The sequence below is a fragment of the Mercurialis annua genome, linkage group LG2 (assembly GCF_937616625.2).
Source record: "Mercurialis annua linkage group LG2, ddMerAnnu1.2, whole genome shotgun sequence".
NCBI classification, from domain to species: Eukaryota; Viridiplantae; Streptophyta; class Magnoliopsida; order Malpighiales; family Euphorbiaceae; genus Mercurialis; species Mercurialis annua.
In genome coordinates, this window is record NC_065571.1 from 45,217,383 (window position 1) to 45,344,687 (window position 127,305).

At 30.7% G+C, this 127,305-nt stretch overlaps 11 protein-coding genes, 2 long non-coding RNA genes and 3 other non-coding genes across 18 annotated transcripts in view; 6 read left to right on the forward strand and 10 right to left on the reverse strand.

Annotated features, from left to right (window-relative positions):
• LOC126670367 (probable serine/threonine-protein kinase WNK4) overlaps positions 1–2,999 on the reverse strand; it is a 4,061-nt gene extending 1,062 nt beyond the window's left edge. Inside the window, exons 1-6 of the mRNA XM_050364076.2 lie at positions 2,414–2,999; positions 1,515–1,780; positions 1,097–1,320; positions 584–741; positions 187–496; positions 1–100 (exon numbers count right to left, since the gene is read on the reverse strand). The exon at positions 1–100 is cut by the window's left edge and continues 185 nt beyond it. Coding sequence (XP_050220033.1) covers positions 1–100; positions 187–496; positions 584–741; positions 1,097–1,320; positions 1,515–1,780; positions 2,414–2,503 — 1,148 coding nt within the window. The 5' untranslated portion in view covers positions 2,504–2,999. The remainder of the gene's footprint in view (positions 101–186; positions 497–583; positions 742–1,096; positions 1,321–1,514; positions 1,781–2,413) is intronic.
• Positions 3,000–8,454: 5,455 nt separating this feature from the next.
• On the reverse strand, positions 8,455–8,545 carry LOC126670855 (small nucleolar RNA snoR114). Its single transcript, XR_007638849.1, has one exon. It is a non-coding gene; the product is annotated as a small nucleolar RNA snoR114 (small nucleolar RNA).
• Positions 8,546–8,550: 5 nt separating this feature from the next.
• Positions 8,551–8,621, reverse strand: TRNAG-GCC (transfer RNA glycine (anticodon GCC)). The gene has a single exon. It is a non-coding gene; the product is annotated as a tRNA-Gly (tRNA).
• Positions 8,622–23,441: 14,820 nt separating this feature from the next.
• LOC126669528 (UDP-xylose transporter 3) lies at positions 23,442–27,706 on the reverse strand. 2 transcript variants are annotated; one of them, XM_050363017.2, is made up of 8 exons: positions 27,581–27,706; positions 27,291–27,482; positions 26,573–26,757; positions 25,913–25,980; positions 25,242–25,374; positions 24,543–24,704; positions 24,180–24,452; positions 23,442–23,830 (listed from the first exon to the last, which is right to left on the reverse strand). In XM_050363017.2, the coding sequence occupies exons 2-8, from the start codon at positions 27,436–27,438 to the stop codon at positions 23,729–23,731; spliced, it is 1,071 nt and encodes a 356-aa protein (XP_050218974.1). In that variant the 5' UTR covers positions 27,439–27,482; positions 27,581–27,706; the 3' UTR covers positions 23,442–23,728. The 2 variants fall into 2 exon arrangements, with proteins under 2 accessions (XP_050218974.1, XP_050218973.1); XM_050363016.1 differs by lacking the exon at positions 27,581–27,706 and having other exon boundaries at positions 27,291–27,489.
• A 4,349-nt stretch (positions 27,707–32,055) lies between these two features.
• On the reverse strand, positions 32,056–34,663 carry LOC126667072 (expansin-A4-like). Its single transcript, XM_050360038.2, has 3 exons — positions 34,421–34,663; positions 33,586–33,898; positions 32,056–32,730 (listed from the first exon to the last, which is right to left on the reverse strand). The coding sequence occupies exons 1-3, from the start codon at positions 34,572–34,574 to the stop codon at positions 32,427–32,429; spliced, it is 771 nt and encodes a 256-aa protein (XP_050215995.1). The 5' UTR covers positions 34,575–34,663; the 3' UTR covers positions 32,056–32,426.
• Positions 34,664–41,578: 6,915 nt separating this feature from the next.
• On the reverse strand, positions 41,579–56,288 carry LOC126667619 (nardilysin-like). 2 transcript variants are annotated; one of them, XM_050360624.2, is made up of 19 exons: positions 55,853–56,288; positions 55,618–55,693; positions 55,276–55,322; positions 53,795–53,907; positions 53,176–53,249; positions 52,939–53,034; positions 52,735–52,854; positions 52,029–52,262; positions 51,525–51,673; positions 51,076–51,232; positions 49,350–49,502; positions 46,953–47,326; positions 45,986–46,135; positions 45,675–45,857; positions 44,873–45,076; positions 44,652–44,758; positions 44,121–44,274; positions 42,802–42,923; positions 41,579–42,204 (listed from the first exon to the last, which is right to left on the reverse strand). In XM_050360624.2, the coding sequence occupies exons 1-19, from the start codon at positions 56,273–56,275 to the stop codon at positions 41,961–41,963; spliced, it is 3,180 nt and encodes a 1,059-aa protein (XP_050216581.1). In that variant the 5' UTR covers positions 56,276–56,288; the 3' UTR covers positions 41,579–41,960. The 2 variants fall into 2 exon arrangements, with proteins under 2 accessions (XP_050216581.1, XP_050216582.1); XM_050360625.2 differs by lacking the exons at positions 55,618–55,693; positions 55,853–56,288 and having other exon boundaries at positions 53,795–53,899.
• Positions 56,289–58,623: 2,335 nt separating this feature from the next.
• On the forward strand, positions 58,624–59,495 carry LOC126668589 (uncharacterized). Its single transcript, XM_050361777.2, has 3 exons — positions 58,624–58,841; positions 58,886–58,961; positions 59,064–59,495. Exons 1-3 carry the CDS (start codon positions 58,624–58,626, stop codon positions 59,493–59,495), a joined length of 726 nt encoding a protein of 241 aa, XP_050217734.1.
• A 504-nt stretch (positions 59,496–59,999) lies between these two features.
• On the reverse strand, positions 60,000–60,590 carry LOC126670453 (uncharacterized). Its single transcript, XR_007638729.1, has 2 exons — positions 60,408–60,590; positions 60,000–60,261 (listed from the first exon to the last, which is right to left on the reverse strand). It is a non-coding gene; the product is annotated as an uncharacterized LOC126670453 (long non-coding RNA).
• Positions 60,591–61,485: 895 nt separating this feature from the next.
• Positions 61,486–64,348, reverse strand: LOC126670337 (uncharacterized). Its single transcript, XR_007638713.2, has 3 exons — positions 64,083–64,348; positions 63,248–63,409; positions 61,486–61,833 (listed from the first exon to the last, which is right to left on the reverse strand). It is a non-coding gene; the product is annotated as an uncharacterized LOC126670337 (long non-coding RNA).
• A 7,130-nt stretch (positions 64,349–71,478) lies between these two features.
• LOC126666949 (non-specific lipid-transfer protein 1-like) lies at positions 71,479–72,275 on the forward strand. The gene is made up of 2 exons (XM_050359877.2): positions 71,479–71,884; positions 72,088–72,275. Exons 1-2 carry the CDS (start codon positions 71,532–71,534, stop codon positions 72,098–72,100), a joined length of 366 nt encoding a protein of 121 aa, XP_050215834.1. The 5' UTR covers positions 71,479–71,531; the 3' UTR covers positions 72,101–72,275.
• Positions 72,276–77,822: 5,547 nt separating this feature from the next.
• LOC126666606 (transcription factor RF2b-like) lies at positions 77,823–80,976 on the reverse strand. Its single transcript, XM_050359425.2, has 4 exons — positions 80,290–80,976; positions 79,264–79,396; positions 78,723–78,807; positions 77,823–78,579 (listed from the first exon to the last, which is right to left on the reverse strand). The coding sequence occupies exons 1-4, from the start codon at positions 80,805–80,807 to the stop codon at positions 78,212–78,214; spliced, it is 1,104 nt and encodes a 367-aa protein (XP_050215382.1). The 5' UTR covers positions 80,808–80,976; the 3' UTR covers positions 77,823–78,211.
• A 9,096-nt stretch (positions 80,977–90,072) lies between these two features.
• On the forward strand, positions 90,073–90,865 carry LOC126669494 (RING-H2 finger protein ATL74-like). The gene has a single exon (XM_050362978.2). The coding sequence runs from the start codon at positions 90,169–90,171 to the stop codon at positions 90,727–90,729; it is 561 nt and encodes a 186-aa protein (XP_050218935.1). The 5' UTR covers positions 90,073–90,168; the 3' UTR covers positions 90,730–90,865.
• A 1,154-nt stretch (positions 90,866–92,019) lies between these two features.
• On the forward strand, positions 92,020–93,348 carry LOC126668590 (uncharacterized). Its single transcript, XM_050361778.1, has one exon. It carries the CDS (start codon positions 92,020–92,022, stop codon positions 93,346–93,348), a length of 1,329 nt encoding a protein of 442 aa, XP_050217735.1.
• Positions 93,349–97,491: 4,143 nt separating this feature from the next.
• Positions 97,492–100,644, reverse strand: LOC126667268 (uncharacterized). The gene is made up of 3 exons (XM_050360239.2): positions 100,048–100,644; positions 99,514–99,617; positions 97,492–97,904 (listed from the first exon to the last, which is right to left on the reverse strand). Exons 1-3 carry the CDS (start codon positions 100,555–100,557, stop codon positions 97,658–97,660), a joined length of 861 nt encoding a protein of 286 aa, XP_050216196.1. The 5' UTR covers positions 100,558–100,644; the 3' UTR covers positions 97,492–97,657.
• Positions 100,645–105,056: 4,412 nt separating this feature from the next.
• Positions 105,057–119,390, forward strand: LOC126668591 (phenylalanine N-monooxygenase CYP79D16-like). The gene is made up of 9 exons (XM_050361779.2): positions 105,057–105,162; positions 105,269–105,447; positions 105,803–105,878; positions 105,961–106,095; positions 106,188–106,222; positions 106,348–106,472; positions 116,256–116,347; positions 116,802–117,700; positions 118,755–119,390. Exons 1-9 carry the CDS (start codon positions 105,057–105,059, stop codon positions 119,385–119,387), a joined length of 2,280 nt encoding a protein of 759 aa, XP_050217736.2. The 3' UTR covers positions 119,388–119,390.
• Positions 119,391–123,940: 4,550 nt separating this feature from the next.
• LOC126670849 (small nucleolar RNA snoR103) lies at positions 123,941–124,053 on the forward strand. The gene has a single exon (XR_007638843.1). It is a non-coding gene; the product is annotated as a small nucleolar RNA snoR103 (small nucleolar RNA).
• Positions 124,054–127,305: the final 3,252 nt, after the last annotated feature.

The following is a 127,305-nucleotide window of genomic DNA, read 5'->3' on the forward strand; positions in this document are numbered from 1 at the left end:
TCCCAATCATCTATGTCTAGTTCCTTTACCATTTCCAATGCAACATCCATTGATGTATCATTTAATATATCAAATGGAAAATAAATGTTCCTTGCAGAACCTGCATACATAAAATAAAAAATTATCTTTCAACATTTTTACAAGAAACAGAACAAAACTATTCTCATTGCTGTCGAACAATCTTACCATTTTTATTCGCAATTTGTACTTTTAGAAAGATGGTATCATCTTCAGGATTGAGCTTTCCGGTTATTGTCATTTTTGTCCTTAGGAGAGTATCATTCAAATGCAACTTCTGCAATTCTTTGCCATTGAAGAGCGGCTTCTGATTTCTCAACTTTTTAACTGTCGATGCTTCGGTTTCTTCAGGCGCAAGAAATGGATCGAGCAATAGCTCTTGAGCTGATAATCGCTTCGACGCAGATACTAAGCATTTTCCGATGAATTTTTGTGCTTCTAAGTCCTGAATTCTATAGAATGCTGCAGGCAGCTTCCCCTGCATAACAAAAAATAATGTTAATGTTATATTCTAATTTGCTGAGAGGCTGAAAAATAAATGTTTGCCACTGAAATTTAGAATTACCAGAGTTACTTTCTTGTAAATTTGTGCTGGGTTACCGCATTCGCTATAAGGATATTCAGATGTGAGCATCTCTAAAACACACATTCCAAATGCATATACATCAACAAGCTCATTGTAATCCTCTTCGTACAACTCGGGTGCCATGAACTCTGGCGTACCTAACCAATAACCAGGGATACTCAATATTTATGTTCCATAACAGCTTAGGTGTAAAACGAGTCGAGTTGAAACACTGTCAAATTCAATCTTGACTATAAAAGTTGAAGCCTGAAAGTGAACTCGAACTCAATCGGGCTTACTTTTAGTAGCTCGAGCTTGAGTTCTGTGAAATAGTTGAAAATCGAATTCGACTTGACTCCAAAATTAAAGCTCGAGACTCAATTCGATCTTGATCCAGTTTAACTTTTAGAGCTCAATCATGAGTTCGCTAGAATAACTTAGATTCAAACTCAACTAGAATCAACTTGTAAATGGCCATTTGTGCATAATAATATCAAGGAAAATGTAATGTACCTATGACACTGTGTGCTGACTGTGAACCTCGGAGGATTGCTGCAAGGCCAAGATCACCAATCTTGACCTGTCCCAAGTGGCCATTTACAAAGATATTGTCACATTTCAGATCTCTGTGAATTACTGGAGGATCATGGCAATGTAGATACACAAGCCCTTTTAAGATTTGTCTTGCCCAATTCTTAATTGCTCCGATGTCTATTCGCTTGTATTTATTTCGGTATCTGCATAGTTTTCCATAATAGTTATCAGCAAAGGTTTTCACTTCAGTATATTCCACGGAAACAGAAATGCTGAAACTCTAAAGTTTTTTTATTTTCATAATCGTTTCTGAAAAAGAAACCAAAATGTCAAAACATGAGACTCGATAAGTTTCCGTGCAACACAGCATTTAAGGGAGGGATGGAAGTTAAGTTACTCTCTGAGAGTTCCTGAAGTGAACATTTCGGTGATGAAATTGAAGGTCTTTCGATGAATATCAATCCAAGAAGTATAGAATTGGATGAGAGAGTCATGGTTGAGCGTGCTGAGAAGGTGAACCTCGGAATATAACCTCTGCAAGTCGTCCGGAGAACCAAGAACTTGGTTGAGTTTGATTTGGTTCCATGCCACTTCCATTCCCAGCAATTCATCGATCGCCTTGTACACTGTTTTCATTGCTCCTTTGCCTAAAACGTCGCCAAACTGTACATGCATGATTCATCAAAGTCAGCAAAATTCACGAATTTTTTTATATCTTTTAGCTTAATCAATTGAATATGTAACAAGTTTTATTCTACAAAAGAAATTGAATATGTAACACCTATAACATGTGTATGTATAAAACTTACTCTCTTGCCACAATGTTGAAGTCAAACAAGTTATCATCTCCGATCTTTTTTTTTATTTTTATGACAAAATAAATAATACCTAGTTGTCCAATTTCCCAATAAAAAAGTAAACTAGTAGTATAAATTATAAATCAAAACTAGACATTAAAAATACTGAAAATAATGTTAAGTAGTTGATATCCATAAATATATCTATCTAATAAGAACAGCATGGCTGGCCGCCTGCCAGTGACGTTGTCTTTTTAATCATTTCATTTCATCCTCCTTACCGGTCACCGGCCGTTTTCCTTCCGCTAGTGATATAACAAGTAAAACCTTCCCTTATGCTCTAAATTCTTGACTCTATCGAACAGTGACATTGATATAATATATAAGGAATTCAAGAACCCTCAGAAATATATCGGTTTACCAGAAACTATTAGAGGGTTTAAATTGATTCTTTCCGGTCGGATGCATGCAAATAACAAATCAGATGCTAAGAACTTACCCTTCCATACCGGCCTGTAGGATCGGTTTCGACATATCCGTGATCGGAGACGGTTTCATGAATATGCAAACCAGCTTCTTTACGAAACATGTTTTCAAGTATATTTAATTTTGCTGAACTTCACCCTTTTTATGGCAAAACACCAAATATAGGACCCAAAATAGTGCTGACTGTGAGTAGTCAATCCTGAGCATCATCCATGCCGTTCCACAACCGCACGTGAAAAGTTATATTTATTGGCAACCATTTGGCGTTAACCCAAGAAAATACATTCACAAAAGAATATAAACAAAATTGAAGAGAGCAAAATAAGAAAAAAGAAAAAAAGAATGAGTTGGATTAGACAAGAAAAGACGTAAGTGGAAGCAAAATGCCAATATCACTCTCACAAGTATACTTCTTTTCAAGATTGACAGCCAAATAATGTTTGGAATCAAGACAGGATTACATAACTTCAAGAATCTATGGCTCCTGGGTTTTTATTTTATTCCAAGCATTTGTTTTAATTAATTGGTGGAGATGCTCAAAATGAATTAAAGATTGATGGGAACTTTGATATTTAGAGAGGATTAATATGAAATAGTCAACTAAAACAACCTAAGGCATTCGTAATCTTGTTATAGCTATATATGATTTGTGTCATGTGGGTTTAAATTTATTGGTAAAATGGATTAAAATATTCACAAATATGACAATATCCACATATATATCTTGAATTAAAATTTGTGATAGTTCAGTTCAATAATTTTATATTTTAAGTGAATTTTATCTAATCAGTAACTAAAATATATTGATAAGGTACATATTAATATCTTAAATTATTTTTATGATAAATATTAATCATTATTTTATATAAAAATTTGTAAACTTTTTTATTACAACATGAATATTTTTGATAAAATATTAAAACTGGATAAATAATTTTTAAATTTTTTGTCATAGTAATTTATCTTAAAAATAAATTAAAATACTAATATATATATATATTTATTAATTTTCCTATTTTTTTACTAATTATCTGAATATAATAATATAAATTATAAATTTATTGAGATAAACTGAATTTGTTAATTAAATTATATTTATTATTTTTATTAGATATATTATTTTATTTTACTTTAAATTTTAAAAATACGATCCAAAAAAAAGTTTAATAAATTTTTTTTGAAATATATTAATTGTAAGTATAAAAGTCTATCAAGGAACTAAAAAAAAATTAAGTAGAGACAAGAAAGCTTATGGAATTGGAAATGGATATTGGGACCTACATTTGAAGAGTTGGCAGCAAACAAAGGGCTGTAGTTAGTGTCCAATGACGTTTTTGTGTTTTAACAAAGTTGAAAATTGATTAAGAAGCTACAAAATTCCAATTTATTATTATGGGTACTATATGTCAAGCTTGACCTTATTATATACAAACATCATTACATGAAAGGCAACTAAGGGTGGCACAAAATTATAATGTATGGGTAAGGTTTTATGGAATTATTAAATATTTTTATTTCTAAATTTAACTCATTTAAATTTAGTGGCTAAAAATTTATATTCAAGTTTTGATTTAAGTAAATATAATTACTTCAACAAAGTTGATGTGAACTTTTACTGAACTTCACATGTAATATACTAGTTTTTTCCTTAGATAATTTGATAAAATGAATTATTAAAGGTGAATTTGAAGAGAAACTTATTCATACTTTAAAAATATAATAATATTTAATTCTTACTATATCGGTTAGTTATGAAGTTTAAAATATCTCCATTGTTATGTTAAATTAACCTCATAATGCTAAATTTACCATTTAAAATAAAATGCACAGCTCTATTGCAATTCAATAATATGTACTAAATTTAGCATATGCTAAATTTGACACCAAATTTAACTTATGGTAAATTTTTTATACATCTAAATTAATTATAAAAATACTATTAACAACAATTTTATTTAGCACAATTGTAACAGAAAAATTAGATTTAAATTAATAAACTTTAATAACTTTTATTTAATAAAAAGATTTTATAGTTATTTTTATTGTTAATTATAAACTAATTGAAAAAAATAGAAAAATAGAATTAATATAATAGATCTTTTATAACAAAATAATAATATAAATTATTACTATTAAAAATAATAATTCAAATTACTAATTAATAGCATATTATATAAATAAAATTATAATAATTTTAACTTTATAATAGTTTTTAATATCTTACTTTTAGTATGCTATATTTAAATTTGAAAATAATATTATTTTTTATTACAAGTAAATATATAAATATTTAATTAGTAATTACTAATGAAAATTATAAATTAACTTAAACTAAAATAATTAAATATTTTACATTGTTTACATATAAAAAAATCAGTATAAAATAAGAAATTTGTCATTTAACTTACTAGTGTACATATTCATCAAAAATAAAACTTACCAGTGTACATTAAAGTTCAAATTTAAAATATGCGCAATTGTTTTGCGTTTTAGGCAGAAATCGAAGCTGCAATTTTTGCAGTTTTAAAAGCGAAAGATATGGATTTTGACCATTTTCGGTTCGAATGTGACTTATTTTATGTTATCAATCTATTCAAGAGAAGAGATTGGAAAAATCCCGTGGAAATTGAGATTGAAATGGATTGTTTGTCTTAATTGCATCAACCACTACTAGAAATCAGCACATTAGCGACGGAATTTAGCGACGGATTTAATTTGCGTCGCTAATGTGCACCTTAACGACCCGAGCAGCGGATTCGTACTGTGGAGGCGGGTTTCGAAGAGCGGGTCGAGCAGCGGATCCGTACTGTGGAGGCGGGTTTCGACGAGCGGATCCGTACTGAGCTTGCGCGGCTGATGACTACACTCCCACCCGAGTTACGCCCGCAGTTCCCACCACCCCCACCCCCTCCTGCTGATGACACCACCAGTTTAGAGTAGGCTTGTGATACACTTGGACATATTTATGTTTTTTGTTCGTATACTTTAAATATATATTAATGTTTTTTGTATGCTTTTTGACGTTTATATATATATTACGGATTTGGTTATATATATTTATTGTTTCTTATGTATGTGAATGGTATATTTAACAGGTCTAACGAATAACAGAAAAAATATGAAAATAAGCCGTAAAAAAATAAATTTTTGCAAAAATAGGTAATTTAGCGACTACTTGTTTTAACTTTAGCGACGGAGTTTCCGTCGCTAAATTAACATGACACGACTGTTTTTTGCAATTGGCGACGGAATTTTCCGTCGCCAATTGCAAGAAACAGCGACGGAATTACCGACGGACTTTCCGTCGCTAACTTGGCGACGAAAAGTCCGTCGGTAATTCCGTCGGAAAATTGGTCGGCTGGCCGACCAATTTACCGACTTAGCGACGGAAAGTCCGTCGGTAATTCCGTCGGAAAATTGGTCGGCTGGCCGACCAATTTACCGACCTTTTTCCTCCAACTTACTGACGGAATATTCGGTCGGTAAGTTGGCGACAGACAGTGTTTTGGGTCGCTATTACAATTAGCGACCCAAAATCTACCGACGGACGGAGTCCGTCGGTAATCCGTCGCTAATTACAATTAGCGACGGATCTCAGGTGTTTAGCGACGGATATTTCCGTCGCTAAACACCTGTTTTCTAGTAGTGAACAACATTCGGTTTGTCGTTTCTCACATTTTTAGGGAAGGCAATTTGGTTGTGGATAGTCTGGCTCGTCACGGTGTTTCTATCCAAGGATTTACGTTGTGGTATCAAACTCCTGACTCTCCAAAGCTTGATTTGAAATATGATGATATGTTGATTCTTGCATGCCCGGCCTTAGGCATAGGTGACTAAGGCCTATGTCTAGGGCCACAAATTTTAGAGGGTCCCATAATTATATAGGATCCATAAAAAAAAAATTATATTAAAATTTTATTAATTTTTTTTATGATAGATGAAATTTTATTTTTAAAATTTAATTATCTTTTAATAATTAGAAAATAAATTTTAAAAGGCCTTTTTCTGGTAGTAAATGTTGTAGTTTAAATTTAAAAATAAATTAGACTTTTTTAATAGTAACTATATAGCAATACAAACAAGATTAAATTACATTACATATATTCTATTTATATAAAAAAAATAAAAGAAATGTTATAAAAATTTACTAAAAATCTATTGATATTTACAAAAAATCTACTAAATATTTATCAATAATCTACCGAAAGAGTACCTTTATAAAGTGAAAAAGAACATATTTTTATGAGAAAAATAAAACGAATTTATTTTTACGAACAATTTTAGAAAAATAGATTTTATTTATAGAAAAATACTAAAATCTCGCCTAGGATCTCGGTTCAACTAAGGCCGGTCCTATTCTTGGATAGTGGCTTCTCCATATTGGAGTTGTGTTCTAAAAGATTGATCGGTCAATGCTTTATGATTCTTGTAAACCCTCAGTCTGTTAAAGCTTTAGGTCTCGTTTTATTTCTTTTTTCTTGTAACTGGACTATTATTTTTTTTAATTTTATTGTTGATTGCGAATAAATGGTGCTTACGCTAAGAGGGTGTCAACCTAGTTGAAATATAGATTTTCTGAACTATTATTTTTTTTAATTTTACTTTGGTGATGAGAGGAACTTAATTAAAAAAAATATAGGTTTTTGATGCATGTCGATTATTATATGGTAGAAATTATTTACAAATTACAAATTTTGTAAAACATATTAAATTTAAATAGTTATTTTACAAAATTTGTATGATTTATGACTGTTAATAATTCAAAAAGAAAACAACATAACTAAATATGTAATTGTTATTCCAAAATTTTATTATTTAAAAATAATGAAATATTAGTGTTTTTTTACAATTGCGTGTTCCAAATTTTTTTTAAATAAATTTCATATTTTTTCTACTTTTGATTTAAAATTATCGGACTAATTTCTAAACATAGTACTATTTTTTAACTATTTGTCCATTATCATAAATTTAGTATGCAATTTTTTATACTTACTAATAGTAGAGATCTATTTTTTGACAGCGAAAGAGTAATTGAGATTTCCAACGATATTTTTCGGAGAAATATAGTCGTATAATGAGCCATTGGTCTGCTTGAGAAAGTTCCAAGATTAAATTGATACACAGCAACAAAATTTAAAAGATTAAACTGTAATTATTATAAATACCTTATAAAAATTTATAGAAATTATGGACATAAATATAATAAATCAAAGGCTTAACCACTCAAAAACTCCACTTTTAAAAATATTCACATACAGATTAAGAAAATATTATTATTTTTATCTTTTCATATTTTTTTTCTATTAATAATAGTGGAATTTTCCATAAAATCTCTTAAAAATGACTAAGTGAAGGGTAAATAGAGTATTCGTTGAAAAAATATTTTCAAAATAAAAATAGTACTTTTTAAATGGGACATCTCAAAATTGAATATGACACTTTTTAAATGGGATAGAAGGAGTATATATTAAAAATAAGTACGTACAATGTGAAAAAAAAATTATTTTTTAGATAAAATTGAAATGTTTTAATTTGAAGCGTAACTTTGAGAACTGAATAATATTTTAAGGTAATATTGAACAAACCGACTCGTATATGTCTAACACAGTTGTAAGTTTGAGCTAATTGAAAAGTTTGATTTTCTTTTCTATTTAAATATGATTAAATTTCACGTAAAATACTAATAGTAAATAATATTATAATAAACTAAATATAATTCATAATCTAACTTTATCTAATTATTAAAATTAATATATACAATTAAAAATACTAAATTGAATAAACTATTAGTACTACTTCAATCTAACAATTTATAAAAAATATAATCACTCTACTAGTAAGCTATTATTGTTCAAAAATTGAATTAAAAAAAATTATAACTTATCCATATTCATCTATTTTCAAAACTCATAGTTTGCATCAATAAATCTCCTTAACTTCGAATCATATTAATTGACAAAAGATAAATGATTAAATTAAAATTGTAATATTGTCTCTCATAAAGAGCTAAAAAATTTAAAAATAGAATTAAATAGCGAGTAGAGAAAAAAAATAGAGCTCAGATGTACTGCATTATCGCCGAAGAAATAAGACGGTAAGTGATAGACCCAACTATCACATAGAAGCACAAACTTCCTCATAGCTCGTATATGCACCAGCCGGGAATCGAACCCGGGTCTGTACCGTGGCAGGGTACTATTCTACCACTAGACCACTGGTGCTTTATGTGCCAACATTGTATTTTATTGGTCAATTATTGCAGTACTGGTATAAACTGCAAATTCGCAGAATAAAAAATGACGTGTCCGTTTATCAAATCGAAATACAATTCAATATTTTGAATTATCACTTTAGATAAACTAGTTTAGATGAGGAAATTTTTATAATAGTAAAAAGAATTAATAATAAAATGAGATACAAAATTTCTTAAAATTTTATGACATTTTCTTTAATTATGGACTAGTTTATTATAAAAGTAAGTTAAAAAGATTAATATATATATATATATATATATATTAGATCCTTCATTTTTTTCTACTATCTATATACTTATATAATTGAGAGGACCAAAAGAGCATTCTCATGAATTCCCAATTTAGATAAAACACATATTTAATTATTAAAAAATAGTTATTAATAGATAATTTTCATTAGTTTTTCAAATTAAATAAAATATTTACATCAATAGCATTTTTATATGTTCCAAATTTAAATAAAACACTTATTTGATTTCTAAAAGTCATTATTAATAGATAAGTCTTATTAATTCTTAAATAAATGAAATATTATAATTGAGAGGACCAAAGGAGCATTCTCATGAATTCCCAACTTAAATATAACACTTATTTATTATTAAAAATTATTATTAATAGATAATTCTCATTAGTTTTTCAAATTAAATAAAATATTTACATCAATAGCATTTTTATAGGTTCCAAATTTAAATAAAACACTTATTTAATTTCTAAAAGTTATTATTAATACATAAGTCTTATTAATTCTTAAATAAATGAAATATCTATTTAGTAGTTCATAATTTTTAAAATTTTAGTTGTTATTTGTAAATAATTATTAATTAGATTCCGTGCAAATGCACGAACTTACGACTAATTTTCTTTATAATGCTGATTCAACATGATTGTTTGTCATATCTCTCATTTATATTCTCTGCATTCGTTATTATATTTGGAAAAAAAATCAAAAAAAATCATTCAACAATTTTGACAAATTTTTAGTTAAATTTGATTAAATAAACATATTAATGCAGAAATGTTGGATTTAAAAACAAAATCTGAAACCATAATCACACTTATGAGTTAACACATTCTTTGATGTGGAGTTCACTGCTTTTCAACTTAAATTTTTTTAGCCTAATTACTTAATAACCACTCACTTTGTAACTTTTTTCATTTATACCATGACCTAGGAAAAATTTCAATTGTACCCTATTTTCGATTTTTATGTTTCGTTTGTACCCAAAAGTAAATTTTTTAATAATTTAATTAATTTAAAGATGAAAATATCAAAAACAAGATACATAAATGATTAACATTAACGTTTTATTAGAATATAGGTTAAAAATGAAGGACTAATTTAAACTCTTTTTTAAAAGAAAATAGGTCAATTCAACTCATTACGGTAGAGATGAAACATAAAAATCAAAAATAGGGTACAATTGAAAATTTTCCTAGGTCATGGTATAAATGAAAAAAATTATAAGGTGGATGGTTTTTAAGTAATTAGGCCAATTTCTTTTGTAATATATTAGTTTTTTTTCCATTATTTGTATAAATATATTTTAAGAAATTATTATTAATCAGGTTCCGCGCAAATGCGCGGGTTTACGACTAGTGTAAAAATATTTTTTATGACTTATAAAATTATCACGGCAGATTGTTGAAAATATTTCCATTACTTTATCATATTTAATAGGCTTAATCACAAAAAAAAAACTCCACCTTTTAGCCCCCTTTTCAAATGCACCCTGGCGTTGCAATTTTGTCAGTTGCACCCTAATTCGCACCTTTGGTTTTCAATTTCACCCTCAAGTGCTAAATTGATCTCTTCTCCATTTGAAAAAAGTTAAATTAAGTCATCCATCTTTAACTTTTTGTGTGGAAAAGAGTTCAAACAAGTACTTAATAAGGGTTTTTATGAATTTTTCCCGAGTGAAAAAGAGTCCAATTTGTTTTTGAGGGTGGAATTGAAACTCAAAGGTGCAAATTAGGGTGCAACTGACAAAATTACAGCGTCATGCTACAACTGAAAAGGGACTAAAAGGTGAAAGTTTTTTTGGTGATTAAGCCTATTTAATATATAAGATTATTTTATTCTTTTCAAATGAGATAAATACATAACTCTAGAATTTCTGTACAATAAAAGAACTTTAAATATAGGGTTTAAAATGTAATTTACCTTTTTTTCATTGTCGAACTTAAAAATGTACCCAAAGATTCGACTATGCCATATAAAAATTTAGGAGCTTAAATACATAACTATGCTCGAAGTATAGGAGCTTAAAGATGAATATCTCATGTTCTTCAACTTAAAAAGGAGGGTTGTCATATATTAGTTGTGTCATGTCATATTTATAACAAGCCAATAAATCATTTGCGATAGAAAATCTTTTAATTATTATTTAATTTTTTTATCATTACTTTTTCTACATATGTCTAACACACCATTCATTGATTTGTTATACGAATAACATGGCACAATGGTTGAGTGCAATAATTTTTCCCTTAAAAACATGAATATCCCCATGTTTTTTAACCTAAAATGTTATGTGCATAATAGGTCCATTTCAGTCTTATTTGTTTTTGTTTTTACCGTTAGTATTTCAATTGTCTGTTCGCAGCTTGCTATGGCGAAGATAATTATGGAGAGAGGGGTGTAAAGGGAGTAAATAAATTTGAAAATCAAGAATTTTAAAAATAACTCCTTAATATAATGTCTATTAGTTAACTATGAATTTGATCATTGTAATAATGCCTTTGTCATTATTTTTGTTAAATTATATAATAAAATTTCTAGTGTCGATCACGGTCCGTAAAATCAAATTGTGAAATTAAGTTGGTTTGGCTGTCTGATAATATGCCTAGAAATAAGGGTAAGTAATAATCGTATGAAATTGATTTATCGAATGAACTAAATGTTTAAACATATTGATTTATATAATATGGTTTAATTTTTGATTTCAGTTTAATGTTACATCAAAATAATTGAATTGAGGTTTTACATCAAAATAATTGAATTGAAGTTTCACGAGATAGTTTTAAAGTAAACCTTATACCATATAGTTTTGAGCAAATTATTATATTTAATTCTAAATTATCTTCCTCTCTCAGTTGGAAAATGAAAAGCATAAGGAGAAGATATGTATCAAAGCCTAAAAGAATACCCTTTCAGTCAACTCCATTGATTTACTAATCAATTCAGAACAAAAATAGAGAATGACAGAACAATGTCTTCCAATTAGGGGAAGCAATTTGATATAAAAACTGAAGAAGAATTACTGAAAAAGAAGAAACTAAGATTTTGATTCCCATAGAACTTGAAGATAGGATGGTAGCAGTTAAATACTATTTGTCTGAAGATGATATCAAGCAATATCAGGTGATTTTTTTAAAAAAAATTAAATACATATAACTAAAGAAAATCTAACATATATTGTTAATTTTAATATTGTTTGAATGCATGTGGAAAATAATTTTTATATTTGGTGTATCCATCCAAATTATATAAAGCTATACGAATATAACAACTATAGTCTTTGTTTGATTTTAGACTCTGTACCAAAACAGCTAGCTAGAAGTGTTCAAAGAGCTTACTTGGGAAAAGACAATATCTATTTTAAAGGATATTGCAAGCAGTGTTGCATATATACAATGTCATTGAACCTCGTGTTACACGATATGAAGCTACCCAATGTACTATTAGATGAGAAGGACATCATCAAGTTGTGTGATTTCAGAGCTCGCCAAAATATAATGCTACATAAATTACAAGATTTGGTAATATAATAGTCTTAACTTATTACTTCAAAAACATTTTTTATATAGAAATGAGACAACTTATAGTGTAAAATATGCAATTGAATTTCTAATTTACTGATGAAAGCTACATTAAATCTAATATGTAACATATATTTTTATAGAAAAAGGCAAGTCAAAAGGTAAATGCATGGACAGATCCAAGGTGAGGCGAGCTGCGGCGGACGCCTAACCTGACCAAAGGAAGTCCCTAGGGAACCAGATCTTCCAACCTTTGTCGCCCAAACTATGGAAGCTTGCTTTCAAGAGTTGAAATTGCAGCAGGTTATGGAAGAGAATAGCGAGGAAGAAGATTGTATACTATTCATAATATATGTGTTCAAGTATTTTATTTTCTCACGTTTATATATGTGCTACCTCGCCCCATCTTAGTGGAAGTTCTAGCTCCACCCCTACATAGATGTGTATAGCTTTGGAGTGATAGTGCTTGAGTTAATCTCAAAGGTGGATTAATGTGGTCAACCAGACATAATGAAAAAGCTGGTGAAAATAGTGAATACAATCACATACCAAGGAAACACGTAGTTCATAGAGGATTTCCCCAACATGGATGTTCTGAGATTGAAGCTAGAAATATTACCAAGTTAGTTGTTGATTGCACAAGTTCTGTCTTCAAAAACTTCCAACAATACCACAAGTGATATTCATAAAAAACAATGTCACAAGTGATTTAAGATTTAGAAAATTTGAAACTAGAAAAGAATGAGGCATGCAAAAGCATTAGGAAGTATAGCATGTTAAGAAAGAAATGATTATGGATTGTAATTTGTTATGTGTAAAAATGAGCACAAGAAACTCACCTATTACGCTGATATTTTTTATTTTGTTATTCTGTTAATAGTGAGATGTCAGTTAGTTATAGTTGTTATTTGATTATATTCTTAACTGGCAAATACAGCCAAAAGGTGTGCACCTATATATTACAGACTTGTATCTTAGGAATATTATGCAAAATATGAAGTGAAATATGTTTTTCCTCTCTGAATATCTTCTCTGCCTTCATCTTCCATATGATTCTCATTCTATCTTTGATATTCTTGTTCTTGTGATTTTTACACGGTTCATAATTCTTCTCAAATAGTTACTTATGACAAACATTTAAATATATATATATATATATATATATATATATATATATATATATATCAATGACACAGTAAATAGAAATTCATGGTTAACTGAATTCAGTGATTAAACATTGCTCATAGGGCTACTATATTGGTAAGTGTCCAAATAAGCTAACATTGATGAGCATAATTGGCAACGGTTAAGAGGACCGTTTCGGAAATGAAAGAAATTTCGAAAGTAGTTCTGCATAACACTAACAAAAGCTTCTTTATAAAGCAACAAGTTGTCGTGTAGGGACTATTTGAAGATTTGGACACAGAGTACAAATCCGCTTTTTTTTTTTCTAATCCTCTTTCTAAAATAGTAAACTAGGAGTATAGGAGAATAGAAATAAAGGAAATTAAGAGGGAAATAGCAAAAGAGCATAGAAAGAAAAGAAGAAATGAGGGTGAGCAAGACACATCTATGAGCTATAGGAATTTTTGCACTCTATTTACTAACATATTTATATATTTGAGCCTTGTTTTTAAGTTGAGGGTTGTTCGCAAAAGTGTTCTATGAACAACCCATTTTTTGTATGTTGTTCGCAGAACACTTCAACGAACATCATGGATCTTCCATGTTGGCAATGTTTTTTGCGAAAATATTTTCACTTATTTGTGGCAAACCAATATTGTTCATAGAAATGGCATGGCGAAAAATGAGCTTTTCGCTGAATACTTTTGCGAACAACCCTCAACAAGGCACAAATTCGTAATTCTTTGAAAATAGACAACAAATATGCAAATAATTTACTATATGAACACAAATTGAGAATTTTCCTCCAATTATCAAGAAAATTGTTAGGCCATAAAAATAATTTTTGAAATCAAAAACTAACTTCTTCTGATTACACTTTCTACTAAGTACAAACTTTCCAATTTCAACAATCGGAAAGGTTTTTCTTTGTCTTTCTAATAAAAAACAATGGGGTAATAATTATAAGGAATGTTTCTGAAAAGAGCATACATACCTTAATTAGAAAAATGTAAGAGAAGAGAAAACAAAGTAACTCCAAAAATTCTCGGCAACTACCATAATGGGCCTTTTGAGTTTAGCTGTGTAGGCATATTCAGTCATGATCATATCATTGGCATCACGATTATGATATATCAAATATCTCTTCGTGCCAATCACCTCCTCGGTATCTCAAAGCGTGGTTATCCTAGAAACACCATTGCTTTTTCAAGATCCGCCATTTCTTACTATACGGGATTTACTGTTTTTAAGATACTCATAAGGAGAAAGAAAAAATCTTTCTTTATTCCTACTATTATTGTTAAATTCGCCTAATATATAAATCAATTCTTTAAACAAAATTAATTTAAACGAAATGGAAAAAAAGAGTACATTAATATGTATTATTCACCAAATAGATTATAAGGATTAAAATCAGAGATACTGATTTCTATAATGTCAGTGTTGTTAGTGATTTGATTATCGTGAAGTTTTAGCTTTAAAAATAAATGAGAAGTTCTTCATTCGTCGGGTGGAATCTCCATTCAATCGGCAAATATTCAATATTCAAATGCGTTGAAATTGCCATGTCTTTTTCAAATAAAAAAGAAACATACAATTAAAAAGTAAATATTACAACAACTACTAAAAAAATAAATCAAAACTGAAAAACTTCGAAAACCAAAAGAGAAAGACTTGTTCAATCCTCTTTCTAGAATAGTAAAATAGGAGTAGAGGAGAATAGAAATTAAAGAAATTAAGAGGGAAACAGCAAAAGAGCAGAGGAAGAAGTGAAGAAGTGAGAGTGAACAAGACACATCTATGAGCCATAGGGATTTTTACACTCTATTTACTAAGATATTTCTATATTTGAGCCTTGTTTTTAAAAAATTCCGAGTTTGTACCTAGTGGAGGGCTGATCGCAGAAGTGTTCTGCGAACAACATTACGAACAACATGGATCTTCCATGTTGGCACGTATTTTTGCGAACAATTTTTTACCTATTTGTGCAAGACCAATTTTGTTCGTATAATGGCATGGAAAAAAATGAGCTTTTCGCTGAATACTTTTGCGAACAGTCCTCAACCAGGCACAAATTTGAAATTTTTCAAAAATAGAGACCATATAAATACTTTATCATATGGACATAAATTGAAATTTTTCCCCCAAATATCAAGAAAATTTATAGGCCATATAAATAATCTCGAAATCATAAATTCTAACTTCTTTTAACAATCGGAAATATTTTTCTTCGTCTTTCTAATAAAAAGCAATAGGGTTAAAAATGTAATGAATGTTTTTGAAAATAGCATACATATCTTAATTAAAAAAATGTAAGAGAACCGAAAAAAAGAGTAACTCCATAAATTCTCGGCAATTACCGTAAGGGGCCTGTCGAGTTTAACAGTGTAAGCATATTTAGTCATTGATCATTTTTGTAATACCCCAAAAGATTTAATTATTTAATTGGACCACGTGTCCAGATTTGAGACGCCGGAGTGGCAATATCGGAAAGTTTTCCGAGAAATTAAGGTAAATAAATTTTAAGTAGGTCGGTCTCGGGAAAGTGATTATCCGGAATTTAATATTATATTTCAATTATAAAGTTGAAATTGGAATTAAGAGGAAAAATGTCAAGAAAAGTCCTAAAATAAAGTTCAGGGACTAAAGTGGTAATTTAACCACTATGTTTCAAAAATGGAAATTTATAAGTTTTGACGGGAAAATACAAATTCTCTGATCGTATTATTTATTAGATATAAATAATACGTAAAAGTTATAATTAAAGTGTTAATTAATTTAGTTATGGACTAAACTGAAAGAAAAAAAAGTTTAAAGGATAAAGGATAACAAACAAAAAGAACAACGACCTAAATGTCACTTCTGCCAAATTATATAAGAAATGAAATATGAATCAGAGAAAGAGGCAGAAACATCCAGAGAGTGAGAAAAACATCGATGGATTACGTTTCGCCGCCGTTTCCCCGTTCGACGTCCGATTCAAGCGATTTTCACGGCGATCTCTCCAGAATCTTATCCTCTATAAATCCCAAGCTTCGTTTCAAGGTAATATCTTGAGAATTGATGTTAATTTGAATAATAGGGGATTGTTTTACGGCGTATATCGTATTTATGTCAAATTTGACGTTTTGAGACGTTTTTAACGTTTTAACAAAAACGAAGATATGGGTTTTGAGTGTAAGGATGTTTTAACACGTAAAGGTGGTCGGAAAGCCCCGGTAATCGACTTCCGGGGGCTGTGCACATGGTGCACGAACGTGCACCCTCCAAGGTGCACGACCGTGCACCAGTTGAGGTACATGAACGTGCACCAGGGTTGCACGATCGTGCACCCACCGAGACGCACGCACGTGCACCCCGACTCGCACAAATGTGCATATGGGCCGTATTTGACCTAGGTATCGGTATTTTCGGACGTTTGACTCTAAAAGACAACTTTCAGACCCCGAGAATCATAAGTTTCTAGATTAGCTCGACGTTTTGAACGGTTAATGATAATAGAAAATGTTAAGTAAGATCTACGATTCCTAAATACGAGAAGAGAAGTTTGATATATCGTGAATACGATAAGAGAAATATCGATTTCACGAATAATATTAAGAATGAAACTAAACCCTAGAACTTGAAAGTATTATACGTGTAACAACACGAGGTTAATATCTAACTATTAAATGTAAATCAATTATGTATCAGACGTATCCGCGAGCAGTGAGGGCGCCAGACGTGGGGTAACAAGAGCATATCATTGCATAGATCACCTCATTGATTGGATAGCGGTCACAGTGAGTTGCACTTTACTTTCGTGTATTATATATTAAAGTTATTTTATATATACGTATATTGTTATACGCACCGCATTATATATGATTGGTTGAAATGTTATATGTTCTATTAAGTTTTATATACGAGAGACTAGTATGCGATCCGAAGAAACTAGCTACATATTGGGTGTCAATAGGCTGTGTGATCACCAGTATCGAGTCAGTCTAGTGTGTTTGCATATGAGAAATGATATGAATATGAATATGAATTCCGAAATTGAACAGTGATTTTGATACGAGCAGGAACTCGGTTACGGTGTAACCTGAGCCCCGTATCTAGTGAGTTGAACTCACACCTTGGGATTAAAAGATTGGTCGCGATCAACATGGTAGAGTGTGAACACTCCCGGGTCGGACCATTTGGATCAGTATGATTTGAATATTTGCAGGTCGCGTCACATTTTAGGATATTAGTTTCGAACGGATCAAATACCTGTTTATATGCATTATTTTATATTATTGTTTTCTTAAAATGCGATAATATGTTTTATAATAATACTGTTAGTAATTGCAAAATCACTTAGTATTTTCCCAAATACTTACCCCTCTCTTTTGATGTCTTTCAGGTACTTAGTGTCTGGACTTAGCTAGAAGCCAGTTTTGGGATCCGGAAGTCAGCTACGTATGCATAGTTCTTTGACTTCCGTAGTGCTGCAGTAGTGGTCCTGTGTTGACAGAGTCGTAGCCTAGACAACAGTACATTTTGATTATATATATTATTTGCTGTCTTTTTTATACTTTTGTAAGATACGTGTTTTATGTTTTGTTCACGGCAACAGATGCCGATTATATGCCTGATACACTAACTTATGTATATAGTACTGCGAGGCCAGTTCGTACAGGGTACGGTAACTAGAGCCCGCGAGGTTTCCGAACAGTTAGTGTAAATATTTGATTATATGTTATATATGTATATTAGCTTCCGTATGTGAATGTATTGTATTATATTTGCAAAATATTGATAGTGGTTTTAGGCTTGCTACGGGTTCCGGAGCTACCACTCCTGTTCCCTAGCGCCAGTCTCGGCTCAATATTTTGGGTCGTGACAATTTTAGTGGCATCAGAATTATGATACACCAAATATCTCTTCGTCCCAATCACCTTATTAGTATCTCCAAGCGTGATTATCCTAGAAATACTGGTGCTTTTTCAGGATCCACCATTCCTTACTTTCCTCTTACGTGATTTACTATTTTCAAGATACTCATAAGGAGAAAGAAAAAACCTTTTTTATTGCTACTATTATTGTTAAATTCACATATGTGTATATAAAGATTTTTACACTATTTATTAAGTTATTTTTATAATTGTGCCTTGTTTTATAAATAAATTGGGTTTGTGCTTGGTTGATGGCTATTCGCAGAAGTGTTCAGCGAACAACCCATTTTTTTCCATGCTGTTAGCAAAACACTTCCACTACTAAAAAACAACCTTTTAAATCCGTCGTTAAAAGGCTGAAATTTATCAGGAAAGTGTTTCGCGACAGATTGCTGACGGATTGAATCCGCCAAAGAAAACTGGCTGCAAATTTCTCTGAAGACGGACTAAGAATTTACCGATAGATTCGAATCCGTCACTAATTACCGATGGATTAGAATCTGTCGCTAATTTAAAAAAATAAAACAAAATTAATTAAATCATAATATAAATAATTATTTAATATATACCCTCTGTCATCCCTCCGTCACTCTTGCGTCACTAACCCACCAGCGATGTCATCCACCGTCACCTTTCCGAGATTTTTGCAACTCTACTTTAACCAACTCAAATGTAACACCCCGCAATTTTTAATGATTAAAGTAAGCCACGCGTTAAGATTCTATAGGGTCGGGAATATGTAAATTAAATTTAAACGTAAATATAATTTATAAGAGTCCCTAATAATGTATTGAGGTTATAAGAGATTAAAATTTAAATTTGGAAAATCTAAATTTTAATAATCAAAATTAAACGGGACTAATAAGGTTTGGAAAATTAAAATAAAATAGTTTATAAGTCCCGTGTGAATATTTTTGAAGTCAATATTCACATAATATTTTTTAGGAAGTTACTCCTAAAACTTTATAAGATTTGGATATAGAAATTTTATTGAGTGAGACTATTTAAGCCCTAATAAATCTTAAATGATTTATTAAAAATAAAATATAGGTCTCGTGAGAATAAAAGTTACGTTTTTATTCTTATTATGAATTATGGAATTTTTGGGTAAAATTTCATAAAGTTTGGAGTTTGTTGTCCGTTTTAGTTACGAACGAATATTTAAGAATTTAGATTAAAATGATGCGTAAGTCACCAGGTACTAGTTTGGCAATTTGCCAAACTATACATGACTTTCATTTCATTTGAAATGAAATGTGCAGCAACATATTTTCTTCTTCTTTCTCTCATTTCTTGCTCAGAGAGACGCATGACCTAGGGTTTGACGATTTCAAACCGATTTCTCGTTTTTCGCTCGAATTTCTTCGTGAATTCGATAGTAATCGAGGTAATAACCGTTATTTTGAATTCAGTTCTATAGAAATCGAATTATAATTGAATATATAACGGTTATTGTATCGAATCGATCGAATACGAATCGATTTTTAAGTTGTGATAGCGGAAATGAGTTGTTTGATGTGTGTATTAACGTTTTAGGAGGACATTTTGTTAAGTGGAGGGCCGGAATTTGATTTCCGAGCTGGTGTGTGCGGTGAAAACAGCGGTTGTACGAACATGCAGCCCTAGCTTGATTGTGATGCACGAACGTGCAGAAAGGTTGCACGAACGTGCAACAAGCGTGCTCGATGTGATGCACGAACGTGCACAAGGCTGCACGAACGTGCATATGAACAGTGTTTCAGTCTGGAGTTCCGAAGTTTGAGTTTTACAGACCGTAAACGAGGACGTTCGGAAAGTTAAACAAGGTGTTTAACGCCGAGCCGAGTTTGGATTTGTATTTGTTTAAGTTTATAAGATTTACAATACGAGTAAAGTTAGAGATTCGACGTTGGGTCATGTTTTGACGTTTGATTTGTAACTAGATTTGAGGAGTAGTCGATCTGCCGAGTCAGAACATTAGGGTGTTTGACTAGTAGACTATCGGGAGCATACGCTTTTGGGGGATATCGATTTTGTGAGTCTACTTTGTGGTTTTTACTTTTAAATATTTATATTTAAACTGTTTTTAAATAACAAATCGCACTAGTATGATTATACCATGAAAGATCCATTAGAACAAACTTCCTATTGGTTGTCAATAGAACTGCGTGATCACCAGTAGTGCACTAGATACGAGACTGTGTCTGACATAGAAGTCGGTTAATGTCATTAGGCGTTGGAAGTGCTAGCGGACCTGACTTAACAGTCTGAGACGGCTAAACGGTTACGGTCACAGGCAACACTATGATGCCAGTTTCACGGTTATGGTCCAGATACCGGTTTAGATGGCAGTGATTCAGTTCGCGGTTTAAGGCCCATGTTGTGTAGGTTGAGACCCATAAAATGGTCTACCTTGTAGGGTTTCATCCGGATCCAGTAATTGGTAATATATATATATATATATATATATATATATATATATATATATATATATTTATATAAATATTTTATATATATGCGATTTGAATATTCAACTGTAAATGTATAGACTCACTCATAAATATTTATATTTCTAACCCTTTAATATTCACCTTTCAGGTTATCAAGTACGAGGTCGAATTTCCACAATAACTCCGGAAGTTGTCGTCTGTATCTGTAGAACTTCAAGTAGTTGGGTACGGAGAAATCTGTCTTTCTGTTTACAGTAGTTCAAACTATTTTGATAAACTCTGATTTGAACTGTTGTATAAGATATATGGTTTAAAAGCTGCATGTTTTCTAAAATGCTTTAACCAGTTGTTTGAGAGAAATATTGGTTTCGTGTTTTTAGCATTTTAGCATTGTATTGGAAACAGAGCAGGTACATCATAAGAGACTGATGTTTACGCTCTGGTTTCTTGAAATACAATTATGATTTGGTGAACGCGTTTTAAGAAAAGGTTTTAAAGTGTTTCCGCAACGAGGTTGTGAACCTTTTTATGTTTTTAAACATGGAAAATTTGTAACGGTTTTAAGACTTGCTACGGGTTTTGGAACAACCACTCCCATTCCCTAGCGCCGGTCTCGGCTCGAGTTTCGAGTGGAACTCGGATCATGACATCAGATTCTTGTTATATATCTACGTATAAATATAACTAAAAACAACAAATATTTGCTCCCGCAATTTACTCCCGCATTCTAAGATAATTATTTATTTTTTAAATAAATTAATAATAAATATTTTTATTATGTCATTTATAATGATGTTATATTTGAATAATATCATATTTAATTAAAAAAATTATTAATTATTTTCTTAATTAAATAATTTTATTTAATTAATTTTTTGGTAACGTACTTCAACGACAGATTTTTAATCCGTCGCTAAAGTTCGTCGCCAAAGACGGATTTTAGCAACGGATTAAAAATTTGTCGCTAATCGCGTCAAAAGAAACATCAGGAGCTATCCCGCCAACTTTAGTGACAGATTTTTCGTCATCACTAAAGTTGGCATTATAACTCCCACCAATTTAAATGGGAATTTAGCGATAGAAATTGAATCGTCGTTAAATTTATCGACAAAAAAATTGTGACGGAAATTGAATCTGTCCCTAATTTTCGTCGCTAAATCGCTATTTATTAGTAGTGTTCTGCGAATAACATGGATCTTCCATGCTGGCACATATTTATGCAAATATTTTTACCTATTTGTGAAAGCCTCGTGTTGTTTAAAGAAGTAGCATGAAAATTTTTTGTTGTTCGCAGAACACTTCTGCGAACAACTCTCAACCAGATACAAACTTAAAAATACAAAAATAAATACAAAACTACTTTATCATATGAACACAAACATAATATTTTCCCCTGAGATTGTTAATAGGACCATCTATGCCTACACCATCATCCTTCCTACTCCTATTTTTTCTCAATCGATGACACCAATTTTTTCAGAAAAATAATTGACAACCATTTTCCTCCTATTTATATAGGACATATTATTAATCACCTTCATATAAAAGATTATGAGAGAATTTCTTACCCATTTACTTTAATATTAATAATTTCTATCTACTCATGTCTTTTCTTTCTCATTAAAAAATTAAAAAAAATTAATATATTCAAATAATTATAAGCTATTTTGTTGTTTATTACACTTAGTGTTCAAAAATGTAAATTTCAAACCTCAATTCATGGATTCTAATTTAATTTAGGGTTAATTATATAAAAAATCACGACATTTAGAAAATGGCGTTTAAATACACAACCTTTTATTTTGTTTCAAAAATTCATTATTTCAATGTATTTTTGTTGACTAATTTCTTCACTAAACTATTAATTAAACACCTAAATTATAAATGGACACCAAATCTTATTATCTTTTGGTTAGAGTATATAGGATTATGAATTCTTAGTTATAAAAAATACACCGAATTTTACTTTGATGATAGATTTGAAATAAAACAAAAGGTCATGTATTAAACGCCACCTTTTAAAAGTCGTGATTAAAATGAAACTACATGCAAAGATTGTGATGTTTTATGTAATTAACCCTTCAATTTATACTCAATGATTCTAAAGTAAGTGAATTATCTTATTTTTTATGACTTTTTTGTTTATTTATTTTTTTACATTTCAATTATCTTTTAGCACTTCAATCAAAAAAAAATTAATTACTAATTTTAAATAATTTCTTATTATGAATATGCTAATTATTATGTATTGGATGAATTTATAAATTAATATTAGTTAGTTAGAATTTATCGTTTGAATTGTTTTGAATTAATTTAAATTTTTTTAATATTAAATGCAATTTAAATCACAAATTTTAGCATAATTTACAAATAAAACATAAACTTTAACTGTTTTTTTTTAAAAAAAATGATAATGTGAACACCACAATATACATTAATGAGTTTGTGTTCCGATTTATCCAAAAACGAATGCTATAAACATCAATGTTCTTTGTTTCGGAAAAAAACTTCAATGCTGTAGAGGACTTTTCATTCTTCACATCTAGAAAGAAGAGTAATGAAATGTTGTCTAATATTTTGGAACAAACAGTATACAATTAACAAATCAATTTTGCTATCATCCTGCTGCTGCCATTCATACAAAACTAGTAAACAAAAATGCTATATCACAAAACAATTCCTTCATCTTTCAATCTCATATAATAGAAGTAATAATCTCAGATTATCCGTACCCTAATGCAACACATGGACCGACCTCATGCCAGCAACATCTTCATCGCTGTAACATTTTTTCCCCGATTACTATATCATCTACGGTAATGAATTCTTGCAATTTAGGTTCTCATGCATGGAGATCCTTGTTTGAATTCCACACAGGAGCTTCATCAGCTAATCCACTTCCATTTTCCACACCAATCAATGGATCAGATTCACTTTCCTTCACCTAAAATACAATGAAGTATCATCAGATTTTTAGCATTATCGCAATAAAACGACTACAGATCTCAGCTCAACTTAGCTCCAATCCAGATTGACATATATAGGTGTGCAAAAACTGAATAACCGAATCACACCAAGTTCAGTTTGGTTTTGGGAGTAAACAATTTCAGCTTATTTTTGGTGCAAAAGGAACCAAAAAAAACAAACCAAACTGAAAAACTAACAGAACCGACTGGTTTAGTTCAGTTCAGTTTAAAAGCTTTAAAATTTATTTAAAATGCTTTGATCTGAAAAATATAAAATTTCAAGTCAGTTTATATATGTGAACAATCATGGGGGGAAATGTGAATTACCTCAGGCAATTTGGCCGTTGTTTCACTAGCCTTCTGTTGGCTCTCAAGAGAGCAACAATAAGAATAAAGTACCATCCCAATAACTGCGATAAGGATCCCTAAAATATTGCGCCAGCTAAAAGGGTCACGAAGCAGAACATAGCCAAAGGCCAAAACTAGACATGTTTTTAGATGCCCTAGGACCTGATAGGTAACTGGAGATGTCTTTCCAATCACCAGAAACGTACTGAAGTTAACAGAGACGGATATGAGACAAGATAGAACAATGAAGAACTGCCACCAGATAAAAGCACAAATCAGTATGATAGGCACAATCTATTAGAGAACACCAAGATTTTCAGTTCAGGAATCTAAAATTCTCACCAGCACTTGAGGGGTATACTTGAAAGCAAACACATTTAGATTAGTCAATAATCCATCGAGAAATGGACCAATTATGAACAAAGTCATCGCCTGATAGGGGCAAGACTGATATAGCAGTTGAGTGGAAGAAACTTTGAATTTCTTCTGGATGGTATTGGTCATCTAAAGTAAACTGGTTAAGATTTTACAACCTCTCTAGAAGCAGCAGAATGGAAGCAACAAACACAATAAAACAAACATTACCATGCATGATGCACAGAAAAGTTGGTCTGCAGTCTGAGACTAGTCTATTCTAGTCGTTGTGCAAATATTTTAAATATATTATAATAAATTTTATAAAAAAAGATTCAAATTTACTGTTACAAATTAAAATATTGTGAAGTTCTTTAGTAATAACTGATAAATGTAGTAATTTGATGTCTTTTAATTAGAATTTAGAACATAAATAAGTAAAACTAAACAAAGAAGTGTTGTTCTAATCAAACTGAAACACTTAATAGTAAATAAAATTGTATTTTATAAATATAATTAAAAAATTGAAAAAATATAAATAGTTCTGAAAAAATTGAGAAATGATGAGAAGTCTCCATTTGTCCTCCGAATTATAGACATATATAGATTTTTGTTTTCCTTTTATTTTTTTGCTCAAACACTAACATGTCTAAATGCTAGGAAATTAGTTGATTCAATTAAGGATACAATCTGGGCGACACAGGTTGTAAGAACTGCAAGAAGAGACAAGACAGAGCCAAGGACATTAAGTTGCAAATCCGTCACAGTTGCAATTCCAACACCCAAGAGTAGGATAGACAATGAAAGCTGGATATATCGACTGCAATAACGCAAAACATCTCAGCATATAGCATTAATCCAATTAAAAGAATTTATGAGGACAGGTAGATAAAACAGCCCATGCAGTCGTAAGAATTAAAAAAAATCTCAAAAATAGCCCATTTGGAGAAATGAGAAATATTTTGAAGTTAAAGGTTTTATAAACAAGTATTAACAATTTTGAAACTATTAGTAGATCTCTAGCAGAGGTATGACAATGACGTTTAAGGTTTCATCAAGACTGAAGAAGCAGAAGCACAAAGATAAATAGCATACCCACGAAAAATGGGTCATTACAATATCATCTGTGATAAATCGTAGAAGGTGCTGTTCAACCATAAACATATGTCTTCTCAAAAACAAAACTATAAACATATGAATGAAGTATGCCTTTCATATCTCAGATCATTTCAAATTAAATAAGCATGCAAAGAATCTTAAATGAAGTCATACAGTAATCACAGAAGTTTTATATTCCATGAAAACGACTAGAGATCGATAATTGTAAAGGTGTCTCCAAAAGAGCATGATTCAGATACCTGAATTTCTTCCTGAAGAAAAGTGTCTCCAAAAGAACAGTGCAAGGGATAATCGCCAATTTTGTCATCTACAAATAAGATTTTAGTTTCAGACTATTACAGCCCAATTATTTTATACTTCAAAATTTTGAACATTTAGAATTTATATAAATAAGATGTTGGGAAGGCAGGCCAGGGAGTGTGAGCATGGATTTTCTTTGATAATAACCATCAATTTTTCAAAAACAAGCTTACTTGATACCAACATGTTAAAGATGTTGCTCAAATCCGAAGAATGCCTCTCTAGTTTATAGATTGATTATAAATTTTGATTAAACAGAATTAAGCGCCCCCTGTTAGCATATAACACAAAAAGCACATCTTATATTCTACTTCTACAGTTTACAAAAATGCAAACATGAACCTTTTGCTCTTTTCAATTAAAAAAAAAACCTTTTGCTCTTTTACAGTTACAGAAAATTCAAACATGTATCATGTGCTCTCCTTTTTCACAAAACTCAAGCAAAATGCATATTGAGACAAAAATAAAGGCAGTTTTCATTTCCTTTCCTTTGGTGTTACGCATGAGAATGAAATTACAACAGGAAAATGAAATTAACCACTGCTAATAGTAGCCTGCTACTCAGCGAGAAATGGAAAATCAGATCATAAATATAATACCTGGTAGAAACCAACGGAATTAAAACCCAAGCTTAGATTCAAAAGACCAATAGAAATTCCATTTAAAATGCCAAAACCCATAACAGCTCTAGCATCAAAAGGCTTGTGCTCAAACAGTTTCATCCATAACGCCACATGTAGCGAACAAAACGTAACCAGTAGATGCCAGCTTGTCAACGTCGTCGCTGTTCGCCACCCCAAACAACATCCATAAACACATCAATCAAAATACACACACATTGTAATCAACAAAACTATCAACAATCGTCCAAACTTAAAAATTCACAACTCCTTGAATTTAACACCTACAACTAGGTAGCACAGACAATTCATTCAATTAACATGTCCAGTTTCAGAAACATTCCAGACACAAATCTTCATTTTTCATATAAGAAACCTCAAAACAACACTGTTTTACCGTGTCCATATCCGTGCTACCTAGTCTACAGATTTCCTTATTCCCTGATCTAAAACCTAATTCAAACAAACACCATTTCGCCACGTCCATATCCGTGCTACCTAAGCTACAAATTTCCTTATTCCATGATCTAAAAACAAAATTCATACTAACACCGTCAAAAATTAACATTAGATCTAACAAAACAGATCCTAAACCTAAAAAAAACCGACATTCACAATCCACACTGATCTATCAATCAATCTCGATCGCAATAATTAAACATTTAAAATAATCAAAAGATAAATTTAAAAAACTAACCAAAAGTGAAGCCGAGAGTACTAATGAGGGCCTTATTGCAAATAACAATAGAAACGGAAGAAACGACAGATAAACCCAAAGCTCCAACGGTTCCGAGCTGAAACTTAGGGGCGTGGTGATGATGACTTTCACCACCACTGCTACTCATCTTCCTCGCTGCTCTCTTCTTTCTCTTTTCAATTTGATCTGGATCTGCCATTTTCGTCGTCGTTTTAGCCAATTTTGCCGTCAAAATAAATGAGAATGTGACGGGCGATAATAACGGAAATGAAAACAAACAGTTAACGTACCTCATGAGCTATGTGGAAGGCTGGTTTTGAAATCAGTTAGAGATTGGTCAAAATGAAAGCAGAGGAAGAGAGAAATTTATTAGACGAGAGAGACGATATTAAAATTGTAATTATTAAGATTCAATCTATTTGATTGAGAAATTAGAGTTATTAAAATTGCTTGGCTTTTTGCTCAAAGGATTGGCCCACCGGTTCTCTCGGGGATTAAATTGGAAGGAAATTATTAAAATAGGGGTACAAAGTATATTTAAGTAATTCTAAATCTTCTTAATTTTTTTAAATTTAGGTCGACAAAAGCGAATTTGTGAGACTGCCTAGATTGTTAATACTGTACTTTAAATATTTCATATTTAATTAATACTTTAATATATAATGTGTATTTTACATATTTTATATTTACCTGATAAACTTTTCAAAATTACACTTCCTATCTTGATCACTTAAATATTTCTGATTTATTTTTAATTTTTATTTACAAAATATTGCATTTAACAAAATACCAAAAAACACACTATCGGAGTCCCGTCGCTAGAAATTTGGCCGGAAAAATGCCCGACCGATGGCGGCAACAGTGGTCAATTTCTAGTCAATAAGTAGTATGCTCACTGTTGACCAATGAATTGTTTATTTTTTGTTGATTGTCATATATTGGGTAAGTATTTTTAGGGGTATTTTAAGAGTTTTTTAAGTGTTTTTTATTGTACCTTCGGTATTTTCTAGTGTATCTTTTAACCAGTATTTTTGAAAATATTTTTCAATATTCCAAAAATTTATTTTCCCGTGCTAGTATTTTTGTAATTTTTTTGGATAATTATGTAAAAAATCCCTATAATTAAATTTTTTAATTATTTAAATATAACAAAAATATAGTATTTTAAAGGAGATAATCAATTGCTGAAATAAAGCATAACTGATTCATGTACTCTTAACTAACATAGGGAAAAAATAATTAATCGGATCAAAAATAAGAAAATCACAATCAATAAAAAGTCTAACTAGATAGGTGGTATGGACACATGCACAGAAAAATTATATATTTAAACATAGTCACGACAAAAAGGTGTTCTCTTAAAATTTTCTATGTGAAAATAATGTTTCGTTGAGACGTCAAGTAACCGAAACGTTTTTGAAACGGAACACGTTGATTGAATAAAGTGTATGCGCTATTTAGTTAACGATCGATTTCATTTAGGTTTAAGTTTTGTAGATTTAATATTTGAAATTTTTTTATATAATTAATTGTTGCAAGAAAAATGAAATTTCTTTTTTCAACTTTCATAGTCTTTTTTCCCAAAGATACATAGCATAGAAGAGATTAACATATTAACCCCTGACTAAGCGAGAGAACAAAATTGGTTGTAGCCAATTGAGCTAGTTTATAAGCTTCTCGGTCATTGACTATAACAAAAATTACAATATTGAAAAAGCGGTTTTAAATCTCAGATATCTTGACAAATACCCAATATGACATGACCACAAGTTGACCAGTTGGGCTACTTGAATGGCTTTGCCTTCATAGAAAACTTTGATCCAATACATATATAGGCGTCATTTGATGACCTCTTAAAGTGCCAAAAATTTCATGATGTGAGGATCCCAAACAAATTGAAAAATAGATGAAAATGTATGTAAAGTATTTCTTTCGTGGTTTTGCGCTATCCCTGCTATAGAGCCATATTTCCTTTTTTTTATTTGTCCATGCTTCATATATACCAATAATTGTCTCCTGCGAATAAACCGAGGTATACTCTTTTTGGTCAAAGTGACCTTGATGAATATTATGTAGCAGCGGTCCTGTTTTTATTTTGCCTCCTTAGCTATGAATTCTTTTTTATAGTCCTTGGCATAATTCAAGGTTTGGATTTCCGATCAAACTTTATCTTTAAAAATTGTTGCATTTTTGGCCTTCCAAATGGCCCAAAAATATAGCAATAGGTTCTGATATTGTTTATTGGACCTAGTTGCATAAGGCATGTGCTAATATTTGACCACACAACTGCGAAAGATGTACAGTTAATCATACGAGATTGAAAAGATAGTGACGAAGCAAACCAAATCCTTTTAGCAAAAGGGCATTGGAAAAATAAGTGGATTTAATCCTTTGTTTGGCCAAAATTAGGGGCAGCAATGATTCCTATTCATTCTGAAATTTAAAACTTCAAAAATAGGTGAACCGTCTATGTCTTGTCTTGTAATTGACCCAACATCAATTACGTTATGCACATTTGCATATAAATAATCTACAGTTATGTCAACTTTTTGGGTTACTTTCATCGAATATGCATGTGTCAACTGCCTGTAACCCTCTCTATGAGTCTCTATTATGGTACATGACTAGTGTTAGCTGTTAGATTGTGTTTGAATGGTTACATAGGTTTAAATATTTCAACAAACTCAGTGTTAATAATGGTGGAATATAGTGGGTCAAGACTTCTATACATTTCATTCAAACTGGCCTAGAGAAAGCCAGTCACTCTCCATTGATGCAACCGCTTAAGTCACATCCTCTCTTACAATTGTGTACTAGCCAAAGACATATAAACACCATAGCAAGTGCACACAACAGGAACAATTGCATCAAATATAACTGGATTAACATAAGTAAACTCGCAATTGGTAGGACAGACTGTTTGTGCAGGTGATGAGCTTTGTGTGACCTCATGTTGTTAATGCTTAACCCTTATTGAGCAGCTTTGGCATGGAAATACTAGGTTATGGATCTAACCAAAGCTATATTTCTCGAGTGCATCAGTGTATTGGCACTCGAGAATGGTTATATATATAACTATCACAAACGCGATACAATCCGAAAACTCTGGAAGTTCCACTACCCTTGGTCCAACTCCGATGCTTGAGTAGAAGACGAGTCTGTGAACAGGATGAAAAATCAATATGCATTTAAAATGCATACCTAACTCTATATACCACTCAAACAACTATACATGCAACTCGACATACCAATAATAGAAACACGTCAACACTCAACCAATCAACCAATACATATCTTGCCTTTGAGTTTTAGTTATGCTCTAAAGTTTTAAAAATCAATTTTCGGAAACCTCATTTAGGCTCAATAGTTATAAATTTTATATAATTTTTGTCATCGCATAAAAATCATTTTTGTCGAGTTCTCACAACATCCAAGCCTGAACCAACAATTTTTGAGACTCAAGTCAATCCCTCTATAACCATGAATAAAACATAAGTACGATATCTCATAAATCTGAAAAATATATTTAAAACATAAACTCAATATCTCATTTATAAAATAATGGAGTACAACATAGCCAAGACTCAAATCACCAAAACTCAATATCATATGTGAATGAACCATTACTCATGCCAAAAGACTTCCCATAATACCTATAACATGTAGAACACATGACAATTAACATTCACAACCCAATTAACCAAACCAAGCCAAATTATCATAAACCCTAACCAAGGGTAACAACCAAATCCAATAAATCAATTATTTCTAAGACATATCATCAACATATATCATGGTAAGTAGGTTAATTAGCATGTGAAATCATCAATTAAGCATAAATAACACATATACTCCCAATCTCTACACATTTCCACGGTACCCAAACCACACAAACACTCAAGTCGTCTACAAGGATCAAAGGTTACCTTTTAAAGCTCTCTAAGCCAAATCAAAAGGGTTTGAGGAAAAAGTGAAGAGAGACACCAATGAGTTTAAAATACAACACCCGAACCTTAATTAACCAAAATCCTTGACTTGAAAGTGTTTAATCAAGTACTTAGAAGTGGTTTAAGGTCTTTTCTTTCAAAAATATCATGGATCTGTATAGGGGACGAGTTGGGGCTAATAAAATGGCTTTAGGGTTTGTGTGTTCTCTCAAAAGCAAAAAATGCTTTTTATAGGATTTTCAGGATGAAGAATCGTCCAAAGCCTAATTACCAATCGTTCACTAGGTCTTTAACTGTGCAAAAAGTCATTTAAGTAAATTGAACAATCGTCCACTACACATGGACTCACGAAACTTGATTTTTCTAGGCTAAAACGAAAAGTTAAAAACACCCGGAAATATTCCAAATCTCAAGGAACACTCACCCCACCTCGAAACCTTACATAAACACCTCATAATTATACAATCAATCAAATTTGCCACTTGATGAATGATACGTGTCAACAACATGACTTATAATGCAAACAGTCGACATGAATCAAACCAATATCGAGTACTCGTACAAAACAAATGAGACACACATCAAGACAAAACCAAGGCACCACATGTTCTAATCTTAACATATTACAATTCAGAATCACAAGTAGATCATTGCCGCAAAAGTACAGGATAATATAAGAATGTTATGAAGTTTTTAGTTGGTATTCAAACTCCTTATATCAATTATTATCTATGTGACTAACATAGAAAAACAAGGAGAGGAAAAGGTCGGTGGGTCAAATATGGAGATCTCGTATCCACAACATCAACATCAATCAATTTACACGCGAGCAATGTCTAACGGGGCATTTTTATTTATTAACAACACTACAATAGAGGGCTTATCCAAAGGGATTAAACCAATTTTAAAACATCATGTTAATTGAAATTAAAAGTTCATTAAAGGCTAAGTTATGCTCTACTACATATGATAGGGGCATATTTGCTCCTTTTCTCTTGACAATTACATGTGGAAAATATAAAAACTATTAATTAGCCACCTGAGCCTCTATATAGTCACTTCTTCAAGGACTCACTCAACCATAAATATAAATATTAATTTTCTTTCTTTTATTGCCTGTGGAACTTCTTCACTTCTTCGCCTCTTTTCAGCCTGAATAATTTATGTAATCGTCCGTTAAAAAAAAAAATTAGAATTGGCCACCTTCAAAGGTTTGACCAAACTGCCAATTAGAGGGCACCACGTTAGAGCTTGTGACAGTTTGACCATCACTGGCTGTGACTTGAAAAGACAAACTCTGGCCATCAAGAAAAGAATCACTCTGCCAGTTTTGGCCCCAATTTCTGGACATGGGCTGCCAATCAGTTTTAGAGCCTTTGATTGAAACTGATTTAACATCGCCTGCACCTCCAACATTGGTGACCAACACCAAGTTGAAGTAAGAATGGCCGTTGATGCTAAATCTCATTCCTCCCTTTTTCACACATGGCACCCTGCCAACACCACATTTTTCATTAAAATTTAGGAAAATATTTTATATCATCATCCCCATTAACTCTTTTTTGTAAAAATAATTCATACTGCATTATTTTTGAATTAATCAAGTTATGATTTAAATTTAAATTCATTATTATAATCTCAGTTTATATTTTTATCAGCAACTTATCGATACCATGCAATTGGAACAGATCAAAATGTAAAATTGTGAGTGTGTCTTACATTTCATATTAGAAATTTCGTATAAATATTTTAGGATTAGTTGCAAATAAATTATACATATTATAATTTTTTTTACCATTGCAATAAGAATTTTGAATTTTACTCGTATTTGTTTTCTAATATGGAACACCAAATATATTTTTGATAAAAATGTTAGTGATGTGAGCACAGACTAATTTACAAATTTTCTTGAACCTGTCTTTTAATAATAAATTTGGCAAATTGCACTTTTTTTAATTGGGTTATTCACTATAATTTCTAAATGTTGGGTCCTTACATTTTTACTTTGTAAACATTAGGTATCTCAATCATAAAAAAAAACTTAACGGTGTCAGTGAGACCGAAAAATTTGGTTCGAGAAACTTTCAATACAAATAAAAGTGTAAAGATTTAATTTGGAAAAAAAAATGAATAAAAAATTATCTCAATTGCGCTAATATTGTAAAATATACATACTCCAATTATGTGACAGAGGAACCTAATATCTATAAAATTAAAAATGTCGGAATTCAATAAGAACAAACAAAAATGTAGGAATTTTAAGTGATAGGGCATGCACTCAAATACGGATGTTGCCAATAATTTTAGCAAAATGATGAACAAAAATGTGCAGTGCAGTAAAAGCGTACCTTCTATAAGAAACAGGCACAATCCCAGCTTTGTATTGAGCAATTTTAAGAAAAGCAGGCTGAGCCAAATCAAAATGCTCGAGAGGAGTATTGCACCATCCACCATTGTCGTTAGACTGAGCAGGATTTGGTGGGCAAAAGTTTGTAGCAGTCACCGTAATCGAACCGGGTAAGCACCACTGTGGATCGTTACTGCATTGCAATTCATAGCAAGAACCGCACCCTAACCCATCATTGAACAGTGCTGTGCTTAATGCTGCTGTGTTCGTTCCATATCCTTGGCTATCCAGTTTCCCATATCCACATGCCCCTCCTGCAAAATAACCCATCTTTAGTTCATTAAATTGTTTAAATTTGCATACCTAATTCTTTAAAACTTTGGTGAATTGGCTCCTATTAGAATCAATTTTTGAGACTTCCTAGCCTTAAAGTCAAATATGGTACTAGTTCGGTACAACTTTAATTGTGGTTTTATTAGCTCTAATACACCTCCCTCGTATGCGAATGTTCATTGGACTTCAAAAGTGAAGACAAGTGTTTTTGAAAAAAAATAAGATAGATTTGGCCACCACGTTTTATGCACGCAAACGCTCATTGAATTTGAAGAGTGGATGAACATAGTATTTTACTTTACGTATAACTGTACGACTAGTCTGTGACCATTTTATAATAAAGCTATAGTTTGATAACTATTTTATAAAAAAAAAATAGTCTAGCATTTGTTTTATAATAAAATTATTGTTTGGTAACCATTTTATGATTTTTTTATAGTTCGGTAATTATTTTATAATTCCGGCGGAGCGTTATCTCAGCATATATAACTAGAAAAACTTACCCATAGTGCCAGATGCATCACTACCACCGTAGAAGGTGGCGTGACCTGACTGCCATCCACCGTCATCATCAGCTGAGCCTGAGATGACATTCAGCTGTAAACTGAGCAAGCACATCACAAGGGATGATAACAAGAATGTTTGATGAGTTGCCATTGCTACAATTCTTTAAATTTCTTTAAAACTTCAACTCAAATACAAACAATCTTATTATCAAAGGGGCAAGTGTAAATTTTGAGAGTGACTAGGTTCTTTATTTATATGCATTCTAAAACAGTAGCACAAACTCAGTTGGTGGAGTTTTTTGTTTTTATTTTTGACAGCCACCCAAAATTTAAAACAAAAAACATAGGTTAAACTAAAATTAGAAAATTAAGTTGTGCATGCACTGGTTTTAATTTGCTAAGGTATGCCTACCGCTAAATGGGCTAATCCATTGTTGAAATCTCTCAACCTCCTCTTTTTACAATTACTTTAAAACTCTTTATATTTATCATAATTTACACTTTGATTCCTATTGTTTGAAAATCATATGATTTTGAAACCTCAATTTTGATTCTGTCAACAATATTTTTTGTGTTTGCCAACCAAATTAAAAAACTTATGGATAAATTAATTTCAAACTTGAGAGACAAAATCGTAGACAAAAACAAAAATAGGAAACATATCGTTTTTTTAATTTTTTTTATTTAGTCCTTTAACTCGGTTGATTAACATCAAAAAAGGATGGAAGGACCAAATAGAGATCAAAATATGAATTATAACATATGTGTGGATTTTCAGAATAATTTGCTTTTACATAAATTATTTAAGAGATATATTTTCTTTTGATAATTTAGTTAAATGATAGAAAAATGACATTTTAGAATTTTAGATTTAAATTAACATTTCTTATTAGAATAGAAGTATAATAGTTTTCGGACAGTTCACTTTTTAAATTTAAACTTATAAATCTTATATAAATTATGATTAAATTTTTTATAGCTATAACTATAATTCAATTCAAAATATGCAACTGTGTTTATTTTAGTTTTAAATTGAAAATTGATTGAGCTTACGTGGCATTGCCATGTAATATTCAGATGGTCAAAATTTTGACACATCTCAAAGTAATTCAAATCTGTTCGTCTAGCTCCTTTTATCTAATCCAACTTTATAAAAATTTATCCAATTATTCATAGACCTCTGAAAAAAAAAACTCTGCCTCCCTCCCTCCCTCCACAATTACAATACTACGACTATTGCAATTCTAGATTAATACACCAAGCTCATAAAGATAAAAAAAAATAGGCATAAAAATAAAAAAAATAACCATATTTGTTATTAATTTTAAATAAAATTATCTAATTACCTTCATAATTTTATTATATGAGCATTGAATATAGTGGTACTATAATAATTCACTCTTAAAAATTCAAAGAGTATTATAAAAATATATTTTAATAAACTAATCATAATAATGAGTTTCTTAATTTTTGTGAAGTTAGTATTTTTTTTATTTTATTTTTATGAGACAGAGGGAGTATTGACAATATACATAATTTTGTAAAACAAACTTCCGGAAAAATGAAATTTAGAAGAAATACTCCAAAAATAATGTTCAACAATTTCATGAAAATAGAAAAATGTCAACTGAGTGAGTTCATACTATTAGAATTAATCATTAAAATTCAAACCATTAGACATTTGAAGTTATATAATTTTACAGTTACTGATAATAATTAGAATCTTAAACCACAAATCATACCAATATCATATACATTTTGTGGTTGTTTTTCGAGAGCATTGCTACACAAGAACTATCCGACCAAATTGTGCTCCGAGAGTGTCGCTCCACCGGAACTACCTGATTTTCACTTAATCCATGAGTAGTGAGTCTTGGGAGAACGTATCTATCATCGGCAACCTCACTATTCCTAGAGCGACGCTCAATTGGAAAATACCACAATCATAATAACCATTAAATGACGAACAAATCAATTCACCTACTCAACTTGGCACGAAATATAAAAAAAATATTTTTTAGAAAAAAGGCTTAATGGCAAAAAAATCCAAATTTTTACGACTTGTTGCAATTATATCCAAATCTTTTAATTTTTGCAATAATATCCAAATTGCATTATTTTATTGCAATAATATCCAAATTGCACTTTATATGTGAATTTTTTGAGTTTTTTGCCATTTTTTTGGACTTTTACTATAATATTATATTTCAAAACATAATAATAGCCTAATATCTTAATTGAAAACAATAAGTTTAGCCATCAATTTGGCTATTATTGCTAAAAAAAATGCAATTTGGATATTATTACAACAAAAAGATGTAATTTGAATATTATTACAGAAATTAAAAGGTTTGGATATAATTGCAACAAGTCGTAAAGATTTGTATTTTTTTTACCATTAAGCCTAAAAAAATGGTATGAAAGACTCAAAACTCTGCATTTTCATATCATTTTCACTGCTCTGCAAAAAAAAGAAGAGCGGAACACCTAATTTACCCAAATAAAATTATAAATAACTCTAATTAAAATTCTAATTAAACCTACTCTTAATATGAATGTATGCCTTTTACTATATAATTTTACATTTATAAGTGATTTGACTTATAAATCGGAATATTGAACGTGAATTTGGACTACTCGTAAATTATTCAAAATTAATTTAAAAAAAATTAAAATAAGTCTAAACGAGTCTCTTGTGCATAATAATTTATATGATATTAATGTTTAAATATTTTTAAATTGAAATATATATTATTTTAATTGGTTGAATTTCATATGTAAAAAAATTAAATACATTAAACATCATAAATCTTTTTATTATTTTTTCTTTATTGTCTATAAAATTCGAACTTATTCGAGTCAAACTAGATAGTTTTGATTTATTTCGGGTTTGAACTCAAACATAATTATGTTTATCCATTTATGAAAAAATGAAATATTATTTATTTATTTATTTGATGTTGTCTTTTTAATGAAATTGATAAATTTTATTATAGAAAAGGAAAAATATAGAGGGTGAAAATTAAAAAGAGAAGTTGAGACAGTTAATAAAAATAATGTATTTTTTTTCATACGTTTGTTACGTGGTTTTCTATTTTTGAACGCTTTGTACAGACACCAAGGCAGGTAAATTAATGATAAATAATAGTCCAGGTTTTTAAAAAAAAAATTGAAGATAAAGGAGTTAATCAAAACAAGTAAAATTTAGGAACCTTAAAATAACCCCAACAATTTTTCTTACGTAGACATTCACGTTTATAATTTTTCATTAGTTAACGGAGCGTGAGAGCATGCTTTTGACAAACATACAACGAGGCATTTAAAGTAACACTTTTCTTTAGTCGAGGGATCAAAAAGAGCAAAAATGAAATTCAGAGACCATTCAATCAAAACACGTATAGTTAAAGGACCTAATTATGAATTTAACATTAAATTTAGGCCTAATATCCAAAAACATCTCGACATTTTAACCCTTTTTCAATTTCACACGACGTTATAAAATCGTTAATTATACCCAAAATTCACAACTCTGAGTTTCAATTGCACGCTCCAACATTAATTTTAGATGATTTTTTTTTTAATTCAGAGATAAAACCATTCAACAACACAAAAACTCATATTAGAATTATACTATTTTTCACTTTAAAATAAAATCAAATAGGTTCTTTATCTTTAAAATCCAATTTAATTTTTTTAATTAAATCAAAATTAATTCAAAATCTTAATTAATTTAATTAAAATCTAAATATTTTTTTAAATATATCATAAATAATTTAAATTTTATTAAAAAAAGAACAATCGTATCTCTCCGGTTGAAAGCCGAATCAGATCTGGTTCTCGCCTCTGGTTTGTCTTCCTCCATGAAAGACGAGTAATTCATCTTAAGGAAAACGAACGGCGGGTCGGAAATGGAGTCAAAAACATTAGGCGGCAACGGAGTCGGAGTTAATTTATACTGAATAAAAATTATTATTATTTATTATATTACTTTTTGAACTCGTATGGAAGAATGATTTTTTGTTCTAGTGATAACATTAAATAAAATTTAGAATATATATTAAATATGATTGAGGGTGCAAACAATTATAGATTTTACAATGTCAGGGTACTGTCGCCTTCATTTGTTATGGTCATCATACAAGATATGATCTTGCTTCCGTTATTTCAGCAGGAATAACTTCTCTGCACTTCTAATTTTTCCATGTTAGAGCTCACCGGTTCGGCCACCGGTTCGATTTTTAAAATACTGGTTAAAGCATTTCCTCAATGTTTTGTATCTAATCCAAATATGTCTTAATGTATAAAAAGATTCAAATACTTTTTGAAGGATTGACTACCGTCAACAGTAAAGATTCAAATGTCAATTTATCAAGAAAAAATGAAAAGAATTGGCTACTTATTATATATTATGAATTTAAATAACATAAAAAAGAATGGCTACCGTCAACAGTAAAGTTAAACCATTGATTGCAGCCGAAAAAAATTAGAAGAAAAGAGTTTTTTATTTTTGAGAGAAAATATATATTTACTAATGTGAAAAATACCGTTTTTTATATAATAAGCCAACCGAACATAATGTGCATGCCACATAAGATAAATTAAGTATTAATTTTTTTAAAATAGCAAATTAAAATAGAATTATAAAATTTTGTTTATAAACACCAATGATCTATGAATTTCTAGTAATAGAGATCTGTTTAAAAAACAATAGCACACATGTCAGAAGAATGTCGAAAGAAGATGGCATTTTGACGGTTCAAATAAGTTATGTAGGAGAAAGAAGAGAGAAAAGAAACAATAAAAAAATATAAAAGAGTCTAATAAAAAAACTAAAGAGATATATAAAGAGAACTATGTCACTTCCAGAGCTGCATAAGAGCATCTCTGCATGAAAATTCTAACGAATGCTGTTAACGCGAGTATTCTTCCTGAAATTTACACTCTTATGCTAAATTAGCTTCATAATACTAAATTTAGCATTTAGAATGAAGAGCACATCTCCATTACTAATTTACTATGTTATATCATGTGCTAAATTTAGCATATACTAAACTTCGTACTAAATTTAATATCAAGTTTAATATATGCCAAAAAAATTTATCCATTTAACTTAATTACAAAAGTGTCATAAATAGTAATTTTATTTAATATAATAATTTTTTTTATAAAAATAAATAAATTATTATTATTAAAAATAATATTTTAAATAATTCATTAAAAGCATATTTTATAAAAAGAACATTAAATAATTTATATTTTGTTATATTTTTTACATATATTTAAATTTAAAAAATAATTTGTTTATTAAAATATATATTATTATATATAATTAGTAATTATTAATATGATTTAAATATTAAATAAAAATAAAAATTAGTAATTAATATTTAATGTTTATTGCATGTAAAATAAAAATCAATATAAAATTATAAGTTTGTCATATAATATAGCATTGTGCATTGGAGTAAAAAATTAAAATTCGTGCTATATTTAGCATTTTGCTATATTTTATATTAAAATAACACAAATTATAACATATGCAACAGAGATGCTTTAATGTTGTTTAAAAAAATATATCATGTGCATGGGATGCAAAAAATATTTTATTGTGTCAGAAGATCATGTGGTCCCCTCACTTTTTCACGTTTTTATTAGACGGAGTTATATCTCGATCAGTGGTTATATTTAGCGTTGGGTTATCAAGTCCATGTGTCTGAGGTATTGAACTCCTATTATACTATGTCTCCTCGATCTAATTTAGAAGGTTCAGTTATGTGTTAGTTCGGTATTATTGCCTTTTTGATGATCTCTTTGGATTGGACTTAACTGAATGTGTCTAATATCTGAGCTTTTGTTGTTTTGCAGTTGTTTTCTCTATACGGTGTTATCATTTGTAATAATGTAAAATTTGGAGTTTAAAAAATTGGTTTGCCCTTAAATATTTTTGTTTTTGTTTCCAAAAATGTGCTTGGTGATGCTGGGGTACACAATATCTTAATTTAGGAGCACTAAGAGCATCTCCAATGCACTCTCTAAATATATCAAACTCTTTAATTTAGAGAGTTTCATGCAAAATTTGAAATCCAATGGACTCTTCATAATTTAAATTTAAAGAAGAGAGTGATTTTGGCTCTCCACATGTGGAGAGTCAAATTCACTCTCTACTTCTTATCTTTTCAATAAAATTTCAAATTCAAAATATATAGACTATCTTTTTATTTTTAAAAATATGTGTTTTGATTTTATTTTAATATAAAAAATTATAGAAATAAAAATTACAATAAAAAAATAAATATAATAATTAAATAAATTAATACTTATTGAATAAAACGTTATATTTAGAGAGTCGATTGTAGTAAAATTAAAAAATATGCTCTTTATATGCAAGATGCTCTCTATTTTATAAAATATGCTCTCTAAAATAGAGAATACCATTGGGGATGCTCTAAGAGCTGAATTGGCCTTAATTTCAAAGAAGGTAGGGACTTGAAATTAGATAATGGTTATAATAGTGCCTTTCTGCACATGGAAAGGAAATTCTGACCTAATTTGGTATATAGAGAATATATGATTTCGATGATTTGTTTGCCTTATTATGAAATTGGAAATTCCGAATTGTGGATTAAGATTTTTAATGTTTCATAATCATATCATCCCAGGAAAATATTTGTAGATTTCTATCCAAGTTGCCTCTTATCATACATGTATTAACAAACTGGATTTATTTGAAAAAATGTACCAATGAGTTTGGCTCAAATGATATAAGCGTTGGACAATAAAATATTAAGTTGTGGGTTCATATCTCCTCAAAAGCGCTTCCCCCTTCCTAATTATCAAAAAGAAAAGTGTATCTCAACTATCACAATATATTATTTTAATGATCAAACTTTATTTTTTTATTTTAGTCATTAAGTTTTTTTAAAAATTTGGTTACTAGACTTTAATTTTCTTTCAATTTAGCTATCAAACTTTTAACTTCTATCCGAATTTTGCTTCTTTTTTTTTGGCATAATTTGGCCAAAAAGAACTCCTTGTTGAATTGAAATTATGCACAAGTGCCAAGTTTTTATGGAGACCATACACCATTTCTTGCTTGTTTTGATTTAAACTGCTTTATTACCACTACATGACCATTGAAATCAAAAATTCAAGATCTTAAATGAAATAGCAATAACCATTAAAGTCCTGGCATCTTTCGAAGATTAAAAAGTAGTTACTAATACATATAATAATCAATCACCCTGTGGAAAAAAAATCTAAAGGTCCTACTCATTCACTAGTCTTTAAAAATTAAAATCCAAGTCTATTTTATCACTTTATCTTCAAAAATCATGTAAAAATGCAACATAATGTTACAAGAATGATCATTGTTTTTAACTCATTTCCTCTCCCAAAAAGGATCAAATAATGCTGTTCCAAAATTTAACTCCCATTGTGTAAAAATAAGGGCTGACCTGACCCAATCCAAATAAAAAAATGGGGGCTGACGTCAGACTTTGAATCAAATCTGTTCCGCTTGTTGAAATAACATGCTCACTCAGCAAAAGCTTGGATAATACTCAGATGATGTCTTAAAGGTCAAGAGGTCTCCAATCACCTGCTCGGAATCCCGCACTGTCTCAAATTCTTTTGGGTCCGTGTTGCAACCCCAAACCCGAACAACAAGTCTTCTACACTTCGGAGACGATGGCTGCAAATACACTTTGTACCAGTTTATAATGTCATTCTTATTGATGTTTTTCAGTTCTTCTGCTTCTTTCTCGGAGAAGTCGAACATATACCTGAAAATTAGGTAGTGAGTACACAAACAGCACTAGGAGGGAATATAGATGAGGAAAGGGGGCATGAAGTTATTCACATTTTACCAAACAAAGATATGCAAATTTTTCGGTCATTTTACGGGAAAAAGGCATTTTCGTCTTAACTAAATTTTCTCATGCCCTAAATTAAACGCAATACAAAAATGGCACAATTAATCTTATGATCTTATTAAAGGATACTTCCATCGAGTGACACTAAAGAGAGGTCAGAACACTAAATTTAGTTTCGAATTTAGCTACAAATTTAAACTTTACTTCATCCGTAATCGGGGTAAACTAATCTTTGTTGTACTTTTGTTTCGAAAAACTCTTCTAGAATTTAGAATTTAAAAGTACAGATCAGGAAATATAATTCCATGAGTGCATGATAATGTGCATCAGACCAAAAGAGTAAGATGATCAAGATGGTTTAAAAAGATGCCATTTTGCAATAACTCAAAAATCTAGCAGCCTAGTAAGGGTATGATGTATGATATCACTGCACCAATACGTAAAGAAATTTCCTTCTTTCATGATTCAATCCCTTGTGAAAGTTGATAAGTACCATAAAATTAGTACCTTTTATCAACAATTTGATTCCACAGCCGATTAGTTTCATACTGCAAAGAAGGATCCTTTTCCAGTAGCTTAGCATTTAACCCACTCCTATAATTCTCGAAAGATGCTTCATCAAGCCCTTCCTGCAATTGCCAATTTATGCATTCATAAATCTGTTATTGGAAGTGATTTAAAGCATTTCTGAGAGTAACCTAGACATATAATTTATTAATGTATTGTTACATCACAGCAGCCAAAAGTTAAAAATACGTCGTCATTGAGGTTCAGAGTGGAATTCAAATAAGTTGAAGCTAAACAAACCACAAAACGATCAACCCAACAAAGTTAGAGGTGGAAAGGGAGAAAGAGAGGATAGTTAAATCCATCATGTATAGGAAGAACATAAAGATGAGTGAATGAAAAGATGCGTCTAGAAACGTCAAGAGGCACAAACAAGAGAGAAAATAAGTTGCAAAATATTTTAAAAATTATCTCTGGTTGAAATCTCGCCTGCAACATACATAAAAGAGAAGATACGTTTTCTTTTCCCTAAATTTTCCACATTACTGTCTTTCCGTGCACTTTGTTCGTCCCTTGTTTTTCACCAAAGTGAGTAAAAGTATTGGACTAAGACGATCTAATCAGAAAGAGAATAATTAAATTAACCCATGGTTACTACATTTCCACTAAATTTATGTGTTCAATACTTTTGGGTTGTCATATAAACTTATTCTTTAAAATTAATCATATTTCAACAGTTTACATTTCTACTTTTTGCATTCAAGTAAGAAAATCTTACAGCCTACCTTCTGCAGTGTTCTTAGTAGATTAACAATAGAGGAAATGACAAAATAAAAAAAAATACAATGAAAGATCTTACCTACTCTACGGTAATTACACCCAATGGTGAAATGTAAAGTTGGTAATAAATTTCAAAATAAAAGTTATACTTCTATTGACCAAGTGTAAAGCATTAAGGACAGGTGTTATATATACAATGGTTACATGCAATGGAACTGTTGGAGAATCCCACATCAAAAAATTAAGAGGATGCCTAGTGATTTATAAGTGGAGATTAATGGTACGCGGTGTAGATAAGATTTTTCCCATGAACAGAATATTGTTAAATTTTACTTGACAATATACAGTCAAGAACATGCACAGAAACTTAGTTATGAATACAAAGATGCCTCAACTAAACGCAATTTCCTATGAATATATAAATACCCTTGAGTTCATAAATAACCCTTGAAAGGCAACAATTACTGGAGCAAACTGAAATAGAAAAGCATGATCTATATGTCAGTAGAATGTAAGCAGAGATGGAGTTCAATGCATACCAATAACTCTTCAAGGCCGTTTATGAAGTTGTCAATTCTATCCTGTAAGTAAATTGGAGAATATTTGGAAGACTGAATACAGAAACAAAACCCATAAACACGATATGTCACTCTTGGGCTACATTCAACCACATAACCAAGCTGCTCTTTTGTCCTGCATTGCAAAACAGCTAAAAACTTTTGAGAGAGCAAAATGAAGATATCAATAGTGTTGGTAAGAAAATTTTATTTTATTATTTGAATGCTAGATTCTAGCTTAAACTAGTTCCATTGCTTAGTAAAAGGACAAAAGTGGTTACAAATTATACCATCTGTTTTGTTTTTTTGACGTACAAGGAAACGCAAAAATGAATGCATATTTCCTTTCAATACTCTCTAGAAACAGAAAAATGTTACCCAATATACGGCTCATTTTTTTGGTAGAGATCCCATAGAATATATGGCTTTCAATGCATACTTTTGAAATGCTTGAAAATACTTCTAACTTGAGGATGAGCAACATGAAATACTTGACCAAAAACGAACACTCACCTTAACTGATTAAATAGTGGCTCTTCCACAATTTCATCAAAAAGATCAATCAATGCTTTTAGTTTTACTGATTCTAACCCTGTTTCTGGCTCAATTTGAAAATAAAGCTGCAGTACAGAACAGAAAGCAAGAGGAAAGAAGATTGTTACAATTAGAAATCAGGATATGAATGTAAAAAGACCTTTCACTAAACTTACAAGAAGTTGATCAATCATCATTACCTCAATTACAGAATTTGTTTCAGACTTATTCTTCACATTGATATCTTTAGCCAAGATGGATCTAGGGGGAAGACATAGCACATTTTCCCCATGCCTCATGTTGACTGGGAGAGGTTGTATAGAAAAGTTGCTTTTGAATATATTTGACAAGTTCATTGCTTCTTCTTCCAACAAATTGCCATGGCAAAAGCCCTCAATGAAAAGCTGCATAATATCAAGAGACATGAATCGTACTTGCATAACAGTTACACTATGTCATATAAACAAATGCTACTCTTCAAGTGAAACAAATATGAAGACTTAAATGATTGCCGGGACCATGTTCCAGGTATGAATTCATTGACAAAGAGCGTAACATCTCATGAATTCATTGATATTACTTTTTCTCAAACATAATCTTTTATTGAAATGCATCTAGTTTTCACTATGAAAAAACACGTCTCATCTTTTCTAAGAGGCATGCAACAGATTTCTGTTGGACTTTCTACGGTTTCATGTCAGCAGATTTCTGTTGGACTTTCTGCAGTTTCAGGTCAGTGATGGCAGTGAGAATTCATCAGTAGACTAAGAAGACACTGTATGGCTTAAAAATAACCTAATTCAAAAGGTGGGACCTTAACCATGACCATAATGTTGTTACACAATCTCTAACAAAATATCAAAATGATAAGAAAAGGTAAAATCATATTTTAAATATTAAATTGAGATAAACACTGCTAAATATGTGTGGCAAGAAGTAATTCAGTTTGGTCCACAGTTCAGTCAAGAAGTTACAACACCAAAATGCAGCCGCTTAGCCTACCTGGGAACGAAGCTCAGGAATAAATTGATTCAGTTCAGCAAGAGACAGGTTGCTTAGAGCACACAGCTTCTCCTCCACATCATAGAAGTTCTTACATAGAACTTGAAGTCTCACATATGATGAATGACTTAAAGGCTTCATATTGACGTTCTTTAAGCTTCTCTCCATATTCTCCTTTATAACCTGTAATATTTATTTTTAGTATAAAATAGACCAGCAAGATATAACAAACAGAATCACGAATGGAGTCTTGACTTCCATTTGAGCTATGAAAATCAGCATATGTAGATTTAAATAAAAGATAGTAGTACCTTAAAACGATCATCGGTTGGTAAAAATGATTTGGCTATCACCAAAACCTTAGACCAAAGAACTAGAACCTTATCGTTAAATCCATAAACCTTAAACTCTAACATATCTCCAACAAAAGACACAGATGTCTCCAATTTGGCAATGCTGGCCTGTATAAAAAAATTAATACTTTTCTCAGGTGAAATTTTGAATACAATATGAAAACAACAAGATTGAATGAAAGGTGAAGGTCAGGATGAATCCTCTATAGTATTATCAACTATTCATGAAACATGCCGACACTAGTACTTTTTTACTAACTACGTACTCCCTCCGTCCCAACTCGATTGACAGTATTTCCACTTTTCTTGTCCCAAAATTATAGGCAGTCATTTATTACATGAATGATTAATTGTCATATATATCTTGATTAGTTATAGTAGCATGCGCTAAAAAGAAAAGACAAAAGTTGCTACTACATTAAATAAGGATAAGTGTCATTTTTATTTATAAATTAACCCGTTGTGCCTAGATAAACGAAGTTTCTTAATACTTGTGTTTGTCCTAAATTGCCTATTAATTTCAGACGGAGGGAGTAATTATTATAAAAAGTAAAATCCGAAAAAGTTAATTGAACAATAAGACTAGTAAACCACATAAGAATGGTATCAATTCCTTAAGTACTAGCAGAAATAATTTTTTTCTGGAGACAGAATGCATTTTTTTTACGCCACCACTCTACATTATAGGCCGACGCATTATAATATTACAAGCTAAAAGCAGTCAATAGCACCAAGCACTCAAGCTTATTGATTTTCCACTCCATGCAATAATCAATTTTAGAAATAAGTTTACATAAAGATAACTTCCATCTTAAGTAACTATAAATCTGAATGATTTGCATGAGATTTTCTCAGAACAAAGAAAGAGCGGCCACTCATTATTATAAAAGCTAAGAATCAAATGTGTTGAAGATGATCAACTAACCTGATATATAATCTCATTGAGTTCATCCTTGAGAAGATGAATAAATAGCTCAGTTAAAAGACAGCTAGTCACACTACTGTATGCACCTTTTAAATTGATGCGGAAATATGTATTTGCACGAGGATGCTTAAAAGTGTTGTCAAGCTTGTACCAGAGCTTCATTAATGGTTCATCAATAATACATCTAGGAGAAGATGAGTTCGCTGTGGTTTCATTATCAGCATGAATAGTGAAGTCGCATGGAATAAATTCATTCTTTGAAGGAAGATGCAATGAAACATCAACTTCTGGGGTATTTCTCCACAATTCCATCAGATGAGGAGGAATATGTTCCTCAGTATAAGATGAGCCAAACCAAGGTTCATATTGAACATCTGATATCATTTGTGCAGGAGGAAAGGGAAACAAATAGAGTGAGATCGAGAGCACCAGCATTTTTATAGAAATACAAGTTTCTGTATGTCAAAATACAAGATACAATATATAACAGGTTCACACAGTTCCAGCAGTTGAATCTTGCATAAACTAGTGAACAATTTATGTACAAATTGATCATATAGATGAAATCACCATTATTTTTGCAACTACCATTAGCCTTAAACTAACTAGTACAGAAATCTTGAGGAAGTTGTGTTTTCCCATTTCTAAAATGATCTGGTGTCTGAAATTCTCCAGAACTCATACGTTTTGGAAATGTTTCGGTAAATATTAAAACAATCATTTCCGAATAGAAACCATGTTTTCTATAAAAACCTAAAGAGTTACCTACAAAAGAAAAATAAAATTAATTATTCACAAATTTTATTATTCATGGTATCCATAATAAATTTTATCTTCTTACTTTTATCGGATTATATTTTACTTTTACTATAGGTTTGTGAAACTTTAAATATTAATTTTAATAATGGTTATGGAATTCAAAGATATCATAAGTTATTATTCATTATGAACTTAAATTTTGAGTATATTTAAACAATTTATTTCATCAATTGTCATAAATGTATTGTAGAGTAATCCATTTGCATAATAATAAATTCTTTTATAAACAAAATTTAATATGTACACAAGTTAATAATTTTTAATAATTATAAAAATATCTCTATTTTTATTATTCACACGTTTTTTTTACATTTCGTGACTTTGATTTTTTCAAAAATGTCGTTTCCGATGTACATTTTGTGACGTTTCCGTTTTGTGTCATTTACGTTAGGCCTTCAAGAATACAATTTTTCATCTCATTTTCATGTGCATATGTTTTGCACTTTTGACCAAACTTTTTACTTGAAATATATCAGGTCAACAACTTTAATTAGCAACAAAATTACAGAGTAGCGAAGTCTTTTTTTTTTGTCAACAAATTAAAAATGTTATATTAGCTCATAATTGGAAAGATTACCAATTTTTAAAGAAATATACATCAGATTTGGTTGCTAGTCAGTAGATATCACTGATCAAAGTTTAAATCAATAACTCAGTTGGACCAGAGACAGAATCATATCTTATTTTCCAGCAAGAGACAGATAGGTATTCCTTGAATACAAGGAATTTGAAATTGGCACAATATTTTTAAAATCTGAACCTTTGCATCTTTTTTTTTTAAATCCAAACCTATTAATTGCTGCCAAACTTTCATAATAACTCTCTTTATAAGTTAGACAACATTTTTTAAATTTGGTTATAGTAGATAAAAAAGATAGAAAAGTTTGGATTTTTTTTTTGAAAGTTTCGGACACAATTGCAAAACAAAACCTTTCAAATTTGAGTAATTGTAAAAATTAAAAGGTTTGGTCGTAATTGATGAAAGACGCAAAGGTTTGAATTTCAAAAATAGTTTGGCCTTTGAAATTTTATGGATATTACTAAATTTATAGATTTTGAATTCATAAAATGTGAAATCCATGGACTAAGATTCCCCATTCGAATTGAATATGAAATCATTGGATTTATAAAGATGAGTTTGGAATAAAAAGATATTAAAACAATTCATCACCTATAAAAAATAATGAATTTCAACTTTCCTCATAAGAGGTGATCTTAAAAGATGATTTTGGAGGATGATGTACTGGCAAAATCCATGTATTTCACAGCTTTTTATCTTCCAAAAGATTGACTTTGTCTAGATCTATGAATTTCATAAAATCTATGGATTTTATTCATCTAAAATCCCCCAATCCTAACATAAGTATATGTTAGGCAGCAAGTAAACAACAGATGGGCATAGCATCACAATGATGCAACTCTTGACATGACAGCATCATACTAAAAAGTTCAATGTTCAATGTTTTGGTTAATTTATAGATAAGTGTTACTCTAGCTTTCTTCTTTAATCTTAAGCATCTTAAGCAACAAAACATTTACTGAAATTCTTTTGAAAGATGTAAATGAGAAAGAAGCTACCTTGTGACTTAGTGAACGACTTCGATACCACATCAATCCTCATGTTTTCCGGAGTAAAGAAACCCAGCAGATGATTTATCATTTTCTCATCCCAAATCTTGTACACATAATCTCCATAAATAACATGTTCTGCTGGATAAACAAGCAAATTCTCTGCAATAATGAAGTATGAGTCATAGTTGATAAGAGGAAAGATTGAAAACTCAAAGCCTTTCCAAGCTATCAAATGAACAAGGAGATAAAAAAAACCAGCACGTTACTTCTTGACCAGTTAAAGCAACAAAAATCAATATCTAACTTCAACATAATCTTCAGTAAGAAATAAAATCATAACCTATTCAGATAATATGAGAACTATTAGCAGTGACCAAACCCTATAAGGAGCTTCGAGGCCTAGCTGTAACAGATAATTTCGAAATAAATCATATATTGAAAATCTTACCAATAGACTGATACTGCCAACTTGTTAGACAAGACTGGAAAAGCTACACCAGATGGACTATATAACAATGAGTTGCAACTTGCAGGAAAAAATTAAGTCCTAAACCTCCTAATGACAACTGCAACATGCCAGGACTAGAATAAAACCTAAAAAGATCAGTATCTCAAGTATTATCCACCTTGCATAACAGCAACAGACCACTCTTGTTATTGGTACAGCCAGAAGGAATAACCAGTTTAAACTAAAAGGACGATATAACACTCCTAATCAAAGTATGGGCTTCAATGCTGAAAGTTATTCCAAGTAAATAGGCCCACTGCATATATTTAAATTATTAGGTAAATTTATAGCAAGATGCTATATGATCTGTAATCATACGCAAGATTAACCCCAAAGCACCAAGATACTTAATCAGAGACGCAAAATTCAGAAATTGCAAATCAGTGAAGGAACTTTACATGCTGGAATGTGATATCCGCAAAAATGTGTACAAAGCAAAAGGAAAGGAAAGAGGTAGCAAAATTTAGGCTCCCGGGGTATACAACTAAAATGGCTAGGGAAATTGAGTACATCGTTAGACAATTGACAAAAACAAAGACACTATTGATGCTTTTATTTGGACAACTTCCCCAGGTTCATATCATTAATATTATCAAGATCCTACCAGAGCACATATGCCTTTATATGCCTAAAAGATGGAACCAGTTTCCTGTTTAGCATTTTTGGTGCCTTATGTGATGTTGTCTCTAGTGCAAGCTAACCCATGATGCAACTGGGAAATAAGATCAAGGGCACAGCCAGTTGCACTTGAGGACAAGTGTTTGAATAGGAATATCCCATATCAGTGAGCAAAATAAAGAAATTTAACATAATTTAAAAGGTCATGAACATGAAATAGATTAAAAGTACTGTATAAGGTAAGCCCGGTAACAGATAAGCTCAAGATTGATGTCTGCATTAAACCAATCTTCCGGGCTCAAATATCATAAGAGAATTATCTACATGAACCTGGAAGGTAAATTTTACAAGCTATTAAGATGGTACGTTATGCAATTACCATGAATTAAATTCGTCATTCTACACAAGAATGAAGCATATTTCAGTCCTTAATTTTCAAATAAGAAAAGGAAAACAATAAAATAAAATAATTAAATTTCTAGTAAGATAACACATGCATGAAAAGGAATTGAAACTCAAAAGAAAAATTGTAAAATGACCAAATGATATCTGAGGAGGATCAACACTTTAAGATAATAGCTCGGAGCAAATATACAAAAGCCAAACCTGCAAGTTCTGCAGCATAATCATCTTGAGGCTGCTCTTCTGCAAATCTGAATTCCATGTTTGCAATATCCTGAAGTTCCTTAAATATCCATTCTTGTGGAGGAATATTACGTAATAGCTTGAGGTATTGATAGACAAAGGCTATGATTTCATGAATCTGCAGGAAAATATTTAGAAGGAAAACAAAACCAAAAATCATCAAGATAAAACCAGAACATCTTTTTTATCATTAATAACGGCAGTCAGAGCACCAGCAAAGGTGTGTTCACCACAAGGACTTGGCAGTGCTCTTATTAGATTATTATAAGTTGCATCATCAATGTGATAACATGGTCAAGGAGATATTAGTTCTAAAGAAAGGAGAAAGAGGTTACTAGTGAAAGACACAAGATATCTTGTAATTCTGTTGAATGTCTACATGTGTTTTTGCATGGTGAGAGAGGTTTTACCTTATCCAAGCCAGAGTCGGTGAGGTGAATGGACATGCCAAAGATATAAGCTACCGATGATCGATGCATTCCTTCATCTCCAACCCCAGCAGACAACGAAGTTGCCCACCCTTTTTCTTTGAGAAAGGAATGAATGCTTCCTTTGCCCTCTGCAAGTAGTTAATTGTGCACTTAAAAAATTAAGCAAAAAGCCATGTATCCAGCTGTATATGAACATGTGAGCATCAGATGGGTAGAAGCATGTCTAGTGAAACAATCTAAATTACATAGCAGTTGGAGAAATGTATAGCATGAACAATAATTAAACAAATGATTACTGTAGTATAACAGATATAGTACTACATGCCTATATAATTATTACAGCTCTTGTATTGTGAAATGATTTCTCAAATTCCTGCCTTAACGATATATAACAGCGGCCTTTTACTTGAGTTCACCCATTCCTATGTTTTATCATAAACATGTGTTGGCAGATGGATGCATAACAGCAATAATTTATCTTACCATGTCCCAAAAGATGGGCCAAATAATCTTCAGATTTCTTCAAATAATCTTCACGAAGACATGGCATTGTCCATGTTAAGTCAAGCATGTGAACATCTTTGACTGCCTCTAATCTGTAAAGTGTACCAGCTTTCCAGATAGGGCCTTGCAGCTCAAATTTGGGCTTTGCCCAAGAACCATTTCTGACATTAGCAAATAATTCTGTAACCCATCCTTCAAGCACGTCAAGGGACTCTGCATCATTAGTAACATTATTATTGTTACAGCGAGAAAAATGATATACACCCCATCAGAAACTTCCTCTAAAGTTGTTAACTTTTGCACTTCTACATCAACATATAAAAAAAAAAGAATTTGGTGAAAAAGCATAGATGCGAAAAAATGTTTGTTTAGTTGAGAAACTCTGACAGTTAACAATCTATATTTATCTACTATCAAACTGTCCCAACACCTCTACTACTGCTACCAGTACCACCCCACTACTACCTCTGACATAATATCTCTTGTGATTTCCACCTTTATCTAAAACACCCCAACTGTTTAGACTAACTCTATCATTTGGAAACCCAATGATCCATAAAACATATCCTTCTCACTAAATAAATAAATTGTTCCATTAGTGTTAGTTTCATCTTGCGCACCTGAGTACATCCCTAACAATTATATTATGGCATACATCTAAATAATTACTAAAATATAGACTCACCTCCTCCAATGACAACCAGCTTCATCAGTCCACCATGATAATAATTTTTATACAATGTGAAAATTTGTTCTCGAAGATTTATCCCTTTGTCCATTGCATCAATAAGGCTCTTTTTATTACCTTACAGGCAACCAAATGAAACTACTCAGTTCACTTATAGAGAAATGTGAATCCCAAAATGAAATGTACCATAAGCAAGCTTACCCCAGTAGAATCTATTAAATGGGTAACTGGGTTCAGACGTGTGGCATTGCAGTTGTTGGAGGCGGCAAGCATCATTTTGCAAAACCTGGTTAAATTCTATAATCATATTGATACAAGCATACACCATTCAGTAACAACAAATGTGCATACAACAATAAATTTTGCAGAATCAGGCTAACAGAGACCGAGATCCTTTAAGATGGTCATATGAAATGAGCATAGACTAGTGGCGCACACCTGAATCGACTGCAAGTACCTCCCGCTCCATGGCTTCAGTTTTCACAAGAGGTGAAACGAAAAACTGAGAAAATCTGATAAAGCAATAAGTAGTAACATGAATTTCTAGAGCATTTTCTGATCTTTAAAGAAAATTTAACATTGAAACTTACTTAAACAAGAAAGCAAAGTAATATTGTGACTAGCATGTTGACGACTATAGCAAGCATAGACAGACATCAAGAAAAGAAGAAACTTTAATTATTCAATACATAAAACAGCATATTTATTAAGATCACAAACACCACAAATGCACAACACTATCCATCAATGAGATAATTAAAATGATCTACGTGTTCATGAAGAAAAACAAGTATAATGAAATTACCAAAGATACAGAAAATAAATGTCTCCCAGCACAATTGTGCTAAAAGTGGGAAAGAGAAACCTATCACAAGACAATAGCATAACCCAGTATCATAAAATAGGCTTGATTCCTTTGCACATACAGTTCTCGTATGGACATATATAAACAGAGGTGAGGTGACTGTGCCGTTCAGTTCACATGGACAGACACAAACACAGGGTTAGCAAGAACGTGAGCTATCAAATTCCTATCAGTTGAGAGGAATGCATTTACCTTTTCAAGGCACCGTTAAGATACTCGCGTTTGACTTCAAAATGGTAGCATGTATGCTCAGCTTCTGTGTATGCATTTGATGAGCCTCCATGTTTGGACAAGTAACTATCGTACTAGCAAAAAAATAGTCAAATTGGCAGATCAAGCTACAAATAAATCGTCACAGCCTACTTACTTAAATTCAAGGGAAAAAAGATATTGAAAAATGCATGTATCTTGCAAAAGCAACTAATCTAAGATATATTAATTACAAAAAAAGAAAGCAAAACAGAACAAAATAACGGCAAAAAAACAAAACAGAAAATATGATACTATTAAACTGTGATTAAATAGTCCCTTGGTACTATTTTCTATTAAATATCATTGTCTATCAAGAGTCAAGAAAGTATTAATTTTGAATTAATCCTAGATACATAGCTAGTAAAGGCAAGCCTGCACTGCCTTGCACCTTAACTACCAAAACACAGAAAACATCATGGTTCTAAAATACAGTCAGTTACTTAATGTTGCTTTTCAACCTTCGAGTTGCAAGAATTGAAGGGATTTTAACCTGACAAACAGAGTCTTCAAACTAGAGAGTATTTAATTTGTATATGTCTGAAATAAAACATTGATGACTTAAAAAAATAAAAAATTGTTTGCATAATTTTATCTGTAGTTTAGCATACTATATGTTCTGAACATATAAATCAATAAATTTAATATTTAAGTTAAAATATAAAACACGATGTGGAATATCTAATTTCAATTAAATTCAATCTGATGTTTACCTGATGACAATTTAATTTCTCAAAATTAAGTTAGATTAAAATTTTAGAATTACTATTACTCATAATTGATTTAACCTTATATGGCAAACTGTTGAGAAAAAAAGATTTTTTTGTTTATTATGAAATAAATTATGAATTAAATGTTTTATTTTATTTCAGTTGTGCATATTAGATATTTGTATATCTTCTTTATTAATTACCTTATTAAATTCTATAAATTCATGCGCATTTCAATTATTTAAAAAAAATGCACCCTGATTTGATTGCTACTCTATAGTAATCAAGCAATTCATCCCCTGATGTGAATGCTGTTCTATTTTTCTCGAGCACATGTTTATTATGGCTGTTCCTGTGTTTATATTTTCTTAATGTTGTGGTATTAAGACATAATTAGCTACTTTAACGAAAAGTCAAAACCATAATCCATTTTCAGTTATAATTCTTTATCTTTTACATTTTTTATGTACTTTTCTTTATGCCTTACTTCAATTAGGCGTCTGCCTCCCTTCTCAAGCTACAATACCCCTATGCGCCTTCAACAGCTATGCCTAAATAGGTGAGAAGAATTTTCTGCAGAGTTTCTTAATGCCACACATTGGATATCATTCTTTCTAAAGTAAATTCAAATTGTTAATTTTCTAAATTCCAAATTTCCCACAAACTTTCTTAATCTTGATTGAAGAACATTTAAAAGAACAGGGCTAAACAAACCTCATTCTCGTCTGGAAACTCGGTACTCCCCATAAAGAGCATGTGTTCTACAAAACATATACATTGTCGAAGCAATATTAGAAAACCAAAAATCTCCAATATACTTATGAAACAAAAGGGCATAAGAGAGTTAGAAAAAGTAATGCATGTTGCATATACAAAAGAAAAGACCTAAACAAGGAAAATAAAACACTCAAAATTCAGAGGGCAGGGACTTTATTCCCGTTAAAGAACCATCCTATACACATGAGATGAATGATTAAATTTGACATTATAAGGCGACAACTAGCACAACTTTACAAGACCAAAAAATTACAAAAACTAAACAAAAACAACTCAAACCTAGAAAATGAGCAAGGCCTTGAGCCTCAACAGGATCAGAGAAGCTGCCCATTGCTACGCACATTGCTGCTGCTGCCTGCAAATGAGAAAATATTACTTAAATCTCGCATAACAATAGGACTCAAAACAATTATAATTGGACAAAATGAAATTATAATTTCAAGCTTCATTATGAAGCTCGCGGTTATTCTCATTTAATAAAATTAAAAAATTCAAATCAAACATCAAATCTAACCTTCTTAGTCTGCGAATTTTCCTTTCCCTTTCTCGTTCCTTCGTCTCCCTCTTCCTCTTCCTCCTCGTCTTCTTCATCATCCTCTTCGTCATCTTCATCATCATCGTCTTCTTCATCATCGTCATCGTCTTCCTCATCGTCGTCGTCTTCCTCGTCGTCTTCTTCTTTTAGGGTTCTAGCAGAAGAATCAGTATCCGAGTAAATCTCAGGATCATGAACAAGCAAAGCACAGAGACCGTTGTCGAGCTCAATGACTCGATATAATCGCCGATCATTTGGTGATTTAATGACTAAATTGTCTGATTTGAATGTGCAGCGGCTCCCCATTTTTAGTTTGTTTGTTGTTTGGGAGTAGAGCAAAGAAGAAGTGAAATAGAATGCAGGGCTTTTGTACAGCGCTGTGTACCGCAGTCTTACAAACATAACCTTTGCTTCACACAAGCTAAGCATATATTTTACTAGTTTATACCCCCACCTTTTTCTTACTATTAAATTTTTATATTTATTTTATAGTTTAAAATGAATAATTTTTTAATTATTTTATAGTTTATTTAGTTTTTTATTTTTTGATGAATTATAGTTTACTTAGTTATTAATTAATTGTAAGTTTATTTAAAATTTAAATTAGATTTTTTAAGTTTTTTTTATTGAAGGTTATAACTTTTGTATGTGATGCTTAATGAACTAGTTATTTATAATTTAAAATTAAAAATATATATTAATTTTTGATTAAAAACTATTAAACTATATAATATTTATTTAATCTGTTAATAATTGAAAAATTAATATAAACTATAAAATAAATAGAAATTTTAATATTTATATTTATAAAAATCTTTTAATTTAAGTATTAGTATAGTATCCTAATGTTACTAAAATTTCATTATATATCAAACTATTTTTTTATAATTAGGGAATTCATAATCAAAATTGATGGACTATGATAAGATTTCATATCGCTGAAGAAAGAAGAGACCCACACGTTAACCTATTAAAGTTTGAATTATTTTGTTGTGATGAATAGACTGTTTCTGGACCCAAAGTTGATCCACACAAGTCAAAATGCAAAGTCGTTTTTTTTATTTACTTTTTATGATAAATTAATATAGATTACCTTATAACGTGTAATGTCAAATTAATTAATTTTAGTTCTTATTTTTATCAATGAATTTTTTTATATTTATATAAATATTATGTTGCTCTCGAATTTAAAATTGGGTGTCAGCAAGGTATTTCTGTAAGATCTTTTTAGTGGTTAACTAGTGAAATTTCGCTAATTTGGACGTCTGATGGGTCTGTCGTGTGTCTTGCCACGTCAGTGAAAATGCCCCTAATGTTAAATTTGAAAATAAACTAAAGGTTGTGCCTTTAATTGTCACGTTTTAAAAAGTCATGTTTTTTTCGTGAATTAATGTAAAGGTAGTAATGTTATACGTAATTAATCGGTAAAATAAACATAATAAGCTTAACTTTCAATATTTGGACTAATCTATTGGGCTCATATCATTTTCCTATGGGATGAGATCACAAATCACCCAAATGGCCCCCTTTTTTGCATTTATACATCAGCTAATTAATAAATGCAGAAATCTCTCACAAAATAAAAATAGTTTTCATAAATACCTCAGATAATAAGACACGGAGATTTTCATTTAAAAAAGGACAGTAGTACCCTTCCTTAAATATAGTCAATCATGAATGAGGAAAGAGTACCTTTCCAAAATAACAACAAATGTCTTCTTCAAGCTCAAGATAACAGCCATTAGAGAAAAAACCGAGCTCCAAAGATCAACCAAAATCAACGATTCCTGCTCAATATCAACTCGATTTATGATTTAAAGTTCGATCTGAAAAGCATCAAACAACAAATCATCAAGAACAGCAAAGGTAATCGAAAAATTCAATTTATAGATTGAACAATTAAAATCATACAGATGCTCATCTTGAATGCATTCTTTCTGTAAATCGCGAATTGTTTAGATTAACATATATAAATGTATAAACATAAATTATTGATTGAAATTGTAGACTGAAATTGATGATTGAAATTGTTGATTGAAATTATTGATTGTGAATTTCTGGAATCATACACATTAGCACGTAATTTTATGTCAATTTCTGGAATCATTGATTGAAATTGTTGAAATATGCAGATTTTTTGTTACTTTTAATTGTATCAACTGTAAAAAAAACCTAGTTGCTTTTTAATATATACAAATATATTTGATATGTTAATTAGTATAAATTCTACTATGATTATGTTCATATGTAGGTTGCTTATAATTTCCAGCTGCTTCTTTTTGAATATTTTGATTTTCTATTATAGTTATGGAGAACATTTTAGTTTTTGTTCATCACAATGGAAGATGGAATCAAAATTTGGAATACATCAACTTTGAGCCAATTGGAATAGTAGTCAAGACAACATGTGACTACAACATCATTCAAGAGATTCTGTACAAGCAACTCCAAATCAACAACATGTCAACTATCCTGGAAATTAAATATCAAGTCAGAAGCAATTATCCACCTTTAAAAATAACAGACAATGCAACTTTATCATTCTACTTAGAGCTCAAAAAGAATGAATCAGATTGCATGAAGTATCCGTTGTGTATTTCGACAACATCTCAAAAGGAAGTGAGTTTTTTAGATTCAACATTCACCTTGTCGAATGCCGACATTCCACATTCAGAATCAGCATCAAAGTCAACATTTGAGATTGGATCAACAAGTGAGAGGCAGAAGGGTAACATACCTGATTTAATACAATGTGCAAGAATGATATCGACTATTTCATGAAGAAGATAGACAAAATAGATAAGAAATTGAGGCCTTATCTAAACGATGTTGGTTACAGCAAATGGACAAGAGCTCATTGCGGTAATAACAGGCACGCAACCATGACGACCAATATTGTTGAATCTCTCAATTCAAAAATACAAGCTGCCAAGGATCTTCCAATAACAACATTGCTAGAGTACCTACGGTCATTGGTACAAGAATGGAGCTATTCAAATAGATTTTGGCAAGGTCAACATTCACATCACTATCAAAAAGAGGAGAAGATATACTGAATGCTAACTACATCCAGTCTCTAAGATTAGTGGTAAGTTTTCCTTCAATATTATTTTGGTGAGATAGATAAATTTTAGTGCAGTTTATTTAAGGTTGACTTCTGGTTGATGTTAATTACAATTATAAAATGCAGGTTTCAAATTCAACAGATTACTTAAAATCAGTGCTTGATCAAACAACAACTTTCATTGTCGACCTCAAAGATAGAACGTGCACGTGTAGAAGATTCCAGTTGGATGGAATACCATGCCCTCATGCAATGGCAATACTAAGGGAAATAAACCAAGAACCTTATAAGTTTTGTTCGAGTTATTATAAGAAAGAAACATTGTTGAAGACTTATGAGGAAACAGTATATCCAATAGAAGATCAAAAAATGTGGACTATACCAGAAGAAGTGGCAGAAATGATTGTAGCAATACTAATTGGAAGAACAAAATCTGGAAGGCCTAAGAAGAGTAGGTATAAATCTAAAAGTGAGATTTCAAATCATAACAAATGCAGCAGATGTAAACTGTATGGTCACAATAGGAAGACATGCAGAAGTATGCCAAAGGCAAATTAGAGTTTATCATCAGTTGATTGTCAGTTTACTTTGGGTTTACATGGATTTTATTTCAATTTTTTTACAGGTTATAAAGACATTAAATATTTTTTTTAATTTTTTATAGTACATGAAAAATGTACAAAGAAACATGAAAAGAAAATTTATAAAAAAATTGCTTATGTTAGTATTTGAAATTTCTTTAATGTTAAATTCGGGTTTACATACACAAATATTAATTTTTTTTAGTTTACAAACATTACATACAGAATATTAATATTATGATTCAATTGTGTATAAAAATATAAAAATATAAAACAAAATGATCCTTCATTAGTTTTTTATTTTAGTCACAGTTGACTTGCTGTTGACATATAGTTGATTTGAAAATCTGTAAACAAATCAAAATAAATAGTTTTCACATATGAAGACATATAAATGAAAAAAAAACAATTAATAAAGTATAAAAAAACATTCTTACAAGCATTCATAAAAAAATGAACTATAAAACATAATAAAACAGTATTAATATCCAAAGTACTTTTCTAAAATAGAAAATCACAACAATAAAAGTCTAATACATAAAAGAAATTATTGTTTAATGTGCCTCTTGTACTTGACTGGACATTCATCTTCACTAACCATGTTAGAATGTTCCTTCCAATTACCATACGCATACAAGGAGGAAGCATAGCGAGCACGATGTTCTTTAGCAACAAAATCAGATCCCATTTCTTTTCCATCAATGAAAAATTCAGCAACACAAACCATATGGATTCCACAGTCACTAAAACAAAAACACAAGTAGATAAAAATGATCAAAACACATAATAAAATATCAGGTTAACATGTAGTTGACATGCAGTTTATTTACAGTTGACTCAATATAAAATATATGAAAAAAAATCAAAGTGATAAAAAGAAAAGACTTACTTATCAAATTGAGTAGGCAGATTTTCAACAACTTTAACTTCAAATGGACCAGATCTTTTTTTCCCTTATACGGACCAGTAGTAACATTGATGTCTTTGTGCAACTCATACAAAAGAATCAAATAAAAAAACAGAAACAATTTATTCAGAATACAAAAAGAACAATAAATCAACTACAAATCAACATAACATAAACCAAATAACATGAAAATTTTATGAAATCTGTAAAACAGAGTCAACCACAAATCAACATAAGAAAAGCAAAATCATATGAGAATTTATATGATAGCTATAAAACAGAGGTTAATTTCATTACCAAATAACAATGCAAATATAAGTTTTATAAACCCTAAAAAACAGATTAAATGTTCAAATGTCATTGCAAACAGACAACATAAAAATGAACATGAAACATTTAGAATTACTATAGGTATGTTTCTCTAATAAAAATCAAAAAAAGTAAACCCTAACTAAGTAATAAAATGACAGAACTCAGACAAAATTATCAAAATAGAGTCAAAACAATCAAAAATAAAACAAATAATGGTAATGTCATTAAACCTTTGAATTTTGCTGTGGTTTTTCAACCGAATCTCGTTTTTTCCTCTTCGAATCATGGCTTAGTTCAGCTGCCTTCCTTTTCCTAGATGTTCCACCCACTGCTCTCGTTTTAGATGACGCATTTTCTTTCGTTTCAGATCTAGGTAAACCTGTTTTTACAGTGACATGGGTAGGAACCGTCTTCTTCCTCATTTTAGGAGGTTTTCGTCTTGCAGGAGCGTCTGAAGATCGAGTTTGGACCATTAATGGAGAAGAACGACTCGAATGAAGACTAAAAAGTAAAATGAAGAAAAGAATCAGATATATAAAGACGATTAATGGCAGTTATTAAGCTTTAAGAAATTCAAAAATGGGGAAAGCTTGAAGAAACGTGTGTGAGTGGGGAAGAAATAGTGACGTGGAGAATCATAAGCTAAAAGAATAGACAGGTTAGTGTGTTAGTGGGTAGTTAGGGGCATAATGGTGATGAAAATAAATGATGTATAATTGAAAAGTATTAAGGACAAAAGGGAGAATTCTGCACTTTTAAATTTAATGGGTCACGAATGTATACAATTAACATGTTTGAGATATAGGATGTAATTTCCTCTTTTCCTATCCTTATGGCCCAACCAAAATCTCTATAAGACAAAATACTAAACAAAAATTATTGAAAGTTAAGCCATGACATCCAATTTAAGAAAATTACAAGATGCAATCCCGAATAAAAGAAGCAACAAAGTAATATTTAAGAAATCAATTATCCATCCACCGCCACCCGTTACACCGCCACCGCCGAAGATTGCCTCCACCGTTACTCCTCATTTAAGCTTTTTTCTCTTGCAGACGTTGTCGATCTATTATCCATCCGGTGCCGCCGCTTTCTGCTGTAAAGACTGAACAAATCAAAACTAGAAATAAAGATTATGTGTTTGACGAGAAAGAAACAGTGGAAATAGGAGGAGAAATCGAAGAGTAAAAAAATAAAACTATAGAGTATTCGATTTAAATTAGAAAAGTAAAAAGATAATTAAAATTAGTCTAAGAGTAAAAATAGAAAACATAAAAAAATGAAGAGTATTTTGTTTATCTTTTTGAACGTGAGGTAGAATTTATAAATATTTATAAAAATAGAGTATTTATCCTAATTTTCTCTATTTTTTATAAAATAGGCCCACCCCTAACTTAAAAAGACACAGAAAAATAGCTATACACAACCAAAAAAAAACCCTTTGATTTTTTTGAGTTTTGGGGTTCAAAATTCAAAAATAAATATTTCTTTGTTTTTTACGAGAGGTTTTTTAAAACCAACACTCCGCATTGAAAAGGGTCGCATCCATCTCAAACACATCCCAAAAAAGCTCTGAAACATTCTATTCTAAATAAGGTTTTTAGAACAGCAGAAAAATTAGCTATTTTCAGCAACTCTCTCTCCTAAAGGCACTAAATCAATCACTCTCATCCAAAAACTTTCACTTTAAAAGTATAGATCTATTATTTTTTCATCTTTTTTTTTATATTATTAAAGTTTCTTCTAATTAAATTATTTATGTTTAGTATTATAATGTATGAGCGAATCTTTTCCTCAAAAAAATTAGAAAGCAGCTTTCTTTGGTGTTCAAAGTATATTCTTATTCTATTTTTTAGGGAAAATACTAGTTGATCCATGGTGTATATGGATCTAAAGATAATAAATAATATTCATTTTACAAAAACTGTATTTGTGTTAAATATGACATCTAAGATATTCTAAAAATAATTACTATCATATTTTCTCCTAAAATAAGTCTTTAAAAGCTATAATTAAAGCATCAAAATATGTTCAAAGATAATGTAATATTACAATAAAAGTTTTTTTTATTATTTTTAATACAATGTTGTCTATAACGTTTCAAAAAAATTCATAAAAACAAATTTTTGCAGCCATATTACTGCTCCTGTGTTTCTGTTTTATGCTAAAAAAATATCAAAATTATAAAATCTCTTTATAAAAAGGCCTTAAAGGATACTTGGTGTTCAAGAATGTGTAAAGTTTGTTATTTTTAGAGTGAAAAACAACAAACTGAAAATAGCATGTTTGTGAAAATGCATAAAGGCATAACAACACTTTAACTACTACCAAATTGAACATGTTTTCATCATCTTCGAAATTCCAAGCATGTCATAAAAAGTTTAAATTTCAGAATTGTCAAATTAGATTTCAAATACAAATTTTAATCATAAAACACCTAAGTTTTGGAATCATCACCTAAGTTCTAAAAATAAGAAGTTTCAACAAATATAAGGGTTAGAGTATTTTACTTCAGACTGTCCATCTCTTTTAATCCAATCATTTTTTGTTTATTTTCCGCTTCTCATACATCTATACAAGTCCAGGGCCTTTAGTAAATCCTTTTCAGTTGTTGCTAAAGATAAACACGATCTAGGATCTCTTATGCTCTATGTCCTCTTCAAAATTGCAGGCTACAAAGCATAAAAAATTTCACCAAAACAGTTAATTAAGTCCACAAAAAATAGGTCTTACACAAATAAATATCTCTGAGCCAAATTACAGGTAAGAAGAACTAAGTAAGCAATTGATAAAACATAAAGCTAACAGTCAAACCCATCCATAAATAAGATTATATAATCGAAACAGCGCCACATAAACTGAGATAATGAACCAAAAGAAAACATACTCATGTTCATCATTCCACTCCGCTCGACTGAACTCAAGAACCGATTGAGTTTGCTATTATTATGGTTATTTTCATCCATAAGTCTGTCACTATCTATTCAATCGAATTGACACACATATAACAAAAAATTACAATCAGATATGCTCATGCATATCAAAGAATTCTTAAGCATTTGCTAGATATATGTAATCAGAATTAGGAAATTTACTTTGTGTGACTCAACGAATTTTTGAAAATAATCTAATTTCGATGACGTTTCTTCTCACCATAGGCAAACCCATTGCAATTGATATCAACAATTAGGGGTTCTTCATTATTTTTGGTTCAAAAATGAATTTCATTCTTAGATCTAAGGCTCTTAGGATCAAATTCATTCCATGCTTTGCCTCAATCAAGATAAAAAAAGTAACAAAATCAAAAAACTCATAACAAACAATTACATAAGACAAAGAATATACCTTTCTTCATCGGCTTCAAAACTCTCGTCCCTACCCTTTGGCATGGTTTCAATTCGTACTGCAAAACGATCCTTCTTTGATTTGAAGTGAAATCTAACCATAGAGAGAAAGGCATCATCACTAATCGAACCCAAATCAAAGATTAGCACATAAATAGATCTTCTCTGAGACAAGGATTAAGATGAAAAAATGAAAAAATTCCATAGGAAAAGAAGAAATTGGTGACTATCGTATGTGTGTTATACATAAAAATGGGAGTGAGTGCTTAAGCCATCTCCAATAACACACAAAATTCTCAATTTGGAGTGCAAATCATCTATATACTCTATATTCAATTCAATTATAGTGTACCTTAAAATAGAGTACTATTAGAGATGAAATAGAGTACTCTATTATAGTGTACTTTTATTATAAATTTCATTGTTAAACATTTGTTAGATTTTTTTGTAATATAGTCCAAATAAACATGTCTAATTTAAATGAAAATTTAAATATGTAACATTAAATAAAATTAATTTTTAATTCAACAATTTATAAGTAAAATATTTATTAATGTTTTTTTATTATCTAATAAATATATTTTTTTATTGTTTTTAATAAATATAGTTATTTTATATATTTAAAATATATGAGCATAATTAGAAAATATATTATTAAAATTAAAAAATATATTTTATTATACATAAATTTTTTGTAAGTATATGAATAGGTTATGGATGTAAATATAAAATGTTAGAATAATTTATTGGATAGAAATATGCTAAAAATGTTTTATTATTGTAAACAAAATAGACTCCACTATTAAAAATGAAATACTGCAGTAGTTGAATTTTAGTGTAGAACAAGAAAACGAACAGTATCCTGCCAATTGAGTTTTCCAAAGAGCAAATCATTCAAGAAAATATACAGTGTTTGAGAGGTGTTGTGGTGTAAGCACTGAAATATGTTTCTGATGAGACATGAGAGTTGAAAATATTAATTGCACACAAATAAGGTCCTACATATGAAAACAATAGCAATAATATGTAAAGAAATATAAATGCAATCCTGTTATTTGTGCTGCGAAAAAAAATCAAATCTTATCTTTGTATAGGCAATGTGATATGGGGCCCGCATATTGAACCTCATGAACAATTAACCAAAACGCGAATGTTTTCATCTATAAGAAGTATAAAGTCCTGTACAATGTACAAGACTTTTCACTTCAATTTTAGAATATAGAATATAGATTCACACTATCTTACCTCCAACTATTGGAGATGTTCTAAGGATTAGAATATAGAAAAAGCAGATATATGTGACTTTTTTGTTTTTATTTCATAAGTCCATTAAAGTAATTTTTTTTCTTTTTCTTTTAAATTGGGCTTACCATTCATGAACATAATTGGGACGATGACAAAAGTACCTAAAATTTTAAAAATATTTACAAAAGTACCTATAAACTTTTTTTATTTACAAAAATACGACTGATTTAAAATTAATTACAAAAGTATCAAAAAATGAAAATTAATTACAAAAGTACGATTTGTATAATGTCGGTATAATTATGGTATAATTTTGGAATATTAAAACTATAAATCAGATAATTTAAAAATAATATTTGGTTTATTATTGGTATAATTTCAGTATATTTTTGGTATATTGATTATAAATTTTTATATATATTTTCTAGTTGATAACATGTATTTTTTTTATGTGTATTTTTCACTATAGTTGGTAATGAACTAGAAAATTTGTATACTCTTGGTATACTGATGGTATAATTTTGGTATATTATTAATTTAATTTTCAGTATACGATTTGATGTAATTTTGGTAAATTTTTATTTAATATTAATAAAATTTCAGTATGTATAATGTTGGTATAATTTTGGTACAATGTTGATATAATGTTAGTTTATTAGTATACTAACATTATACCCACAGTATACACCGTATGTTTGATATTATTTTTTATTTTTTTGTACTTTTGTAAATATTATTAATATTTTTGTAAATGAAAAAAGTCAACATATACTTTTGTAATTATTTTCATTTTTTTTTGGTAAATGGTGTAATTTCCTCAACATAATTATCACAAGCCCATAGATTTAAGGTTTATCTTCTAAAAAAAATCCATCTTTTAGCCCTAATTTGTTTGCACCCTCACATTGCAAAACTACCAAATATATTCAAATTACGACATTTCACTTTCAATTGCACCCTCAAATATCAAATTGATCTCTTTTCACTGGAAAAAAAATTCAAATTACTACTTTAAATTTTAACAATAATTTTTTATTTAAACATATTCATTTTATAAAAATATATATCTGCAACCACGCCACTTCGACTTTACAAACATTTTGACGATATTCCTATATTTTAATGATTTTATCGACACTATGTAACCCGCTAAAAAAATTTATATTCAATAATTTTAAAAAATAAAATAATTTTTTTAATTATAAATTAATTTTAATTTTTTTTAATTTAAAAATTTAAAACTCATCCTTTTTCTCGAGATGTAGTCGTCTTCCTCCATGGAAGACGGACATTTCGTGTTTCATGGAGGAAGATGACCTGTTCGTCTTCCTCAGATCTTGAGGAAGACGAATTAAGGAAGACGAATTAAGGAAGACGAACTGATTTTTTATTTTTTTTTAAATAAAAATTATTTTATACTTAAAAGATTATTTAAATATTTAAATTATTTATTAATATATTTAATTAATTTATATTTAATAAAAAATATAAATTTAAAGGTGTAATTGAAATCAAAAGGTGTGTATTTGAATATTTAAGGGTGCAATTGAAAGTGAAAATTCGTAATTTGGATATATTTGGTGGTTTTATAATGTGATGGTGCAAATAAATTGGCACTAAAAGGTGAGTTTTTTTTTTCAAGAGGATAAGTCTATATATAAAATAAAATTGGACTTTTATAGCAATAATACAAGCATAGATGGAGATGAAATTCTGGTAATTCAGAAAATCGAGAAGAAAAAGCTGGGAAAGACACTTGGGAGTTTCGGACAGCTCAATTCTCTGGTGAAGTTATGGATGAATATTGCCTGGACCCAATGGAAAAGAAAAAATTATTGCATACAACTGTTTCATCATATTATTCGTGCAACAAACTAATAATACGGTAACTAAAGTTGTACATAAAAATTCAAATCAACCAAATCAAATCAATTCAACCAAACCAAATTAAATATTATATTTTTTGGAAGTTTGTTGATTTGATTACAGTTTGAGAAGTAGTAAAAAAATAATTATTAGTTTGTTTGCGGTTTCAAAAATTATAAATCAACATAAACCAAAGCAGATCAATATATACACATATATAGATATTTTTATTAAAATTATAAATATTATAATTTAAAAATAAAATTTCTATCGCAATTTTTAAAAATTGTACTTGATAAAATAATATATTTAGATATTATATGATAAAATAACTATTTGTATACATATTTATTATTGATGTATAAATGTTATATTTCTATAATATTAATATATTATGTTAATAAAAAAATAGTTTTTTCGTGTTAGTCATTATTATAATTTATTACATAAGTATAATATTTATTTTTGTGATGGACAAATTTTTTTTTTTTTTTATTTTAGATGATAAAAAAATAATTACTTGATAATAGATTGAACTGATTTTAAAAAAAATTATCAAATCAAACCAAACTAATTTTGCTTGTTTATAATCTGTCTGGTTTGATTTTAGTTTGGAAATTTGCAAACTACTATAATTGATTTGATTTAGAATATCAATAATCAAACAGTCAAAACAAACCATATACACCCCTAGCGTTAGTCATGTGGAAAAATTGATAATAAAAAAATTATATAATAATTAAAAGATTTTTTATCGTAAATGTTTATTAGCTTGTTGTAAATATAACATGGCACAACCAATGCATGGAATAAATACTCATGGAAAAGGGCTCTCTCGTTAATGAATGTTTCATATTAAAGTAGGTTAGTATTCCCTCTGTTTTGAAATAGTTGTCGCTTTAGCCATTTTCACACAAATTAAGAAAGCAATAAATATGTCTAAATTTATATGTATTTTTACTAAATCAGCCCTTCTTAAAACTTGTTAACATTAATTACTATAACTTTTTATTTGGATTTTGGATTTTTTTAATGAATGAATGAGGGATATATGTGAAAAAATAACAATAAATGCTTTTTTGATATTTTAAAGTGACAAGCATTATAAAATAAAAAAATTTCTTTAAAACGGCAACTATTTCAAAACAGAGAAAGTAAAGCCTAATCATTCTAAACCCACTCATTTGATAATTTTTTTTTTCATTTATACTCTAATTTATAAAAAAGTTCAATTGTACTCTATTTTGAATTCTCATGTTTCACCTCTACCCGAAATAATAAATTGATCTCTTTTCATCTTACAAAAAGTCTAAAATAGACCTTCAATTTTAGGAAAAAGCTATAAAATTGGTTTTTTTTTTAGTAATTAGGCCTAATTTATAAAATGGTTTGTGAATAGTATTGCACATTCTTGGGTACAAGTATTTCGTTTTATATTATATCAGCATGAATGACTTAATATTTTGATGTGTTTAATATAATTGCGATTGATGTTGTTAATAATAGTTTTTAATTTGAAATAAAAAATATGAATCAAGAAATTTCCATAAATTAAGAACCATGTTTTAAATAAATTAAAATAAATAATTTAAAATAAGTAAACTTGTTTGTGAGAATGTTCAATTAATTTTCTTAATGATAGAAATATATAAATAGATTGTATTTAACATTATTATAATAATTAAATTTTTAATTTTTTACAATAATTAATCCATTTTTCTCTTTTGGAAAATTAAAAAGATTTGAAAAGTGAGATAGAGATAAGCATGTTGATGAATGGTATACAAGATTACCCAAATTTGTTATCAGGTTGACTCGTGACTATAATTTTCTGGCATATAATTGAGCATCAGGAATATCTCTATAACGAGACAATTTCCAATATTTAGCAGCTAGCAAATGAACAGTCTTATACCTTGTCAAATTGCCAACAATTATCAAAACAAAACACAAAATATAACTTCACTCTTCTACAAATCACAGTCATTGAATTTTCAGCGCCAAAAAGTCTCGCCCGCCAAGGTTTAATCGAGTCGAATCGAAACACTGACTTTAAAATTTTAGGGCCTGTTTGGATCAATTTTAGTATAAAATTGATCATTTCAATTCATTTTATTTCTAAATGAATCTTATATGAAAATTATTTGAAAATTGAATTTTTATATTTGATTTTCCGGATTTTAAATATAAAAATAATGTTAAATTAAGTGAAATAAATTAAATATTATTTTTCGAATATAAATTTAAATTGTGAAAATTCATTTGAACCAAACACATATCTTGTAGGAAAAATTAAATTCCATAAAAATTGTGAAATTAATTTGAATCAAACAGATCCATAAAGTTCGAAACACAATTTGAATTTGATCGAATTTTATTTAGGATCGCTTGAATTTGATAGAATAAATGAGAGTCAATCTTGACTCGGCTATATATAAATATATTTAAAAATTGAATTTAAATATACAACTAAAGGTGTTATTGTAAGTATGTACATATAATTGTAAAGGATAATATAATATATTAACTAAAGTTCAATTAAGTACGCGAGCTTATAATTATCAAGCCGAGTATTCTGACGCTCGAGTTCGACTCGATAATAGTCTAGTCCATTTTGAGTATTTTTTAACCAATCGTGGTTACACTCGCCTATGTAGACCAACTATAAAAATTGTGAAACCGTCTATTATCAAGAAATGACTTAATACATAATTTGATCTGTGAACTTGTACCTTTTTACCCATCTAACTTCTAAACTTAACATGTGATCTGTCGAACCTCTGAACTTGTTAAATAATCTCTTTTGACCTTTGAATTTGATAATTTGTAAACGTTTAACCCTTCCTCGTCTATCTGGTTTTAGCGCATGTGTTCAAATAAAGATTGGCGCGTAAGGTCAGAAAACAAAAGTTTAGGCGGATAAAATAATGGATTAATACTTTGTTTGACCCTTGAATTTATACTAATTTATCTACTTGACCCCTAATCTTTTTGTTTAACCCATCAGACTTCTGAACTTGTTAAATTATCCTTCTTAACATCTAAACTTGAATGTTTAAATTTATTTAAATTTATATTTCATTTTAAATATATATTTAATTTAAATAATAATTATTAATAAAATAATTTGATATAAAATGATTATTTCTTTTTCATACTTCATATACTATTTTTTTAATATATGTCGTTTATGTGACATTTATTTTGTATACATTATCAATTCTAATAAAAATCTGATGAAAAATAGTTAAACCTTATTTAATAATTATTTTCATTTAATCTAATATTTGTTTTATTTTTTATTAATTTTAATTATTATTTTCTTATATAATATTTATTTGTAGTTTATTAAATATTTATTTTTGATTATCATACTTTATTTATGTTTATTATCTAATCATTAAAAAATTAGTTTTCTATTATATGAAAACTATATTTACTAATAATATAATAGTTTTGCTAGCTATTTGAGCTGCCTCTAACCTAATCATTCAGATATCATCTCGTCCGTTGTAGTTGCAGAATAAATTAAAATAAATATTAAATTAAATGAAAACAATTATTAATTAAAGTATAATTATTTTTTATTGAAATTTTATTGGAACTGATAATATATACAAGATAATTGGTATCATTTAAAAAAATAGTATATAAAGTATGGAAAAATAATATTTTTTTCTATTATTAATTATTAATTAATTAAATAAATATTAAAATGAAATGTAAATTGAAATAAATTTTAAAGTCTCAAGTTCACGGGTTAATAATGGCAATTTAACAAGTTTAGAATTGTGATTGGTTAAATAAAATGTGTAGGAATCAAATAGGCAAATTAATAAAAATTCAGAGGTCAAATGATGTATTAAGCGTTATATATTTGGTAATGTCGCAAACGACCTGGTAGTCCGGTCAAAAATCTGTCACCACATCATTGTGTTTGAGACTCAATCTCCGTTTCAAGGGTTAAGAAGGATCTAACAAGTTCAGAGGTTCGATAGGTCACATGTTAAGTTTAGAGGTTAGATGGGTAAAAGGGTGCAAGTTCAGAGGTTCGATAGGTCACACGTTAAGTTTAGAGGTTAGATGGATAAAAAGAGTACAAATTCAGGGGTCAAACTATATATTAAGCCATAAAAAAAATACTTCTATGAATTTTGTTCTCCATGTAGGATTATTAAACTTCCACTAATTGCACCACACGTGGCATCGTTGAATGTTAACATTTCTCTCTAATACCGGTCTAACCGTATAGTAGTTGTTTCTATATAAAGGGCATAAGTGGTTAGTATTGAGAATTACAAAATAACAGAAGAAATAGAAATTTAGATATCCAATATTAATGGCTTCTAATAAGGTAGAGTCAGTGTTGGTGTTGCTAGCAGTAATATCATCTATGCTAGTGATTACTCCAAATGTATATGCAGAAATATCATGTGCAGAAATCACAGTTCTGCTGGTTCCATGCATTCCTTACGGAATTTTAGGCGGCGATGTGCCGGAGTCGTGCTGCTCGGGCATTAAAGATTCGTTCGCACTCGTTAAGACCAACGAAGACTTGATGCTGAAATGCCAGTGTGTTGAGGATGTTGCTGCTCTAATCCCTGGACTTAATTACACAAAGGTTAATGAACTTCCAGCTAAATGTGATACTACTTCTCCATATATTGTCAGCCCTGATACTGACTGCTCCAAGTATGCCTTTCTTACCTGACCTTTCTTTTTAATTCGCATAATTATTCAACGGTTGTGCCCCGTCATTTGTGCAACAATGAAAAGTTTGATGTTACGATATTTAATGATAAAAAAATGAATAACGTGGCACGACTATTGCATGCAATAGCAATTTTTTAATTCTGTCCTAACTTTTTATTTTTGGGTGTATTTTGATGTTGTAGGGTGCATCTTTGAGACATGAAATGAACTGTGTGAGTTGGAAAGGGTAGTTTAGAAGAAGAATAAAGCTTCAGGGAGGCCTTATCTATTACATTTGATTAAAAATAAACTAGAGTTCTTCTCTATATTTTAATTACTTAATTATTGTGTATCAGTCGATATATAAATTTTCAATATATTTAGTTATGTATGTGAGCCATGCTTTGATTAAATTGTCTGATTGATCAATTTCCATATATATTAAACTAATTTTGTTATAATGGAAATCAAAGTGGATATTTTTGTTTTGTCTAGTTCTATCAGTTGCAACAAAAGATAATTGGCTTAATCACCAAAAAAACCTCCACCTTTTAGCCCCTTTTCAGTTGCACCCTGACGTTGTAATTTTGTCAGTTGCACCCTAATTCGCATATTTGGATTTCAATTTCACCCTCAAAATCAAATTGGACTCTTTTTCACTCGGAAAAAATCCATAAAAACCTTTATAAAGTACTCGTTTGAACTCTTTTCCACACAAAAAGTTAAAAATTGATGACTTATTTTAACTTTTTCCAAATGGAGAAGAGATCAATTTAGTATTTGAGGGTGGAATTGAAAACCAAAGGTGCAAATTAGGGTGCAATTGACAAAATTACAACGTCAAGGTAGGATTTTTTTGGTGATTAAGCCAAGATAATTATATGTAAAGGAATTTATGTTTTAAGGTTGATTTATTAAGTGGCTCAATATTTAATGTGAGGACTTAAAAGAGATTTAGTAATAATCTTCAGAGTTTATATGTGCCTTTTGCATTTGTGATTCTTCTTGTTCTTTTTTGCATTTCGTATTATGGCTTGTAGTTTGATTCCTGCTACCTTTGAATTTTGAAAATCGTCAACATAAATGATGGGGTTGCGGATGCAGAGTTGGAGCGCAAAGTGGTATAGTGGCATTTTCGTAATTAAATTTAGTTCTTGATAATCATAAATAAATTTAGTTCTTCATCGAGATTAAATCTCGTAAGCTTTGAAGTAAAACAAATACGGAATGTGAAGAAATAGATGATCGATCGCGACACATAAGATTTTATACATTTGAGATATCAAAAAGAACTGGAGTATAGATAAATTGTATTAGTATATTACTCGGAACAATATCAGAATAATTCCTAAATTTTATAATATAAATTTTATATGAGATAAAGGGATAAATATAAGGGCGATATTAATAAATGTAAATAGAGAGTTAAAAGTTGCAGGAAAACCTCTGAAATATACAATTACGAAATTACGACATTTCGGGCTAATAATCACCCATGGCCCCTCAACTTTAGGGGTACGGGCACTAAACCCCCTTAAAAACGGGCGCTAAACCCCCTAATTTTTGTGACGGCGCTCACCATGGCCCTTATGGACGAAGATACCTCTGACGCCGTCTCTTGTTTGGCGGCTGTCTTTAAAACAAAAAAAAAAAATTGACAGCATCATGTGTCAGTTGACACGTCATCAAAAAACAAAAAAAAATACCTAAAACACCTCTAAATATAATATCTAATTAAAATAAAAAACTCAACCCAAAATTCAACCACCCGTTCAAACCAAAACCACCTCCACCCAACCACCTCCGCCACCTCACCGCCGGAAAATTTTCCGGTCATCTTCTCCGAATGAAAGATGACCGGAAAAATTTTCCGGTCATCCGGAAACAGATCTGGCAAGAATCTGTTCCAAGAACAGATCCCCGGATCTGCTCTTAGAATAGATCCGGCAAGGATCTGTGACCGGAAAAATTTCCGGCGGTGGAGGGGTGGTGGCGGTGGTTGGGTGGGGGTGTTGGTTGGGTTGGTTGTTGTGGTTAATCAAATGGTTTAGATTAGATTGGGCTGATTTGTTATTTTTTGTCTTTTTCAAAATTAAAGTAGGGGTATTTTGGGTGTTTGAAATTTTTAAGGTATATTTTTGACGTGTCAGATAATATAACAGTGTCAGATTTTTTTTAAAGAATGACAATTGACTGAAAAAACGGCGGCAGGGGTATTTTCGTCATATTTGGAGCTTAGGGGGTTTTGTGAGCGCCGCAATAAATATCAGAGGGTTTAGCGCCCGTATTCCTTGAAGTCAGGGGCCATAGGTGATTATTAGCCGACATTTCGTCATAAAATATTAAAATTTATTATCCAAACAATTTACCTATTAGACATTTTTAACACATTTTAAATTAATTGAAAACAAATCTCTTAAAATCTTAAATACTCACATGTGTCAAATTAAAATTGTAAGTTTTTCGTTGAAAAGAAATGTACATTACCTACAAATAGCGTATATGACAATTTTTAAATTAAAAAGTAAAAAAATTTTGAGTATAAATTAAAGTTTTAAATAACTCTCTCTCTCTCTCTCACACACACACACATATTACTTGTTAAGTTATTTTTACATTTAAATTTTTATTTATATATAAAATATGAATATATATTAAAAGTTATATTTGTTATAATTACTATTAGATTTCAAAAATATGTTATTTAAATATTGTTAGAACATGAAAATACGAAGATGACAATCATAAAAAATGATTATTTTTTATTTTTTATTTTAATATTGTAATTAAAAAATTAAAAAATATATATTTTAAACTTTTTAATACAAATATATGGATCCTATACAAGATTTCTGAATCCGCCACTGAAAATATAAACAGCTCCATCAAACAAAAATATCATATTGTATTTAAAATTATAATAATAATAATAATTAATTTTTAATGATTTCCAATAATTACTCTATATTTCTCTTTTGCAAAACTCAAAAATAATTTTAAGTGAGAGAGATAGGCATGTTGATGAATGGTTTACAAGATAATGAAATCTCTTGCATGTGATTGAGCATCATAAATATCTCTATAACGAGACAATTTCCAATGTAGCAAATGATTAGTCTTATACCTTACCAAATTGCCAACAATCATCCAAGCAAAATAGAAAATATAACTCCACTTTTCTTCTTCAAATCATAGTCATTGTATTTTCAAAATTCTCGCCCGCCAAGGGGTGAAATCGAGTCTAATCAAAGTACTGACAAATTCAAGCTCCATTCAATTTTGAAATTTTAAAATTTGAAACACGATTTGAACTCAATCTAATTTTAGTTTTAGGAGTTCCAACGCGGTAGAATAAATTAAGAGTCAAACTCGACTCGACTCAATTATATGTATAAATATTTAAAAATTAATCAAAATTCAATTAGACTCGTGAGCTTATAACTATCAAGCCTAATATTTTGATGCTCAAGCTCGATATGATATGATTGAACCAATCCTGAGTAGCCCGCTCGACTCAGTTGCACTAGCCTATGAAGACCAACAGTAAAAATTGCCAAACCGTCTACTACCGAGAATTACTTCCATAAACCTAATTTGCAACATAGAAATACAAACTTCCACTCTAAATCTCTTTGATCTCTCAACTCATTCTAATTTTTTTTTTCGCTTAAAAAGAATTTTAATCTTTCATATAGGGGTTGCTATTAATTACATTAATGATTTGGTACTCGCTTTTATACAATTTGGTATCTCACTTTCAATTTTATTAGCAATTTGATACCCCACTTTCAGTGGCGGATACAGGAATCAAATATGGTGGGGTCTATTTATATACTAAAAAATTATAATATAAAATTATATAAATTTTAGCAATACAATTAAACATTTTTTAAAAAATTATTTTCGATCAATTTTCAATTTCTAAATATTTTAAATAATTATTTATACTATTAAAAATATCAAATTTTTTTCAAAACGAACCATTAAATAATATCTCATCTACTCATTTTTTTTTTTCAATCTTGTTGCATGAATTATTTTGTTCAAGTGTAGAGTCATATGACTAAAAAATATGTATCTTAATATATTATTTAATTTATTTGAAAGTTTAATTTACATTATTTTATTTTTAAAATTTTAATTTATAAAATATACTACCGGTGTACAATACATATTCATTTCTAATGTAAAAATTATAATTATAATTTAAAACATGCGGCACTTTAAAATTTTAAGAGAATTTTCTTTGTTTAAACTAAAAAAAGAGATATATTTAGAAGAATAATTTGATAAATAGAGTTAAGATGGTAGTTTTTTTATAAATTAAATATGATAAAATAATTTATAAAATCTTGTATAACTAATGTTTATGAACAATTATGAGTCTATGAATATTTTGCTGGTAAACTGAATTTGTATATCCAAAAACAAATTTTATATTCTTCAAAAAAGGTGGGGTCCATGGACCCCACCCTATCACACCTAGATCCGCCTCTGCTCACTTTTAAACGATTTGATACCTCATTTTCAATTCTATTGACGATTCGGTACAAAAATCAAACTGAAGGCTGTAATTGTTTGCATAATTGAAAATGAGGTACCAAATTATTTTCAAACAGTATAAAATATGATATATGTGAGGGGCGTCACATTAATTTTCTCTATTAATTAATACACATACAAATGTAAATTTATACATTCAATTTATTAGTGTTATATAAAAAATTTATTTAAAAATCGAATCAGATAATACAGAACAAAAATCAATAGTAAATTATAGTTAACCGAACTAAAATTTTATACAACTTTACCTGGTGTGATTTGGTTTATATTCATTCCATAAATTATTATTTGATTAAAATTTTTACTAAATTAAATAATCGAACTGAATCATACTCATCATTGGTCACAAAGTTTAACAAATCAGTCAATTATAATTATAATTATGATTCTTATATTGTTCTTAAAATATCTTTTGAAGTTTTTAAGTCAATCATCATAGATAAATGACTGAAAAACCTAAAACTACTATATTTAATGCATATGATGAGACTATAAGAATATTTTAATAATTTTATATATAACTAGCACTAAATATAATTATTTCATCTTTAAAATAGCGCTTAAGTTATATTTAAAAAAAACCCTTCTTCTCAAAAAATTTAAAACCCAATAATAATCTTTTATTTAATACAAATAAATATTATTATGTTATAAATATAATTTTTTTATTTTAATCATAACATTGAGGACTATTTATAATATATGTTAAAATATGAAGTATAGAAAAAGAGGTCAATTTGATGCTTGGGGGTGCAATTGAAACTAAAAGATGTGAATTTTGATGTTTGAGGGTGCAATTGAAAACGAAAGGTGTGAATTTTGATGAAATCGGCAATTTTACAACATCCGGGTGCAAACGAAAATGGGCTTAAAGGTGGACGTTTTTCAGACTATTAGCCGATTATCTTCCATAGCGAATAAAAATAGGATGTGCAACTATTTACTACTAAGCAAAATTTATTTGAAAAAGTCACTTCGAGTGGTACCTTATTACTATTTTGATTTTCTTAATAAAATGTAGCGTTTTTTGAAATATAAATATATAAAATAAATAATAAAAAAGAAAACAGTTAAGCCATAAAACTAATGAAGAAATCATACAATTTACAAAAAAAAAAAAAATTAGAGTAAAAAAATAATATTACGCTGGTAGATCTTCTATAAATATCACTAACTAGAGAAAGTTGTTTGTTTGGAAAACATCAAAAGGGTGTTTTTCAAACCTGATAGGAGTTCTATTTTTTTTAATTCCATCTTTATAATTTAGAAACAGTAATTTTCTTAAGATCAGTTTCTGAAAAATATGAGTATACTATTTTGCAACAACTAAACAGCCTCTGCGGACTCTGAATTATGGTAATCCAAAGCTTTCAGATTCTATTAAAAACAGAGACTAAGAATTCCACTTTTGAAATGAATCCAGGAAATGACAGACACCAAGTTTTACAGAATATCAAATGAAATGAGATACAAATGAATTTGACAACATTGACATAGAATTCATGACACCCACATTTCCTATCACAATCAGTAAAACAAATTCCATGTCAAACAATGAAAGAACCCGTATAAAACCCGGCGGCTTACTTTTTTTTATCTAGTGGGAAGGACCCTAACAATGAACAATTTAAGAAGTGATTCCCACAACATGAATTGAATGAATGATAAACTATAAATAAAATACCTTTTCTAAATGACTGGATATGTCAGTCTATAAACACACATCAAGCGGGAAAGTCAGCTATAGTCAGCAGCCAGTTTCTGTCAAAATGTGGAGCTACTTTCACTTGCAGAAAGCGAGGGGCCTTCCGATTTTACAATATTTGGTCCTTTACTACTGATATCAAGCCCTTGTAGTCGACCAAGAGAATCGTTTTGCATAATGTCCGAGAAAGTTTGGGAATTTGTTCGTTGTAAGTGATGTGGCGGCATATTAGGTTGTGATTGCGCGTATGGTGGTAACTGCATGTTTGGATGATTAACAGGTCCGGGTTGTTGCGGATGTGGGAAAAAGTTTGAAAGGGTGTATGGCATTTGGTGCATTCCCAAATTGAATGACTCGGAAGGGCTCATCATTTCCCCGGTGGCAATCTTGAGCCTTTCCACTTCCTTTTTCAGTGCCTCATTCAGGGCTGCGGAACATCAAAAATAAAAATATATTGACATACAAGAGAACACTCAAAGTTTACAAGAGAAGATTAAGTTGACATAAAAGGTATGGAAGTTTTAAAGAATGATCGAAGCAGAATGCGTATGTAATGGCATGAAGACTTACCATCTCGCAATTGAGCCTGTTGCTCCATTGCTTGAAGCCGAAGCTTAAGATCTGTGTTTTCTGAACTCAGCCCTGTTGTGTCCCTCTGTAAACAACATGAGATGAATCACGGTCAGAACAATCACTATATACTAGAAACCCTAGAGAAGTTGACATCGATAAGTATGATGGCCTTTACTAAATAGCGAAGAACATTTCTTTACAATGTTTTTTTTTTTGAATAAATGAAGTCCTAAATGAGAAAATTTCTTTACGATCAGAATGAACTACTAAATTTAGATAAGAGACCTCTTTTGCTATTTATTGAATCAATCAGAGCTATAATCGTGGAAAAAAAAAATCCCATGACAAGCAGCAATTTACTTTGATTAAAATCTATCTAATGCACTTATGTCATCAAATGAAATTTGAAGTTCACTAACATTTAACAAGTGAGATGTCTAGACTAAAGTCATTAGCTCAAGTTTATGAAAGACTTATTATAAATATATTAGTTATGGTACAAATGCATATTAAAAGTTGATCATTTATCAAAATAAACCTGGAATAGAGTGAGTTGGGCAGAAAGTGTGGTGGCTTCCGTTTGAAGGGTCTGAACTTTGCGTTCGAGTTCTATTATATATCGGGCCTTTCTCTCTTTAGAGCGTGCAGCAGACTGTCGATTAGCAAGTATCCTGCACCCAGCAGTTTCCATTCAGAATACAATTACTCAATGATTTCCTTGCTTCAGTTTCAAACATAATTGCAAATTCCAAAACCAGAAGAGAATAGAATGCTGAACTTTATCATGAAGTTATAACTCGGACACCATATTGATTAAAATTTTAAAAATGCATTCTCGAAATTATTGAACGATATTGATCTCGGGATCAAAAGATACTACGTAAAAAAACTTGAAAAGAAGGTAGATGTATATCTAAAGCCAGCATCAGCATAAATTTGCCGCGAATGGAATGTAATAGTAGTTTTTAATGGCGATGAAACAAAAAGAAACTACTCTATTGCTCATCAATATTTGTAATCAGCTACTACAGATGAGTCCCTACACAACTTTGCAACGGCATACTTAATCCAAATGGAGAAAAAGAAATCAAAATAGTAAAGTTAGATTCGATTAACTATCAACAACCAACTTCAAATCTTCATAGAAAAGAACAATGCACACATCATAATCCTCTTTTGCTTCAGACCAAAAAGAATCAAATGCAATCGAAAAGATTCCACCCGAGAATATTCAATCTTAAACCCACAATATCTATAAACACATCAAACTCAAGAATGTTGCAATGATATCAAACCATTTTGCTAATAACTCTAACCTATCTTGCACGCAAACTTATCGAGCCCTACATTTCCGCATTTTATTCTACATCCAAAACCACTTCCGAAAGTCCAAAACTTTACATTTATAGATTATTCTTTTAACAAACATGGTTCGGACTGTTTCTGTTTCGGTTTCCGTTTCCGTTTCCGAGCAACATATCTCATAACTAATTTCTAACATAACAATGTATATGGCTAGACAATTACAATCAAAATCGAAGATTTCAAGTTAAAAAAGACAAACCTTTTGGCTCGTTTAGGATCAAGAGCCCAAAGCTCAGCCAACTTATCAGGAGGCATAGCTTTCTTAGCTTCCATCACATCACCAAAAACACTCCCATCAACCGAATTGCTATGCCTATGTTTGCCTCTCGTCGCCCCAAATTCCAATCTCTCACCCTCACTATTATTATTATTATTCTTCTCATTATTACTACTCTCATTTCCTCCACCCGTCAACTTCTCCACATCAATGTACGTCGAAAAAAGATCATCCTCCGATCCGATCTCTTCAAGACTCCCAACAGACGACCCACCTCCTCCTCCTCCGCCACCACCACCGCCTCCTCCGCCGTTGGCCGGATTAGAAGTGGACAGATCCAGCATCATCATTGTCATATCCTCCGGTAATCGGAAGCTCATTTCAGAATGCGCCCTTCTATGGTGCGGCCCCGCCGGTCGTACACTGGTGAACATTGACGCCGATGATGATACCGCCGGCACCGCCGCATTTGATTTAGAATGTGGATCTTGGGTTTCCATTTTGGAATCTAATTTTTTGTTACTGTTTAATTGTAATTTATATTTGTGTACTGTTCTTATTTTTTGTATAATTTCTTGTTATTGTTATAAGTATTATTGTCATTTCTGTTTGTTTCGCGCTTTTTAGTGGTGTTTTTAATATCATAGTATTGTTGTCTGGGCGGAGTTATTAAACATTGGTTTTTAGTTTTTTAATTAATGATTATTAGCAAGCCAGTTTTTACAGTTTATACCGCTACACGGTTACTCCGCGGTTTTTTACCCTCTAGAATTTTATTTTATTTTCTTGCCAAATTTATATGACAGCTTTATTTTGTATAAGTTCTGTATTTTCTAAAAAGTAGTAAATTAAATATCGAATAAAGGGTCAATTTGACTTTTAAATATGTGTCTCGGAGTTGAATAAGTAATTTTTATCTTTTTATACAATTAAATTTTGAAATTTGTATTCCGAGCTCAAATAAATCGCTTTATTCGATTAGATTTCAAACTTGTCTATCAGAGGTCAATATACGTGTGTTTGAGGTATATAGATTAGAGATTATTTGACCTAGATTAGAGATTTTTGGGATCTAATTAACTAAACAAATTAAAAATAATTTATTTAATTCTGAAAGACAAATTTAAAAATGGAGTTGATCTCTTTTTTTATTTAAAATTTAAATCAAATTTATAAATTAATTTTATTTTTCTTTGACAATTATGATTCTTTTAATTTTTATTTTTAAATTTAACTTAATATAAAGAGTGGATGTATCTCTCTACGAGGCACCAACATGAATACAACAAGGAAATGATAGAGTTATGGATACCAAATACATGTGGATTTACTACCAGGCAAGATATACATATAAAAAAGGGTTAATGTCAAAAAAATTCACGTTACACGTTTTCTCATTTTAATCACGCAGTTTAAATTTTCTCATTTTCATGCACGAACTACCTTTTTTTCTCAAATTCATGTATGGTGCTGAGGTGTCACGACTCCATTGATGTAATTCGCTGAGGTGGAGGTTATTTTCATACAATTATCGAAAACTGAATTCGAAAGGCGATATTAAATACTTTATGCATATAAAATAAAATTTACTTAATAACTTAAACATAATAAAAGAAACTCGCAGTCCTGCCGAAACGCATGAACCCTAGCAGGATTGAGTAAACCACTCTACTACAATTCTTCAGACATCGAACGCCCCAGAGTAGGCGGGTCTAACACAAATCAAGTATTACTAATCGATACGATAAACAACCACGTCTAACTCGAGAATTCTAAACACCAATCAAAATATGAGAACAAACAAATAAGGCAAAAACAATTAAACTAGAATACATTAGAGCTTATAAATCGAAAAAAACCACAAAATGTTAAACTCGATAGATTTTCGAATTCTGGATCGCTCCGACTCAAACCATCTTTTCAAATAAAGGAACTCTTTAATCTTAAAACAAGTTTCCAAAACTTTTTAAATATTTTTTGGGCGTCGACACACTCGATTAGGCCGAAACCTCGTTTCCAGACCCGAAACTCAAACTCTTGGCAACACTGTAAAATATCTCAAAAATTTAAATAAAATCCATTTTCTATACTATCACAGCTTCCATTTTAAAAACGAGTTTCAAATTTGATAACGATTTGGTTTAAAATACAAAATCCTTGTTTTTTTGTAAAACCGAATAAAAATCTATTTTTGAAGCGTGTCTAGACTCTAGGACCAATCCAAAACCTCATTGAAATACTATTCATCAAAATATCTTTTCAAAATAGCCCTCATGGCTCCAAAATTATCACTTGGCAAAAATACTAAAAAATTTCTATTTTATTTGAAAATTGCCAAAAATGCTTTTCAAAGTATAATACTTTCATACGAAATTAAATTTCTCAATAAAATATTTTTATCAAAATATTTTAGTATTACACCCCATTAGGATAATATTTTTCAAAATTGGTCAATTTATAAATTGCTCCCCAAATTTTATATAAACTACATATTAATGCCTAAACTTTTCAAAATTGACCAAACCACCAAAACCACATGAAATACCATAATTAAACAATTAATATACCAAGTCAGCTCCTAAAACACTAATTTAAGACTATACGTTTTAATGTTCCTAATTTTGATATTATCAATCAAATTGACGTATAATTGATTCTAATATTGCTCCAAGTTTATATGCAGTTTATAGTCAATTTACAAGAGTTTTATGCTGTTTTTAAGTAACAGACGATCGTCTGTCATTTTAAAACTCACTGTTTTGAGCTGCAACAATTTAAAAAAGTGCGAAAGGTAGATGAGCATACAGACGAGCCAGTTGACGATCGTCTACCTTGAAGATTTTGTATGATATTATAGCCGTTGGAAATGGACGATGGTTGCCTGCATTAGACGATCATCTGTCGCGTTTTGCAGAATGGATTTTGAGTTTCTTGAAGTTAAAATAACGGGAATATTCATCATTGGACCAATGGAACTTATCCACCTCAGCAAGAAGACTTTATATATGAGTTCTATCTCTTTTGGGAAAGATTGAACAAATATAGCAAAAAACAAAATCTCTCTACAAACATTTTTTTTTGTCAATTCCTCTTTTATTGTGCATCAATTGTGTTAATCATTGATTGCTTTTTTTTTGTGGGTTATTTGATTTAGTCTTGTAAAAATCAAGTTCTTGTAGTTTACGGGTTTAGCTTTGGAAAAACTCCAAGTTGGGCGTTAAGTTTTAAAGCACCATTTTGTAACTTGTAATCAGTTTTATTTAGTGGAAATCTCAATCATTGATTGAGTAGTAGATGTAGAATAGTGTTTTTATCCGAACCACTCTAAAATTGCTTTGTGTTTTTCTCCTAAACCTTTACCTTCCCTAATCTTTTCTTAAACTTATTTTTAATTAGCCATTAATTCTAATTCACCCCCCTCCTAGGTTTTTCAACTAACATTTACAAATTTTGGTAAAATTTTATTTAGGTCCATAAACATTGCCAAAATGACAATTTAGCCCCTAAATCATTAGGTATGCTAGATCAACCATACAATCATACCAATCATATACTCTAAACTCAAAGGCATAACATTTCCAGATTATAAAACATACTCCAAACACGTTACATGTCATGATTAATACCATATAACTCAATTTGAATCATGGTAATACCTTAATACTCTTTAAATAATAATAATAATAATAGCATGTGAAACAACTTAAATCAATCCAAAATCAGGTTTAACTAGCATGCATGTTAATCTCAACCACCCTAATTCATAATTGACATCTTACATGTAATAAATAACTTTCGAAAAATAAGAGATGATCAAGATAAGAGTCATGTAGCATGAACACTATAAATTTGACTAACAAACCAACCAAAGATCAAGTATTCAAAACTTCAAAACCACATGAAACTCTCAATAATGAAGTAGATGGCACAACACTAATTTCATTTAGACAAATTACAGAGGATCAAACTTGAAAACCAAAAATCAAGATCTACTTTGAATGATCAAGCTTCAAAACTTCAATATTCAAATGCATGTACCAAAATCCCTTTAATACATGAAAAGGGTAATCAAACATGAACTTTGATCTTACAACCACTTAGGTTTAGTTTAGGTTAGGTGTAATCAGGTTTGAGAGAAGAAGAATGGTGTTTGAGTTGTGAATTTCGAGCAAAAATAGATTTTAAAACGAGTTTTTGAAGTTTAAACAAATTGTCATAGACGATCGTCCAAAAATCATAGACGATCGTCTGATAGTATAAAACAACTTTTAAATATTGAAGGAAGCTTGAAAAATGCAATCAATTGAAAACTAATGCAACCTAAACATGAACCCATACATGAACACTTATTCCATAGAATACTCAATTAACAAGTCAACTCAAAAGTTAAATATGTGAACAACAATCGACATGTAGATGACCAGAAACTAAAACAAAACCCCGACAAAACTTGCCAGAAAATTAAGGTTATTACAATTATGGTGGAGACTGCCTCCACTTTCGCCCACTTTGTAAAGTGATCTACTACTACAAAGATAAATTTGTTTTGATTTTTGGACATCGGAAATAGACCAAGGATGTCTATCCCCTATGTTGGGAAGGGCCAAACGCTGTGTATGGGCGTTGTTTTTTAGGAGGGTATGTGCCATCGATTGCCATGTTTTTTTGCATTTATCATACTTTTTTATTATTTCTTTCGCATCTACTTCCATTGTTGACTAGTAGTATCCTTATATGGACTCTTTTCTTGTAATTGTTAATGGCCCTTTATGATAGGTTGCATCCATTGATTTACTTCTTGTAGGTAGTAGTTCATTAGCGTGTCGATTGTTGATATACTTATTTCCTCTTTTAGTTCCATGTGCCGGTACTTCTCGTTTTTCTCAAATTTGTGATCTTGTTGATTTTCCATCGTCCTTTCCTGTTCTCAATTTCTTTCAACAATTCTCTTGTCCTTTTGTCGTATTTGGCTAGGTTTTCTTCCTTCGTGGCGAAAGTTCTTCCTACTTGTCGCACCACTAGTTCATTATCACAATAGATTTTCAGATCTTTCGTTCTTACTTATTGCCAATGTCAATCCGATCAGGAGCGCTTCATACTCTACCACATTGTTCATTGCTATAAAATTTAAATTGATTGCATACTCAATCTGTATCTTATGTGATCCTTTCAAGACTATCCCTACTCCTGCTCCTGCTCCTTTTTCATTCTTCACTCTGTCTATATATAGCTCCCATTGGGCATATAGGTTTACTTCTGTCTTTGTGTTAGTGATATGCACTAGGTTAATCATGTTTGACCATGTTTTGACTTTATCATTTTGTTATTTATTGATTGGCAGTTTTTATCATTTTATATTAATGATTAAAATATTTGAATGGTTAATTCTTTCTAAGGTCATCAAGTATGTGACTTGATAGTAGAACCCTTAGGTTTAATAAAAGAATTATATACCATCTATCCTTAGTCTTAATAGAACATCGAGACTAGTATGATGTTGACTGATGATTATGTTTTACTAATCATGTATATGAGATATTAAGTCAAATCATAGGTGTTATTTGAGAAATAAGGCACTGGATGACCCACTGTGAGAATACTACATAGATCACTGTCATAAGTAATTCTCATTACAGTTCTATTAGTATAATCCTTTGACCTTGAAATCATCATGGATTTCTACATAGCTATTTCATATTTTGATACAGTCTTACATTATCTTTAACAGGATAATGGAATAGATTGTCATTGGATATGAAAGTAACTATGTGAGAAATGTGAGTGACTGAGAAGGAATTTATCCCTCATTTATTTGAGTAAGATATCTATGGGCCCCTTGAAGAAGATAGACTGAAGGAAATGCATGGCCATGCTAAATGAATTAATAAAGAGTTATCATTTTCAGTCTACTTAGAGTCAAGAAACTAATGATTGAATATTATAAGGATGACAGGACTATACCTTATATTCAATCTGGATATCAAGAGACAAAGGGATTAAAATATTATTGTAAATGGTTAAATCAGATTGTCGATATTCGTATAACTTGGGTAGTCAAAATGTCTTGATAGAGGCCACTTCTGACTTGTGAGCTGAAATAGGGATTTCGGGCCTACTGCCAACGTTATATGAACCTACAGGGTCGCACACTAAGAACAGGCACAAAACAGTTATGGGTTGTACAAGCCCAATGTGATTAAGTGATTAATTATTATATATATATATATATATATTAATAAATATATATTAATTCGAAATTTAAGGATAATTATTTTCCTTAATTTATTATTTTTGGAAAGATAATAAATATAGTAATTAATATATATGGATGATTATCAAAAAAGGAGTTTTTGATAAACATAAACTTGTAAGTTTGCAATGAGATTGAAATTCGAATTTGTCTCAAACCCTAGTGTTGTTGTATCACTATAAATACACATTAAGCAATTGGTTTGAGAATCACGAAATTCATTATTCACTAAATCACTAAAATTCGTAATTGCTTGTGAAGCAATAGTGCTAGCACACAAGCACTAGTTTTGGCTAAGGTCTTTTCGTGTGGATACTCGTAGAGGACACATTCTTTTGGAGGCGTTTCTGATCCGAGACCAGGTATCAACAAAGTGAACCACCTCCTTCCTTCCTACATTGCTGTTGAATTCGACATACAAGTAAGTATTAATTCTGTAGTTAATCTATTTATTCGAATTACATGGATCTTGGTTTGGGTTTTAGATAAATTTTTTGAAATTCCGCTGCGTTATGAACCTAGAAAACTAACACTTTGAATAACTAGTAAGTTCCGCTACGAATTCTACCAGGGCTTATGCCTTCTTCGCCTGTCTCGGTTCGTACTGGATGTCGTGTTCTCCTAATTGTATGGACCATTTCACCAGTCTTCCGGACAACTCCGGTCATTGGAGCGCTTGCCTTAATGGTTGACTCGTTCGTACTACCACCGAATATGCCTTACGATATAGTTTCAGTTTTTTAGCCGTTGATGTTAAGACTAGGGCCATCTTTTTGATCTCCGGATATATGTTCTCCGCATCTTTCAATATGCGACAAACATAGTAAACTAGAAGTTGCTGACCTCTTCTTCCCTTACTGGTACTGTTGCTGCTGTGTCTTTGCATACTGAGATATACAAGTAGAAGACTTCTTTCTCCAATGGTCTGCTGGTGTTTTAAGAAAGAATAATTTTAGATCTTCGAGCTATTTTTTGCACTCTTTTCCCTATTTAAACGTTTTTGTCTTCAACATCTATTAAAATGGTAGGCATCTCATGGCTGATGATGAAATGAATTGACCCAGTGATGTTATCCTTTCGTTTAGGATTTAGACCTCTCGCTGGTTTTGGGGTGGTGTCATTTCTAAGATGGCTTTGATCCTTTTGGGGTTTGCTTCTATTCCTCTTTGGAATACCAGGTATCCTAGGAACTTTCCAACTTTTACTCAGAATTTTAATTTGCCAGGGTTCATCTTCATCTTCATGAATCATACGACCTGTAGCTTTCGGCAATAGCTTTCTAGCGCTCCTCAGTATGTTTTATTTTCTTTTGCTTGATTGTTTTCGCCGCTGGGTATACATTCAACTCGTGGCAGGCGACACGTGGGTCAACTCCCTTTATCTTTGATGCTTTGACTACAAAAGCTTCTTGGTGTTTGTTGAGCACTTTTTTAATGGATTTTCCTAACTCTTTGGGAATATTAGTTTCGAGTTTTCCTGGGCTAACTTTCCATATTTCCATTTCCCTCATTAGTTTGGAAACGGGCTCTTCACAAGGTAGGTTGAGTATCTCCTCTATTGTTAATAGCTCCGCTGTAGGGAACATCATTCTTTGATTCCTTATGTCAACTACTGCTCTTGACTCGTATAGGAAATGACGTCTGAGTATCACATTGTACGGTAGTTTTTTGTCAACCACGTGAAATGAGCTTGTGACCGCTTTCTCTACTCCATTAATGTTCTTTAGTTGGAGCCGGGCGGTGACGGTGCCAATCAAATGTAGTTTCGCTCCTCCTATTCCTTTGATTTCTGACAGTCTCAGTCTCATCCTTCTCATGCTTCCTCCACTACTTCAGTAATGCTTCCCATATTGCGATATTTGTCCCACTTATGGGGTCCATAGATATCCTTCGTATTCGTCTTCCTTCCACTTCCGCCTCAATCACCAACCCTTCTCCATCGGTTTTTTTTCGTAAAAACCCTTATAAAGTACTCGTTTGAACTTTTTTTTACATAAAAAGTTAAAAATGGATGACTTATTTTAACTTTTTTCAAATGAAAAAGAGATCAATTCAGTATTTGAGGGTGGAATTGAAAACCAAACGTGTGAATTAGGGTGCAACTGACAAAATTATAACGTCAGGTTTCATTTGAAAAGGGAATAAAAGGTGGGGTTTTTTTTTGTGATTCAGCTTTTTATAAATGAGTGTCTAAACTCTTTTTTTTAGCGACGTGAAATTGTTATAATATTCCATCAATTATGATAAAATATTAAAGAGAAAAAAAATAGCTTGACAAGATATTTTTAAGTCGGATATTTGAAAGTACTCAATTACCCTTTTTGCTATCAAAATACAAAACTATCGGTCTCTTTATCTTTCGTTTGCTTGTGTAATGGAAAGGCAGGACCATTTTGATCGATTTGTCGGATTTTGGCAATACCTATAGATTTGGATAACTACCAATTCCGAACTTTCTATCATTTCTTTACACTTTCCTTTTCCCTTTTTCAATTCCTCTTATCCGATTTCAATAAATAAACAAGATCATCATACTTTATTAATAATATAAGAATTAGATGCTTGTTCCAATAGGTCTAATTTAATCATATAATTTGTTAATCAAATCATAAAAGTTTAAAGGAGAATATCTTGACTATTTTAATTTTTAAGTTTGCATAAAAAATAGGCCAAATGTCGTAAAAAAGCCAAACCTTTTATAAAAGTTTCACAAAAGTTTTGATCTTTCAATTTTGTCGATTTTGGCCAAAAACAAATCATTTGGTTTCAATTGTGGCCAACTCTCAATTTGATTTCAATTTGCTTACGTGGCGCCTACGTGACATGCACATATATTGAAAGGTTGGGAATTTTGTAAAACCAAATAATCCATTTTTGGCCAAAATCGACAAAATTGAAAGGTCAGGACTTTTGTGAAACCAAATAATCAGTTTTTGGCCAAAATCGACAAAATTGAAAAGTCAGGACTTTTATGAAAATTTTGGCGTTTTTACGACATTTGGCCTAAGAAATAAAATACCTATCCTCAAGTTTCAAAGTATAAAGTCACTTATTATATCCACTCTAATGTAAATAGGTAATAATTATTCAATGTAAAATTCATAGAAAAGAAAATTAGTATATTGTTGCTTGCTTACCTATGTTGTATAGAAACAAAAAGTACTAAAATGAAAAATATCAAATAAATAACAGAAAAACATTATTTTTATAAGAATATTATTTAATTTTAAAAAATTAAATGTAAAATTCAAAAAAAATTATATGCAATACTTCTAGAGCTTTCTATATAATTAATTTAAATTTTAGAAAAAAAGATTAGAAATAGAAATTTAATGTGAAATATAAAGAAAAAAATATAACTTTAAAATGGAACATCTCAAAATGAAAAATGAAAAATTTAAAATAAAAAGATGTAATAGCTCTTTTTGAGTGTTTGTGTGGTTTTGAGTATTTATTTTGTACTAAAACAAAAAAATTTAAATCCAAATAGTTTTGACATATATATTCATCTTAAAAGGTCCCCAAATCATCAATATTAGTAAGTAGCTATCCAATTCCAGAGTTTTCTCATTGAACCAACAGCAAGTGAAAGCAAGCTAGGCAGTCCCGGCTATGGAGACTTCGCCGTATCGCGGCCACCGGTTGTTCTTGGAGAAGAAGACAGTTGCAGTACCTCCTAGTCCTACTGATGCTTACGCAAGCGAAGCAACTAGTTTCGACACCAATATGGTTTTAGTCATAGCATTATTACTATGTGCATTAATTTGCTCTTTAGCTCTAAACTCCCTCGTCCGACTCGCTCTACGATGTGGCTACAGAGTCTCCTCCAATTCGGCAGACTCAAACCAAGAACAAGTCACCGGCCTGAAGAAGAAGACGCTGACTCAGATTCCGGAGATGAAATATGAATTGTCAGGACTAAATGTAACAGATTGTCCAATTTGTCTTGGAGAATTTGCGGAAGGTGAAAATGTGAGGATGTTGCCTAAATGTAAGCATGGTTTTCATGTTAAATGTATAGATAAATGGCTGTATTCACACTCGACTTGTCCGCTTTGCCGGCAACCGTTGGCTGATGAGTTGAGTACAGTGTGTTGTGGTAGTACAGAAGACCGGGAAGTGCATGTACGAGTACGGATTCCAGGGTTGCCGGAATTTCGGACCGGCGGGTAGGAGTTAGCTCGCTTGTTTAGTGATGATGTTTGATTCTCATTTTTATTGATTTTTTCTGTCACGAAATTTCGTGGTGTTGGTGAAGTGCGGATTTTTGTATAATTGTTATGTGGGGTACCGTTGATGTTTGTGCAAAGTTAATGCCTCCAGCCATATTTTTATCTTAGATTACAAACTTTATGATTATGAAAACTCAATCATTTAAATATTCTTTTTATAATCAGGGACAAAAAGCATCTCTGAGAGTAATAGAAACCCAAAACTTAGTAGATTAGTGACGGACACTCACACGGTTTGAGTTATATCTCATTAGTACGATTATTTAAAGGCTTAATACATAATTTGACCCCTGAACTTGTACCCTTTTACCCATCTAACCTCTAAACTTAACGTCTCACCTATCGAACCTCTGAACTTGTTAAATAATCCGATTTGACCCCTGCACTTGATAAATATGTAAATATTGAACCCTTCGTGTCCACCTGTCACTTGAAACATTCTAGAAGAAATTGTGTACGGAGGGGTTCAATGTTTATGTATTTATCAAGTTCGGGGGTCAAATCGGATTATTTATCAAGTTCAGGGGTTCAATAGGTGAGACGTTAAGTTTGGGGGTTAGATGGGTAAAAGAGTACAAGTTCAAGGGTCAAACTATGTATTAAGCCATTATTTAAATGATCAATTTTGATCAATTTTAAATTTAAATAGGTCAAAACTGTTATATATATTACTATTATTACTCACTAATTTGTTAATAACAAATATCAACGAGTTATAACTCAAATAATATAAACGTTCAGCAGCATTCTGTCAGGGTCGTCGATTTCATTTCTCACACAAACGCTCTTCCTTTCCTTATATATAATTTTTTTATTAATAATAGTTACTCTTAACAATTTATCAAAACTCAATTCTAATAAGCATGTCTAAATCTAGACATAGTTTAGGCATAACCTAGTGATGGGTTGATAGAAATATTAATTCAAATTTGTGAAAAGAATCCCATAAAAGACCGAAACAAATAGATATAACCTCCGAACACATGAAAAAATTTCCCGTTTATCGTGGACTTTTCCTATGTCTAGTTAGGGTTCCTTTCTAGGTCATTTTTCCTTCCCGTTATCGTGGATTCTTTGGCTCCTTTGCCTTAATCTCGCCAGAAATTAGATCTCTGCTGGTTTCTTTGACCTGGGTCTGAGTTATTTTTACTGATTGTTCTACTGAGTGTGGTTCGTTTGAAGATTGTGTGTTCTTGAAGCAGGCGTGGTCTCCTCCCCTGGTGACAGCCCCATGGACCAGGACTTGGAAGTGTTATGGCGGAAGTTCTCGCTCACAGAGGATGAACAGGATGTGGTCGAACTGGAGACCCCAAAGCAACCAGACAACTCAGTTGCGAAATACAAAAGATGTGTGGTGGGAAGACTTCTTTCGGGGAAACCGTTCAATGCAAAAGCTCTCCACAAAGCCATGACCGGAGCTTGGAGAGTCAATGGTAGTTTTGATGTTACAGATATTGGTAAAGGGATGTTTATTTGCGAATTCAAGAATGTCTGGGATAGAAATAAAGTTCTTAGGGAGGCCCCATGGCACTATGATCGCCAACTAATTGTGCTATCAGAGATCAAAGGAGATGAACAGCCCTCCACTATGAAACTAAACAACTCACCCTTTTGGGTTAGGCTCTGCAACATTCCGCTCAACTGCAGGGACCGAGATAGTGTCCTCCGCATTGGAGAGCGAGTGGGGCCAGTAATGGAGGTTAGGGAGGAGGACTTGGAATCATGGGGAAAGCATGTTAGGGTGCGTATTATGGTAGACATTACCCGTCCGCTTAAGAGAGGGGTTATGGTCCGCAATAACAGAGGTGAAAAGGTTTGGGTTTTCTTTCGATTTGAAAAACTACCAAACTATTGCTACTGGTGTGGAATGCTCGGGCACATCCATGATGACTGTGAGATAATGCCGGAAGACATTGAAGCAAAGGATTGGCCTTATAGTCCTGCCCTCCGTGCTTCACCCTTTAAGAGGGCAGTTGTGTCCCGATCGAGTTCGGAGAGGGAAAAATATACTTCTGAAACAGATAATGAGGTTGGAGATACAGGCCCCCCTACACGAAGAACCTTAGATATGGATGAGGAAGGAGTAGTGATGGGAGCAATTGCTAAACTGGATTTAGGGCCAGCGAATGGGAGATCTATTGCTGTGGAGGGGAGCTCTGGTAATGCGTTAGGGGATGCAGAGGAGGAGAATTCTGGTACAGGGGTGTCTGCAGGCTCTAATGAAATTAGTTCAAAGCTACCTCAAGTAGTTACGTCCACAAGAGAGGGCATTGGAGGCGGGGGAGCGGCCCCTACGGGTAAAAAGAACCGAGGCAGAGCAAACTTAAAAACAGTGAAGGCAGCTGCTAGAAGAGGAAGTCACAGTAAGGGTAACAGTTCTGGCAAGACCGAGAAAAAGGTGGTAGGGGATAAACGGAAACTGGGACTGCAGTTGATTGATGAACCAGAAGATGTAGTGATGGAGGAACTTTGCTTGAAGAAGGTCAAACTTCAGTTAGCTGGTCCTACTCATGAGCTTGTTTTGGCGGAGACTGCTGAGCAGTCCCGCTGCCCATTATGAATCTCTTAAGTTGGAACCTCCAAGGATTGGGGAATCTTTGGACGGTTAGAGCGCTTAAACAGTACGTTAATGATCTATCCCCTGATATATTTTTTCTCATGGAATCTCGGCTCTCTAGTTTTGAGGCCAACAAACTGAAACTCTCTTTTCCGTCCTTTTACTGTTTTGTTGTGGATGCTTGTGGTCGGGGCGGAGGCCTGTTGTTGTTTTGGAGAAAGGAGCTGAATCTGTCGGTCCAGAGCTACTCCCTCAATCATATTGACTTTGAAGTCTCCTCCAACCTCGACAACACGGTGTGGAGAGGGACTGGAATCTATGGCTGGCCGGATGGAGCATCTCGTTACAAGACTTGGGAGTTGCTAGGGCGTTTAAATGGTATGTCCTCACTACCTTGGTTAGTCTTTGGTGATTTCAATGAAATTTTGTTTGACAAAGAGAAGATGGGAGGAAGGCCGAAACCAAGTGGGATGATGGAGAAATTCCGATCTATCCTTGACATTTGTGCTCTAAATGACTTGGGGTATGAAGGCAGCTCTTTTACTTGGGATAATGGCAGGCAAGCGGGGGAGAACATACGAGAAAGACTTGATAGATTTCTAGCCACGATATCTTGGAGCACACTGTTCCCAAATGCTAACTGTCGCAACCTGGTTCGTATAGCTTCTGACCATGCTCCTATCTTCCTCTCCTCGGCTGGAAATGACAGGAACGTTGCTATCAATGGAAAGATGTTTCGATTTGAACCTATGTGGCTTCGACACCAACAGTGTAAAGATATTGTGGCATCTTGCTGGAGTGGAAGTGACGAATCAGCTGTTGCTAAGATTAGAAACTGTGCGTCTGGTTTGGCGGATTGGAATACCTCTGTGTTCGGAAATATTTACAAGAAAAAGCGCTCCTTAATGAAAGAATTAGATCGCCTTCAGAGGGCTCGCAATTCTATTGTGGTTAGCCAACAAAGAAGGGCTGTCACTAGAGAGATTGATGAGGTTCTTAAGCGAGAAGAGATTATGTGGAAGCAGCGGTCGAGGGCAGAGTGGCTTGCTCACGGAGACCGCAACACGAAATTTTTCCATCAAAAAGCGTCAAGTCGTCGCAAGCGGAACACCATCCACAAGCTGAAGGACGCTGATGGGAAGTGGCATAATTCAGAGGCAGAGTTAGAAAATGTCAAAGTGAGTTACTACCAGAATTTGTTTACTAGTGACAACACGAACGGAAACAAAGCGGTTGAAGCCATTGATAGCACCCTGAATTTAGAGCATCTTGAGTGGCTGTCCCGACAGTTTGACGAGGCTGAAATCATCTCTGCGTTGAAGCAAATGCACCCGACTAAGGCTCCAGGTCCCGATGGTATGTCTGTTTTATTTTTTACATCTTTTTGGCACATTATCGGTAGAGATGTTACTAGATTGATTCTTGAATTCTTAAACTCTGGGGTGATGCCTGCCGACCTGAATCATACCCTAGTGGCCTTAATCCCGAAAGTCCCATCCCCGGAAACAATGAAAGACCTGCGACCCATTAGCTTGTGCAACGTTATGTACAAAATCATCTCCAAAATCCTTGCCAACAGGCTGAAAGGTGTTCTTCCCTCTCTAATTCATGTCACTCAAAGTGCTTTTGTTCAAGACAGGCTAATCTCTGACAATGCCATCATTGCCTTTGAAGTTTTCCATTCTATGAAGCACCGTATTAAAACAGGAAAGGAGTTGCAGCCTTGAAGCTCGACATGAGCAAGGCATATGACAGAGTTGAGTGGGACTACCTCCGCAAAGTGTTGGCGAAAATGAGTTTCCCCCCTCACTTCATCCGGTTGGTCATGGAGTGTGTCTCATCGGTCTCCTTTTCCTTCTTGATTAATGGCAAAGTGAAGGGTCTTATAAAGCCGAGTAGGGGAATTCGCCAGGGTGACCCAATCTCACCTTACCTCTTCCTACTATGCGCGGAAGGATTTTCTTCCCTCATCAGGAAAGCGGTCACGGAGAAGAGTATTCACGGGGTTCAAGTTAGTCGTAGGAGCCCAGTTATCTCCCACCTATTTTTTGCGGATGACTGCATTTTATTCACTAGAGCTACTACTGAGGAGTGCGCTAAGGTGATAGAGATTCTGAAAATTTATGAGGCTGAATCGGGTCAGCAAATCAACTTGAACAAGTCAGAGGTTTCCTTCAGCTCCACCGTGGCCGATGGTAAACGGAGCCAAATCAAAGAGTTGTTCTCGGTTCAAGAAGTAGGTCACCTCTCTAAGTATTTAGGCCTCCCCACTTTGATAGGGCGATCAAAGAAAATCATTTTTGCCTATCTGAAAGAAAGAATCTGGAAGAAACTTAAAGGGTGGAAGGAGAAAGTTTTATCTCGTGCCGGCAAAGAGGTATTAATTAAAGCGATTGCGCAAGCTATTCCAACTTATGTTATGAGTTGTTTCCTTCTCCCATCTACTTTCTGTGATAAGTTACATGGGATGATTAGCAAATTTTGGTGGGGTAATAACGAGGACTCTAACAAGATTCATTGGATGAGTTGGGATCGCATGTGTTCGCCGAAATCTGAGGGAGGGTTGGGGTTCAGAAACTTCCATTCTTTCAATTTGGCTTTGCTTGCTAAACAAGCATGGAGATTAATTCGAAACCCATCATCCTTGTGTGGTCAAGTGCTAAAAGCTAAATACTTTCCCCGGTGTGAATTCCTGGAAGCCAAGCTTGGCTACCAACCGAGTTATGTCTGGCGCAGCATTTGCGCATCGCAAGATCTGTTGAAGGCTGGTATTTGTTGGCGTATAGGTAATGGAGAAAATGTAAGAATCTGGTCGGATAACTGGATCTCAGGCCACCAGCCCCAAAGGCCTATTACCCAGCGAATCCTTCCCCCTGAAGCGCGTGTTAGCTGCCTGCTGGACTACGAGAATAAATGTTGGAATCAGAGGCTTGTTCAAGAGGCTTTTCTGCCTTCGGAAGCTGAGGCAATTCTCAAACTGCCCATTAGCTATCGCCTCCCAGAGGACAGGCTGCGATGGACCTCTACTAAAAATGGGTGCTATACAGTGCGGACTGGATACCATCTCCAACAACAATTACGCCGCTCTTCTGGTCCTGTAGGAAGCAGCTCTTCACTTTCGCTGCGCCAGGATAATTGGAAAGTTGTATGGGGTACCAAAGTCATGCCGAAGGTCAAACACTTCTTATGGCGCACTCTTCGCAACATAATCCCCTGTTACCATGTTCTGAGAGAACGAGGTATCCTTTGTTCTGTGGTGTGTCCCCGCTGTGGTATGGGCGAAGAGTCTATCCTCCACGTTTTCAAGGATTGCTCGTGGGTCAGAGGCCTCTGGCTTGCCTCGCCACTAGGCTGTCGTGTGGACCTAATGCATGCCCCGAACATAGCTAGTTGGATTGACTCTGTCCGCTCAGTGTTACCCCATTCCCTCTTTTCTTACTTTGTAAATTTATTGTGGCAAATTTGGTATAGCAGGAATGTGCTGATCTGTGAGGGTAAACATGATAATGCAATGGAGGTTTTGGAGAGATGCACGAATATGCAGATGGCTATTGACCATAGGGTCGAAGCTTCGAACGCCGCGACTCCTCCAGCGAGGGCTGCTGCTGTTTCTCAATGGTCACCTCCCATGGCTGATGCAGTAAAGCTGAATACTGATGTTTCCGTTGGCAATGATGGCTGTTTTATGGGTCTTGGATCGATCATTAGAGATGATGTAGGTCAGGTGATGGTTTCAGCTGTTAAGCGTATCCAACCGATGCAGGACGTTGCGCAAGGCGAAGCTCAAGCTATCCTCTTCGGATTGCAGCTCGCGAAGGATTGCTCCTTCAAAAGGGTAATGGTGGAAACTGATGCTCAAGTAGTGATTCAACAACTGAACTCTAACGCACATGACTTATCGCCCCAAGGTTTAATTCTTGAAGACATTCGCTCTCTAGCTTCTTATTTTGAGTCTGTTAGTTTTCAGTTTGTTCGTAGAGTTAGCAATCAGTGTGCCCATGCTTTAGCTCAGTGGGCTTTGAGTCAATCGGATGTACAAGTGATTATGGAGGATGTTCCAAATCATATTTGGCCGTGTATTATGCAGGATTTATCTGCCCTTGCTTAGTTTCAGTAAAATTGCATTTTGATGATAAAAAAAAATAGATATAACCTCCAACTTTATAGTTGAAGAATAGCAATACACTCAAATTAAGGTACAAAGTTTTGAATAAAATTACTCATCAAAACAATGATGAAAACTTAGAAGAAAAATAAAACAATATAAGAGAGATTCAGCATTGTCAAAGAAACAAATTTGTAGGGCATGTTCCTACAAAGGGAGGTGATGATGATGAGGAGAATAAGGTGAGGCAACAAAGGAAGGAGAGTTACTGACAGAATGGAGATGTGGCCTTGTAGGAGTAGTTTGGTGGACAGATCTTGAAACCATTGTGCTATGGCCATAAGCCCTCTCACCACTTCTTCTCGGACCTTTCTCTGCCCATCTCATTTCTGCTTGCTTCACTGTGCTTGCATAACTTGAACAGCATCCTACCTTTCCTGCTCTTTTAATATACCTGCCAACATATCCATGCAATACAATTTAGCATTATAGCAATTGAACGCGGTGCGTTTTGGGTCGTGGCACGGAAATAGAAACGGAAACAATATACGTTAGTTTATTTTTGTTAGGATACAAGGGCAGACTTAGTTTTTTTTTCTTTTGATGCAAGGGCAGGCTTGGTTAGTACGCTCTTTTATTTGATAATTTTTTAACTAATCATTTTGTAATATATCGTATCTTGGATTAAAACATGGCTTCCTATAATTACATTAATTTCACAAAATCCTATTAGTTTTATTATAACCATGGTTGTCAAATATGATCGGTCATAAAAACGATGAAGGTAGAAGATTAAGGATCAAAGTTTTAGTTAGGAGTTAAGCAACGATTGAACTATAATATTGCTAAAATACTATATACATTATTTTTTAAAATATAGACATTTAAAACTTTCAATGTCTTCATAAAATTTAAAATTTTAAAATAACTTTTTGTTCATTAATTAAATTATTTGTTAGATACTTTATGTTATTCCTCATCATTGCTGTCTTTGCTTATTTTCATTTTAAATTGTTATTTGCACCAATGCATAGGTCCTCAAATTTCAAGGGCTCCATATTTAGAATTATTTTGAAAAATATTATAGATTTATATCAAGGAATATATTCTATTAGAAAAATTATGATTTTACAATCAAAACTGAATATTTTGATTTATCAAAAAGTAAAAGTTAATGCAGAATTTTGTCAAATTTTAAAGTTAATTTTGTTATTGATCACGCTAAAATTAATGATTTAATTTACAACATGTCGCCTACGTACGTGGCAACCGGTGAAATTCAGCTTGTTAGTTTATGTGGCCTTCCAATTCAACTCATTTTACCGGATGTTATAATTGTAAACGAAGATAAGTTCATGACTTAATGTACAATTAACCCTATAATATTCTATAATGAAATAAATTATTCTATTAACAAATTACAATTATTTAATATTCTTTTTTATTTATTAAATAGAATTTAAAATATAATCTCATACTTTAATTATTTAAAAATTGTATTATCGTTGTTTTAGTACATGCCTCGTTATATGATATGTCAATAATATTATGATTTTTAAATAATTTACTAATAAAATACATTACTTGATATAAATCTATAATCAAACCATCTCCCTTTCTTTACTCCATGACACCTAATCCGTTCAACTTTTCTAAATGGAGCATCAACGAGTCTACAATACTACAACTCACCTAATCAACCCATCTTAATATAAAATATTAAGTCAATTAAAATTTTTAAACTAATTAAATATAATTTTTTATTTAAAATATAATTTCATCATTTTCATTTATAAATTCGGACGGCATTGTTTTCTACTCCTTACATTGTCTTGAGATTGGACGGCAAATTAGATCCTCCAAACGGCTATTTCAACATTATATGTTTGGATATGCATGCAACTTTTAGGACCATTACTGTTTTAGAATTTTTTAAATTTGATTTTCTTTTTAATTAAAACGCGATTCATACTTGACCACTTTTAAATAACTGTAAATTTTTAATTTTAAAAATATTAATATCATTTGAAAAAAATATATGGGTAGAAATGTATGTTACATACCTTTGGCTGAATCTTCTTCCTAGACATTCAATGCATTTCCTTCCTTCTGTCATCTCTCCCATTCCTATGGCTGCACAGTTTCTACAGTAAACCCTACCACATACCTATACATGTATACCGACCATATTATCACAAAATCAATATTGTGCTGGATTATTATGAAAATATCATCTACCAAAATAAAATATTATGAAAATTTAGTAATTATCACGTATATGTCACGTATATGTCACGCACGTAAATAAAACTTCTTTGTAGCAAGCAAAATTATGATTTAGATACTAAATTAAAATGTCATGATTAAAACAAAATGTTATCAAAGTTCAAGAGTCTCAAAATTAGTTACCCTGGATTATATCTTCTTTATTTTTAAGTATAGTAATAAAAAAACTCAAACCTTTTCGCATTCTTACAAACCCAACTAAAATTTTTAGTTTTGACAATTTTACTCAAATTAGAAAATGAACAGCAATTTTAGTCCAATCTCACAAAAAAATGATTTTTGGACTAAATTGGATGATTTGTGATACTTACCAAACACCGATGTTTGAAAATATAAACATAAGTAGTACACACAGTACAAATATTAGAGTGAGGAATTCCTGGCCGTCGAGATCTTCCAGTTCCACCTCTTTCTGGATATGTAGAGTTCATGCTCATCATACTCATGTCATCTGCATGGCCATGATGATGGCTTGGAGTACCCGCAAAACCAAATCGTCCATGATGACCATGCACATGCATATCCTCCGCATCACGATGGCCATGATGACCTACATGGTGATCAAGCTCATGATGATGATGATGGTTATGGTTATGGTTATGATTCATGGTTGCTTGTAAGCCTCTACTGAAGTCAAGGCTAGGCAATTTGTTAAGATTAGAAATTTGTTTAGTTTCTTGAATTGTTTCGATTTTGTTTGCATGTTCTTGATGAATTTTTCCAAAATCTTGAAATGTTAGGTTTACGGATTCATCTGGGATGCCTGAATACAATTCTTCAAGCTCCATTCTTCCTTTTGTTGATGATTTCATCTCCCCCATAGATTATTTTTCTTGTTTCCTCAAAACTGAAAAAAATAAAAAGATAGAGAGGTTGAGTGATGATTATGGAGGAGAAGGTGAAATTGAGAAATTTCCTTGAATGTTTCCGTTGTATTAGAAGACGTTTATAAAAGGCCAAAATGTCAGGCCGGGGGGTACAATGTGTACAATACTATATCATATATTAAATAGATTACATTTTTATATTATAAGTTAATAAATGATGAAAATGTCTTACCTATACATTTATTGTGGTCGATTTGTCTTTGCAGGAGGTACAATTAGTACTTAGCAGTATTCTATATACGAAACTTATTCTGAAATCAAAAATTATATATTCGTTATATATATATGGTCTTCCTTTGAAGAGATAAAGATACGGTGGATGATAAATTATTGTGTTTCGTAGCTATGGATTGATTCCTATAAATAACAACAAACGTCAAATGAAAATCAAAAGACATTTTCCGCGATTCACTTCGAGCGAATAACGAATGTCCATAAAGGTGTATATGAGGTCATAAGACCGAGTGTACTTTTTAGTTATGCCTAAAAAATGTGTAAGGGATTGGCTTGGTAGTGTGCAGGCTTTAGCTGTGCAGACACAGTCAGAATTGTCGATGTTTGTCTGGGCGAGGCTATGGCCATCCGTGATGGAATCAACTTGGCAAAAATAGCTCATCTTACTCCTTTTGTGATTCGTTTGGATGCGAAGGTGCTAGCAGATTTCTTCAGCAAATCTATTTTGCCTCGTAATGATCGATGTTGTTCGAGTTGTTCATGATTGTTTAGCTATGCGGAATGATGTTTGCCACCAAGCAATTTCTTTCTCTAGCAGACTATCAAATGCAGTTGCTCATAATTTGGCTATACTAGCTTCATCAACCCGCAATAGTTGTGCTCTTTGGTTGGGGTCTGTCCTAAAAGAGAATGATCAATTTGTTTGGGCTGATTTAACAATTTCTCATTAATGAAAGTTTCATTTCATGTCTTATCGTTGCTTCATTTAAGCTTAATCTAGCTCTGGTCTTGATTAAGTTTACCATGTGTCACCATTCGAATTTACGCACCTATACCGGCAATAGAGAAGGGGGTACTAGCTCCGCAATCCATAGTAAGTCTTAACAAATCATTATTTATATTTTACACGTGCATACACAATACATAATTCACCATTCATGAGAGATTTTGACATCTTTTACCGTTTCACAATTCTTAAATCACGCAACTTTTATATTTAACAAGTGTTTCATAAAAGGTCTAATACTTAAAAATTCCGACCTTATAACCCCTTTTCGATTCTACCCTGACGTTGAAATTTTGTCAATTTTATCATATTTTTTATATTATCATTTCAATTGTACCCCAATTTTTTAATCTTTGTCAATTTTTTATTTAAATGATGAAATCACTCAATTAACCACGTTTAAAGAAAATTAAATTCATTTTCATTTAAAAAAGTACAAATAAGTCCTTTACTTTTAAAAACTAACTAAAACCATAATCAAATTAAAATTTATTTAAATTCTTAATTAATTTAACTAAATCTAAATAAATTTTAAACATATACAATTAATTTATATGCTATACATGGAGAACGTTTTTAAAAATTTTCCAAATGAAAAAGACGTCAATTTAATATTTCAGGGTACAATTGAAACGATAAAATGCGAAATAAGGTAAATTGACAAGTTTTCAACGTCAGGGTAGGATCGAAAAGGGGCTACAAGATCGGAGTTTCTTTAAGGTATTAGGCCTTCATAATATATATAAACATTTAAGCTAAAAAAACCCATGTATATTCATAAGTATTTATTTACAAGATACCATACTAGACTAATGTGAAACTAGAGTTTAAAATACTGTTTATATTCATTTAGCAAAATAAGAGTTTTGGAAAGCAAAACGTTCGGAACATATATTTAAATACATTTCCGCTTTCTTAAAAAATTAGAAGATCAATGAGGTCAATTAAATTGAGTGCGTTCATGTTATTATTAATGAACAATAAGTAAAACCGAAAATCGTTATAAAACATTCCACAAGCTCTTACCTAATTAGGAGCCGAATGTTAACCTAATCTTCGAATCACATACGAAACCACTATATACATTGACCGTTAGTTACTCGACATGTGGACAATATAGAAAGCTAAGCCAACTGACGCGTAAATAAAGAGTATTGATAACTACGCCAACCAACACATAACACTTAACATGAGCATTATTACGCCAACCAACACATCACATTGCTACACGAACCGACACTTGACATATCAAACAACTACGACTCGAATCATTCCTTGTATTACATACCTTACCCTCAATTACTACTGTTGCACCCACAAGTAGTTGATATTTATGGTGTGATTATGATTATATGATGGTGGAGTCTCTGTTGACCCCAAGCATTGGATTATTATATTGTCGTATGTTGTTTTGGTTAATTCGTTTAGACTTACTACGGTTTTTAGAGCCAACACTCTCATTCCTTAACGTCTGTCGCGGTCCATGATTTTGGGTCGTGACACATAGTCAGTCCACTTGGGCTGGCCTTGATCGTGTTATGTTTAATAATATTTTTCATATTATGCTTTCTATTATTCAGGTCAATCATCTGCAGTGCTCTCTTAGTAATCATTGCTTGCTTCATATTACTGCGAAGATGTTTCACAATAAGATGTGGTTATCTCACCCTAATTTTCTTTCCTTTGTTAAAGATAATTGATCTGCTTCCATTTTTGATTCAGCCCTATGAAGTCTTTTCATATTAAGCTGAAGTCCCTAGCCAGAGCCCTAATTGATTGGAATTGGAATACCTTTGGTAATGTGAATTCTATTAGAGCTAGATCTAGGAAACTTGTTTCCGATCTTGAGGAATCCCTTATTTGGCATTGGTTTGCTCATTCAGATTTCTTATTCAAAATTCCAAAGATGAGCTCAATCCTGCTATCTCGCATGAGGATTCCTTACTTAGTGAGAAAGTCGGGATTAGGTGGCTTAAGGAGGGTGATAAGAACACTTCTTTCTTTCATGCCTGCATCCGCAAGAGGTACTCTAAACTTGCTTTTGAGTTAAAACTTCTTTCAGGTACGCCTTTTTTCTGATAAGAATAACATCCAATATTCTACTATTGATTTCTACTATGATCTTTTCTCTAGTCGTGGTTTTTAGGATCCCACCAATTTCATTTTTTTCAATTCCCCTTCTATTACAGATGCTCATAATGATGTTCTTTCTTCTATTCTTGATTATCGAGAGATTTTGAGTTCCATCAAGCATCTTAATGTTGATAGTGCTTATAGTTGTGATGGTTTCACGGGTCACTTTTACATTAACTACTCGAATATTATTAAGGCTAAAAGTGTGGCTGCTATTCGGGATTTCTTCTTAGGTGCTCTGATTCCTAAATTTTTCACTATTATCATCGTTTTCCTCATTCCTACGGTTAGTAATCCCTCTAGCTTCTCTGATATGCACCCTATCAGTCTCTACTCCTTTTGTCATAAAATCATTTCTAACATTATTAACTTCAGATTAGCTGATATTCTACCTTCTATCATTAGTACTGAGCAGTCTAGTTTCATTAGAGGTAGAACCATTCAACATAATATCGCTTTGGCCCATGAGTTAATTCATTATTTCGATAGTATTTGCATTGGTGGTAATATTCGTTTAAGTTTGATATGTCTAAAGCTTACGATATGGTGAGTTAGACCTTTTTTATTAGAACTTCTAAAAACAATAGTTTTTTTTAATTTTTTTGTGGACCTGATTTTCCAATCTCTTTATAATATCTAGTATTCTATCTCTCTTAATGGTGATATTTTTGGCTTTTTCAAATCCTATTGTTGTTGAAGACACGTTGATCCTCTCTATCCTAGCTTATTCATCATTGTTCATGATGTCTTTGGCAATTAGATCTACCTTGCCTTATCTAAGATCTCGCCCTATTATGTTCTACGCTCCTCTATCTCTGTGAATCATCTTATGTTTGCTTATGACATGTCGATTTTCACTAATGGTGGTTATAGTTCTCTTTGGTATTCTTAAAGAGTTAGAGAGAATTATGGCTAACTTCCTTTTGAACTCTAGAGATAATGATCATTTTAATTGAATTTTCTAAAGAAAGATTTGTAGACCTGTTTCTGCTGGTGGTCTTAATATCTGCAAACTTCTAGATATGTTGGGCTCTTTTTTGGCTAATATGGTTTAGCGTTTTATTTTCTTATATTTGTTTTAGTCTTCTTTCATGCGTTATATGTATGGTTCAGTTTCCCATTTCTATTCTGCCTTTTCTTTGATTACTAGTAGTTCAGTCCTTTGGCGTAGGATTCATTCCATTATTGATGATATTCTTGTCAATTCTATATGGGGTATCGGTTGTGGGAAGGTTTCCTTTTCGTTTGATAATTGAGTGAAGTCTGTCTTACTCCCTTAACTCCTCTTAATTCTGATTCTTCTTTATCTATCGACGACGTCCTTTTTGACTTGCCATTAATGGCATATCTTTCCACTCTTGTTCCTTCGCATGTTCTTCTTGCTATTTTCAGAACATATATCTCAGATCGGGGCGATAGGCTGCATTGGGTGCTGCACACTTCTGGTGAATTTTCTACTTTTTTCTAACATTTTTGAAAATTTTGCCCTTCTTCTTTCCCTTCTTCTTTTCAGCAAAATTCTTGGATTTGGGATATTGACATTCCCACTAGGATTAGTTTCTTTCTGTGGAAGCTCTGTTATAAAAGCATTCCCATTGATGATAGGATTTGTAATTTCAAGGCTCATCTTCTTTCTCAATATCATTGATGTTCCACAGCTTCAGTTGAGTCCTTTCACCACCTCTTCTTTCATGGCCATCTTGCTTTCTTTAAATGGTGTTATCTTGGTTGTATTCTTGATGATTACATCATTCCTCTCACTATTCGGCATTTATATTTAACTTGGCTTTCTAGTGGCTTATGTAACCAGTTCAGCAAAGTTAAAATACAGTTGATGTATTGTACCCTATGGGAAATCTAGAAGCATGGATGTGATAGCTTTCATTTAAGGACTTCTCTTTCTTTACATTTCACTTTTAGAGATGTCATTTGGTAGATTCCTAATTTTATTTTTCTTCAAGATTTTTCTCTCATCTTTCGGGCAGGAAAATTTATTCTCTTAAGGCTCTTTAGATTGGCATCATTTCTATTCTTCCTAAGAGAGTACCTTGTTATAGATGATTGACATCGTCTAGTGGTCTCAAGGTTAACTTTGAAGGTTCATTTATACTTGGTCGTGGTGCAGTGAGTGCTAGCACCAATCTTGATGCAGAGTTAGAGGGTCTTTTATTGTCTGATAGTTTTTTTAGAGTATTAGTCAGATGTCACTGAAGTGGAGTCTAATTCCAAAATTTTGGTGGAAGGTGTCAAAAGCACCTTTGCTGCCCCTTCGATTATTGACAGGATTTTGCCTCATACTGTTTCCTTTATGAACTATATAATTTTCACTCAAATCTTTAGAGAGCAGAATATGACAGCAGACACTCTTTCTAAGATTGGTCACTTGATAGGAGTAGGATTATTTCTATTTTATATGTCTGTATATTGATCTTTCTAATGTGCTTTTATTGTTATAATTAAGCTATTTTAGGTCTTATTGTTGTGTTTGAGTGTTTCGGATTAACTGTATGGAAATTGATGAGTTTTGGGTTTAATTATGAAGGTTTCCGAAGAAGAGAGACGTGCAAAGCACATTTACATATATGAGAATCTGATTCCGCTACATTAATTGATGATTTTGGAATACTTAGAGATTTATAACAATGTTGTGGTTTCTACATCAAATTATGAAGTTTGAAGTTAGTGCTTATGTTGTACAAAAGAGTGTCTCGTTCAAGACAACCCTTCTCGGTCCAGATGGAAAACAAATAGGAAGGTATTAAACATGACACATCATGTCTCGAACGAGACCTTTATTATAAAAGTTCCGGCGAGAATTTTTGGGTTTGGGTGATTGGGAACATGCCAAAATTGCTCAGGTTTCATTCTTTTGATTTGTAAATAATAGAGATTCAAATGTGAATTTTGACATATGGAGTTTTTTTATACTACTTTACTCTTTAATTAATTGTTCAACTTTTAACCAGAACACTTAAAATAGCGTTACTAAATATATAAATATTTGGGAATATTATCATTCTTTTCTTATGTGATATAACTTATAGATATTTGTAAAAATTAAAGTTTATCTATAGATATCTACCAACATATTAATTAATGCAGTTTTTGTTCATAATACATATGTTATACTAAGTATGTCAAAAGATGGAGGCTTTATAATATAATTGCCTAGATTAGGTAGGGGATTCTAAATTGTTTCATCTACACATGTTATTTATAAAATGATATTAATGTATTCCTTAAATTTACACAAATTATTCTACTATCACAAAGTTTAATTTTATGTTATTCTAAAAATGCACGCCTTAGTTGATTAGTATACAGTTATCTTTATTATTAAATTAACTAGAAACTTATCCACTATTATAAATGTTTCATCATAAAAAAAAGTCAAATATTTATGTTTTGTTTCAATTCTAAAAAAAACTTTTAAAATTATTAATTTTAGCCTATTTTTAGTAAATTTATTTTAATTGAACCTAGCTACTCAATTTATTCCAAAATAAATCTAACTTTTTTTGAATGTTTTTCAATTTTAACAAAAAAAATTATTTTGTCAATGGCATGCTAATTTTGATAAATATATTTTAATTAAAAAAAAGTTATGTTTGGTTAGAACTGAATAATGCAAAAAGTTTGACCTTTTTTTATGAATAAGTTATTAAATTGGATAAATCGCTACAATAGAAAACCAATTACAAAATAAGCTAAAATTGGTAATTTTAATTTTTTGGGGTTAGAATTAAAATAACACGTAAATGATTGATTTATCTGGGTGTTTAAGCCTATAATCAGTTGATAAAAATGAGTTTATTTATCAATCTATAGCTCCTTCTCATATATTTGCGTGATCTTCACATCTTTTTAATTACGCTATCATTTTCGTGACCAATCTACCATGACCAGACGCTGTGTAAGGATCTACGGAAAAAAAGGTTGTAAAATACAGGGACCTCTAGATGGGTTAAGCCTATCCTATATGGAAAATAAACCTAATCAGCTGGTCAAAAGAAGGATGATTCATATTATTATCATATATACATAAACGTGGTTTGAATGCCTCCTATTAAAATTCTATTTTTTTTATTCATAAAAAAATGATGCTATTTTCAGAGCAAGATATGATAAGGATAGAGCAAAAAAAGATTATGATGATAAGAATAAAGCCACCCAAAAAAAAGATTAAAATTAATAAGTGTTATAAATAATGGTATGTATAGCACATGAGTTACAATTGTTGCAAGACAATAAAAGCAGTTTACCTTATAAATTGTATTAAACTAATTTATTCAAATACTACATGAATGATGCACATGCTAGAATTAAAGAAAAACTAATACTCTATTTCTTTCATTCTAATTTAAAAGATCACACGCCAGTGAGGCCTAGCCCAAGTGGCTAAGGCTCTTCAGTGCATTCCTGAGATTTCGGTTTCGAGTTTCAGTAGGGTCAGTGTTTAAGGCCGAATTAAAATGGAAGTTTAACTACTAACCACTAACTACTAACGTAACTAGATTCTACCACAGTTAAAAAAAAGATCATACATTGTTTAAGAATGTTTAATAATTTTATTTTAATATTATATAAATGCAATACATATTCTTAGAAAACATTATTTTAAACATTTCTTCCATCTCAAAACAATCGTCAATTTTATCATTTTATATAATTTAAAAAAATACAATTAATATTCTAAATTATCATAAATTTATCTTTTCATTTTCTATTATACCCTTATTAAATACTATGACTAATTCACTTCTTTCAAATAGTGGCAATAAATAGTGGACTTTAAAAACGAGTAACGTAAAAAAATCAATTTTTAAAATTGTAATTTATTATAAATGAACAAGTATTTATCAAATACAGGGAAATTGTTTAGGATGGAAGAATAAATTATTTGAAAAGAATAAACAATTAATATAAAAAATATTTTATAATAATAATAATAATAATAATAATAATTGTCAATTGTAGTAAGACATCTAAAAAACATTTTTAATTAAATTGGGACAGAAGGAGTTATGACTATCATGTTTCTAATTAATACGTAATTTTTTTATGAATAGTTAATACGTAATTAATTTTAAATTAATTACATATTAAGAAACCATCTTTACACCAGTTTCTATTATAATCACAGCCTTTAAGAGTTGTCATATAAAATCGCCATATTTGAAAAATATTCATCACCGTTTTTAAATCCATCGAATTTTAACTAAACAGGAAAACAGAAAATAACTTTGGATGAAAGTGAAATGGATGAGTTTGTGATAGATTTAAAAATATTTAAAAAAACTGTTATAAAATTGAAAAAAGTGTAATTATTAAAAACAAATTCAAAAAGATATAAAGATGATGATTTTATATATAAATAATTTTTTAAAAAATATTTTTCCACATCATTTCTATTTTTCTAGTCAGCTAAAATTCACTGGATTTTAAAACAGTGATATATTTGAAAAAAAATGAAAGGTGGTGGTTTTAAATAACAACTGTTAAAGATTGCTATAAAATTAAAAAGCGTAACAACAAATTCAATGCAAACATTTATGAGATGTTGCAATTTTAACCAAAATTTTAATTTTTATAATAATTTCCTAATTTCAACATATTTTTGTAATAATATCTAATTTTGTATAACCGAATTTAACCAATCATGGTGGCATGCCACAGTGGACTTTTACGCAAAATGACTTGTTTCATCCACACACATAGCATCTCAATCAACAAATTTTAATTGAAAAAAAATCCAAACCTTAAAATTTATTTGCAATTTAAACTAAATCTTTTAATTGTTATAATATTGTTCTGATTTCACCTTATCACTGTAATTGTAGCCCATTTTCTCTAATCAATTAATTGTCCTAACTTTTAATTGGACTAGTTTCGCATTACGTGCTTTTTAACCATAGGTATTCTTTCAGAAGCAGTGTGGGCTAATGAAGCATGCAAGAACGTAGAGGAGGTAAGATGGGCAGTTGGTCAGATCTAGTATGGATCGTACATGAACGATAGTTGGGAATATGAGTCGAAGCAATAACAAGAATATTTCTAGTGGAACATCACGAAAGGTATAACTTGTACAAATCTTTCCATTTTCCAATTCGATCCGATCCATTCGTTCATAGCAAATACGCCCCCATCGTCTAGTGGTTCAGGACATCTCTCTTTCAAGGGCTATGCACGTGGCTCGTAACGTAACTTGTCAATATACATATTAATAAATTTATTATAATTATCAATTTTTTATTTATAATTAATATTAAATTAGTTTAGAATTTTTATAAAAATAAATATAATATATTCGGTTATTAAATTTTTTCATACTGAATTTATTCTTCTTTTGATTTTATAATAACCATAATTAAATAATTAACTTAATTTTATTAATAATATTTTCAAAAATAATAAGATAATAAATTTAAATAATAATATATTGACCAAGTACACTATTGTAGTTAAATCAAACTAAAAGATAGGTATTTCTACTAATTTGGGGACAATTTAGTTATTTTTTATATACTAAAAAGTAAATTGGAGATAATTTAGCTAACTATTATAATTAGGACTTTAATTATAATAGTGATTAATTAAATAATAATTAGGTAATGACTATAAAACCTTTATTTAGTGTTAAACTGAAAATGATTATTAGGTAAATTTGCCTGTCCCCCACCCCCCCATCCGTGCTTTTATATATAGTATAGATTTATATACTAACTCTGTAATTAGCAAAATTCATTTTCCAGAATTTTAAAATTTGATTTCTAATCTAAAAATAAAAAAATTTAACTTTCTGTAGTCGAAGAAGAAAACAAGTTTGAAGCTAAAAATGGAGTTAAATACTTTGCATGTAACCGAACTATCAGTTTATTTTAAAAAGGTTATCGAACTATGATTTATTTCAAAAAGGTTACTGAACTTTCAATTTGTTTCAAAAAGGATACTAAACTTTGATTTATTTCGAAAAAATTATCAAACTATCAATATATTACAAAAAGAATGCCAGATATTTTTTTTATTTTAAAAAAATTACCAAAAAATAATTTTTTTTAATCATCTGAACTATATGAGACAATTGTAAAGTAATTACTTGCCACATAAACTATACGTGTATAAATCTTCAATCTAATTAAAAAAAAAATTCATTAATCAAAAAATTAATATTTGATAACTTTTTAGAAATAAATGCTTGAAATAAATTAAAAGTTCATTAACCTTTTTGAAATAAATTAAATTTTGGTATCCTTTTTGAAATAAATTGAAAGTTCAGTAATTTTTTTGAAATATATCAAAGTTCGGTAACCTTTTTAAAATAAATTAATAGTTTGGTGACCTGTCAAGTATTTAACCTCTAAAAATGATAAGAAAATTCAAATAAGAAAAATAAGTATTATAATAAGGTGAAAGATTGAAAAAATAAAAGTGATTGACAAAATGATCATTATTGCAGTAAATATTTAAATCGGAACTTTATTATAAAAATAAAAAAATTGGTTTAAATTGCAGCCACTATAAGAAATACTAGAATTAGCAGCAAATATTTTTGTTGTTAATAGTGCTAAAATTTTTACTATTAACATATAGCAATAAAAAAAAGATCGTGACATGTTACTGCTAATAAAACATTGCTTTAAGTAATTGGTAATAAAATTTATTGTAAAATGCTGTTATAACTTAACTAATGGCAATAATTTTTAAAATTAATACTGTAAAATGTTTTTAACAGCAAAAAAAAATTAACTGCAAAAGAATTTATTGCCAAATATAGAATTCCTTATAGTGAGCGTTTATCCATGAAGGTTTGGATTTTATTTTTTATAATTAGGCCTTGCTAATCTAGGATATATGCCATGCGTGTCGATGAACAATCATTTTGCGCAAAAGTTCACCGTGGAAATCCTACCTTGTCCGGTTAAATTCGGTTTTCCAAAATTGTCTTTTATTACAAAAACATCTTGAAATTAGGACGTTATTACAAAAATTAAAAAACTTTTCTTAATTTTGCAACAATTCAAAAAGACTTAGATTTAATTTGTTATTAGGTCAATTAAAAAAATAGTGTGAAAGTGATGATCTAATATAATTAACCCTTATTTTTGTGGGTGATGCTATCCGGATAGAATCTATCCGGATAGAATGCCCTTTTTTATTTATTTAATTGTTTAATTAAATATATATTACTAGTTTAACCTTTTGTATCTATTTTTACCACCGTTAATTCTAATCACTTTAATATTTACTTTTAATAATTTAAATATCATTACAACTAATCTTTCTTCTAACTACTTTTTAAATTAAGTTTTAGTTATATTTAAATAATTTTATGTCAGTAATCAAATATTTTTTATTTTTCATAGTAATTATATGTTTTCCATAGTAATTTATGTTTCAAAATTTATCATTCTTAAAATATTTACTCCAGAACCAGTTGAAGAAATCCTAGAAAAAAATTCTAACAAAAATAATCTTTAAGATGGAAAATCCACAGGATATCAACGTATGCCTTTAAGGTTTGCAGAGTTTGTTGAAATCATGTTATATCACTTGCAACAAAATCAATTTCTATTTATTTATTAATAAAATATGCTCTTGCAAATTACATCTGCATGCCCTTTTTTTATTTTTTTTACATATGACAAGTTAAAACATTTCAATATTATGTATAATCAATCTTAATTTTTTTTCATATTTTTGTTATAATTTTAAAATTGGTTAAATTTTATCATTTTATATAAAAATTAAATAAAATTATAAACTATTTAGCATATTTTTAAATTTCATAAATTATTACAATTTAACAAAAAAAATTATAATCCATACCACCAAATGAAAATTGTATCAATCAATGTTGATATAATATTGTACTTAATATAAGGGGTTGTCACGATCCAATTTCATGAATCGTGACCGGCGCTAGGGTATGAATATGCTTGTATCAAAACCCATAGCAAGTCTCGCGGAAAACAAACAAACATATAAACCTGGAAAAACACTGCTCGGGGGCAAACGAGACTCCAACCTAAGTCTAGCAATTTATATCACAGTTCTAATATAAATAACTTAAATATCTGAAATGCTTCACAACATGCCTTATATATAATAAAAATATAATTCAGAATAAACATGCCAATAATAAACAATCGAACAGATCGACAATCTCAAAGTGCAATAACCAAAATAATATATAAACCAAATTTAAAACCCTTAAATTAAAACATTTTATACTAATATAATATGATTATAGAAAACAGTATTGAAATGATCTCAGCGTAAGTATGACATAGCATACTGATAAACCCAGAGTGGATGCATACTGATAAACCCAGAGTGGACGAGAACAGATCCTTGTCACATACCAGCGTAAGCAAGATTTTAGTCTGCCGATCCCAAAGTACTTACCGGTGCACACAGTCTCGATACAAGCCTATCGAGTAGCTCGTTTCAGTCCAGATCCATAATCGCTTAAAAGAATTCAAAAATATTTATAATACTAAAATATGATGCGGTACGTAATAAAGCGGTAAATAGCACTACAAACTCGCTGCTTGCTTATCCACGTGAAACTTGGCAAACAGCTAACCCTGCGTAGACTCCGAAGCACGAGCAGTCGACAGGTCTAAAATAATAAATAAGTTAATATCCGAACAACCCTTAGCTCTAAGATACTAGACACCATATAGGACTAACACAATTAAAATAATACAAATTACTGATTATTATTGTCTCGTCCAACTAATCTAAAAAAATAAAAATTCAATGATAGAAATAATGGCACATCATTAAATTGACGAATAGAAAAGGAGCAAATTACTATGAAGCCCCTCCATGCATTGGCTGTGCCATGTCATATTTATAACAAGCCAATGAGTATTTGCGATAGAGATTTTTTTTTTAATCTTTAAAAATTCCACATAACTAGCGCACAATTGATTCGTTGCATGACTGACATGACGTAAAATTTGTATTGTATAGTTTTCTTGAAAATCAAACAATATGACCTTTCACTTTTTTTTCGTCAACACTTGAGAGTCAATTAATTTGCAAATCTAAGGGACTAAATCGTTGACAGAAATAAAAATGGGAGACCATTTAAAAAAAAAAAAATTAGTTTTTTGACGAGGTTGACTAACTCCAAAATGGATGTAAAGACTAACTCGTTGATGGAAACAAAAGTGAGGAACATATTATTTGATTTTCAAATAGAAGGGACAAAGTATAAAGTATGACATACATGGAGAGGCCTCATAGTAATTTACACTAAACAATTGACTTTCCGGTCCAACTAGTCTAACAATTTGAATTTGGTCCAATAGACTGGACCGGCGATAATTTAACCTAACAACACAAATTGAACCGTGGTTGAAACAATGATTCAACAGGTTGGAATGGCAGTGGAACCATGACCGAATCCAACATTTAATTAAGTAAAACTATCAGTCAGACTGGTAAACGGGAAGTCAGTGGGCACACCGGTTTGATTTTTAAAGCACCATATTATATTAATTGTTTTTTTACTACTCCTTCCGCCTTGAATTGGTGAGTTGCCTTATTAATTTTAATTTTCCAAATTTAAATTCACCTTCAATTTTGGATAAACAATTTAAAATTAAAAATCTTATTTACCCTAAACAAATAAGTATAGTTAAAAATGGCTTAATTACTTCATATTTCAATATAAAAAAAATGTATGTTCAACACTATATTAGTCAAACCGAATTAAATCAAAACAGAATCGATATCAAATTTTGGTTAATCCATTAACATAATTAATTAAACACAATTAAGTGAGTTTTTTTTATACATTAATCGAAATTTTTTATTCCTTTTAAATTTGTATATTGTAAGTATATCCCACCCTATATATGTTAATTTTTTTTATATAATTGGAAAAGGAGACGCGCTTGTGTGAGTAATTGAACCCCACGTCCTTAGCAGTTTGTTGCCCATCACTTATACCATTTGAGTTACAGCTCGTTCATAATTATTATAATTAGTTATTTGTTATAAATATTAACCGTAAAATTTATTTTCCTATTATAAGAAAATCTGATTGTATCTACTATATATACTGCTAATTACTTAAATATATGTTAAAACATGTAGATTTATTGATCTTAACTATAATTAATCAACTAATTTGATGTTTAATTTGTAAAAAAAAATATTTTTAGAATTGGACGGAACCGGCCCATTTCTAGACGGCCTAAAACCGTCCAAAACTTGTTTTTTTTTTCTTCGCTAAAAAAACTTGTTATTTTTATGTTTAATTTATTATAACATGTTCAATTTTTTAAAATTAAATTACTTAATATTAAATTAATAATTTGAAAGATAATTCATAAAATATAATATAGTCAATTTTTATAATATTTATCATTAGACTTTAATGTAAATGCAGCATTTTCATTGACAAAAATATTTACAATTTAATAAATTAAGATTTACACCCAATGGTATTATTTTATACAAGCTTTTAATTTGAAATTGGTTTAACAGTGGGCTCTATGAGATAAACCGATTGTCAAACCAGCAAAGCAAACTTTAGTTGCCAATCTGATTATGATTTGCACCAGTGACGTTATTAATAGTGAAGAAAATCAAATATTTACTCATCAATTCAAAAAATTATTAGCAATGAAAATTATTATGTGGTAAATAAATTAATTATGATTGATCTCTAACTAATTTATAACTTATCATATATTTTATTTTGATTATACCAACTAATTTGAAATGATTATGCTTATCTTGTTCTATTTTATTTAAATATAAATTTTTATTTATTTACTGAAGGTTATATTTGTCTTTTAATTTTTACTTTTAGTTAAAACTACTTAAATAACCTTCAAATATTTTTAAAAAGGACCAAAATGGGTCTCTCTATCCGGATAGATTCTATCCGGATAGCTTTTTCCTATTTTTGTATAGCAATTCATGTGCACTAGCTCTTTGTATAAAGATCAATTCTGTTGTCCTAATTTTTATTTGAATTTATATCTAACTCTGTAATTAGTAAAAAACTCAAAATTTTAAAATTTAATTTTAAATCTAAAAATAATCAAAAATAATGTTAAACTCTAACTTTAAATTCTCAAACTTTCAATGGCTGAAAAAAAATTGATAAGAAAAACTAAGTAAAACAAATTAGTATTTTAATAAGGTAAAAGATTCAAAATAAAAATATTGATTGAAAAAATAGCAATAATTGCAGCAAAATACTAAAATCGGAATTTTATTGTAAAAGCTAAAAGGTTTAGTTTAAATTGCAACTACATATAAAAATTTGAAACAGTAATCTTGAACAAAATTCTGCTGTGGCATGCCACCTTGGCCGGTCAAAGTCGCGCATTTGACGTGGGTTGTTCCGGAAGCTCTAGACTATCTCTTCTTTCAGTGGTTTTATTTGGTTAACAGAAAATACCGTCCTCTTTGGCGGTTGATATTGGTTCTTTTGTTTGTGGGATATTTGGAAAATAAGAAACAGACGGGTTTTTCGAGATAAATTTACTAAAGCTCATTGGCTTGTTTATAGTTGTATTTGCAAAGCGGTGGAATTCTACAAGGCGAGGCATTCGAATTTCTATTACTCGGAAAATGATGTGTATAGAAATTTGAATTATTTCTGTAATTTTATCCTACTTGAATTTTTTCATAGGATAATTTTGCCATCCATCTTTTTGTGGATGTGTTAATAAAATCATCATTTACCCAAAAAAAAATCTTGACACTAGAATATATTATTATAAATTATAACTAACTTTTTTTATTAAAATTGTAACAATTTGAAAATATTTAAATTTAATTTGTTGTAAAATAGCTAAAAGATGGTGTAAAGGTGGTGATTTAAGATATGATTAGTTTTTATTTATATTTTTTATAGCAATTGGTGTGCGCTAGCTTTTTGTATAAATAGAGAGTGCATACTTCAATGCTAATAGAAATCAAACAAAGGCCTAAAAGAAGAGTGAGTATCTAGGGCTGAAACAAACTCCAATTTGTTTTCATTTTATTTTAATTCTCACAATGTCTACAACTTGTTTACAATTAAGCATTGCCCATTTCATGATTTTTGCCCTAGCTATCATCATCTTCTCCTACTTCATGAGCTCTCGCAGTTCAAAAAACAAAAATGTCAATCGTCTCCCTCCTGGTCCGAAGCCATGGCCTCTAGTTGGATGCATGCCGACAATGCTAGCAAACAAGCAGTTCTTTCGCTGGATACACAGTCTCATGCATGAAATGAACACTGAAATTGCATGCATTCGTCTCGGAAATGTTCATGTTATCCCTGTCACCTCTCCTGAGATTAGCTGCGAATTCTTGAAATCACAAGATGCTGTATTTGCAAATAGGCCCTTAACCATGTCTACTCATCTCATTTCAAGAGGTTACCTGACAACCGCGCTTGTGCCCTCCGGCGACCAGTGGAAGAAGATGAAGAAAGTTGTCGAAACACAATTGCTTTCTCCAGCAAAACATAAGTGGTTTTACGAAAAAAGACTCGAAGCAGCCGATCATCTCCTTTGCTACGTGAATAACCAATGCACGAAATCTACAGAAGTAGGCGGATTAGTGAATCTGAGACTCGCTACGCAACACTACTGTGGTAACGTGACGAGGAAGATATTGTTTAACAGGAAGTATTTTGGAGTAGGAATGGAAGATGGTGGCCCTGGATTTGAGGAAGAAGAGCATACTAATGCAATTTTCACTGCTCTTACTTATACCTATGCTTTTTCTGTGTCTGATTACTTGCCCTGCTTAATAGGGCTTGATTTGGATGGTCATGAGAAGATAATACAAAATGCTATTGGGATCATAAACAAATATCATGATCCGGTGATTGATGAGAGGGTTCGACAATGGAGGGATGGAGTTAAAAACCAAGAAGATGACTTGCTCGACCTTCTCATTACTTTAAAAGATGCCAATGGCAACTCCGTTCTGTCAATACAAGAAATTAAAGCTCAAATAATCGTACGTTTGCTTTCTCTCTCTCTTATTTTTGCTTAGGAATCAATTTTTCGATCATTATATGTTTTTTCTTTCATATGCAAATTATTCAGTTACGTCATTCTATATTCCTCGACTCCTTTCCTCGTGAATAGAGATGCTCGTTGGTGCTTGGATAAACACTTATTTTCGATCAACTCCGAAAGAAAATTCATATTAAATATAATTGTGTTATGTGTACACTTAACTTTTTATTTTTAACTAATTTTTAATATAGGTCTAATATATTACTCAGTTTCCTCGCGCATAATCTAATATATAAGTCGAACTTGAATAATAAGTATTTGGCTAGAACTAGATTTGATCTAGCATTTAAAATAGTTAAGTCTGGTTGGCTGTCCCTGACCCCCTATAAACAAGTACAACATGAGACATGATCTAAAACTCATAAGAACAAGTCCAAAAGACTATATTTAATAATTGACTTAAAAACAATTATTGAACCAATGCATGTTTAAATAGTGAGGAGTTTGATCGCGACTTTTGTAAATGATTAGAAGAATTTTATTATACATGGGTCTATGAAACTGGAATCTTGAATTATTTTTGGATATGCATAAAAAATTGAGAACTCTTAGTGGGTATTTGAAGAGATATTTTTACTTAAACCTAGTTCGAAATATATATATATATATATATATATATATATATATATATATATATATATATATATATATATATATATATATATATATATATATATAGGACTATGAATTAAACATTAAATACGTAAATAATATTAAACAATCAATAAATATTATATTTTTTGATTAATGACATTTTAACTAGAACTAAATATTTTTCAATTTAGTTATGACATTTAATTATATCTCGTGTCACACATTTAGTGGGTAGTTAATGATCCTACAATGGCTAACCAGATTTATGCAAGTATTCTTTTTTTATAGTGCCGACAAGCTACATCGATGCCCATTCTTGCGCTTGGAATCTTCTTATCGTATTTGATTCATGGTATGATATGTACTAGCAGATAATCATGAAGTGATCAATTTTGCAGGAAATACTTATGGCAGCAATAGATAACCCATCAAATGCTGTGGAGTGGGCAATTGCAGAAATGATAAACCAACCAAAAATTCTTGAAAAGGCAGTAGAAGAACTAGACAGGGTAGTAGGAAAGGACAGACTAGTTCAAGAATCAGATTTCTCACACCTCAATTATATCAAAGCATGCGCTAAAGAAGCCTTTCGACTACATCCTATTGTGCCCTTCAATCTTCCGCATGTTTCTGTATCGGATACAACAGTCTCAGGCTACTTTATTCCAAAAGGGAGCCATGTTTTGCTGAGTCGCCTGGGCCTCGGACGGAACCCTAGGATATGGGATGAACCGCATTTGTTTAAACCAGAGCGCCACATAAACAATGATCATGGCTCGAAAGTAGTTCTGACGGAGACTAATTTGCGCTACGTTTCATTCAGTACAGGAAAACGGGGGTGTCCTGCTATCACCATGGGAACATCAATGACTGTAATGTTATTTGCTAGGCTTCTTCAAGGGTTCAGCTGGAGTGCTCCGCCTAATCAGACAAGGGTTGATCTAACGGAGTCTAAGAATAGTTTGGCACTTGCTAAGCCATTGATTGCACTCGCAAAGCCTCGTTTACCAGCACACTTGTACCCGGCATGATCAATATGGCAACATACAGTTAAAAGATGATCCAGTACTAGTTTATGTCTTTTTATCTGTATTATAATAAAAAAACAGTATTATAATAAAAAAAACTGTATTATAATAAAAAGAAATAGTAAACATAATTAATTTTTATTTTTGTTAGAACGGAAGGTTACTCATTTCAGACAAACTTTTCCTTGCTTGGCAATATAAAATTGCTTGTTAATCTAACTTTACTACGTAAGAATGCCAAATAAGTAAAAAGATACATATATTATTTAATAAAAATGACACAAATGATCATGCCATTAGTTTCTTTTGCCATGTAAGCAAAATTTCGTTTGAAATAAATTAATAAGTAACTTCTCATGGTAATGAAAATAAAAGTTAAATAATCAAAATATAATAAATAAAAAACTGATTACCAAAATATAAATGACTATAATTCGATAGCCGTAACATATTTTAACCCAATCATTTTCACAATGGCATATAATTATGAATTCTAAGTTACGAATCATTATGTAATTTATAAATTTGAAAAAGAGGCCGTTGATATCAAAATTAGAAAAAGAGAAACAGTAATCATATTGATGTAATCTTGTAATTATATATGTGAGTATATGGTTATCCTCTCGAGTGATATATATATATCTTTGTTTTTGACCTAACCATTATTAAAATAATCCAGCCTTCCATTTGTCTCATTTCTGGCCGCCGTCTTCTAACTTTGTGAGTGTGGTGAGCGTGTTCTGAAATTTTTTATTTTTTGATAGAAAATAACCAAATTAATCCAAGGTGTAGATGAGTTGGTAAGGCACTTTTCTAGTTTAAGTGAGGTCGCGGGTTCGAACCGTACTCATGTATGCAGCTGTTTAAAACTTGGGGCCAGAGATTTACCTCCCGAAAGAGACCTACCCGGCTCGAGTGGGGATTAGTCTGAATGTGGAAGACCTAAAAGTGTCGTCTCATAGTGACCCGTTCAGGACACCTCATGTATCCTGTACCAAAAAAAAAATTAACCAAATAGCTCTTTTAGCTGATGGAGAAGAGATTACAACTGAGGCCTAACTCTTTACAGAGAAACAAGGCTCAGACCAAACAAAACCAAAAACTTAAGGATAGACTAGCTAGCTAACATAATTCTCTAATGATATCAACTAAGCTACTATTGATGCTTTAAACATTAAATAGAATATAAATATAATTATTCTTATGATATTAACCCTTATAGAAACAATATTAATCAAATATAAATGTAATTTTTAATCCATAATAATTATTCTTATTTAACGAGTTACATTATGAATCATCTGTAAAACACGTAAAACGATACTAGTTAAAAAAATAGCAAATCATATTTTAAATTGTCAAAGTTGAAAAGATCATACTAAAATTATAAAATATGCTAAAGTTTTTAATATCTTTATAATTGACACTATTTAAATACATAAAGAAGGTTTAAGGACTATTTGAATCTAAACTTTTTTTCTCTATTATCAATTGCAAGCAAACCTTTAATATTTTTAATTATATGAAGAGCCAAATTTTTAAAATTAGATAAAAATAATTTGATTATTATTTGATATTTTCTAATTATATTCTCTATAAATAAGATAAACTATTTCTAATTAACTACTATATTAATAATTATCTGATATTTTATATTTAACTATAATTTATAATTATAGAAATAAATATTAATTAAATATAAATATAATTTTCATAATCCATGATAAATATAATTATTCTTATTTGAGGAGTCGCACTACGAGTAATGTGTAAAACACGTAAAACGATACTAGTTACAAAAAATAGCAAATCATATTTTAAATTGTCAAAGTTGAAAGACCATATTAAAATTATAAAATATGCTAAAGTTTTTAATTTCTCTATAATTAACACTATTTAAATAGATGAAGAAGGTCTAAGGACTATTTAAATCCAAACAATTTTGTTCATTACCAATTACAAGAAAATCTTCAATGTTTTTAATTATATGAAGAGTCAAATTTTTAAAATTAGATCAAAATAATTTTAATAATAATTTAAAATTATGTTATACATAAACTAAAAATTTGATAAAAATGTTTTACAAATAATTTTAAATATTTAACATTAATTATAAGAATAAGTATAAAATCTTTAAAGTTATCAAATTTATTTATTTTTTAATAAATAATAGGTGTATTAGCTCAACCACTTATCAAAATATAATATTTACTAATTCTACAATACTATAGACATAATTTTAATCATGATATTATCAAATAAAAATAATATCATATGTTATATATTTATTATTTATTATTTATAATACATGGATAAAATAACTTATATTTAAATTTAAAATATAAATATAAATATGTCATAAAATAATATATATATATTATTAGTTGAATATAAATTTTATATGATTGTCTAAATATTTATTGTAAGTGAATAATCAAAAGTTATTTAAATAAATGAGAGATTTTCTTAAAACTGGATATTTTTCTATCCCACATTTAACATTATCATCATCACTCTCTACAATGGAAGGACTTGATTTTAGTGGGAAAAGAAACAAGGACCAAAATGTACAACACTCAATAGATATAAATAAACAGGGCCAAGATATAAATCTATACTATATATAAAAGCACGGATGGGGGAGACAGACAAATTTACCGAATAATCTTTTATAATTTATTACTAAATAAAGGTTTTATGGTCATTGAATAATTATCTATTTAATTTATTACCAAAGATAAATAATAATTAGAGTCCTAATTAGATTTAGTATAACTAGAGTCCTGATTACAATTGAATTATTGTTATAATTTATCTATTTGATATAGTATTCAATCCTATTTAGAATAATATTCTCATGTATTTTACATATTTAATCATGTCTTAGTTTTTAGACGTGGGAATGCTATTTAAAAAATGGAATAAAAGATGCCATGCTCTAAGAATATTATTTTAATAATACTACAGATCTAATTATAATTACAGGCTTCAACATCAACCACAATTAGTGTTTTGAATTTATAATTAAAATGTATAATTATTTAATTCTTCAAATTTGTAACTTGACAATAAACAATACCAAACACAAATTAGATTAGACTTTCTTTCAAAAACAAATTATACTTTATAATATTTAATTATTAACTAAAAACTTAATATATGAGAATGATCTGTTTAAACACAAAAAAATATTTTAAAATACTAATTAAAATAAACTACTTATAATACCATATTAAAATAATTAAATACATAGTTATTACTAATTTAATTATCTTTTCACTTAAAATTTGATATTTTTTACTTAAATTTAATTTTTAATTATAGAAATAATTATTAATAAAATAAAAATATAATTATCTTAATCCATAATAATATAATTATCATTATTTGACGAGTCACACACGCGCCACGTGTGAAACACGTAAAGCGACACTAGTTATATAAAAGTAGGACAAATTGTATAGTTTAGTATAAAATAACTAATTAAGGTGATCAATATTTAAATATATGATTTAAACTAATTTATGTTACAAATTAATATAATTTTTTTGACCGCATGTAAAGAAGTTGTTAGACCTCCTCCGTATGACTCGGCTAATAAAATTAAATAGATGAATCAGAATAAACTAACTTAATATTTTTAGTTTTAAAACTTTGTAAAATTGGTCACTATATATTATCAAATAAATTTACAAAAATATGAATAAATTTGCTTCAAACGCTAAATATCATATGAAGATGAGCTATTTGCTAATGAAAAAAAGAAAAGAGAAAATTACACAAAAATTACATCCACGCTGTTTTATTTCTCTAGTAGCCACTTTTTGTTCTTCTTATATTTTCTAACCATTTATTGTTTACTATTGGTGACTCAGCTTTAAAATGTATTTCTTTATATAACTATTATTCTTCATCTCTTATTACTTCAGTTCTCAACGAGAGATTGCTTCATCTGGTATGAAGATGGTAGAGGCAACGACGAAAATGGTAATCAGAGTTATTATCATCGATCGGTGGTGGAGGCAGCAGCGACGACAATGGTGGTGGTGATAAATGTACCAGTGCAGGGGGAAATGGTGTTTTAAAGGTAATGGCGAACAAGAAGAAGAGCATTGGTAACGCTCATTACTGTGTTAGATCTTTTAGTCTTTTTATTTGATCTGTGATTAAATGTTATTCTTTTAATTGTATGTTTATTGTAGTAGTTTTATCCGAGATTATTTGATTTGTTAATCTATTTTAGCTTTTAGACTTTGATGGAATTTTTTTGTAGCATAATGAAATGTTAATTTATGCCCAATGTGACATTAAATTCATGAATTGTCTATCCCTGATGTTTCTTTTCTAATTTGTCATTGTAAATGTTAATTCTTTATTTAGTACATGTATGCTTCTGAAAGCTATGTCATTAACCAGTTGGTTGTAACTCAATTTACCTGTCTTATGGGCTGTGAAGTCTCTAATTGTGTACGGCTTACTGAAGTTTCATTTTTTCATCTAAGAAAAAAATAAGGTCCTAATTCAGAAAAAAATAAGGTCCTAATTCCTGGCTGACCATTTAGTATGTGTACCTGTAATAAATATGGACCATCAGCAAATTGTATGTAGTAGGCTTTAGGTGGGCATCTTGTGAGTTACGGTTTGCCAATAAAGAAACCTATCTAATGTTTTGTTGATGGTTGTGGTAGAAAAAATAGAAATAGATACAGTTTTGGAGGAATTTTCTGCATAGTGTTTAGCCTGTATGATTCAATCATGGGCTGTGAAGATGTAATTAACATGCAAATTATTTAAAATAATAATCAAACACATTTCTCGTAGTCCTCGCAAATAATAATAGTGCTCCAAAAGAATTATCACCGCTCTGAAAATAAAACACCTCTAAAAAATATTACCGCTAAAATAAAACGCACAATACTCTCAAAAACACTAGAAAAATTGGTTATGTTGTGTGGTGTGCAAAATGGAAAATGAATTCCCCCATTTAAACAGAGCAATCCGCGATTTAAAATTGCGGATTGCTATAAATATGAGCGTTGGAAGCTATGCTTCCAACGATTAGATTTCCTGCCATTAGGGGTAATCCGCGATCTAGAATTGCAGATTGCTCTTAATTACGCTGACCGTAACTAAAGGCAATCCGCGATTTTAAACCGCGGATTACGTGGGGCCGGACACTAAATTGGTAATACTTTTTAAGGAGGCATAAAATTAGAATTTTCTAAGTTCCGTAGACACAAATCCGTCAAAAACTCTAAATTTCAAGGATATTTTAATAATTTTATATTTAACTAACACTATTTTTTCTATCTTTTTGGGACAAAAAAAATAGCTACTTTTTCTATCTTTACGGGATGAAGAGCGTACTATTTAACAAAATAAATTATATATATATATATATATATATATATATATATATACCGTTATTAAAAAAATTAAAATCCATCTCCAACTCAGAATGGTTATTTTCAACAAAATAAATTTTAAAATGGTTGATACATTTTAGGTAATTGTCGATATATCGTAATACATTGCTAATATATCATAAATATACATTCTTCTCTTTTTTGACATGGCTGATTAAATATGTCTGTTGCATCATTATAACATTATATATACTCTATAACAAGGTAATTTGCAACAAAGAGAATCAACATTTGAAAGGTAATATCTGATAGACCTTCACTTTAGTTGACAAACAAAAGTAAATCGGATATATCTATGTAAAAAACTCATTGTAACAAAATCACATCGTTCTTGGAGATCTACAACAGATTCATCTGACAATAAAAATTAAATACAATTATCTAATTAGTGAAATTGATTGATTAATTAACCAAATAAAATCATAAAATTGAAATTGAGTTGCCAATTTGATATATTAATGATACGTAAAAGATATATAAATGATACATGTTTAAATAATTCTAACACGCTGACACGTGACTGGCGCACTTTTCTGACACGTGTGTCAGTCACGTTACTATTTTTACAGTTGTTTGACAGCTGTTAATAATGTTTTCCTGACTTTTTTTTATTTAAATATGCCATGTAATTATAATTTAGTGGTTGGATAAAAAAATGTAAACTTTTTTTTTTATTTTGTCATGAATGTAAAAAATTTGACTTTTGCCTATTTGATTTATTTTGAAATATTTTTGTTCTTCTCAAAAAGAAAAGAGAAACAAGAAGCATTTAAATTAAGCCTTTTATTTGACGGATAATTTATATAATGTCTGACTTTTAAAATTTAATTACAACATTTTTTGCTATATTTTAATATTTCTCCGAACTACCTTATTTTAAAACATAATTTCAAAAATATCCTTATAATTTCAAAAATATCCTTTTTCTTAATTAGAGTTTCAATTTCACAAAACATAATCAAATCTGTCACTCTAGTTTTCCTCATTTCTCTCAAACTTCTCTCTTTCTCTCCTCCTTTGTTCATCTCAAAATCTTTAGTTTTTATTCAATAGTGTTGATCACATTAGAGTAATCTTCATTGTCTCACGTCCGATCTATAAACATAAGAAACCAGCGTTCTTCCAGTGGTTTTCTCGTCGTTTTTCATCCAGTGGTTTTCTCAATGCCGTCCTTTTTCCGTTGGTTTCCTCGACGTCGTCTTTCTTCTAGTGGTATCCTCGATGTCGACTTTCTTCCGCTGGTATCCTCGAAGTCGTCTTTTTTTCGCTGTTATCCTCGACGTCGTTTTTTAGATCTCTTTTGATTTTTTAGATTTTTTATGATTTGTTAGATTTTTTGTACACTTATTATTATATATCTATTGTTCTTTTGTTTATTTAATTGTTATATTGTCAATATAATTGTTCTACTGCTCATATAATTGTCCTATTGTTCTATTGTTCATATAGTTGTTCTCTTTTCATTCTCTTGTTTTGATGCTACTGATTTCGTACACAACGAATTGATTTATGTTTTTATGATGTTTTGTTGTGTTTTGTGGTGTTTTTATTGTGTTTTTCCTATTGATATCGTGAACAACAAATTGATTTATGTTTTTATGGTGTTTTTACACTAAAAACCCATACAAATACACTATAAAAATACCATAAATACACTATAAAAACACAATATAAAAACACCATATAAAAAATACTATAAAAACATATCATAAAATACAACAAAGTACAAAAAGTCTATAAAAGAAAGACATAATAAAAAAGTAAAAAAATAAAAATAAAAATTAAAACTCTAAAACAGACACCTCATGTAAATAAAAAATGTATGGCATATAAATAGTTTTTTAAAAAAATGCTGAGATAATTATATTTCAAAAAGAAATATTCTAAAAAAATTCTCGATTTGTGTAAAATTTATTTTATTAGTAAATAAATTCATTTATTCATGAAAGTGATTTTGACACAGCTATCCCAATAACAGATTATCAAAGTATTGACACATAACTCAATTTCAAAAAATCACCAAAAATACACCGTCAGATTTAGCCGCCGGAGATTTTTAGTTGTTTTTGGTGGTTTTTTCAATATTCAAATTATATTATAATTTAACATTTATATATAATAGATTTCTACGGTGAATCTAACGTTGATTTTTGGTGAATTTTATATTACTGTGTTAAATTTGACATGGACATGAACTAGATGTAACATGAATATTAGATTGATTTATGCAGTATATTTTAGGCGGGTTTAAATAAATTCTATTAAATCTCATTATAATTTTGAGAACAGTTAATCTTAAAATTAAATAAAGTATTATTTGATTAAATTGATTAAGTATACACTTAAATTCACCTATATAAATAAATGTTAATATTTGGTAAACAAAAATCAATAATCAACTAGTTAAACAGAAAGCCGGCTTTAAATTTCAATCACCACTGGCCTTTGGACCACTACTCTTCTTTTTTCAGTAAATTTGTATTATAAAATTAAAA

Coding starts and splice junctions, on each gene's coding strand:
- LOC126669528 (XM_050363016.1), bottom strand. CDS start 27,489: ATGGCAGATCCAGATCAAATTGAAAAGAGAAAGAAGAGAGCAGCGAGG. Junction 26,758..27,290: donor TACTCTCGGCTTCACTTTTG/GTTAGTTTTTTA, acceptor GGTGGCGAACAG/CGACGACGTTGACAAGCTGG. Junction 25,375..25,912: donor TTCTTCAGGAAGAAATTCAG/GTATCTGAATCA, acceptor GCGTTATTGCAG/TCGATATATCCAGCTTTCAT.
- LOC126667072 (XM_050360038.2), bottom strand. CDS start 34,574: ATGGCAACTCATCAAACATTCTTGTTATCATCCCTTGTGATGTGCTTG. Junction 33,899..34,420: donor TGATGCATCTGGCACTATGG/GTAAGTTTTTCT, acceptor GTTATTTTGCAG/GAGGGGCATGTGGATATGGG. Junction 32,731..33,585: donor GTGCCTGTTTCTTATAGAAG/GTACGCTTTTAC, acceptor TGGTGTTGGCAG/GGTGCCATGTGTGAAAAAGG.
- LOC126667619 (XM_050360624.2), bottom strand. CDS start 56,275: ATGTTTGTAAGACTGCGGTACACAGCGCTGTACAAAAGCCCTGCATTC. Junction 52,263..52,734: donor GCTGGTTGTCATTGGAGGAG/GTGAGTCTATAT, acceptor CTAATGATGCAG/AGTCCCTTGACGTGCTTGAA. Junction 42,205..42,801: donor AATCAAATTGTTGATAAAAG/GTACTAATTTTA, acceptor CCTAATTTTCAG/GTATATGTTCGACTTCTCCG.
- LOC126668589 (XM_050361777.2), top strand. CDS start 58,624: ATGTGCAAGAATGATATCGACTATTTCATGAAGAAGATAGACAAAATA. Junction 58,842..58,885: donor ACATTGCTAGAGTACCTACG/GTCATTGGTACA, acceptor GATTTTGGCAAG/GTCAACATTCACATCACTAT. Junction 58,962..59,063: donor TCCAGTCTCTAAGATTAGTG/GTAAGTTTTCCT, acceptor TATAAAATGCAG/GTTTCAAATTCAACAGATTA.
- LOC126666949 (XM_050359877.2), top strand. CDS start 71,532: ATGGCTTCTAATAAGGTAGAGTCAGTGTTGGTGTTGCTAGCAGTAATA.
- LOC126666606 (XM_050359425.2), bottom strand. CDS start 80,807: ATGGAAACCCAAGATCCACATTCTAAATCAAATGCGGCGGTGCCGGCG. Junction 79,397..80,289: donor GATCCTAAACGAGCCAAAAG/GTTTGTCTTTTT, acceptor TGCTGGGTGCAG/GATACTTGCTAATCGACAGT. Junction 78,808..79,263: donor CCCAACTCACTCTATTCCAG/GTTTATTTTGAT, acceptor TGTTGTTTACAG/AGGGACACAACAGGGCTGAG.
- LOC126669494 (XM_050362978.2), top strand. CDS start 90,169: ATGGAGACTTCGCCGTATCGCGGCCACCGGTTGTTCTTGGAGAAGAAG.
- LOC126668590 (XM_050361778.1), top strand. CDS start 92,020: ATGGACCAGGACTTGGAAGTGTTATGGCGGAAGTTCTCGCTCACAGAG.
- LOC126667268 (XM_050360239.2), bottom strand. CDS start 100,557: ATGGGGGAGATGAAATCATCAACAAAAGGAAGAATGGAGCTTGAAGAA. Junction 99,618..100,047: donor TTTTCAAACATCGGTGTTTG/GTAAGTATCACA, acceptor ATACATGTATAG/GTATGTGGTAGGGTTTACTG. Junction 97,905..99,513: donor GGAAGAAGATTCAGCCAAAG/GTATGTAACATA, acceptor ATATGTTGGCAG/GTATATTAAAAGAGCAGGAA.
- LOC126668591 (XM_050361779.2), top strand. CDS start 105,057: ATGGCATATCTTTCCACTCTTGTTCCTTCGCATGTTCTTCTTGCTATT. Junction 105,448..105,802: donor TAAATGGTGTTATCTTGGTT/GTATTCTTGATG, acceptor AGTGGTCTCAAG/GTTAACTTTGAAGGTTCATT. Junction 106,473..116,255: donor GATGGAAAACAAATAGGAAG/GTATTAAACATG, acceptor GCTTGTTTATAG/TTGTATTTGCAAAGCGGTGG.